Source organism: Poecile atricapillus, chromosome 9 (genome assembly GCF_030490865.1).
Source record: "Poecile atricapillus isolate bPoeAtr1 chromosome 9, bPoeAtr1.hap1, whole genome shotgun sequence".
In the NCBI taxonomy this organism is placed as follows: Eukaryota; Metazoa; Chordata; class Aves; order Passeriformes; family Paridae; genus Poecile; species Poecile atricapillus.
In genome coordinates, this window is record NC_081257.1 from 17,456,178 (window position 1) to 17,594,887 (window position 138,710).

General features: G+C 41.4%; 3 protein-coding genes across 7 annotated transcripts; 1 reads left to right on the forward strand and 2 right to left on the reverse strand.

The window, feature by feature from the left end:
* Positions 1–3,075: 3,075 nt before the first annotated feature.
* THOC7 (THO complex subunit 7) lies at positions 3,076–10,664 on the reverse strand. The gene is made up of 8 exons (XM_058845475.1): positions 10,531–10,664; positions 10,096–10,213; positions 9,365–9,492; positions 8,910–8,996; positions 7,867–7,924; positions 4,807–4,873; positions 4,625–4,694; positions 3,076–3,455 (listed from the first exon to the last, which is right to left on the reverse strand). Exons 1-8 carry the CDS (start codon positions 10,547–10,549, stop codon positions 3,388–3,390), a joined length of 615 nt encoding a protein of 204 aa, XP_058701458.1. The 5' UTR covers positions 10,550–10,664; the 3' UTR covers positions 3,076–3,387.
* Positions 10,336–98,137, forward strand: ATXN7 (ataxin 7). 5 transcript variants are annotated; one of them, XM_058845470.1, is made up of 14 exons: positions 10,625–10,762; positions 13,534–13,563; positions 29,606–29,698; positions 37,672–37,926; positions 38,443–38,511; positions 61,581–61,685; positions 86,065–86,317; positions 86,975–87,237; positions 87,980–88,062; positions 89,781–90,046; positions 90,469–90,667; positions 91,540–91,661; positions 91,944–92,895; positions 94,019–98,137. In XM_058845470.1, exons 4-14 carry the CDS (start codon positions 37,683–37,685, stop codon positions 94,034–94,036), a joined length of 2,574 nt encoding a protein of 857 aa, XP_058701453.1. In that variant the 5' UTR covers positions 10,625–10,762; positions 13,534–13,563; positions 29,606–29,698; positions 37,672–37,682; the 3' UTR covers positions 94,037–98,137. The 5 variants fall into 5 exon arrangements, with proteins under 5 accessions (XP_058701455.1, XP_058701453.1, XP_058701452.1 ...); XM_058845472.1 differs by lacking the exons at positions 10,625–10,762; positions 13,534–13,563 and adding an exon at positions 10,336–10,376; XM_058845469.1 differs by lacking the exon at positions 13,534–13,563 and having other exon boundaries at positions 10,636–10,762.
* Positions 98,138–103,163: 5,026 nt separating this feature from the next.
* On the reverse strand, positions 103,164–109,834 carry PSMD6 (proteasome 26S subunit, non-ATPase 6). Its single transcript, XM_058845474.1, has 8 exons — positions 109,585–109,834; positions 108,186–108,391; positions 107,524–107,669; positions 106,289–106,508; positions 106,072–106,180; positions 104,879–105,047; positions 103,628–103,705; positions 103,164–103,479 (listed from the first exon to the last, which is right to left on the reverse strand). The coding sequence occupies exons 1-8, from the start codon at positions 109,727–109,729 to the stop codon at positions 103,383–103,385; spliced, it is 1,170 nt and encodes a 389-aa protein (XP_058701457.1). The 5' UTR covers positions 109,730–109,834; the 3' UTR covers positions 103,164–103,382.
* Between the last annotated feature and the right edge of the window lie 28,876 nt (positions 109,835–138,710).

The window sequence follows — 138,710 nt, forward strand, 5'->3', positions numbered from 1 at the left end:
ACTTGGGAAATGAAGGCTGAGGTAACCCAAGAACACCTCTGACAGCTGGGGTGAAGTACAAAACGTGGAGTGCTTCTCTGTTGCTAGCTTGCTTTACCCAGGGTCTGTTTCATTTGGATCTATAAAGTGGTTTATACACTGGATGTGTCTCTAATGCAGCTAGTCTAGAAAGAAAAAAACACACAGGTTCCCAGAGCAAAACTAACAGTACTTGCCTGCATTGCTGATTTTTTTTCTTAATTTTATTAAACTCATATGAAAAGGAAACCCAGCTGAGCCTTGAGTAAAGGAGGGAAGGCATGGTACAAGCCAGCTCTGACATCTGAAAAACTTACAAGTATCTAAGTATCTCAAATAACTCATAGTTTCTAGCTCATAAATCTTTGGAGTTTTTTGGGGTTTTTTTTTGTTTTTTTTTTTCTTTGCTGGCAGCAGCTTTCTTCAAATTAACATGGTTTCAGAGATATCCCATCATTTGACAGTGTGTCACGGTGACATTCTTTCTCCTCCTTCTTCCATCCCTTCATGAAGCCTGCTAAATCTGTCTTACCAAATCCTGTCCAAGTTACCAATTCTGTCCAATGTTCTACTCTCACTCTGCTGCTCTCATTTGGACAGGACAGAAAAACAAGTTCTGGTGTTGAAAATGTCAGTTTATCACTTCAGCAACTCTCTGCTTGTATTTTTGCATCCATATGACGAGGGCACTGAGATAGACCATTTAGGCATGTAATAATCTTTCAGTTTAGATAGAGTCAAGGCAAATCATAAATCCAGGAAACAGCTTTTAAAAATAGTATGGCTGTTGAGATTCTGAATTTATGTACCTGGGTTTTTATACAGGTGTATTTAGAGTCAATGCAGGTAAGCAGCACGACAGAGAACTTTCTAGGCAGGGATGTAACAGTGACCATCGCGTGTGCCTTGCAAACGTGACACACAGAAAACTTCTGGAACAGAAGATTAAAGGACATGCAGGTACACATTTCCAGCATATGCAGGGCAGATTCAAAGCTGAAACCCGAGTCTTGGTAACAAAGCAGGTTAAATACTGGCTGGTATATGAATTCCACTTGGTTTTGCTTCTTTTTTGGTACAAATCTAATGTTCAAGAGGTTAGAGGTATAAATACTGAAAAAACAGGAGCAAATATTTTGGGTGTTTCACTGAGGCTGTGCTTGCAGTGAATTGATGTTACCTTTTTCTTTGATTGGCCCGGTGACATCACCTTCTTGCTGCCACATTGCACTAGGGCAACTTGATTTTCTAGGGCAGTAATTTCTTTTCAAGACTGCATCACTGTGATTTGAACTAGAATATATTTATTTGCCATGCATTTGTATTGCTTCTCTTACTTCTCTGTAAATATTCCTTACTAGAGGGACAGACTTAGGTGTTGGCATGTTTCTGGTCAGGCTAGAACTCGCACAGCTCTGTAGCTGAGATAAGATACTTGACTGATCCAAGTAATTTCCAAAGAATTGTGTAAAACAATGAATCGAAAAAATTGAGATTTTCACTGTTACAGAGACTGTTTTTACCTGGTGGATATCATCCTCCTCTGCACCAGAATACAGTCCAGATAGCTCATGGGGGCCATTTCTACCACAGAAAAACTTGAATATGCTTTAAAATTGTCCTTGAATCCTTGTGACTTATGATCTTCATAATTTATACATTCATGCCAATGACTCCTCCCTGATTTGGCAATAATTTAGTGTTGATGCTTTAAAAAATATTTTACTATTCCCTGCTTTTAGGAGGGGAAAAACCCTGTAAACAATACTTTTTGATGGTGTACCTCTCCTATTAAATACCTGTTGTCTGCTTAGCCACCCCTCAACCTGCCAAATTTGTAGTGCTTGAGAAACATTGCATGTCTGTACAGGCTCCATCAGGCGAACCTGAGCTTGTGTTCTGAGCTGACCAGCTGTGAACTAGAAGACTTCTGACAGCTTATTAGTTCAGGGCTGCACTGTGCTACTGAAGTTGTGTGACTTCTTATTCAGCTGCCTTGCCTCTAGAAAACTTGGAATGTGAGCAAAACAAGCTCAGATATGTCTGTTCAGCCCAATCCACACAGATCCACAGCCACTGAGAGTGGGAATTATGTAGCATCTAGGTTATAAATGCCCGAAGTCTCAATTGTGGAAATCCCCCTCAGCTGTCAGCTAGTGAGACAGCAGCTCTATTCTGTGTAACATTATTATTGCACTTGAACCACATATGCTTATGGCACAGTCTGAGTGACATCCAAAATGTTTTCCTTTACCCAAACCACTGGAAGACTCCATTTAATTTTTTAGAACACGACCTACTACTGACCCTTGTTCCTTCCTCTCTGCCTTACAAAAGCATAGAGCATATTCCATTCTCTTCTCTTTTGGGGAACATTGCAACTTTTCCCATTCCCAATTGATTGCTCAGACATTAGGATGATCCAGGTGGATGGATAGATTCTACTTTGCCTATTAATAACAAAAGTATCTCTGATTCTTTAACATCATGAGTATTGCGCTACTACATCCATTTTTCATCATGAGTAAAGAGGGGTTTCAACATCTGTTTCAGAAATTGAAGTATTTTGATAATAGTCAGTTGACAGATAAAATCCAGAAGAAAATTATAAATGGTATTGGGATTAGATTCCTGGTTCTTCAAGAACAAAGCTTTTAAACTGACATTTTAAACATGCCATTTCAAAATGTGACTATTGATGTGGTACAACAAACATAGCAGAGCAAGGCTTGGATCACTGCAGTCCTTTGCATCACTTTGAGGAAAAAATTAAACCAAGCACAGTATCATTTTTGGTTTTTTATGATCTTTAATAAGTATTAATTCTATAGAAGTAATTTATTTTAAGTGAAACTATGAAATTCTACTCTAGTCACAGTAAGTTCTAAAATGGCAGCTACTTTAAGAAACCAAGAGCCTACTTAGTTCAGATTTAGGTCCCATCTAGAACAGGGTATGGAAGCTGGGACTCATGAAAAATGCACTGCCCTCAGTCTGATGTCATGTAAGAAAATAAGCCCTTATTATAAGGCTCAATCCCGACCAAAAATAGGAAAATCTGTGAAAACACCTTTTATTGGCAAAGTTTTGCAAACACTTTAGTTCACAAGTATGGTGTAAAAGCTTCATCCTTTGTGAAACAAAGTATATTTATCACAAATTACAAAGTTTGTGGATTAACACTGAGTGCCTGTCTGCAAACATCTGCAACTGTTTTCCCCTGAAGCATATGCAAAACACATATTTTTATACAAAAATTCACAGGAGCAGTAGGAAACTATTTCCAGCTCCATCTCTTACTCTTGATTTCAACAAAAAGTGAAGATACTTGGACTTTCTTATGTTGTATTGTCAGTCTTCATATGACATCTACTGCTTGGCCTCTGCTTCCATCTGAGTTTCTTGAGATTCTTCAGCTTCTGAAAGTTTTTCATCATCTAAAATTCAATATTACTGTTAGTCAAACATGCTTGTTCATATATACAGACTATATTGCAGAACTTTGTCCCACTTAAATATTTTATTTTGATTGCCTTAAATGTGTAGTTGAGTATCTTGTTCTATAAAATGCTCTGTTCAAACAAAGAAAAAAAAAATGCTTCAAAGTTTTTAAGGACGTTAACTCTAACAGCTATTACTGGAAATATGGGTTGAATTCTATAGTATCAATTGAAACAAATGGTACCAGATTGATTCCAACCCCTTCATCTCTTTGCCTACCAATGGTTTATTTTATATTGAAGTCTTTGCACTAAACTGCTACTTTCTTCACAGAATCCTAAAAGGTGATCTATACATTCACATGAATTTTCATTTTCACGACTAATACTTAAGCAAGCGTTAGTAACACATAATAACAATGACCTTCTGCTAAAGTGCACCTAGGATTAACAGTTCATTCTGCTTAAGAAGATCTTAGAGAATGAAAGTCTGCTCTTACAGTCCTCTCTGCATTTAATCAGGTCATGCTCAGAGGCTGCACTAATTGTTCTGTCTTTGAAAGACATGGCAAATATACAGGAAATAATATTTAAAACAATATTACCTGTATTAGAGTATGAAAAGTTAGTGCTGATTTGAAAATATTAAGTATTTGTATTACAAAATATGAGTATGACCAATTCCTGAATTTAGCTCATGTGTCTGAGTTTTAGTCCCTGCTCTATCACAGATTCACAGTCTGAGTCTTCCTTGTATTTCAATTTCTTTTTAGTAAAGCCTCAAATGATACCATGATAATAGTGACATGTGCAAAACTACAGAAATAGGAATTATAGAATTAAATTTGGAAATATGCACAAGAACAATTTTCTGTAAGAAATACTTTCTATTAAAAAAAACAAACAAACCTCAAATTGCTATTCTCCATCCTCACATTTTAAAGAATTCTGCTGCCTACAAATTAATCTGAAGCTAGTCAGGAAATAGCACAGTGGATAGCTTGCAGAAGAAAAAAAACAAAACTGAGCAGTCTTAGGCTCTGGATTACTACTGGGGAAAAAATTCTGCCAATACAAGAGGTCACCAGCCTCAATTGCACAGAGTTATCCCCCTGCTGGAAGTTGTGATTCCTTTTGATCTGCTAAAACCAAAGAACAGCACTTACTCTCCAGGGTTTGCTGAAGTTCATGGATGGTGCTCAGGAGAACATGGAACTGCTTCCTTCTCAGCTCCAACTGGAATGGTAAAATACATGTTGTAGGAAGCAGAGAGCACATACAGCCAAACAACTCTACAAACAGACTCTACATTTATTGTATTCCTAGTAAATTATTATGAAAAACTTACCTTATCTTCAACATTTTCTTTAATGTGAGAAAGATTTTGCAGTTCTTTTCCCAAAGCTTCTAGCTGCCTGAAAAGATTGTCAGAGTATTCTTTAAAAAATTTGTAAAATTCTTGCAAAACAGATTTGCTCTAAGTAGAGGAGAAAGAACTATAAAATAAACTGTTTACATAAAACAAGTGAAATTATTTAGAGGTAAGGTCACTTCATTAACTATTAAACTGTTATGTTCTAGACTTGTAATTTCAGGACTTTTACAAAAAATTAGGCCTCCAAGCTGGAATACAGCTGTACCCTAGGCATTTTTAACAATCCAGTCCTGACACAACATGTTATTTACTTGACACTACAATACAAGTTAAAGAAGGAGATTCATAGAGTCTTAGAATATCCTGAGCTAGAATGGACCCACAAGGAACATCAACTCCAATTCCTGGCCCTGCACAGGATACCCCAAGAGTCATGCCCTGTGCCTGAGAGCACTGTCCAAATGCTCTTTGAACTCTGTCAGGATTGGTGCTGTGACCACTTCCTTGGGGAGTCTGTTCAGTGCTTGACCACCCTCTGAGGGAAGAACCTTCTGTTCTCACTTTAGCTCACCCTGGACCACCACAATCCTTTCTGAGGCAAAGAATAGCAGGTACCATAATATACCTCTCAAATGAAGATGGAGCACCAACTCTTACACCCAAACCTCCAGTTTGGTCCTTCTGCTTCCAATGCCTATCATAGTTTATGCACCATGCAATGAGAGCAAACTGCTCCTTTAAAGGTGAAGTGGACTGAAGCTGATCATCCCTGATTCAATAGCAAGCAGAGTCATAGAAGGGTCAGCAAGGAAATCAACATTTTTTCCTGAAGCCATTGACAGCTGCTGCAACTAGTCTGGGTAAGCAACCACAAAAAGTCCTCCAATCCTAAGTACCTCACTGTGGATGGGAAAAGGTCTATTTTAGTGCTGCCTGAGGGTGCTGTCTTTTTCTGAGCCCGTGGACCTCAACGGGAATACCTGAGAGAGCTGTGTGTGATGTTACTCCTTTCTTTGAGGGAAGCAAGCTAACAGCTTATGGGCTCATACACTGATTTTGGGAGCATTTGGTTTCTAGTTTCTGAAAAACTTCCACTTAGCCAAATCTTGCTGTTTACACTGTATTGTCAGGTGTAAGTAGACTGAGAAAGGACAGACTTTTTTTCTTGTAACATTCAAGCTACATCTGGCATTTTACTCACTTTACAATCCAGAAAATCTTTGTTTAGCCTTCTTACTTTCATATCTCCTTTTTTTAAGACTCAGTGTCATTTCTTGGTCCTCTGAACAGCTCTTCTGATACTGCATCTAATGACACTGTGGGCACTGCTGTTCAGTACTTCAGCTCCTATCACTTCCTGAATTGGCTCCTGTGCACTACTTGTGACTAAGCTGTTAACAGCTTCTTTTGTGCTGTATGACTTGTTGTTCCAAGAAACAGACACTTAAAAGCATAAAGGAAGTGTTTTTCTAAACTTTGTCCTATTATGCCACATAACCTGCAAAAGCTATAAATACAACTCTTGCATTAAACCCTTCTGTTTCTTCCCACAAGATTTCTCAAGTGTTCTTAGTGATTAAGAGCTCTATGAAAAGTGTGACATTGTTGTGAGGCTTCCTCTATTCTGAATTTAGGGTGGCCTTTGGTTCATTGTGTCATTTTTTGTATACCTTCCTATAGACTGCGTTCTTACCAGCTGTAACTTACCACTCCTTCTAGCTTTGCTTAAGAAACTTATGCTTGCATATGTTAAGCAAAATCAGAATAATCCCTCCAAACCTAAACAACTCAGCATCCTCTAAAATAAAAAAGTATAATTTATCACAGAATTATAGAATAGTTCGGGTTGGAAGGGACCATAAACCAAGCCCCTGCCTTGGGGAGGGACATCTTTCACTAGACCAGATTGCTCAAAGCCCCATCCAAACTGGCCTTGAACACTTCCAGGGATGGGGCAGTCACAACTTCTCTCATTTAGTTGTTTCTATTTTGAATTGACTTGTCTGAAAAGCTGCATTTTTGGTAGTTGTTTATTAAAGTCTCACTTGATAAATATCACATGCTGACTAATGAAGTAAGAAGTAGTCAAGCCTCATGAGAATTGTCTGTAATAATCAAAGTTGGGGTAATGAAATCAAGGCACAGAAAAACAACATACAAGAAAGAAATGTGTGAAATATTGTCAGTGGCTTAGAGCTATAAAAATGCTATTATTAGGGTAATAGCATAACCAAAACACTTCCATTTGCTATGAAAGGCTATGGAATATGCAAAGACAGCTTCCCTGGGCAATTTCCTGGGAACAGGATAAGTGCACAGCTGCACTTAAATGGGAACAGTAATCCCACACTGTATCTTTAATCAGTTTAAGAACAACAAACTCATAGATGCAATAAGTCCTGGAATATTTCTATGGCTCAGTGAAGTTAATCTCCCTACAACTGCCCCAAAAGCACAGACAGTGATGCAAACCCAGAATGTGACAAGCAGCACTGTGAGTTACATGCAAGACGAGTTGGACAACAGGTAGGTCTGACCTGCATGCCAGGGCAGGTTCTGTGTGGTGCACAACACAGCCTTTTATAACCAGGCATGCAGGAACAGCGACCAGAAGGAAAACATTAAAAAGAACCCTAGGAGCTCTCTCCTGATTTCTCTCATTCCACCTTACTTGCTTGTGTGTTACGCATTTCAAGTGACTACTGAATCTGGTTGGTGCAAGTTAAAGGACATCCCACCATTAGTCTTTTCTAGGACTCATAGGTAAACTGACATCAGATGTGCATTTACATCTCAGTCCACTTATTCACCTTAGCAGTGGAAAAATTTCAACTACAGAACAATTAGCAATGCTTCTGACCCATACAGATGGGAGATTAAGGAAAGCTCATAAGGGCAAAGAAACATAAGTTTCTATTGTGTCAAAGAAACTGTATAAATGTGAGGAAAAGTCAAACTGAAATCAAGGAAATACCAAGTCTGGTGACTTCAAGTTTACTGCTCTATTACAGTTTAATGTAGTTTTATACTTACTTTAGTGTTTCATGTCTGTCTGGGTGATGCTGTATGACTTTGGCCAATGCATCATATTCTGAAAGACATTGAAATAGTTAATCTAAATACTTCTGAAATTATGGATTCAAGGACCCAAAGTCATGAACCACAGAATGGCAGATTCCTTCTCCTTGAAAAACTGTTTTAATGTTTTTCAAAACCCCTTAAGATAGCTCTGCGTTACTGCACACTTAGTCTTTTGTGTCTAATTCATAAACATTGGCTTTAGATACAATCAAATGCATATATACAGAAAATGGTGCTGATGTTACACATGAACATTAAAGATTTTTAGAAAAAAGTACAAAATTATGCATGTTTTTTTCTTTAATTTTTAGGATTTTTTAAAAACTATAACACATTAAGAACAATATTATGCTTATACAGGCAACTAACACAGCCATTTCCTGATAGTAAGACCATATATATGGCAACTACTTAATTCACCTGGAAAAATTTGTGTTGCAGACTGGACATAATATATCAAAAAGCAAACACTTCAGACCTGTTTGTGAAGATGTAAGAACTCCACATTTCTACTGGGTAAGGTTATTTTAATTTCCACTTTATCTCAAGAGTATCCACAGCATTGATTAAACAGTTGTATTTAAAACTTTTCATGTTATATTTCTAAAATTTCTTTTTAGCATTTCATTGGCAGATCATGAAAAAGCAAATTTTTGCTTCTTCTCAACTGCTCATCCGTTAGAGTGTTTTAGGTATCAATGAATGATGAGTATATAATTTTAAAAGTGGGGAAAAAATACACCTCTTAAAACAGGTGTTCAGAAAGGACACTGTTTTAGGTTTTCCTGATGCTGCATGTCATTGAGAGCTGGCTCAATCCTCCCTGTGTCACCCATCCAAAACTTTCAGTAGTGAGTGGAACCCACCAGGCTGACTATAGCAACCATGATGCCTTGCACTTCCAAAAATTTAGAATCTATTTTCCAATACAATGTATTCTAAAAAATAAGAAAACAGTGAAGCCCACCACTGTACATACAGATATGGTGCCTTACCCTGGCGATTTTTTCGAATCCTTTTTGCTTGAAGGATTTGTTTTTTGCATTCAGATATCTTCTCATGAGCTGCAGCTATACTATTTTCTAAAAAAAAAAAAAAAAAAAAAAAGGAAGAAAGAGATAGAGTTATGTTGAACTTGAACAATAAAAGTAAATAAGGTAATCTGCTAAACTAAAAAAGAGCTGTTTGTGACATGGTGGCTTGTTAGCTCCATCAGCTTAAAAACTATATACACTTCAAAATGTTAAAAAAGCCCCTGGTTTGTATGTATTTTACATAATTCCAAGATGCTTATAGCACATATATGAGTGTTATCTAGTAGGGAAAAAACAAATCCCAAAAAAACTCAAACCACTCATCAGATGTCTATATTATGTTCACCAGAACTGGCTTGAGCTTACTCACAAGAGAAACTGTCAAACAGAAACCAGTAACATTTTCTCATGTTTACCTATATCCTTATAGATTTTTTCATAATTTTCCATCTCTCTTAGGTTCATGTCATACACCAGAAGAGTTTTTCCCATTGAAAATTCACACTGTGATAAAGTACTCAGCATTCGTTGGTACTGGCTGTATCTGAAAACAGACAAAACATTTACTCCCAAACAGCATTAAAATAGTTCCTAACTTTACAGAGCAAGAAAACAAAATTTCATGTAGCATATGGGACTGCTAAATAATAATATTTAATAAACACAACACTTCAAAGATTCAGTCTATAATTTTTTTGGAAGTTCAGTTAGAAGAGTTACCTAATTTAGGCGTAAAAAAAAAAAAGAAAAAAAGAGAGAACGACAGCAGCAGAAATACCAGCAGTATTTCCCTTCTCTAAGAGAACAAACGCAGAACTGCCAACTAAAATATCCGAGTCATGATCCCGTTATAAGAGCGGGACTCCCGGCTGCATCACGCAGCAGGCACAGCAATCCTGAGGGCATTCGAGCGGTGCTGGCAGATTTCAGCTACAGCCCACAGCCTTCAGTGATTTCTGACCCGTCTGTAGCCCTCCTCTCCCAGCACAGCCCTCGGCGTTTGTCCTGGAAACACCACAGAGCCAAGGAAAAGCAGCTGTGCACGTTTTAACACGGATCTCTTCCAAATGGATCGAGCCCTGCTTTCCACTGAAACGCAAGCTAAGCAGTTCCAAGACTTAAAAACACAAAGCAAAACAACAGATACCCTTCCTCCTGAGATCCGGAATTACACCACTTAATGAAACTCTTCACCAACAAATTGATCCGCCTGTCGTCACCAGCTCCATCGCCATCGATCAGCAGCCGCTTGCGGATAACTTCATCTGAGGAAAAACTCCTGTTAAACCCTCACGCCATGGCAGCCGCCTCCCGGCTCCCGCCCGGCCCTCCAGGGAGCGACTCCCGGAGCCCGAGCGGGCGGATCTGCTGAGCCGCGGGGCCGGGGCGCACGGAGGGCCGGGGCCGCCATGGAGGCCCGCCTGAGGGGTGAGCGGCCCCGGGGCGGGCGCGGGGACCGCGGGCAGCCGCTCCCCGGAGGGCGGGCGGGGGGCGCGGCGCTGCGGGGAGCCCCGGCGGGGGTCGCGGCGCGGGGCGGGAGGAAGGAGGGGAGGATGGCGAGAGGGAGGGAGGGAGGTCTCACCGTCGGTCACGGCCCCCATGGCGGCGAGTGCCGGAGCCGGCGGGGCGGCGGCAGCAGCGAGTGAGGTCAGCTTCCCACAATGCAGCCGGCGAGAGCGGCGGCCATGGAGGGGGAGGCGGCGGCTGCTGGGGCCTGAGCCGGCGGGCGGCGGACGCGCGGCCCGGGGAGGGCGGGCGGGCGAGCCCCGAGCCCCGCGTGGAACCGGCCCCCTGGCGAGGGGCGGCCCCGCCAGGTGAGCGCCCGACGGGGGAGGGAAGCGGCGGTCCCACAGCCAGGCTCCACCTCCCCGCCCCCGCCACCCGCACCGGCCCCGCCGCCCCCCGCCCGGCCGCCCCGCCATGCCCCCGGCACATGGTCCCGCGCCATCGAGGCCGCCGGGAGCGGGGGCGCCTCCGCTGCCCTCCCGCCACGGCCCTGGCTCGGGGTGTCCTCCCCGGGGTGTCCTCCCTGGGGTGCCGTCACCATCGCCCTCGCTGCTCCCGACCTCCCCGCACAGGGCTCCCGCACGGCCGCGGCGGTGTCGTCCCACCTGCAGTGATGGTGGTGATGGCGCAAGGAAGCAGGCGGACATCGCCGTGGTGGCGATGACCCAGCGAGCAGGTGGATGGTCCCGTCACGGTGCCCGGTGTCATGGACATGGCGCTGTTAGGGTGGTGGGATCCCCTGTGGTGGCTGGAAGGAGCGGGAGCGCTGGCTCCTCGGTGCCTTTTCCCTGGTGAGGATGTGGAGGACGTGCCCGTGGCGCAGGTGCCGGGGAGCTGGGCTGGCCTCATCCCCACTCGCTGCTGGGAGGACAAGCAGCAGAGCCTGGGGCGTGCAAAAACTCATTTTTCTGGTGTTTCCTGGCGAGTTTGGCTATGATCAGCAGGTAGGAACAATAGTTGTTCCTTCCTGTCCTGGCAAACTTAAGATGGTGCTGGAAAAAGTGTCTAGAGGTGACTGAAGACATACTAAGGTGATACCATGTGTTGAATTATAGGCTTTTGGTCCATAGGCCTGGATGCTTGGACAGCGCTGGTAATGTTAGTGTAGTGTAGGTCACAGTACCGGAGGCGTTGCCAGAGCCTGACACCTTTCTATTCCCTCTTCATTTTGGTTTGGACAGCTAAGTGGCTTATGGTCTTGTTCTGCTTAGCACTATTCCTTGACAGTTTTAGAGTGGTGGGGAAAAATCAGGGTGGGGAAAGAACGAAGTTAATGTGTGCTGTAATCTGTTGGTTCCTGGTTTTAGAGCTGTGAGTGATTAAGAGGCGCTTTTTTTTGTTCTGGATAGAGGCATTTAACAGCTCTTTACGGATTTGTAGATTGTTTCAAGTCAGTACGTTGCCTTCAATAGGCAGCTGATCAGGAGGTCCTTTGGAAGGTGCTACTAGGGAAGCATTACTGGGAATTGTCATTAAAACTGCGACAGAACTTTTAGGAATAAAGTGTTTCCAACATAAGAAACTTGGATAAGTGGCTTCTGTTCTTGAACTTTTTATGTACACTTATGTGATTGTTGAGTGATATAATTTTATATGAAAACCTACCAATCTATCCATTTACCCAGGTTTGGGACAAACAATGGGCCGTGCATTTGTGAACTATATAAATGCTGCTGAAAGTGCTCACTTTTATGAACTCTGATTATCTTGCCATTTAATTTGTTTGACTAAAAACTTTGTTTTTCTTAAGGCTTTGGTTACTATGGTACAGCCTAAGGCTGAGAAGACCTAGCTGAACTTCTCTATGCAAATTTTGTACAGTTACTGTCTTTCTCTCTTTATCCACTTAATTCCTTTTGGAAGTCTTAAGCATTTTGAAACATTCATTTTAATCAAGACTTAATATTTTTCTTACACCTCTGAGCTCTTTCCATTTTCTGAGGCCTTTTGGTTTTTATCACAGAGAGGTTTGTCAGAACTGAAGACTATTGTAGGTGAAAATCCTCAATTTTTTATTTCATCATCTCAGAACTTCTGTGTGATTTTCTGTAATTTAATCCAATACAATCTTCTCTCACTTTTTGTTCATCATTCCACTCTTGGTCAGATAGTCTTATTAGCTCTTCTCAATGACAAATAGATAGTCCTTGAGTAATTAATTTAGAATACAGTACATATGACTACTTAATAATATTTAATGACTTTTGTACCATTCTTCATATGTGTTACTAATTATGAGTTTCTATGAATTTTTTTATTCTGGGTCTTAGGCTCATAAGAACAATTTTGAGAACAAAGGCATTATTTTTCTTTTTAAGAGAGGGCTTTCAGGCATCATCGATGTTCATTAACTTTTCTTCTTTAGGATGGAAATAGAACTTAGTAAATACATCATCAAGAATCTCACCAAGGCTGGGTATTGATGCAGCAGCCTGTTCTCTCTCCTGCTCTGTTTTGACATATTAAATATCCATGAGATGTTTTTGCTTGGGAAGTCAGTTCCACCTTGCTGTGTTTCTATACACTTTTGAGAATTCACTCTGTCTTAGGAGGTTTTGTTTTGCTTTGCTCCATTTCCAAATAGAATTCTTCATTTTCTAAGTGTGAAACAAGCCTTATTTCTCCTGTGTGGACGGTGTTGCACTGGGCTGAATACATCCATGTCTTTGCCATTAATTCAGTGTGATGTATGATGTAGATCTCTGGAACAGGATTGACTTACTTTTATTTATTTGTCCTTCACCACTTTATATCAGCTGCAGTCTTTTATATAATCCTTCAACTGACCAGCTGAATCACTGAGTAGCACTGGACCTTCTCTAAAGCATCAGTAGTGGAGATTCACACAGTAGGGAAAAATGTCTTGCAGAGGGGATAGCACCTGACTCTGTGCCAGCTCTTTTGGAATAAGTACCTGTGTGTGCTTTCAACCAAGCTAAAATATCCTGCAGTTTTCCCTTTTTCCTTGAATTCTTTTACGTGTGCCATATGGTAAAATCCTGGAGCAGCTTATACATAATAATTTGTTGTGCATCTGTCCTTCTCAAAAGTGTTAAATAATCCTTTGTAATGTTTCCAGGTGACTCTGGATGCAAGAAGTATAACCTAGGTAAGTTTAGTACTGCAAGATGTTACATGTGTGTGGAACTGGCTTTGATTTTTCTTAAGTATACTTTTTTTTTGGTTCCTGAAAATATGGCTTTTAAGTGCACTGATTTTTTATTTTTTTTTTTATTGAGGAAATCTGTTAATGCTGAAGTTTTCTTTCCTGAAAAACAATCTATGAGAGTAAAAGTTTAAAGTGACTTTATACCTCCTCCCTTTTTCTTTAACTGTGTGTATATATGCTTTTTTTTCCCCAACTGCACAAAAAGTTAAAGGGGAAGAAGCTTTTTATAGTATTTCAGGCTATAATGAGCTATGATTTTTAAGAGCTAAGAAAACAGCTTTAACTATTGACAGTGTGGATTTAAAATATTTTTCTTCAGCCTCCCTAATAATTCATGAGGTGGTTTTAGATTCCAGGTTTTCTTTGTGTTGTCTAATTCTAAATCAGACTTCTGTGTAGCACTAAATCTTACTGAGATCTAAGTATAGTAGGTCAGAAACTGTGGGTATTTTTATCCAGTCCAACCTATATTCTTGTCAGAAAGCCATACCAAATTTATTTAGCAAGACCTATTTTCTGTAAGCCTATGTTTAGCATTACTTTTTACCACCATCCTTTTTTTTTTGTTGTTGATTATATACCAGGATTTTGTGCAAGACTGATACCAAGCTAACCTATCAGGCTGTTTTTCTCATTTTAAATTATGTTAGTGTTTTATTTTCTTTCCAGTCTTCTGTAGCCTCAGCATTTACTGAAAATTAGAATCAGTGTTCCAAAAGCTTGTCATCTTGTTCCGTAAAAATTCTAAGACACTGGCTGTTTAATTCTGCAGATATTAAAATGGTCACTCTTGGCAGATAAACCTGAAATTTTTCAATCCAGTGACTGAGGTATAAAAAGTAGTGAGTGGTTCTTAGCCTTGTAAAAAGCTTTCCTGACATGGACCCTTGTGTTTCTGCAGAGCCAGCCCATTTTCATAGAATTACAGCAGAATGACAGAAGGGAGGGTGAAAATACTTGTAGTGACTGTAGTGACAATACCAATAATTTTAAAATGCAACATTTTATTATCTGAAAAATAATCAATTTTAATTAATAATAAATAATAATAAACAATTGTCTACTGTCTGTGTTACCAAGATTGATTAAATGTACTGTTAATCCCATACTTTAAAAACCAAGCTCCTGTCAGATAATAGCGAAACTACAAATTGTGGTCTACAGTAATGGTTTTATTTGTTATTTTTATTTTGTAACTGAAAGAAGCCTATGAAATTCCAGAAGTTTTGACAGAAGCACTTTGCAAAATATTAGCCCTGGAACTATTTTGTTCATTAGAAAAACATTTTATCACTACTACTTTTCTCCTGAAGAGAGAAAGGCTTATTTTAGTCACAAAAAAAATAGTCCTGCATGGTCCTTTGAAATATTTTTTTTCTAAGTAAGGGCTCTGTGTCTTAGTTAATCTCAATTACACAGGTGGCATTCTGGTATTGTCCTCTTTCAGCTATCTTCACAGGAATTATGTAACAGCTTTCCAAATTTCATATCCGGATCCTACTGAATATTTATGAAGCTTGAGGATCAATTTTTGTACATTTTAGGATGATCTGTGACTAATTTATTAAAGCTTGTCAAACTCAGCTTGAAATTTTGTGATACTGGAAGTGTGGGTATTGAGTGTAGAAGCCAGAGCTTTCAGGTGCAGGGATGCAAATGAAATTGTGCCTTGCGTGTGTGCCAAAAGGGGCTCCGTTTGAGGAGTGGAATTAGCAGGAGTGGCACCATGGGTCATAACACTTATTCCCAGGGACTTGATAGATTCCTATTGAGCAAGAAAGTCAAGGTGTTTTAACAGGTGTCCTGAGAAACTCTGTGTCATGAAGCTACTGTGAGACAGATTAGCTGGTTGGAATTTTCTTTTAATCTAAAAATCATTAACACTGTAGACTTCAGCTGCTTCTGCAGTGGCTCAGAGATACCACATGATGTCTGCATTCTGTGATTTAAAGTGACTTAGGTAATTTTAGGGTGGCATTTCGTGCTGTTCTGTGATTCTGTTTCATGTGTTTTATAAGAAAGCAGACATTTATTATTTTGGAGTTTTTTTTGACAGGATGTCTTGGTTTGAAAAGACAGGTATCTGCTAAGGAAGGCAGGAACCTTCCTTGAAATGGAAGAATGTTAACCCACCCCCCCACCCCCCCCCCCGAATTATTATAATCTTGGAATCAAGGGGCTTTCAGGCAAAGATGTGAGAATAGGAATAACAGTTCTTTACTAGGAAAATTAAAATAAAAACACAGTAGTACAAAAAAAAAAAACACAGAGAGAGTCAGAATACGACCTGACACCCTGTTGGTCAGGGTGTTGGTAGCAGTCTGATTAAGTGGTGGCTGCAGTAGTCCTGGAGTGACAGATGTGGCTCTGTTAAAGCAATGATCCTGCAGAAGGGTGTAGTTTTCCTCTGAAGGTCCAGTGGTGTAGATGGGTCTGGTCTTCCTCTGGGAATCCACTGGAGAAAGGCTGCCTGTGGTGTTCCCAGTCTCAGGCTATATCCAGGTGGGAATGCTGGGCTCCTCCCCCTGGGTGGAGCATCTCACAATGGGATTATGTGATTTTATCAGTCCTGCAGTGAGACTCAATGGCCCATAACAGAAGATAACCCCCTGAGAGATGGACCATGGGAGAGATAAAGAACACTGCCACACCTGGTCTTAACAGATGGATAGATAGAATACATACTTTTGCTTATATCTTGCATTGCAACCCAAGACACAGGAATAGGCAGTTATTTAGCATTCTCTTAATTTGTTGGCAGGATGGTTTCAGGGTGACTGTTTTATTTTACTGATGAGAAAGAGCATATTTTTGTTTTTTCCTTCCTCAATCCTTCAGTTCATGGCTGTGGTAGTGGTCAGTGTTGTGCCAGGGTTTTCAGAGGAAGAGGTAGATATTTAATGAGGTTTTACCACTGATTTAGAAGAGTTTGTCTTTGCTGGCATTGGGCCAAATGGTGAATGTTTTCATTTAACTGTGGTTCGAAACATTGGATGAACAATAAGAGGGCTGTGAATATCATATTGACTTGTATCAAGTTTAAATAAATGACTGTTAGTGCTACTGAGGAAATTTTGCGCAATGATTACAAGGGAAAACAAGCATTTCCTCCTTTGGAAAGCTGCTCTTGCCCGACTTCAGAGCGGTGTGTTCTGAGTCACGTGGCCAGATGCTTTGACTCAGCTAAGAAAGCTGAATCAGAGCTATTGCGCAGCTTCTTAGTCAGCTTTTTGAAGTTTAAAAATATTGGTTGGTTAAATTTATTTTCTTTATTTTTTTAAAGTAGTCCAAACTGTAAAAGAAGACAGAATGTTTGCAAGGCTTTGAGCTTGGCGACACCATGGAGAGATGTTGAAAGAAAGACTTCTTTCTCAGGAGGTGGAGAAAAAGTATCAGGTCTATTGATAAACATCTGTTTGTTTTAAATTTGGTTTATATTTTGCTTCGGATTATTTTATGGTTTATTTTCTTGTAATAGAGGAACTCTGCCAGTGGGGAATGTTCAAGCACAACTACGATTTACATCTCCCATTAAACACGATACACTAACACACATTCTCACCCCTGCTTTCTGAGGTACAAGCCTGAGCAGAGAAATAGAAATAATTGGAGGCATGATTACATGCCTGGGTGATGCCTGCTCGGGTTTTAATTTGTAAAATGCTGAATGAAATATGGGTGGCACCGGTTGAGCACCGGAACAGGCTCCTCAGGGAATGGTCATGGCCCCAAACTTGCCAGAGCTCAAGGAGTGTTTGGACAACACTGTCTGGCACAGGAGGGATTGTTGGGGTGTCCTGGACAGGGCCAGGAGTTGAGGTTCAATGATCCTTGTGGGTTTCTTCCAGCTCATAATATTCTGTGATTCTATGATTCCATGATCTTGTGAAAACACTGAACTCTGTTTCTGACCACTGTTAGCCTACCAGTGAGGACTGGAAACAGTGTAAAACCCCAAAGTGAAGTTGTGGCATTAGGAAGATGGCATATTCTCTTCTTTCTTTTTCTGGTGTGCCAAATGTAGCTTCTAAACTATTGCTTCAGTTGCTATCTAAACAGATGGTTTAAACAAATACTTCAAGAAAAATGTGATGAGAGAATAAGTGGGCATTTCCAGCAGAGACTGTCAGATCCAGAAGGGGCAGATCCAGGCTGTGGCTTAAGCTCCTTCTACCAAAAGGGAAGGCTGGTCTGGCTGAGGCCAGTTGGGTCATGTTTCTATGAAGGTGGGGAAGCCAAATTCTTTTATTTGTTGGTGTTTTTGTTAAAATTATACCAGCCAGAAAGGCTTGAAGGAGATGATGAATCTGCACATTTTCTACGCAGTAGCAGAAGGAGGAATGTGCTTAAATCCTGCCTCTTTCCAGGGCTAAGCACCTTTCTCCAGGGAGCATTTTGGATTCACGCTCTCTTGAAATTAGGATCATAAGCCTTTTCTTTCAAAAAGGGAGCAAAGGTCAATCTTTGCTTTCAAAACCCAGGAGGAGGTGGTGGTTCTGGTTCCCTTTTCATCATTAGCAGAGCTGTTATCTGCTGGACTGCTCACCACATGTGTGGGAGACTTCAACCCAGCTACCCTCCTTCCTGAGGGGATTAATGCCCATAATTCTTTCCATCAGAATGAATTTTGTAATCACCAGACTGTTGACTAGTACGAGGTGGTGTTGCTGTCAGAATGATAGACTGAACACAGCAGTGAAACCCAGCACAAAAGATATTCAGTGACTGAGGACTAAGGTGTTTAAGGGAGTAATTCATAGAAGAAAACCAGTAATTTCAGAAGTGCAAGAAGAGAACAATCAAGATAATTTTTGCATTGCAGGTCAGATTCTGTTCAAAGACATACAAGTGCCTCCCTGGTGATTTCTGTGCTTTATTTTCAAGCAGGGATAGAATTTGAGCTTGAAAAGTATGAGCAACAGGAAAAGAAAACCTCAACAAACTGTGGAATAAAATAATTCATAGAATGTTTTGGTGAGTTACAAAAGGTAAATAGATAAGCTAATGTCAAGCATTGGGAAAAAGAGGAATTGGACACAAAATACATTATCTATAAAGTATATCTATATCCATGTGTATGTATACATACACATACATTTTCAGTTGAGATGTGGAAGGGGCTATATGCGTGCCCAAAACATTAAACCCAAAGTGTTATTGCTCTTAGTAGTGCTTATGAAACTAGGTAACAATGTATCTATTCTTACAATGTTTTATTTTGCATAGGTTACAAAGTAACTTTCTCTTATAATTATATGTAGTAGACACACTATAAACAAGCATTCAGATTTGCTTGTTTGGTTTCTTTTTTTCTTGAAAACCATGAGTTATTTTTGGTCCTCTGCCTTTTGCTTTTATTCTAATAAAAATTTAAGTTTTGATAATACATAGAGAGAATTGAACTAATAAAAGAGGCAAGGCAGATAAGTTGGATTTTATAACTTAGATTAATAAAGATTGGCTTGTAGGAGATCAGAGTAAAACAAAGCCATGCTGCTATTAATAAGTATGCACCTGTGATTTTGTGGTTCATGGTAAATATTTTCACTTCAGTTTCATTCCAGTGTCACTTTGGCAGTTATGAATCGTTGGTTTTTTTTTTCATTTTTGAGAACTGCTTGTGGTTTTTGGGGTGTGTGTGTGTGTATATATGTTTATGAAGTTAGGATGGTGTTGAACAATAACGTATCCTAAAATACAATTGTGCACATATATATTAAAATGAAACATATGAGTTTTTTTTTTAAGTGTCATTAGTTTGAAATTTAATTTTAGAAGTACCCAAATTGCACTTGAGCTGCAGCCACTTTGTCTGGATTGGAATAGGAGGATATTTATTGTCAGATTTTCTGGTAGAGCTTTCTATCCTGTTGCTATGTGAAAGGCTTGCACGAGCAGGAGTGACTGTAACTGTACTTCATGTCATCAAATAAATGGAAGGAAATAGCTCCAGAGCTGTTGTTTTCAAATGTTTAAAGAAGTCTGTCCTGGTCTTGCAAGCCTTTGAAGGGATTTTGAACCTTACTCATCTTCTCAAATGTTGGCATAGACTTATGATGATAATACAGGTAACAAATTTCCCAATGACTGGATTATTCTTATAGAATCTTGATTTTTAATTGCCTCCCAGTCTTTCTAGGACTGGTCTACTAAATTTGGCACAGGGAGTTTCAACTCTAAGACAGCCATTTTAGGACCTACATTTTCTTCTCTTTCTGCTAATAGCAGTTAGTGAAATTGCTGTTCTGCATCTTCTTTTGAGATGGATGCTATGAGAATGTGTTGCTTCTTTGCAAAGGTCTCTAAAAGTTAAGTTGTCTTTAAATAAGCAGTTGTTCTCTGCTGGCTTCTGTGCAGGTGATGTCTTTTAAGCAGCTGCAACAACTGTCATGGCTTGGGGAAAAATAAGTAACAGGCAGGCCTGGCACAGGGCACCTTCTGGGAGGTGTGGGTACAGTACAGCACCGTGCATTGTGGTTGAGAAATGTACAGCAATTCACAACAAAATGTAATTTATTTTTTTTTACAAAGCCATAGAAATATGAAAATATTACCTTAACTATGTGTCAGTACAGTTAAAGGAATGGTTTGTGCTAATCCAGTTGTCAGCAGAGCCCAGACTTGGCTAAGCTCCATTATCCTTTTGGTTGAGAAAGGAGGAAGGAATAATTGGAAATTCCATGATCTCTGGTGTCAAGTCAAAGATCTTCCCAGGCAAGTGTCTCATCGAGAGCAATGTTGATAAAAGATACAATTGTCTGTTGTTATCAGACAATTTAAAGCTTAAGAGTGATATTTGCCTTAGAAATACTTCAAAAAGAGAAAACACAACTGTTGAGACTTTATGCACTAAATATAGTATTGTATGGAGGATATGTAAAAGAAAACCTTGCTTTCATGTGGTCATGTTTTTTTAAGATTTACTTTGAAGCTTTCTGATCAATTTATGACTTTTTATTTTTCTTGCCATTTGATGAGTATTTTTCTGTTTCTGGTTTGTCACAGCTCTTCTTTGAGCACCATCTCTGATAACAATGGGGAGCTGCATAGTTGTGTTGCAGGGTGATGGGTCCAACCTCCTTCTTATCTTTGTACTCACACTGTAATTGTGACATGTTATTAACTCATGAACAGGACTTGAATTTTTAAAGTAATAGGAATATCTTCTATGCTTTTATTTGTTTTACTTATATATAAAATCATTGCATAGAGTAGGGGTGCACGCTGTGCTCTAGCTGAGCTTTGTAAACTTCCTTGGACAAAAAAAACCATAGTAAATCTGTATAATGCTAAGGATCCTGAGTTTGTGAAAATAACTCAACTTGATCTGCTTTTTTGAAAGAAATAAAGTATTAATTTATTGCACACATGGTGGACATCAGGTCTGTAGTGAATGAAATTAGGAAAGAGATGTGGAGATGCCGGTGCAGTTGCTTGAAGATCTCAAAAACCATACTTCATAAACAACGTGTGCCTGCCTCAAGAATGCAATTCCTTACAGTGAAAAAAGAGGGGACTCAGAGGGTGAGAACACAGATCTGTTGAAGGGAATTGCTAAACAGGGGGTTTGTGGCTGGGGGAGAAATAATTAGGTTGTATTCAAGCAATGAAGATTGATCATGGACAAACACAATTCTCTAGGGGAAGTATTGAAAGGCTGGAATAATCACCCGTGGGACAATGGCTTGTCCATTGCCCCAGGTCTTCAAGAACAGGTTTGATTACTTGTATTGTTCCCACCAGGTAGCTTAGTTATCATGCCTTGGGGCTGAGGGATGGACTGGCTGACCTTTGGAGGTTCCTTCTATCTCTCCTTTGGTTAACAGATCTCAAACTACACATTGGACACATTCTAATAGTATCACGCTGAAACCTATTCTCCATCTCTGTAACCTGTTCATCAGTTCTGTTTCAAGTGGAATTTGTTGTATCTGTAAAAGAAGCTGTGGTAGTTGTCAAGGAATGGTTGTGTTTTTCAACAGGTTTGGGTTTTTTGCAGTGCTTCTTTCATGTCATCCTTCAGGACGATTCTACAGCGAGTCCCTGTCATCCTTCTGTTTAAATATTCTTCTCTGCTGTGCTGTTGCATCTAGGCCAGTTGCAGAATTGTTATTCTGCTTGGAAAAATTATGGGGATTCATGGAGTGCCTTGTGGGGGAAAGCATGTCCTGAGTGTGGATAAGAATGAGCAATTTTTCCAGTTGGCTGCATTCAAACTGTTGATTTCAGTAACTACAGCTTGACATTTAGTTCATACGAAGCCATGTTCAACAGTGAGATTTGTAGTTCCATTTAATTTCATTTTATCTGTGAACATGTATCCCCTTAGGAAAAATTAATTTCTTAGTGGGACTAGCAGTAAAAGGAGGGATGCTGTGGAACCTGGAGGTTGTGTATCTAATGGAATGATAAATGTGAGAAGAAATCCTCTGTTTTTCTAATGCTCCATTACCAGTCTGCTTGTCCATAAGCAGCAGAGTGAGGAAACTGGAGAAGCGATTTCTTCACAAGGCATTATTAGTCATAGCTAATAAATTATTTTAATAGCTAAAGAATATGCTAACACTCACACAGCTTTGACTTTGCATCTGTGTATAGTTCACAGAGAAGGGAACTGCTACTGGGAATATTTTAAAATGCAAATTATTATATTCTCCAGGTAAATGATAACAAAAAAATCCTTCCTTTTATTCTGTTAAAGAGTATCTAGTGGTTGTTTGACTAATGCTTGAGAATTAGGCACCTTATTAATAGTTACATAAGTAGTAGTTAGAAAAAGATATGATTTTATACAGTATAATAAGCAGCTATGAATTAATACAGTTTATAAATATGTGTTAAGCTTACAGTGTGTCAGAAGTGCTGTTTGCTTGGGTGGGCTTTTATAGACATTTAAGCCACTGGTATATTTGGGTGAGTGTATTTCTTAAAATGAAAATATTAGGGTTTTTAAATTAAGTTTCACGTCACTAAAAAGACACTTCTTGTCTTGTTAATATCACTAATGTCATGAATGTTAAAGTCTTGTCAGCGTTTTAACACAGGTAGTCTTTGAAATTTCAGTCCAAATGCTTATTAATCAGAAGCCATGTTGAGAAGAGAAACCTAACTAATTTAATCTTTTAAGTTGGTTGTAATTTTCTAGAGTGTGAGTTCTTGTTTTGTTTTTTTGTTTTGGCTAGGGTTGACATTTCTGTTGTTGCTGTAACATTTCTGTCCTGCTTGTCTGAGGCAGTGCACTCTGGCTCTAGGTGGCAGTCACTGGTAGGCAAAGAGAAGAGTCGTTCTGGGATGGATGCTGGGCCTGGTCCCTGCACTGATTGGTTTCTCCAGCTGAAATTTTTATGGTGTTGGACAGCAATAAAAGTGTCACTTCTGCTTCTTTCCCTTCTGAACTGCAACGGAGATACTATGAAGAAAGGGGGGGGGGGGGGGGGGAAATAGGAGAAAAGGACAGAAGTTGGCAGTGATTCACAAAAGAGAGCTTTATTAATGCTGACAATTTGGAAGATATTTCTTTTCTATCAGCATGATTCCTGTCCTAGATTAACAAACATAAATTTGTTTATAATGGAAGAAATACCAGTTTTTCACTAAATTCAGTTTCAAAGAGTAAAATAGATTGACTGAAGTGCAGTCAGGGATAATAGGAGTGGAGAAATGTGTAATTGTAATTTCATTTAATTGAGTGAGGATTTCCCCACATTATTATGGGCAAGTGTTGAAGAAGAAATACTCTTTTTTTGCCTAAGACCTTGAGTCTTCCACCCTACCCCCTGCATCGCCATCCTCCCTTTGAAGTGTCCATGCTTTCTCCATTTCCAGGCTCTTTCCCATCATTATACAGGTAATTCCCTTCCTTTATGTTTGTTAGCTGTCTGTCTCTTGATTCTCCACTCTGTCTCTTCTCTATAAGGTAGGATGGTCTTTAAGGCTTTTCTTTCTTGGTATAGGTGCTGTTTTGCTTCCCTAACCCCTCCCTGCTAAACAGTTTGATAGAAAGTTGCTGTTGGAAAAGGCAGCAGCACTCAAACAAATGAGCAACAGTTTCTCACCCCTTGCTGTGTAGGGCTGATTGCACTTCTTGAGATGCATGCTGCTTGATAAGAAAGCTGCTGTTACCATAAAATCACAGTTCAAACCCAAGATTAGTCTATACATTTTATTGATCTCTGGTTTCAAATACTATGGCAAATTACAGTCTTGTTTACCTGTGTGCAAATCCCAAGAAACTCTTTGGAAAGAGCTGAAGTAATTCTGGATGTACGGAGAGATACTTAAGATCATGTTTTGGCTTTCAGTTTTAAAGATAAAGAAATTATTTACTGTTATTTTGTATTAACTAACAGCTCTAGTAAAGGGACTCTGATCCTCTGAGTGCTTTGCAGATACTCTGCAGGATATTTTTGCACTAAAGAACAAAAACCAAAAGATCTTGATTTTTGCTTAATACAAGCCTAGCAACAAGCTTTAATTTACTAACATACTAGTTTTAACTATGGAAAACTACAGATTTTTGAAAAGAAAGGTGCTTTAGCTGCAGAAGAATAAAACCCACAAACCACCAAAAAAAAAAAAAAAACCCACCCAAAGATTCAATTAGTTCTGTATTTTCATATGTTTATGATGAAAAGGACCATTAACATTTCCAGAGCTGAGTTTTACAGCTCAGCCAAATGAATTTCCAGAGCGTTTCCAGTTTGAGAAATGTGGACCATCATTTGTGAGGAAAAGCTTTCTGAGAGTTAGGAGTAATTTAGTACAGATTTCTGTGTGAAATTCATGTGCAAGAAATACAACACAGAGATAATTCTGGTATTATGTCAAGATTATACATTAGGGTGACAGGTATCACAGTCCCTGATAGATTGCAAAGGACAGAGATAATGAAGAGTGATGCTTTGTGTTCCCAAGCCTGCCTTGGGCCTGGTATCTACCTGTAGGCAAATCACTCCTTCCTTAATTCCTCTGTCTGTAAAAGTGATGATAATGATGTGGATTATTTTGTCTTTTGTTTTGAGATCTTAAGGGAATACATGGAAATGAAGTGGTAGGAACATGAGAGGAAGTACTAGGTAGTAAAATAAACATCTGTATTGCAGACAGCTTTGTTCTGGCAACTGATTAAAAAATTATTGATTCTACTGTTCTTTCCTATTGAGGGTGTCAGTATGTACTTGTTCACAGGACTGTAGGAAAAAAAAAAAAATTGCTATTTCTTACACTTGCCTATCTTTCAGCTTGTCATTCAGAATTTATGATAAGGTTATTCTGCTTTTATTCTTGCCCATTACTTCCTCCACGAGGGACAGTTAAAGCTGTAGTTGGTTGAGGATAAGGACAGCAAAGGTCTGTCTTTATTTTCTCTATCTCCTCCCTTTCTATCTCTCTGTCTCTCTTTGGCCGTTGAAAATGTAGGTCATATTGCATCACCATAAAATGGAACAGTCAGAAAGGTGTTTGTAAAATGCTGACATCCTTAGCCTGGGGTGCATGCCAGTGTCCTTTGTTTACATTGGGAATAGTGTTGTACCTGTGTAGGAACCAGCATCTCTGTTAAGGTTAGTGGTATGGTACCTGAATTATGAGTCAGATTTTAGGATGACTTTCATCTGCCTGAAGTAATTTAAAATTAGACAGATAAAATGCAGCTACTCAGAATAATGATATACACAAGGAGCTAATTTGAAATCCTTAATCTGCAATAACTGTGACGGTGTCGTTTGAATAATGTTGCCTTTAACAGAGGAGCTCTGTAATAAATTTTGCAAATCATATTAATCATGAATCTCAATTACCTTGATTAGCTGTGCCTTTCTGTCTTGAAAAGTATGTTTATATTATATGTTTGTATATTTTTCTTAGTTTTTTACTTCATTATTGTTTTATTCATTCACCCTTTTAAATGATCCAATCAGGATATTTTTATTTTAAAAATGGAAAATCATGATGTCCAGTGTCTTACTTCCAGCTACCAGGCTTTCATTGTTTGTGTTTCTGATGTAATACAAATTGTAATTGGTATGAAATATTCCTATGGCTTAAAATGCAGAACATATCTTTTTCTTCTCTACAGACATATATAAATACCTTTTTTAAAGAAATGTATAAATCTAATTTCATCTATCCATATTTATCTTAGTTTGCTGCAGTAAGATAATGTATTTTAGGGACTGAACTTTCAAATAAATAGTGGCATAAATCATACTGCAAGATGTGGGTGTTTTGAAATATAAGACAAAATACTTGCTTATAGAAAATGGTGCATTATTTCTGAAATGAGGTATGTTTTTTACCTTTCTGTTCAATGCTTTGTGTGGTTTTACTTAAATTGTTGAAGTGGAATATGCAAAGGGTTCTTATGACTTTGTTAATCTTACTGCTGGAGAAGACTTCTAAGTTAAAAGAGAAATTGTTGGAAGATAAAATCAGTGATGACATGATTTGTTGAGGAAGATAATGAAAGCTGGTCTTTGCCTGTTGTCATTAGACAAAGGAAAATTATAGCAGTCAAAGTTAAGACTCATCAAGTGCACTTTGCTGTGCATAATTATTTAGTAAGATTTAACAATTATCCAAAAGGTGTTATTGCTTCTCCATTGATTAAGGTATTAGTTATGTAGTAACTAAAATATTAGTTATGAAAGTTTGATCCTTCTTGTTATTAATTAAGATACCTATGGATGTTTGAAATAGCTTCAGAATAACTTCTATCATTGTTATATTTTACACCAAATATCCTGTTGCATTTGTGTTTGCACGAGTAATAGTAAATATTTAGGTAATTCTGAGAAGTACTTGCTATTGGTATACATAGGAAATACATGAAATCTTGAGAATCTGTAATTTCGTAATTGGTGTTTGCAGAAGTTTGGTATTTAATCTCTGAATGGAGCTGGTAGTTATTTTTCTGTCTGTAAAGATATGAAGAATTGTGTCTCCTGGAGAGACTAGCATGGCCAATTATGCAGTAGGTGGTTCTGATACCATCTTTGACCCCCTGAGATTCTGTAGTTGATGGGTTCAGAGTCAGTCTCCAGCACAGCCAGGATTAGCCTGGGGACTGCTGGGGTTTACCCTTGAATTTTCAGCTGGCCATAACAGCAGCCCCTGGCCTGCTGCTGCCCCACTCCTGCTCCCTCCACACCCTCCTCCTGCTCCTGCCTCTCCAAGGGGCACAATGAGACCTCGGGAGGTTCTCCCCACACTTACAAAATGCCTCAATGAGGCCCAGTACTGGGTGTGACTGTACCCTGCATATCCATGTCTTTGTTTGTATAAATATAGACTTTGTATTTTATCTTGAGTATTTAGTAGGTAACATAGAGGAAAGAGCATTCCAAAATTTAGGCACATTCTTTGGTGCATATTTCTGTCTTCTGAAAAGAAACAGAGTTAAAGGATCTTGGATGGCTGAAGCATTAGTTGTGATGCTTTCAAAAGTTAGGGATGTTCTATCACATACATTTCCATTTTCTTTATTTTAATGAATTGATTTGCAATTACAATTTTCATATAAATGTGTTTGCCCTTAAATGGGCAATATACATTTGTAATTGTAACTCTGCCTGTATTATATGTAATCTGTGTAGATACAATTTTGACTTGGGTATATCTTTTGCTCTGCTAGGCTGTGGTTTCCCATCTTTCCTATCAGTAACTTCTCAAAGTATTAAACAGAATTTTGTCCAAGTTCTTTGATAGTCAGGCCATGGGAGTGACATAATGCTTCACTGGTTTGGTAAAGCAGGCCTTTTTCCATTTTCCTGGATTGGCTGCTTTGGCTTCTTTTGTCATTTTTCCTCCTTTCAGCTAACTCTCTTTTCCAGGGTACCAAGGAGAGAGCTCCACCTGGCTTGTTCTCAATCATCCCATGACTTCCTTGCATTACTCTCTGCTGACAGTTGTGGTTGTAATTGACCTGCTGTAAATTCTCAACAAGAATCATTCCTGTTCTCTGCCACCCATTATCCAGAGAAAGAGTTCTCTTTAAAGGGTCATTAAGCTGTCAATTTATTCTTTTGAGACTTACTCTTTTAACTTCTTTCAAACTCAACTGCAGGTGTAATCCCTACAGCAAAATTCACAGGTGGTGACATAGTATGCTCTGATCTTTGGTATACAGGAATAAAATTTTTGCTGATACTTCCTTCACCCTTGTCTTGTTTGTTTCTTTACTACCCTATTTCTAGATTTGTAAGTCTTTGGAGATGTCTTCTGCTTTATAGTTTTTGTTTTCATTTTTGCGTGAAGCAACAGAACTTGCCTTTTATGAAAAAGTAACATTTACATCAGGATAAAAGAGTGTTTTGCATGCAGGGCTCTCATATCCCCTAAAAAAATTGGGGTAGAGATGGAGGAGTGAACACAGCAGGTAGGTCATATGCTCAAAGGGCTTGGGACTTTGAAGCTAAACATTGAATGATCTTCTGGGAAGGGGATGATCCATATCAATTCAGAGTCTCCTATCTTAAACTAATAAAGGACAAGAAGGATTTTTTGGTAAACCCTGCATGGCATTTTCCTAGTTAGCAGGAGTTGAAGACAAAGTTTTGTACTATAGTATTCAGTAAGATTTGTATGTGTAACAAGGAAATACAGTGTGTTCTGAGACTTCTACTAGTGTAGAAATTTGCTAAGTATCACTTCTATTAAGCATAAAGCAAAACTGTGCCTGCAGAGGAGAGAAAAAAATAATACTGGACTTGCTCTCAAGTCTTGTCCATTGAAAACAAGAAAAAATTGGATTTTATGTGGTAACTAGAATATAATTAAGTGAAGATGTTCTTCTTAGGATCAGCTATGTCACTGAGCAGAATCTATCTTAGAAATAGTAAATATATCTCTAGAGGATCTCGGTCAAGGTAATGTTAGCTGCTAAGCTGCAGTTTAAAGGAAAAGATGAAGAAAGGATTTATCCTCAGTGCATAAAAAGACTTTAAAGATATAAACTCAGTTGGCAGGCATCTTCCCAGAGGAGCAGGCAGAAGCCAGGAAAAGCTTAATTCGGCACCTTTTACTGGAGCAGAGCTCTGCAGACTGGGGGACAGCTTGGATGCCCTCTTGCACTGCATTCCTCTTGTCTGGACTTTAGTCCTGCAAGGGAAAAAAATAGTTTTCTCTGAAGTGTCATCCAGTCCCAGTGCTGGCTTGGCTTATTTATATGTATTTTCGTGGCTTTTTAGTGATGAAAAAAAATAACCAGTTTAATTTCAAAGCACTTGTAAAAATCAATTAATTGATCTTGAATATAACCTGTGCACAAAAATAGTTGAACTTTTTTCTGAGTTTTAACAGGACTTTTGTTTAGCTTTAACCAGTTTGGCATTGATGTATGCTAAACCAAAGCAAACTGGGATTTATTTCAGTTTATATAAAAAAGTATATAAGCATTGAGTGAAAGGATCTTAAAAACCTGAGCTTGAGATGATAAAGGTCCCATTTGTGGGAAGGCCTCAATCTACATTTCTCTAAATTCTTCATCAGTGGTACAGTGACAGTCCCTGATGCTTGTTATGTGAAGGATCATTTTTAGCTCCCCATGTTCTGTGGCATGGTGGTAAAGCTGTCAATGGCTACATCCTGAGAGCCCCTGTACTTGGAGTGGTGCTGTATTTTGGAAAAATGCTGTGCAGAAAATCCAGCACTGTCGTATTTCCAGCGTGTGATACAGACACAGCCACGTGCTTGGGAACCTGGTCAGTCAGAGTCGGGGCAAGTGCGGTAACTGGGCTGAAGATTGAGGTTTCATCCAATGCATGCCTTTCTGGTAATGTCAGGCTGCCATTTAGAGAGCTGCTCTGCACAGAGCATACCATAACAGCTCCCTGCTTACCTTTCAATTTGAAATCCATTGCACAAACTGTGTTTGTAAAACTGATAAAATGTTTTGTATTAGTTTTTAAATAGACACATTTATCCTTAGGAAACAGAGTTAAGGTTTCAAATGTCTTAGTGCTGTATTCTTTTTCTTTTCTTTCAGAATTAATCAGGTACAAGTTAGGAAAAGCTTCCAAAATCTGAACAGATGAAGATCAATTGATAAATCAACCCAGCGATTCACCATACTTTCAAGGTACTGTGACATACTTAACCAAATATTTCCTTAAGCATAAGATTCTCATTCTTTAGATGTGAGAAGCGTAGAGAGCAGGATATTAGCAGGGTTGCAAATCAAGTCTGAAGCGTTACCAGATGCAGTGGGGAGACTTTTTTAAAATGCAGATGTTTAATGTATGTTTCAGTGGGAAATAAAATCATATTGCAGGCAACCTAGAAGGAGTTCAACTTGGCATGCAGCTGCCAAACTTAAAAAGATCAAACTAAGCTGGATTATATCTTTCAATCAGTTAGGTGAAGTGATTTGGAAAAGTAAATTGTGGCAGACAGGGAATATAGTAGAATCAATATAAATTTATTTATTTTTTATATTTTAGAAGAAGTAATCTTAATTTTCTGAATAATTATTTTTTCTATTTCCATGTTTCCATGATATATTAAAGCATTTGAAGGCTGTTAGGCGCTGGCATATGCCATAGCCTACCAGCTGCATCAGTCCTATTATTTTACAAGTTCAGAAAGTGGAATTGTAATTTGAGATAAGACTGTACAGTTGCCAAACACGGTGGGTTTATTCTTCATGACTAATGTTCATTGCAGAATGTTAGAAAAAAGAGGAAATTGTGATGATAATAAATTGAAATTTTGTCTGAAGGGCTGCTAGTGCAAATTATTTTATCAGGTACTGCTAATTCATTGAAAGATTATCTGTTTCTTTCTCTGTTTCCCTTACATTTATCTTTACTCTTTATCATCACGTGCATTTCACCATTTTGTATATTTTTTGCTTAACTCCATGAAAAAAAAGACTTCACTCTTATGCACAGATATGAAGAATCCAGACTATTACAGCCTGGCCAGTATTTGCTGGGCAAATAATCTTTTAATATATTTTAAAATAGATTGTAGCAGAAAGGGCCATTACAGTTAGCATGGATCTGGCCTGCAGAGCTTATTTAAGTGGCAGAGTTAACCTGGGCTCAAGAATTGTGAGGAATGTTTGTTACTGTCTGGATCCTGCAATATGTAACTTTTGAAGCTGTAATACCTGAAGTTTTTTTAGCAAAATGCTTCCCTGGATTTTCCAGCAACCAGAGAGGTGTCTGTCTTAGTGAACCCAGAGTGTCTGGGTTGCAAAAACAGGCTTTGTTCTTTCTACTTCTTTACTACTCATCACTGAAAAGGGCCACAATATCTGTCAGGCTTTCATATAATCCTAGGAAAGTCTAGGTTGGAACTGTCCTCTGAGCATCATCTGGTCCAACTTTCTGTTTAAGGCAGGTTATCTGAGGCCTGGTCAAGCTAAGGGTTAAATATTTTTGGCAAGAGAAACTTCACAATTTCTCTGGACAGCCTGTTCCAATATGTCATTGTCCTCATTGAAAATAATTGGTTGTTGCATCTGGACAGAAGTTCTGAACCAACTTGTGCCTGCTGGCTCTTGCCCTGTCACCTTTTTCCTTGTGAAGAGAGTCTATAACTGTCTTTTACTTCTTGGAAGACTGTGAGTGCATCTCACCTGAATCTTCTCTTCTTTAGGCTGAATGAACCCAATTCCTTTTAATTTTTTCACAAAGCTTTCCAACCTTCTAATCGCTTTGTTGGCTCTCTGCTGGACCTTGTCCAGTTTTTTAATGTCTCTTGAAGTGGCTCAGTCTTCCAGCCTGTCACAATCTCTGTACATACGGACATTTCGGGTGGATCTAGTTGTTTTCCAAGTTTTTGTGTCATCTGCAAACTTGACGATGTATTTTTTCCAATCATCCAGAGAATTCTAAAAGATATCAGATAGGATTGAGTATTGATCCCCAAGGAACTCTGACTGACTGCCATTTGATTTTGAGCCATTCCCACCCTTTCAGCACAGCAGTTTAGCCAGTTTGCTGGCAATCTCATGGTCCCCATCTGTGACCTTTCAAACTAACTCTCCTAGCACCCTCCTGTGCTTCCTGTCAAATCCCACAGACCTGCCCATGTCCAATTTGTGTAATATTTTGTTGTTAACTTGCTAAGCATGTGGTCAGGGCAGGTAGCATCAGCAAAGCATCAGCAGGCAGCAGTCAAACATGAGAAAAAAGTTTAAATTTAAATTTCCTTATGCCAGGGTTCTTAGGATCCTTGGTTTGATGTTAAAAGCACATCAGAGGTTATGGGGCCTCAGCAGTTTCCCTTCATAGATAGTGGGGCAGTGGCCTCAAGGAGCTCAAGTCCTGTGAGCTGTGCTTGGACAAGAGTCTTGAACTGGCAAGAAACCAGGCAAGGTTATGAAACCTTGCATGGTAATTGGGTTCCAGGAGGTCAGTAGTACCAAATTGTCCCCATCAAGTGCTTTGGTTTCAATAAATGGAAATCCAGCACTAATGTTTTGTTACAATTGGCCTGAACAGCTGTGTATTTGAATACTTCTAAGCTGTAATATCATATTCTCTGTGTATAAATGAGAATCTAAAAGGTCAAACCTGTTTATGATTCCTCTGATTAAAATGATTCATCTCCACAGTTAGGTTGCTGAAATTGTTTTAACAGTTCCAAATTCAAAAGGTAATTTCAATACCTTAAGTAAAATTAGTAAACATTAGTTTGATTTCCAGATCATTAACTGGGTGTATTTTGTGTAGTTTTGCTTATTTATCTTTAACACTTGGAAACTTTGTATCACTACAGAGTGTTTTTTCTGTAAATTTCCTTCCAAGAATTGACAGTATTTGGCGTCATTAAGCAGGGCAAAGATCTCTTCTCTATTCATTATTCTGCTTGAGATCACTGTGTCGTGAATTCTTGCAGACATATTTGAAAGTTAACTAAAGAAGAAAGTGGTTGTAGTCTTTTGCTAGATTCTTAATGCATGGTAATAACATTGTCTTATAATTTGGGTGTAAGAGTGTTATTGTGATGTTTGGATAAACATACAAGGGCATCTGTTGCATTTTCACCCTAATGCAGAATTCCTTGCAGATTTACTTATTAGCCTCCATTCCCCAGTTCTTCCTTCTCTGTAAAGGGTACCTTAAGTTAGCCTTCTAATACTAACAATATTTCCCCTGGTACAGGTGGTTTGTAGTAGGTATGCACAGTCATTTATATTCCAGCATTTAAAGTAGCTGTATTTTAATGCTTCTGAGCATCTCCAGTTTCACCTTTGAAGTGTTACTCATAAATAAAATTATACACATCAACTGTTCCCAGGATCTGTGGGAAAAAGGATAATAGACTAGCATGATTTCTTATATAATTTTTTTATTGTGTGCTGCTTATGATTAGTATCATTTTGCAGGATCACAATCTTGTGTATAGTTATAAAGGGAGGAGTTGCTGATTTCCTGGATGTCAGAGTAAACTACAGATTACCATAATGTATTTTTCTTAGTGAATTAATATTTTTCCATAATGGGGCTTACATTAAATGCTCTGTTAGTTATGGCTGGGTAGTTCTGTTTTCATCTGGGTGTTTTGATTTATGTGAACTTTATATACTTCCATACTTGCCCAATTATAGTCTTATATTTCTCATACTGGAGATACATTTTAAAATGCATAGAATGTGCTCCCTGTTCCAGTGTTTTCAGCAAGAGCTGAGAGGAGGGTCAGGACTTCAGCATATCAGTTGTTTGAATTGTCACTTCGTCCTGAATCCCACCTACCAAAAATTAATTACATTTGTTCTTAGTTTTTATGCCCTTCTTGGTCATTTCATACCTTTGGCTAGAATTAACTTACTTGATTTTGTTTAGTGCCATAATGCCCCTTAGAGCTTCTCCTTGTCAGGCGTTTTGTGAATTCACTATTTTCCTTTCTTCTGAGTACTGATAAAGTGACACCCCCGTGGATTCTCCCTGTCTCTCCCTTTGCACTTCAACTCTCACATCCTTTCACTTCCATTGTGGAAAATCATCGGTGAATCGTATCATTGTACTTCTGCTCTTAAAAGAGTTCAGCTGCAGATTCATCCTTCCTTTTTCATTCCAGTTAAGAGTTGTCATATCTCAGGTCCTATACAGAGGCTGTCATACAGATTCTAACTGAACAGCTGAAGTAGGTGTTCCCTGTTTGAACGGCTTTCCCGGACCACCTGGCAAAAGAATGAAACCTGCTGGTACAGGTGAAAAAATGCCTGCAGTGTCATGCCATGAAATAACCATCCGCTGCAGTTTTCAGCAGTTGCATGCTGTTTGTAGGCATACATTTAATCATAGTGTTGCCACACATGTTTAATATATTGTTAAATCTACTTAATGAGCTTTAAAACTGTGAGTTTTCTTTTTCTGTATGTTTTGTTTCCTATTTTTGTCTTCTTCCTTTGCTTTTGCAGGCTGTGTTATATGTTTTGTTTGTTTATGCTTTCTTCACATCATTATTTGACTGTTTTCATCATCCACTGTTTCCTGCTGTTTTCCTGCCTCACATTTTTCCTTCTCTACTTTCTCCTTGAGCTTAACTTCTCCTTGTGTTTTCACTCTGTTCTCCAAATACTTGTTCTCATTCACAGGTATGAGCAGTTCATGGTTTTTCACACATTGTCTCAATCCCAATGCTACTGCTTGGGCTATTTTGCTTCCTCAGATAAGTCTTTAGAACCAGTGACATTTCCAACCTCCTTTTTGTTCTGTTAAAGAGAAATATTGGCTTCTAGGCAGTTTTACACATTCAAATATTCCCCCCACTCCTGGCCAGCTTCACCCCACTTAATTCTGGATACCTAATGCAGGTGCCTAATTTATGTGTGTGGTCATCCATGGTTACTTCTGTGGTCAGTGAGAAGAGAAGGGCTTCTTCAAATAGTGGTTTGAACCAGGAGGGACCAAACAGATCCCAGAAGTATTCCTTCCTCTCTGCTGACCACCAAGGGAGCTTTGGATGACTGCTCTTCTAACCGGATGGCTCAGATTTGTAACAGTCACCTCTGTTAAAAGTCTACTGCTTGTACATGTGTTTTCAATTCTGATCTCCTTTTAACATGATGGATTTTCAGGAGTTTCCCTATTTTTGCCTAAAATAATCAATGCATCCATGTACAGCATTATGGAAACAATGTAAGAAAATTGAATTAGTTTGCTTTAAAGAGCCCAAACAACATATTCAGCCTAATGACTGTGGGGAAAGAAAGTTCTCGCCACTTCCAGTCCTTGTAAAATTAGTTTTTCATCTGCCCCTATTCCTGCTGTCTGACTAATCGGTCTTGTGCACTGAACTGATGAACTGATCCTTCTGCTGCCACTTCCCTCCCTCTGCTGGAATACTGATGTACTCACGGCACAGCGAGAAAATATTTCAGTAGCGGAAGGTTTACTAAAGGACAGCCTGAGGCCCAGACTGCAGAATTAGATCTTGAGTGGGAATATATATGGAAAGAAAAAAAAACTGTGAAAGAAGGAGGCTAAAAATGCAACAGCCAGATTGAAAGAGCAGAGAAGAGCCATAAAGGGCATAATCAAAGCTGTATGAAATAACAGAGGCGTGTGCTTTTACCTGTTTGGCTGGCACTTCTGAAGCAAGAGGCACTTCTGAGTAACTTGATGAGTGTCCACATTAGAAACTAAGAAATTTATTGTCTGTTGGCTTGTTAATGTAGTTAGTTAATTGATGTAATTTTTCCAATTTTTGCATAATTTGACATAAATACATAGGTACTATTTAAAGAAAAGAATCATGTAATGTGTGAACATGAAATTGATCTGCCATGGTCAACTCTGTCACTGTTAGACAGAGGGTAGGTGATGGTGTTCTATGGCTCTGTTTGGTCACTCATCACTATATTTGCTTTATGATTTATGTAAAGTAAATAATAGAAAGACAATAATAGAAAAACCCTTTTATGAATTTGTTGGACACTTGGACGTATCAAGGTTTCTTTTTCAAACTGCAGTTGGAGCAGTTTTCTGACAGCTTACTCCAGGACAAAGGAAAGCTGCATGAATGAAGTTTGTAATATAAATGAGAATATTTGACACAGGCAATATAGATCTGTCCGTAACTTGCTTTATCCTATGGCTGGAGTCTGCATTCAGCTGTGGATACTATCTTAGACTCCATTTGTGAGGAACTGTTGAAGAACTAAGCTTGAAAGAAATCAGGCATAGTTTTTTTTTCCTATCTGGCTTCTACACCACAAAAAAAGCTGAGGCTCTGTTCAGAAACTGTTCGGCACCTGACAGACATTTTTCTTCCAGTGATGTTCTTAGCTTTAATTATAAGTAGTTTTCTATATTATAAAATATGCTATATGATAATCAGTCAAATAATAATGCACTCCATTCATCTTTAGGCTCTAGTTCCATGAACACCTTTATTCATGCTCAGACTAAGATGAAGAGTTTTAGGAAGCTACAGACAGAGCAGCGAAGAGCCAGTGTAACTGTCTGAAACATCAGGGCCCAGCTCAAGAGGCTGATGGCCTTTGATAATTAATCCTGCTGCAAATGTCTGCAGTAGAAGTCAGCATTGCTCTCTTTACCTAAATTTTATGGTGTTGGCCTTTTATGAAGGAGCTGAGTGAGACTCAAGTTCATCAGGAGGAGAGAAAAATCATGCTAGCTGCTCTGTATTTGATCCACAGTTTTACGAGATATGTTCTGAGTGTGACATAAATTATCAGTTGGGTGGAACAGTGAAACTATTCTTATAATTACAGCCTATGCTATCCCATATGACTATGGTGTGATGAGCTTGAATTTATAGATCTTTTATATGCATAAATTTGGAAAGAAACATTTCTAGCTTGTGTAGCCCCACACTCCAAATGAAAACAGAAAATGACAATTAGCTAAGCCTGCGTGTATATGCACCTCTGCAGGTTAAACAAATTTATTTACAGCTCTGATTTCTGCTGTGTGGTTTTGCAAATACATGTCTGGGATCTGTGAGCAGTTCCACTGTCAGTGCCAGTCCCGAGCTCTCGAGTACCTGTAGAGGAGGCAGCACATCAGATTTACATATTTTTAGCTGTTCTTCAAGGATGGTGTTACTGACAGTGGCATCAAGTGTGGCCAGAAATCGTTGCAGATCATGGCCTGACATTTTGACAATGGTACTTGAACACTTTAGTGGAGAAAACGCTGTAATAAATGAATTCTAAACCCGGGGTTTGTTATCAAAGAACTTGATTTTGCAAAGCTTAGACTTTGTTACTTGGAGTTAGCAGGTAGGACAGCATCCTTTAATCATCGCTTTTGACACGGCACGACGTCACCGCAAAGTTTAGGCAAGAAAAAAAAAATAGCTGTTTAAAAAAGAAATGTGGAATAACAATGAGAAGGCCCTCTCCCTGGGGGGCAGGTTACGGGTATAACGAGGGCAGCAGCGCGCAGGAAACTCGCTCGGTGTCCCCTCTGTGCCCGGGGCCGTGCGGCAGCCGCGGACGAGGAGCGGAGGGAGGGGATGGGAGGGAGGAGATGAGATGGGAGGGAGGAGATGAGATGGGAGGGAGGAGATGGGAGAGGGAGCCGGGGGGGGACGGGGACGCGCCCGCCCGGAGCGAGTTTCCTGCTCGCCGCTGCCTTTAAGGAGGCGCCGGGTTTAAGGTGGAGCGGCGCTGAGGGCGGGGCGCGCCCGCCCGGCTCCGCCCGCCGCGTCGCTCTCCGGTCCGCCCCCCTCGCCGGGGCAGCGGGTGCCAGGCGGGGTTGTGATGCGGGCGTTGTTTTTGTAGGGTCGCGGGGCCGCGGTGCGGAGGTAGCGAGGCGGCCCATGGAGCTGGGGTACGCCTGGCAGGCGGCGTAGCCCTGCCCGCCCCCGCTCCCTTCCGCCGCTTTGTTAGCGCGAACACAAGCGCGCCTCACCTACACGGTGAAGAGGAAGGCAGCGCTCCCCGCACAATAATGGGCACCCGGGCGCTGCCCCCCGGGCCGCCGCAGAGGTGAGTCGGCGCCGCCGCAGGGCCGCAGGTTCCCCGCGGGGAGGAAGCAGAGCGAGCGGGCGGGCTGACAGCGCCGCGGCGCTGCCTTAAGAGCGGGGCGCCACCTTAAGCGGCCGCTGACTTTTCTCGTTACATTGTAGCAGCGGAAAGAATGTCGGCGCGGGCCGCGGGTGACGTCAGGAGGGAGCAGCGCGGCGCGGCCGCCAGGCAGCGGCAGCGGCGGCCCCGCCACGGCGAGGGAGGAGGCGGAGGAGGCGGGAGCGGCGCCGGCCCCGCCGCCACCGCAGCGGCAATGGCGGCCGTCGGGGAGCGCAGGTCCCTGCCCAGCCCCGAGGCGATGTTGGGGCAGCCCTGGAGCCACTGGGTCGATGCTGCTAAACTTCACGGGAACGACGGTGAGCGGCCGCCAACCACCACCCCCACCCCCCTCCCCCCGCTCCTCCCCAGCGCACCCCGCGGGTGCCCCGGCACGGCACGGCACGGCGGGGTGCCGGGCCCGGCGGGGAGGTTGGGTCCGTTCCCACCCCCGGCATTCGCGGCCGAGTTCGTTGTCCGGTGCGCGCCCCCCGGCCGGGCTCGGGAGCGGCGCGGAGCGGGCAGCGCCTGCCCCAGTTCCTGTAATCCGGGACACGGTGCGAGGAGCGAGGAGCCGGTCCCCGGAGCCCGGCACCTCCTGCCCTCGATTCAGCCTCGGCGTGGGGCGGGGAGCTCCCGCCGCAGGTGAGGCATCCCCGCCGCTGACAGCGGCTCCCCCGCTCCGGGGCCCAGGAGTGCGGGCTCCCTCTGCTCCTGTGTTTACCGTCGTGTCCCTGTGTGCCCACGGGGAAATGGGCTACGGGTCACCATCGCGGGGTCGCTCCTACCCTCTGGCTTTTCCGTGGATTGAGACCTTGTGGCTTTTTTGGTTTTAGGAACAGCATTAGAAGAAAGTTTCAAGGAATACGGAAGAAACCGAGAAGCAATGCGACTTTGCCGAGAAGGTGAGTGCAATTCATTCTTGAAGAAAAGTACACGGAGAAGTTTTCTTTCTCATAACTACTTAGCAGAGGGTCAGGCATGGGAAAGAGAAAGGATCAAAGTTTCCTGTCTGTTTGGATTTAGGACCGGTGGCTTGTCAGTGACTGATGTTATTAGCATTATTATTAAGTTGTTATGTATTTTGAAAACGGTGAGTTAGGGCATAGACTGTCTTTACTGTGTTTCTATATGTTGTTGTTTTGTTTTTTTCTTTAGACTATAAATAGTCCTAAGGAAGCGTTGTGACCAACGCTGATAAAATCTTCTCTTGAGTCACAATATTTTTTGTTCTTGGTATAATCCATGTCAGTATTTCAGTACCAGTCCCTTCCTCCGTCATGTCAATGTGTTATGTTTATTGCTTGGTGCTCTGCTAAATGAGAATGACCTTTCACCTGTGATTAGCAAAAGCCCATTACGGCCTAGTTTCTTGCAAGAGCAACAATGCTACTTGAAGTTGTAAGCAGATGATGAATGAAAGCTATAGATTATTATTTACTTTCTAAAAGGCACTGGAAAAAAGGAAGTGATGAGTCTGATTTATTATGTTAGTTTTTGTTTGTTTATTTTTCTAGTTTAATGATTGTTTCAGAACAGAGAAAGTTTTAGAACCTTTCTTAATATTGTTGGTTCTTGGTTCTCTCTGATTGCCTGAGACATGTGCCAGAGAATAGGCCCAGCTGTTTTAAATACTAGAGCAGTCAGACCCAAGTCATTTATTTGATGTTGTTAGAAATGGAAGATTGAGTTTGTAGAGATGGTTTACAACACGGGAAGCAGAACTTGCCAGCGACCTTAGGAGATGATCTGATTCAGCACTTACCCACTTGTGAGCTGCAAGCAGCAAATGAAACCTAAAGCAAGGTGGCACAGGCTAGCAGGATTGGGAGGCAGTGATCCATATTGAGTCTGAATCAAAATGGCTATTTTGTGTAGAATTCTTAATGTTGCGAAAATTTGGAGTTGGTGATCAGTGGCATGGAAGAAAGATGCAATAGACAGCTGTGTTGCGGTGTTCAGATTCACTTCAGATACATGTCTTCTTAAGTGTATCTGTGAGTTTTTAGACATTTGAAAAATTACTTTATTGCTTCATTACCAAGTTCCAATCTAATCATTGTTCTGGATATGTAATTTGTTTTTCAGAATAGACAGATTATTCAAATGCTAAAAAGCATTTGCAGCAATAAACATACACATTATCCTAGTCAAGATTTTACCAATAAGGATTTTTAAACATTTGCTGTTATTTCTACCTTTTAAAATGGAAGCATCTAAGGTTTCTAGATTCTAAAGATTAGCTGGCAGGGTAAAGAATGATCTATCCTATTTTTTTTCCCACTGGAGAGAGATCATGGAACTGCTTTTTGCACAGACTGATCACTGAGACACAGCTTTTCACCCCTGTGAATGATTTGTAGGGTTATGAGTTGCAGGAAGTTCATAAAATACTTTGAGAATTAAAAGTGAAACTTAGTAGCCCTGTCAGGCTTCCAGAAGTCTATTTATTTTGGTTGCTTTATGACATATGAATGAGACACTGACTTGGCATATACCTGTAGCTGGTCTGCAGGGAGCTTGGCCTGCTGCAAAATACAGCTAAAGTAGTATTAATTAAGTTTAGATTAACTTAACTTGAGGAACTAGGGGAGCAGCAAACATACCAGTATATGTATGCATTATCAAATAAAACTTTGAAAATATTGTAAATTATTCCTTTCTCCAGGAAGAATTTTGCATTCAAAATTGAGGAACAAACATTTATAAAGTAATTGGACTTTCTAAACCTTGTTTCTTAACAGAGAAAGGTGAACCAAAAGTATAAATTTTGCTAAATCCACTTTAACCTCAACACTTTTGTCGTGGTACCCCACAGTATTTTAAATACAAGTAACAACAGAACTCCTTGTGTAAGGAAGTTATTTCTCTACAGATCGGGAGTTGACTCTGAGGCCCAACTTCACAAAAGGATTTCAAGGTTATTTAGGCTAATTTAACCTTGCATTGCAACTCTTCCAGTTTGCATAAAAGAATTAAATATTCATGGCCTGGAGAGGGAGCAAAAGAAGGAACATGACTTTACAGCCCACATATTAGAATCGGGTTCAAAACCAAGAACCATTTTCTTTATTTAACAATTGTCAGGCTCCCACTGGCCTGTGTCCCCACTGGGGTATGGGTGGTAGTTGTTTCTTTCCCCATGTGCTGTTTCTGTGCATCTCCTGGTGGGAATGGCCTCGTCCTCAGTATGCCTGGTGGCAAGAACTGGATTTCAGCCTCGCAGGCAGTTGAATCTGAGCCTCCTGAAGGAAGAGTGAGTGTTCCCCTTGTTGTAACATTGTATTAGAAAAGAGTTTAACATTGCCGGCTTTTCCTTTTGTTAGGCTTTAAAGGCAAAGAATGATGCATGGTATTTTTTTTAAAGGAATAAAGGAGGATGTAACTGTGTAATTCCAGGGCAATATTTGCAAGCAGTGGAGAGAGGCTGGATTTCAGACACACCTTTGTCAGTGGCACTTTCTATTTGCTGATCAGGTAGCTCCTCTCTCAGCATTTTAGATGGTTGTGAAGCTTGATGAGTACTTAATACCTGTCAATGATGTTAGTTCCATGCAGGGACCAGGAAACATGTCTCAAACATGTTTTTTTTTTTCTGTATCTAACCCTCTTCATCATAACCAAGCTCACACTGAAGTAAGAACTAGAATCTGAGTTTGGGTTTCCCTAACTCCCAGTGTTTGTGTCTCATACGTCCCTGTTTCTTTTTCACTGCTTTCTGTGCTACTAATACATAATATTAAATCATTCCTGCTGGGATCATCACTGACCTTCATCAAAGTGAGAAGCTCACTGGATACTTTCCTACATGTTGCTTTTAGAGACAGTAACAGTCCACACTGCGCTTTGATGTAGAAATCAGAGCTGCAGGACTAAGGTATGGGCCCAATGGACTTGACTTGCTCTTGGTATGGAAAATCCCCTGGAGATGGAAGTGAGAGAGGGATACCCAATGGGATGGGAAGATTTTACTTTAAAATAAGCCTTAAACTTTACTTTGATTTTGTACACTGAAACCTTCTTCTGCTGAGCAATCCTATCAAGGTGAGAACATGTTAGAAGCAATTGTGCTTATTAGTTATTTTCATATGTAATTGAAATATGTGACAGAATCTTTTGGCTCATGCAGTCACTTAATTACTTACTGCTTTGTGAACCAGTTAAAGGTGTGAATCCCCTTCCCCTCACTTGTGCTGCGATGAAGCAAGCATAGTATGTTGCATTATAATACACAGATGAATTCCAAAACAGCAAGGCAGAAAATCCCATCCTCTTCATGCATTTTTCCTAACTTTTAAAATGAAGTTTTGTTGAAGTGCATCTTCCAAACTTGTGTGATAGTGGGAGCAAGTACCATCGGATGCAGCCAAAAATGTTTTCAGACACTCAGTTCATCTTGAGGGTGCAGTAGATCTTAAAAGGAGGTTGATGTGTCTGTAGTACCTGACACTGATTTAAAAAAAGATTCTTCATATCAAACCTCATAATCAGTGCTTGGAACAGTTTTTCAGGAGATCCTTGCTAACTTGTGCTGAATTTAGTTTGCTTTTAAGAATTTTTCTAGCCCATTGTTGCGAAGAGGATCTCTAAATAGAACTGTGAGTGTAGAGTTCATGCGTGGTAACTTTGACAGGCTTCAACAGAGGCAACTGTTGCACCTTGCAAAATTTAATGACAGGTTGGCTCATTTTTCTCTGTGAAAGAGTAGAGAAGCTGTGGATAGAAACAGTGAGGACCAAAGTTGTTTATTAGTTGTTTAGGGTTGGGAGCCTAACCCTCTCCCATCACCCAAGGAACTCTTGATTCTCCCCACAGTAAATTTTTAATTGCTAAGGGCTGTCATGTATGTTCCTTTAAATAAAACAAAAACATGGGGAAAAAAAATCCAGTATAGGAAACCCAAAACCAAGCCATCCCCACCCCCAAATCTATAGTGGAGAGTCAAGAAAGAGACAACCCATGTACATCATCATTACATACATCATTACTTATTAATTTGTGCAACCCTTTTGAAGTGGTTGGGATAAAAGTCTGTTACATTCTTGCACTGATTCATAAAATAATTTTGAAATATTTAAAATCATAAAAATCACAAAAAAGGAAACTATAGCATCTCAGATGGGAGTATAAAAGCATTGGGAGCAGAAAAGAGATGGGTTAGACAGTTTAAAATTGAGTGTATTCAGTGCATGCTGAAACTGGTGTATTTACTAGAGCTTTAAGCACCTCATTCTTTGTTACACATACAACCCCTCTTTTTAGTTTGTTTGGGTATTTTTGTGTGTGTTGCATCCTTTGAGAGGTGAATCCCTTGGTGCTGTCTATTTCAAGCACTTCACTCTTACTGTCATCATAGCTTAGAGTTAACTGGCAACACAGTGGAGGAGGAGGACAGAACATCTGTAACAGGTCATAGGTCAGAATTGGTGTTGGCTGTGGGGTGATGTAGCACAGCACCAGTCCTACAGCTTTTAGACTATACTGTCTTAATAAAGCAAGAATTTTCTGTGGGAATGCAGATTGTCAGTTTTAGGTGGGCACCTTCAGAAGACACTCTGGAAGGCTTAGTGACAGTAGGAATCAGTCAGGAGAGCAGGTGGGAGCAAACTCTTCAGCATCGTGTCACCTGCTAACAGCTGAACTTCGGGTCTTTGACAGTTAATATGTCTTGGGGATAAAAAAAAAAGGCTCTGTGAACCTCTAGGGCATTCAGCAGAAGCTTTGAGGTTTGATTATATTAATTGCTATTAATGGAAGTTACCAGAGCTGTGACAGTACTAAGAGGCACGTGATGAACCCTTGTTCTTCTTGAGCTCTCTCTAGGCAGGGTTGAGCAGTGAAATCCAGGCCTGGGAGGCTCACTAGAAACATCTTTATCACATAGACCCAAGGTCTAGAATTTTCCCGGCAGCAGGTTCCATAAATAATTAAAGCACTGGTGAAACTTCTGTTCCAATATTAAATTGTAAATACAAGGAAGAGACAGCATCTTATTTCAAATTTAAATTTGTTTTTATTCAGCCTTGGGAGGTGCTTAGTTGAGTTGATTTTTGTTGTGTCAAATCATATCAGAGAGATGCTTAGAGGGCTCTGTAGTCCTTGACTACCTGCAAATACACTTGTGAGAATTTTTAATACATTGAAGTAAATATTTTAAGGTAGCAGTACAAAGTGCCATGCTTCTTTTTTGACATTCTGCATTGCTCTTCACAGTCTGCAATCAGATAAATCTCTTCTTCATTTCATTGCATTTTAATTGACTATTTACACAAACTGTTTTAAGGTTTTGTGGAGTGGTTATCATAAAACAATTACAGGGACACTTTAAATTGTATTGAACTGTTCAGGAAAATTGTGCAGGTTTTATGAGATTGCTTGAAAAAATGCAGTTTGAAAGGATGTTACTTCTCAAATTCTATTCAGTGATTTGCCCTAATTTTTTTCCTTGTTATTTTTTTCCTTTAAATCTAAGTTCTGTTTACAATATTTAATTATTTCTGGCAAGATGAGTCAGGTGTTATAAATAGAATATTGTGATGTTAGACTGCAAGTTAGAACTGTGTCATCTCATATGCTTTAAAGATACTTTGCAGGTTTTAGGTATTACCATAGTTCTAGTGTGATATTGCAGGGCCTTGGGGACTTTGGCTGGAACTGCAGCCACAAGACTATCTTGATCTGTGCATAGTATGTGAGGAGGCAGGATATTTTCTTTTTTATGAGAACCTTTTGAAATAGTTGTCTGTACACATACGTAACAGTCAGGAATTCACTGTTATCTAATGCTTCTTAAGAGGTATGTATGATTAGCTAGGTTATCCCTGTGCAGAAGAGGTGATGTCTTGATAATACTTGGTTAAAGATTGGTTTCTGTATAATTTCTGTGCTATATTTAACAACAAAAACTCAGTGAGAGAAGAACAATGCAATAAATATGTATAAATGTGACTTTCACACAAGGTAACTTTGTCATCTAAGTAGAGCAGGAAAGACAAAAAGGCTGAGTGAAGGATACTTTTAAATAAATTGGGTTAAGAGGATGCAGATTACTCTCTCTAAGATAACTATTTTAAAAGGTATTTCTTCCATTGCAGCAGATCTAGAAAAGTGAATGTGTCCAGTTCTTATAGCTCTCCTGGCCATGTCCAGCCTGTGGCTGGAACTGCTGCAGGTTGTCTGGGAATAGGTGTCATTTCTTGTCTCTTACAAAACAGAAAAGATTTCATCTTTTACAAATCATTTGACTTATAAATAACTATTTTAAAAAATCTCTAGGATGCTTAAAAATTGTTTCTCTTCCTGTGTAATGAATGAAATAGTCCACGGCTGTGGAAGTTCCCCATACGTATGATATTCAGTGTTATTTCCTGGGCGTTCTTACAGTGTAGGTGACAGCACAGAGATGAATAGAGCTTTGTACTTACACTTCAAGTTTTTTAGCAGCAAGTGTTAAAATCTGACAAAGGGAATTCAAAGTCTAATGTAGCGAAGTAGCATGATTATAAAAGCAGTTGGCAATTTATTGTAATCTGTGTTCCCACTGCTAGAAGGCTTTGCACAGTCAAATGCTATCCCTGCTTGTGCAGGCTGTGTGCAGCTGTGAGCCAGGACTGGTGCTGGTGGCTCTCACACTGATTCTTGTGGCAAGTCAGACACTCGTGGTAACCCCAGATACTGCAGGGTATGACAGGATGTGACTTCATCAAAGTCAACTGTGCACGCAGCTGCTCCCACATTGCTTGGAGTCATGATTGTTAGGTTTGGAAATAACAGATATTCTGGGTTATTGGCTCAGGTAGATTAGAAATACTCAAATGCTCAGTTACTTGTGTGTACACATGGCCATCAGCCCTGTGAAATAAGCTAGTTTGTGGTAACGTGAGTTCCAAATGAGAAAGATTGATTATTTACAAGCTTCCCCCTGCCCTGATCTCCTCTTCTGATAGCTTTGGTATAGCCCGTGGATAACTTCATTGATAATATAAGGGGAAAGGGATAATTGGTTATGCCTTGTTTTTCTTCTGGGGGGATTATAATAGGCAGAAAACATGTAGTGTTCTTGATCTGCTCTTCCTTCTGTTGCTAAGCAGGACTTGAATCTTCATCGACTGTCTGCAGTGCAACAGAAAATGCAGCTTTCTCATCTGGCACTGAAAAAATATGTACAAAAGAGCTGAAGGACTAAAATCTGTAGGGAGTAATTTTGAGGTTAAGTCCATTTTGCTTTGGTTCTGAAATCTAGAGCTCATTGTTTTCTTTGCAAGCAAGTTGGTTGGATGCTTTCTCACTGATACAGTTGCCTGGAAGCCCTATAGTAGTTTGCCTGAAAATTAAGTGTGGAGGCTTTAATGAGTTAAATCTGAAAATCAAGTTCTATGATGAATACACAGTAGATTGGATGTTTGCTTTCCTTGGACATAAAATTCTGTTGTATTTTACCCTTCATAAATTTAACTTTCAGTCTATGGTTTTGTTCATTGACTGCATAAGTGGCATAGTAGACGCTGTGAGTGGGAAAATGGGAATTCTGATGGTTTATTAAGTGTTACCTGGGGATGTGGGGTCTTGTGAGCCACTGAAGTCAGCAGGGTTTTTCTTGTGACTGGAAGGAGAATGTAGGACCAGCTTGTGAGGCTCATTGGGTGAGAGGGGAGACAGCTGTGTTCACTGATCAGACATACACCAAAGGTGCTTCACAATGCAAACATTTAATTGTCAGTCACTAAATACTAGAGCCATGGCTTTGTCAAGGTGTCTATACCCTAAATTACACCCTCTGGCTATTGTTTCAGGTGAAACTACAGAGGAAAATCTGTATCAGTTTACACCTAGGGTGTGGTTCTACAATCTTTTTTTTTCCTCCTAGTAACGTTGGATTAAGCAGCTCTGTCTCTGCTGAGTGAAACACTTGTGAAATAATAGTTGTATTCTAACTGTAAAGTTGTTTCCAAAGCAAGGTGATGGCTGCTTAAAAGAGAACCTTAATTTCCCATCATTTATTTGGTCTGGAAATCTAGAATCCATTGGACTGTGCTTGATTATGTACCTTTTCAGAGTGAATCTGATCCGATTTTTGCATGTGTGTTTCTTGGTTATCTTTGAATGTTAGAGATGTCATGTCGGTGAATAACCTCAGTGTAAATCAGGACCAGTTGTAAGTGTCTTGTGAAAACTAAACAAGTAAGAACTAGTTATTATTATTAGTTAGTACTTTTTTTTAAATTCCGTTTTCATAATTAGTTATGTCAGGAGGCCAGGTAATAGAAATTGGAAGTTTTCTAGCATTCCTGAGGTAGTTCCCAGTAACTTTGTGAACTGGAGAAAATGCAGTTTGAATTTGTGTTACCCTGCTGGACAAGACTTACAGTATCATTTATCTTTATCTCTTACTGGAGTGCTGTTTCATATGATGCCAGAAGGAGAAAGAAGCATCATTTATACAGTATACATAAATGTGTTCCATACCAAATACTCCTTTTATCCCTTCAGAACAAATCTATAGTTGTGTGGAATATCCAGAACCCTCAAATGCTGCAAAGATTTGGGTTAACTGGCAATATTTTTGATGGATATGTCAAAGGAATAGAAAGTGTTCCCAATAGTCAGACAGTGTGGGTGTTGGATTATTGAGACAGCCATGTAAAATAATTTGGAAAGCACTTTTCAAAATAATACATTTTCCAAATAATTTTTCTACTCTTCCCAGGAAATGTTAAAATCATCTATTTCATTCCTGTTCAATTAGAATGACTCTAGAAGTATATTAAAGGAGTTTAACTTACCTCTGAGAACTAGAAGGCTTTGTTAGGCTTTGGTTTATAAGGAATATAGTTTTGAGATTTAGGATATTGTCATGGTTTGACACTGGCCAAATGCCAGGCACCCATGACAGTCGCTCACTCGCCCTCACCTGTCACAGCTGGGCAGAGGAGAGAAAAATTTGATGAAGGCTTCATGAGTTGAGATAAAGACCAGGAGAAAACACTGCAGGGGCAAAACAGGCTCAGCTTAGAGGTTCAAAGTGAATTTATTACTAACAAAGTCAGAGGAGAATAATGAAAGGTAAAATAAGCCCTTAAAACACCTTTTCTTCCCCCAATCCCTCCCTCCTTCCCACTGACAGCACAGGGAGTCAGGGAGTGGGGTTTTTTTGGGTCAGTTCATCACCTGAGGTTTTCTTCTGCTGCTCAGGGAGAGGAGTCCTTCCCCTGTGAGGCCGTGGGGTCTCTCCCACAGGAGACATTTCTCTGTGAACTTCTCCAGTGTGGCTCCACTCTCAGGAGCAGCAGTCCTAGGGCACCCTCTGCATCATGAATTCCCCCCACGGGCAGACAGTCCCCCCAAAACTGCTGTGCCATGGGTCCCTCTTCCACGGGGTGCAGCCCTCCAAGGACAGGCTGCTCCAGCCTGGAACGAGGGCCCCCCTCTCTCCTCCAGGTCTCCCATGGGATCACAGCCTCCTCCAGGCATCCACCTGCTCTGGGCACCTCCTCCTGGATCCCTGCATCCCCCCCCGGATCCCTGCATCCCCCCCCCGGATCCCTGCATCCCCCCCCGGATCCCTGCATCCCCCCCCGGATCCCTGCATCCCCCCCCGGATCCCTGCATCCCCCCCCGGATCCCTGCATCCCCCCCCGGATCCCTGCATCCCCCCCCGGATCCCTGCATCCCCCCCCGGATCCCTGCATCCCCCCCCGGATCCCTGCATCCCCCCCCGGATCCCTGCATCCCCCCCCGGATCCCTGCATCCCCCCCCGGATCCCTGCATCCCCCCCCGGATCCCTGCATCCCCCCTGGATCCCTGCATCCCCCCTGGATCCCCAGGGGCTGCAGGGGCCCAGCTGCTTCACCGTGGTCACCACCACAGCCTGCAGAGGAGCCTCAGCTCCCAGATCACCTCCTCCCCCTTTCTCCACAGAGCTTGGCATCTCCAGGTTGTTTCCCTCACATGTTCTCACCTCCTCCTCTTCTCTGGATAGAAAAACTGTGTCCCACTTTGTTGTGATTTTCTTCTTAAATCTGCTGTCACCAGATATCACAGAGCATTACCAACCTCTGTAACTGTCCCAGCCATGGCCAGCAGCATGTCCGTGTTCAGAGCCCTCAGAGATTGGCTCTGCTGGACATGGTGGAAGCTTCCAGCAGCTTCTCACAGAAACCACCTCTCTGGCCCCCCCACTACCAAAAACCAGCCTGTGCAAAACCAACACAGATGTTCACAGAATTTGTTGTTTAAAACATAGACGCCGTGTTTCAATGTGTCTGTTCTGCTCAGCTAGGAGAGATGACAGTTGTCCTGCTCTCACTGGTACTAAATTAAAGTATTTGAGAGCAAGGGCCTAAATTAATTTCCTGATAGGCAGCATTTACTTCATAAAAGTACTTAAAGATGAATTCCCAAAAGCAATTTTGTTTTTCATTTCTGTGAAGTTGTGTTACACAAATCAACTGTCTAGAAATCGTGCTTGTTAAGAAGCTTTTGTTCCACGTTATAGTTTGTAATTTATAGAGGAGAAGTTTTGAGCCAAATTCAATATATCTGTGTTACCTACCAAAGACAGTGTAATATGTGCTTATAATTTTTGTCCTGAATACAGAGTTGGGGCTTTTCGTGGCCAAGTGATTGAGGGAAGACTTTTACTACCAAGTTGTGTTGTGAGATTTTAGGGGAAATATTGATGTCTGAGCTGTACCTGATGTGGTTTGATTATGGTTTGTATCTAGGCTGGACAGAGCCTTCTCCTTGTCTGATATTTCTTCTGTAGAACCTGCTTTAACAGCTGACTGTGCCTCGCTGTTTCAGCACCACAATTTCCATGGGGTATTTGGAGAAGTCCTGAATGCATCAGTCCTTGTTTGGGCAGTTTCCTTTTGGTTCTGCCTGACTCCTACCTTGTGCTCTGAAATGTAGGGGCACAGACTACTATGTCATTTGCTGGAATAAAACTTGTAAGTTTCTTTTTTTGTTTTTGTGGCCTGAATTTAATGATCTGAAGTGTTAGCTTGATAGCCTTGGAGATAAGAATACTATTTTTATCCTCTGAGTAGAGCACAGGAGTAAAATCTTCAGTGTACTGTCAACATGTCTCATCTGAGGCTTGTTTACAACTGCTTGGGATGCAAAAGGGGTTCTCTGTGCAACAGTGCGATTCTCTGTCCTCCTGCGGATGCTATCCAAAATTCTCATGGATAACAACAACAATGTGAAGAAAGTCCCTGTCCCAGGAAAAGGCAAAAATCACAGCCTGGGTACACGGTGTTCTTCACTGTGAAGTAGGAAGACGTGATGGGAAGGTGCAGCATCAGCAGTTTTATTTATAATTTAATCCCTCCAAGACTTTTCCTGCACTGGTGTGAGAAGTGTTGTGAGTGAGGTCTGGCAGGAAGCGTGAGGGTGTTCGTCATGGCAGTGCCTCAGGGTGATGTCACTGACTCACGGGAGCATTTGGGGTGTCCCTATGTTGTGGTGGCCTGGCAATATCCTTTCCTGGACTCCTTTGGCATTTTTCCCCAAGTGTTCCACACTCTTGCTGGAAGCAAAAGCTTCTGAGCAATCTCCAAACACAAAGCAGTGCATTGTGGGCCAGCACTGGGAGGACTGGATCAACAAGTTTGGCAGCAGCAGCTTTGGCTTCCTGCCTACCCTGGATAGGCACCAGGAGAGATTGCCTTAGTCTCCCAGTCAGTTTGAGCTGAAGGTCCCAGCCTGGGTCCTGAAAGTCATGAGTGTGCAACTGCTGTGCCTGGCAGAGGATCTGCTTCTGTTGTAAACTGTAGTTTTCATTATCCTGGATATGTTTGCAGTAGTTATCTTTTATCTGCTTTAGAAAGGTGGATGTTCTGGGTTTTTTACAGTGTACTGGAGGGTGGTAAACTACAAATTTGTTAAAATATCAAAGGATTCTGTTTACCTTTCAGTTTTCTGTTGTCTATTTAATCTTACTGTTTTCAACCTGAGTCATCCAAAGGCAGTTGACTGGTGCTCTGAAGTGTCCTGTGTGTTTTTGAAATACCAACTCTGTTCTTTGTTGTGCCTGTTTGTTAATTCTGACCCCATATGTCTTCTGTGAGATCCTCTTTGGAAATAGGCTTCATCTTGTTACACAATGCATCACGACCACCACTTGAGCTCTGGGGGTTTCCTGGGGGGAGCAGAACACCAGTTGCCTGTGTCTCATTGCACAGTTGTGCTCTGAATATGTCTAATCTTGTACCTGCATGAAGATGACTTTGTTGTGCTGCTTATATCATCAGGTTTATTGGTTTTATGTCCTTTTTGATGTGAAATGTCTAAAACTTAAAGCTGCTGCCTATTTCAGTGCTTTTTCCTTAGAGTAGAGCATTTTGTTCCCTAGCTGGCCTAAGAAAGAGAGAAAAGTTCTTTTTTTTCCCCTCCCACTGTGTGTTTAGGTCCATTCATAAATATCCAATACCTTCTTCCCAAGTGTGATGGGTGCTCTTATCTGCAGAGAGACCAGAGGAGGGAAATAGTTTTAGAAGTATTTGTCAAAAATGTGAGTTGGCCCAAACCAACCAAATCAAAACATTAAGTACTCTGAGCAAATTTTCTCCTTTCCTTTCATTTTGTTCTGCTGAAGGTGTTATCTTCTGTGTATATCACAAGTGGGCTGGTGTTCTGGTTATGTTAAAGAGTCCCAGACCATGAAAGAGCAGAAAAACTACTTTAAAACAGTTCAGTCCTTTCAGATCTTTTGCATGTATAATATGATCTAAATGATCTTAATTTTTTAATACATCTTAATTTAAAAATATTAGAAGTTGCAGTTCTTCCCAACCTATTTCTTGGGTTGAAGAGTGAAATGGGTGATTTCAGTAATGGAGAGGTAGTGCCAGATAAGGAAGAATAATACCTGATGCAGATTTGTTCACCCAGTGTTTTCAAAGTAATTTTTTTAATTTTTTTTTTTTCCTCTGTAGCAAACACATATAATGTATTTTATGTGTAATGTTTGGAGATGGAATTTTGGAAGATTTTGTGAAGGCAGGCTCTAAAAATAAGGCAAACGTCTCTTAACAGTGAAGAAATACATCTTGGAATAAGGATAGGGTTTATTCTAAAGAGGAGGTGACATACAAAGGCAAAACCTAAATTTCTTCTTTAGAAGGATTCAAAATTCCATAACAACAAAAAAATTCACTTCCAGAAGGATTTATTTTAGGCTGAGCTGTGTTTGTGCTGTATCACAAATAACCAGCAGTAAAATTACTGACCTTATTCTGTGAATGGGTAGCCTGATTTTTCTTCCCTGCTTACCTATTTAATTCATATAACTGTGTGTCAGGGGACAGCTAGCACAGGTTTAAAGCCTAACCCTTCTGAACAGGTGGAGTCCCTCTTGGAAGGAAAGCTCTGATGACAGTAGCTCTGTATGTGCTGGAATATATCAACTGTAAGATGTAAGGACTCAGGTTTGCCTGTTCCTCAGCTAGATAATTGAAATATTTCATCATTTATATATCATATTTTGTCATATTTCTTTGTCTAAAGGTATGCAGTAGCCAAGTTCAAAATACTTTGTGTAACTACATGTGTGTTCAAATACGTAACAAGTAGGTTAGCCCTTTTACTGCACTATAACAAAAACACTGTTTTATTTTCCACTTTATCTTTTGATCTTTTTAACTATCACAGTGCTGTTGGGTTTTTTTTTTTGCTATACTACATTTAAAAGCCTGTTGCTGTGCAACTTACGTTGTTTTTTTGTTGTATCAAATCAAGTCCCAGTAAATCTGCAAAGCAAAGGAAGTAAATTTTAATGGAAAAACTAATAGTGCCTGCCAAATTGAGAGGAGTGAGGAAGTGTAAGCTGGTATGTGAAAATCAACAGGCATCAGTTTCCTTATGGCTGTATGAGGCATGATTGAAACAGTCTTATTTTTGAGGTGGACGTTCCAGTGCATGGAGAATGGGAGTGGCAGGGGTGGGGTGGCTTTAGGTAGTTGGCTTGCCTAATAAAAGAAAATATTGATACATAATTCAGTTGACAGGTCCTGTGTATTGTTTTCCTTACTTATGTTTTTTCTTACTATTTTTTGAATGTGCTGAATGTGGTTGATTTGCTCTCTCAGGTAAGAGGTGCATGATGTGAAAAGTGGCCAGTGTTCTTTGCACAAATTAAAGAATTAACACCATGCTGCTGTCACATGGGATTTGGGGCTGTGGCCAGCAGGGACGAGGTGAAAAGATGAGCACTGTGCATGTCCCAGGTAGCAGGGAAAAAGGTGCTCTTTATTATTGCTAAATTTTGGGGTGTTCTCCTATCACAAAAGATGTAGTCATGGGCACACTGTGTTCTTCCAGTTCCCATTAATAAGAAAATGTGTAAATCGAAGTGGCTGTTACTGCTTGTCTCCATCAGTCACTGAGTTACAGCCAGCACCCAGTCACATGGCTGGATGTGACAGTCACACAGGAGAGAGGCAAAAATGCCACACAGATGCCAGGTTTGTTTTCCCTTAAAAGCATGTCTAGGTAGGAGATGGGAGAGGCTGAGAAGCCTGGAACATGTTCACCATTTGCAGTCACGTCGTATCAAAATACTTCTGCTGCGACGAGCAGTTTTATGTAAACTGTGAGTTTAGGTTTAAATAAAACAAACTTCCTTTTTCCTACTCCAGAAGTACAGCTGCTGTAGAGTACACGGAGTGCTGTGTGTGAAACAGGAGAAAAATACCAAACCTGTTGATGTTAGAACAATTCATAATTGTAGTGTGCTTCAGGCTGTGTGACTTAAGATACATTTTAGAATATTCTGTAGGTGATTTATTTCAGTTTGAGGCTGTGTTTGACTAGTGGCTTATCCAGAATTTTTCTACCCCTTTTCTGCATAATAATTGAAGTGTTTCTGTGTAAACTTTCATATTAGCTTAGTCCAGATTTTAATTTTACTGTGCAAATTATAGGGTTTTTATTCCCTGAATTCAGTTTCATTTTTGTGTCATAATTGCAAAACTCAATTAATTATTGAGGGTTCCTTAAGCTATTTTAGAATTGGTTTGCTGTTTTGTTTTTTTTTACAGAAAAACATAAATAATAGTTTGTTGGCTTTCCCAAAATACAGCAGCGGCACGATGAGATCATGCCAACTAAAAATAATGCATGACTTTGAATGAAGATATCTTACATGACAAATTACGTGTTCAACATTTGTGTAATATACAAATTGGTTGGAGAAATTAAAAATATCTTTAGATCTGAAAACTCATTAAAAAGTAAATGGGAATGGTTTTTGCAGATGACTGACTTCATTCAAATTGCTGATGAAAAATTGATTTAACAGGATACGATGTGAGTAGGGAGACTTATAAAGCTTTTCAGCAGATTAAAATATGCTACTTGTGTTTCATTGAGAAATTTATTCATCAGTCTTTCTACAGTCAATCTTCTGTAAGCTTATTCACTGAAATTATTTATTATTCTGTACAATAAACTTAGAAAACCTGTTTAATTGTTTGAATGAAGAATTTGACATGCATTTTGTGTTAGATTTTCAAAAAAATTAATTGTGTGTAGATGAATTCATATACAAGGAATTTAACTAAATACTTAGATGTCTACTTTAATATGCTTTATATGTAATTAAAGGAACATTGAAATCTTGGGAGCCTAAAATTAGAATTCCCAGCTGTGCCCTAGGCTGCAGGTGCACGTGTACATGACACACTTCTCTTTGGTATCTGCTGCTCAGTTTTTATCCTTGGGTATGATACAGACATTTTCCAGAACTGTTAAATTTTAGAGAACTAAAATTTAGTGTTTCATTCTGCATCCTGGCAGAGAGAGGGAGGAAGGGCTCTGGGGGAATTGCTGTGCCTGTAGCCTTGCACAAGGATGGCTGTTTGGATTTCCCACCTGTGTGTGCACAGGGGAGTGTTGCTGCCTGCAGCAAACCTTTTTGCTGGAAGTGTAGCTCCAGGGGATGGTGCAGGGGATGGGGTTTTGGGAATGCAACACAGCTGAACCTATGGAAAAAAGAGGTATGTCATCCTTTGTCCCTTCACCAGGGCAATCTGTCTTGAATTTGGGAAAAGCAAAGTAAAATATACAGAGCTGTAGCTTTGGAAAGACAGACTGTCACGAGTTTGAAAGGAGACTGAACAGAGAGGACTCCCCTTTTAGAGATGAACCGAGTGTTCCAGCACTAGTAGAGATTTATGACAGTGATCAAATCTCGTAGTGCAGCTCCTGTGTCTAGTTAAACCAGACTGTGGGGTTTTTTGGCCTTGAAATGAAAAGTCATTTTTCTGAGCCAAAACTTTGAGGTTTGAGTATTCAATAAAATGCTGGGTAATTGCTGTATTTGCTGAAGTGGAAAACACAGTCAAAACAGTTAATCAAGTCTTCAGCTGTTCCTTCCTTCAGCTGATCAATCAGCAACTACTCAGTGAAACAAAGTTCACGCACTTATGCTCAGAATCCAGGGAGAGCTCTGCCTTTCAAATGTCCCCTCAAGGAGCTGGACTTGCAAAGCTGTATGTGCAGGAAACGTAAGTTATTTAATGTACAGAGCAGAGTTGGCAAGGAATTTTAGAAATTGGTTACCTTGAAGAAAATACTTCAGCAGTGCTTCCCCTCTGAACCTAAATGAAACAGCTCAGATATGGGAATGTGCATTTGGTTTGTTTTATTTTGTATTAAAAGGCTGTTTTGTATCTGAGGCAACATGAACATAAACTTTATGGGAGACATTTTTTGAAAACAGTGTTTCTGAGTGTGGATTTGATCATTTTATGTTTTGTTTGTTTAATTATATGTATGTTCTTTGCAGGCATAAATTCGTTAGGCCTGCACATATGGTTCATTAAATACTTGTGTTCTATTAATACCTAAGTGTTAATTACTTGAAATTTTGCAGAAAACCCTCAAGTATGTATGTTTTATTAGAATCTCTTCCTTTGGTTCAAAACTTGTGTGAACCAGAGCACTCTAATTTCTGTATGGGTTTAGTTATTTTGTTCTTAATATCTGTTTAGAAATATTCTTCTTTTGTTATCATCTTGCATGGTACATGGTAAAAAAAGTGCAGTAGTTTAATTTTACGTCAGTGTTGATAAGTATACAAAAACACATCTGTTCATGAATGATAAGCACTTGAGTGTTTCTCTAAAATAGTTTGGAAGATATTGTTTAGAAAGAAATTGTTTAGTTGCAGAAAGTGAAGTATCTGTGTATAAACTGGAAGCTTTGAGGACCTAATTTTGATCACTTAATTTTTTTCATAAAACATTCATATCAGTTAAAATAAGGGCCCATATTACTTTAAATAAATAGGAGCTTTACTTAAGATAACCAGGTTAGTTAAGATACATTGCAGTGCTGTTTGTAGCTGCCTCAGTTGGCAGCCAAGATTCTCCTTCGTCCTGACGATTACTTGGTATTGACAATTAATGTCAGCAGTAGATTCAGCAGGACTTACCTGCTGTGCAGATTTCTTGGCAGAAGTTTAGTTTTTGGGGCTGACTGCAAGTCTGGTGGTAACAGAGCTGAGCTTTCAGCCTGATATTGGCTTGGTTTTGGTTCAGTCTGTTTTATGTGGTCCTCAGTGCTGGTTAGGCACCTTCCTTCTCCTTCTTCGTGCCTCTCCCTCAGATCACAAGCTCTTAAAAATAGTCATTTGGGAGGTTTTGTCTGCTTTCAGATGACAAATGACATGTTCACCACAGCCATAAAGGGCAAAACAATAGCAATATTTTTATTGCTTTATCAGGATCTGACAGTACCTGAGAGAGGTGTTACAAGCAAATTATGGGAGTTGTCACAAAATTTCTTTTCCTCCAAGATGTCAGCTACTTTGTTATCACAACTGTGGTGTTTTCTCCCCTTCTCAAAAATTTTTCAGATGTTAGTGGAGAGTTCTCTTAAATAAAAGTTCTACTAAAAGTGTGCCTGTAAAGAAAGAGATCTGCCAGGTAAGTTAAAACAAGGTGTACTCACGTATTTTTTACCTTAGTATGATCAAGAATAATTACCTTCTAATGAGAACGGACAAAACCCAGCTAGTACAGAGCAAGTGTATTCAAGATAGCTGTTGGTGGACATAACTTAAACTTACTTGGTCCATGAAGTAAATAGTTCAAACAATCCGGATTTTGGCAACGTTTCAAAATAATGTGATCTATTTACAATTTCCTTATATAGTACTTCTGAAATGGTTCCCTGATGTCTTAATGGAAAAACTAGTAAATTGATAAAAGTTAGTACATTTACTTTAGGTGGATTTGGATCAGACTCCACTAAAAAAAATTAAATTCTGTGTTTGGGGGATTATAATAGAGATAGATAGATAATAGAGTTATAGCTGGGCTGTCAGTATAAATTTAATAGTGTAGGGCATTGTGGTTTTAATGCATCTAATATTAACTCTAGTGATTAAACTTATTCTGGAAGTATAACCAGGTTAGTGTAGTGCTGAAGGTATGTTATGCTGTTCTGTGGAATCTTTGTAGCCAAAACTTTTTACTGTTCACATCAGGCATCAGCCTACAATGTCCATTGTAAAATTACGCTTAGTGGTGAGTGGTGTGTACATCTTTGTTATAAATCAGGCTGGGACTTTAAAAACCAATCTTAATAAGCAGATGTTTATGCTGAGAATGGGTAGGGGAGAACAAGCATTAGCAATGTTCTGGCTTAAAAATATTTCTGCAGAGCTTTTACATACTGCTTTTGCTTTTTTTGATCAAGTTTTTTATTCTTTTGTCATAACCGTGATAGTTTGTTCTTTGCCCTTTCACCTCTTGGTAGTTTTGCTTTCTCTTCCTCTGATTCAGTTTTCACTCTCCTCCTTTGAATTGCAGTAAGCAGACTTCTGGCAAATAGGAAACTGATCTTCTGGTCTCTGCACACAGGCTGCTTTTACTCTTTTCCTCCAGCATTTGCTGTTCTCACTTTTTTTGTTGATATTTAATTTCATTTCTAGAAGGGATGTTGTCTTATTAGATACTAGGATAGATGGACTGTTCAATGGTCCCTGTCTGAAAAGAGGCAACAAGGTTTGTCGGAAATTTGATTTATTTGGGGAGTTAAAAAAGAAAAATCCATTTAAAGTACATAGTAGTGGTAGTCACTGAAATCTAGTGGCTAAATAAATGCAAGCTGCTGTCCTGTTCTCTACCTGTGGTAGTTTTAGCTTGTTTTATGTGTTCTGTATGATATTAAGTAATAGAATCGAGAGATTGAGAGTACGCGAGCACATTTCTAATGAGCATGAGCTTCTTTAGTGTAGCTGTCCTGAAAGAGAATGCTGGAAAGACAAAAAAATTATTGAATCATTTGTGTGTTTCCACAATGTGTTTCAGAGAAGAAGAGATGGCAGATCAGTGTAAGAAAATTTTCCAGATGAGGCATGCTGTGCTCTATTTTACTTGATGTACAATATGCCAAATTATCCATTATTGCTTTTTCTTTTTTTGTTAGAAAATGATGCTACATAGATCTTTTCCAAGTAAGAAGCATTTTCCTTATTGCATGCTCAACAACTGATGCAGTTATGTCAGAATTGTGTATGGCATGGGATTGTTCTGGTCTTAGTAAAGAGTGCAGTAATGCATAATTTGAAGTTATTTTTTAAAAAACTCAGTTATGTTTGAAAGAAGTGAATTCTGGAGATGACAGTGTCCAGAGGCTTCCTATTATGGAGGCAAATGAAGTTGTTTTTCTTTCTGGTGTTAATAGAATTAATGTAACTAACAGCTCTTGTAATAGTATCTGTATGTTGATACAATGAATACTGTATTTATGGAAAAATACATGGAAAGTTTGAGGTCTTGATTTAAATTTTTAGTTTGACCTTGAAAAATATTCCCAGATGGAGGGAGTTAAATGAGCCCAGCTTTGAAAGAGGAACATATGAATCACGGTTGCCAGGCTCTTCCTTAAGAGGCACAGGCTTTACATAGTGAAGTATTTCAAAAAGTAATCTTCAAACCCAGAGTAACAGTGCATTGAGATGACACTGATGAAATACTAGAAACTTCATTAGACTTCTAAATAGAGAATGTGCATGTCATGAAGTGGACCGGGTATAACGTATTAGATGTTAGAATCACAACTGCGTGATATATGTGAGCTTTCATAAATGGCTGACATGGGACAGAAAAATTAGGCATCCATCACCTACTCCTGTTATATACTTTCTGTGTAAGTTTTGTTAAACTGTTCTGTATGTTGTTCTCTAAAATTTTCATGGACTAATTTGTCACTCTCTAACGGTGCTTGTCCTGTTGGAACAGAGAAGTAAGATTTCCCTGAAACCTGCTCTTGCCCTGCTCAGCTAATGAGTGAGGCACACTAAAGATGTGAGAGCTTACCTGCCTAAGAATGAGGCTCCTGGATTGGGAAGGGTGGGCTCAGGTCACTTACAGTTGCCTTAAATTATCTTGGTTGGGTCACACTGCTTAGAATTTCAAAGCCATTGATAAATTGCATTTAGGCTTCTAACCTTTGCTACTCCTTCACTGGTTATGTTGAGATGTTGTTCTGATATTGGAGCTGTAGGAGACCACTGTGGGGTACAAGATCTTTTACACTGATTTGTGTGATCTGGCTGGAGTCTTGTGCATGACTTCATTTGAAATCAGGTTGTGAATTTGTGTGTGCAGCAAATCCTTTTCTCTGTGTCAAGTGGTTTCATTCTTAGAATGGTCACTTTGTGAGTTTGTGTATTTCCTGGTGTGTTCTGTCTTTGCTTTCTGTCACTTGGAGTTGATTTTAAAACTGAAGGTGTTTCACTGTGTAAAGGACCTTTGTAAATTATTCAGATTTCTTGAGATCCTCAAACTGAACTAGGAGAATACTTTTGTTTACATCAATTTCTCTCAATTTGTCTCAGTTGCCATTTAAAATTACAGTTCTGTATTGCCAGCAAATATTCATAGAAGGTTTCTTAGAGTGATGGTATGTGGATGTGGTGTCTCTGACTGGTGTGAAGGAGTGCTTTATCTTGCAATCCTTCTCTCCTGTTAACGATTCCCCCCTGCATTCAGTACAAGCTGGTGTAAAGTCTGAGAATCCAGCCCAGTCTGAAAGGCACAGCTATGGGAACAGGTTCCAGGGTGTGGATTTACAGTTGCCTCAGCATCACACAGGAGAAGCCTCTCTGTGGGCTATTAACAATGTAAATATCAGGCAGGGCATCCTGTTACTGTCCCATTCATCCCAGTGTATTGGGTGAAAGTGACCGTGGAGTATTTGCTCGTGTGTATGAACTTGGATACACAGGCATACCCAAAGAGAATACTCCTGCATGAAATACTAGCAATCACATTTAAGCTTATACTTGTTTTCTTATGTAGCTTAATATTACATCACTAAAAGTAGATATTGAAAAATAGAAGTTTATTATACCTATCTGATTTTTTCCTCCCCTCAGCATATATTTACTAATTTTGCCTGGCTTGCAGCAGTTGGGTATGCCACAGGTTTTCATGCTTTTTTCAATAAATATTATATAAATCAATAAGCAAGAGTTGCTATTTAAAGAAGTGCAAACCAGAGTATTTGTTTATGTGATGTAACCTCAGTTGTGAAAAGGTGCCTGTGACTTAGGTGAGGGTGGCTGTGATCTCTTTCAGCCAAGTTAGATGTCTTCAGTCATTGCATTTGCATCCAACTGCAAAATCCAGTTGGGGCTGTTATTGCAGGTGTCATGCTTAATTCTGATCTAGCACCAGTAAGATGTGTGGAATGTGTGGGATAGACCTTATGTCTTTTAAATAAAAGTATTCAATGTTTTTATGATAAAGATACATACTAATTCTGGAAGTAGTTTTAGTGTGGATATGTTCTCTGTCAGTGAGGAACAAAGTGGACAGGACGGATGGTGTCTTTCTGTGAGCAGTTGCCTGGAATTATGGCACACTCAATGTGCAACACACTCAATTTAGTTCATAATTGCTGTTCTATTAACGGACATAGCAGTGGATGTTGCTAAAAGCATGCATAGGCAAATTAGCTGTAAAACAAAACTCTGAGGTCTAGCACTGTTCTAGCACAAGAGTGAATAAGTTTAACTTATTTTCTATGTTTCTGTTAAGATAAACCTATTACTTGAGGGTTTTTGTAAGAAAAAAAGTTTGCTTATGTCAATTTTTAACCTTTAAATAGTGTTACAGAGCCTTAGCCACATACTATGTTTACAGTTTCCTGTTTTTTGTCTTTTAATGATTAAGTAACATTTTTAGCTATGTAAATGTAATATACTTTTAAGTTGTGTAGTAAATGCTGAATTTATTGCTCCAGTAGTCTCTGAATGCAGTTATAACTGTTATATGTACTCTTAACAAACTGTATTCTTAAAAACAAAATTGTAGAAACTAATTTTATTTGTAAAAGTCTCCAAGTATGTGTGTTATCTCCGCAATCCACACATGCTCTGACATACTGTTATCTCTGGTTCTCTCTCCTGTGTAGCTGTTCCATGGATCTCTGGCAGCAGATGGCTGGACTATAATGCACTGTTAAACAAATAAAACCATTAGGCATGTAATTCTGCCCAGTGAATGACTGTGTGTTTAAAATGGTTTAAAAAAATTAAATAGCAAATGAAGTTCACTTTTGAATTCATTTAATGACATTGGAATAAAATCCAAAGCCCTTTTCAGAATACTTAAAACATCCCCTCTTATGTTGTGTTTGTCTCAATTGAAGTCAGTCTTTTTTCATTGCATTCTTGCATCTGGTATAAAATAATCAGTCCTAAATCAGTTTTCTAATAGATGTTTTCTACAAGTAATCGCTCATTTTGCATTTATCTTTGTAGTAAGATTTTTGCTTTTGTAATATTCCAGCACAAAATTATCTATTGCATTATATGCTTTTTTTTTCCTCATTTTCAAATTTGATACAAATGTCTCTAAAATTTTGATTCAACACTAGTGTCATGGCTCTGTAATTAAACTGTTTTTCTATAATTGTCAGCAGCTGAGAGATGCCATTTTGTCTTTTTGTTTTTAGATATGCCAATATTTGGTCTTTGCCCGGCTCATGATGATTTCTATTTGGTGATGTGTAACCACTGTAATCAGGTCGTAAAACCACAGGCATTTCAATCACATTATGGTAAGTGCTTAACTATTTTTAATAATTAAGGGTGAGGTTAAATCAGGATTAAGCCTGGCATTTTTTTTTCTTAATTGATGGTAAATAGATCATTAAATTATAAAAAATGTCAAAGATCATAACCTGTGTTTAATCTTTTTATATACATTGTAATGCAGTTACATAAAGATCTTGTTCTTTTTAGTTTTTAATGCTTTCTTGAAATGCTGCATAGCTACAGTTCAGTTTTGAAACGACATCTCTGGTGTATCTCGCAGCCAATATGTGTAGTGTGTTTGTGTCTCTGTGTGTCATTTCTCTTTGTGTATTTATACAGATTATTTTTACATGGGTTCTGGTACAGTGTGAACTTGAACTGAAAGCTGAACTTACAGGGAAACTTGTAAAATGTAGTAGGCTTCCAATAGCCTGTAAGCTTATTTATTTATTTTTGGAATTATCAATTTGTATTTGTTTTACTGGTGCAGTGATTTTGTATATAAACTATGTAAGGAAGCTCTTGTTGTGTTGGTTGGCCAATGTTTAGAGAGGACTGAGAAAATGTGAAGTGCTACACCAGTTCAAGTGCTTGGTTACTTCCTCCAAGCCTGACTGGGGGTGGTTGGCAGTTCTGCTTTTCCATGCTCCTCTCAAGACTAGGAATTAACCTCAAACAATTTAATGCCAATATTTGGATAGGAGGTTTTTCAGAATTCAGCTTTTTGTTTCTTGAGAAATTAATGAAATGTTTGTTAGGAGTTGGTCAGAAAATATGATGGACAAAGCATCTTCTGGACTAGTCCTTCCTCCCTGTGTGTGCATGTATTTGTACACTGTCTCTTTTCTCTAGGCCAGTGCACCTCCTCGTTGGCTTGGTGTTTATAAGCATAGGAGCTGGTATGGGCAGGGAACCTTTTCTAGTGTTGAGAAAAAGGGATAACCTTTCAGGCATTTTAAGTAATCCAACCCTTTGGCGAGAAAAGATCTACTCACTTCTGCTTCCTCGAGACTGGAGAAGGACCTTTCTGGGCGATGCAGAGGGTGAACTTGTTATCCTTTCTCCCTCTCACTTGGCTTTGTTATACTGCCTTCTGGATTATTGCCCTACACTTGCTGCTGGATCCTCCAGTTGTGTCACACAACGTGACTCAGAGAAGAAGCTGAATAGGTTTTGTGTCATAATTCTTAATAGTTTGCTTGTTATTCTGTGGAGGGCTGTACTAATAATTTTTTTTAACCCCCAGTTTTGTGGATATGAGTCTCCAGAGCTGTTGGGAACCAGAAGAAGAAATGGCCATCTTGCTTTTCTTGCTCTGGTTGCTGTAAGCCTTTTTACTAGCCAAGAGCAAGTCTACCCCTTGCCAGTGACATTCCTCACGTGTCACTGAATATCAACTTAAGACGTCCAATAACTCCTTCTAAAATATCATATTAAACTGATTCTGACAGCTAAAAATAAATTTATGGGGGAGGACTGGATGATACAGAGTTCTGAGTGATGGCATATTGAATATTCCATCTTGAGGTCAGTAATATTGTAGTGATGGGGAGCTGTGGATAGCTTCAGACACTTAAGGCTATCTTTATGAAATGAGCAGGTGATCTCCAAACACTGACAAACAGGTGTCTGGTAGGAAGCAGCATCGTGTTTGCCCTTATGGACAGGTGGCAGAAGCAGCTCAGGTGTTGAGTAGGTACAGCATTGTCTCTTGAGCGTGGACATGAAGACATGGCATGTTGTAATGCTGCTTGTACTGCTGTTAGACTTGTTATGTGAAGTTAATTCCAGCTCTTCTGTAAGCACTGTTTGCAATTTAAAAGGCGCAGAGCGAACAGGGAACTGCAAAATGAAGGTATGGAAAGTATTTTTAAAAGTCGTAATAAATGCTAACATAATGTTTCCATTCTGTATCACTTTGTAGAATTGTGATCTCTAAATGTGAACATTTCTCTAATACAAGCCTTATATCAGTGGCAGATTCATACTTTAAGAGAAGTGTAGAGGGAGCAGATAGAAATGATGAGGTTATTCTTAGTATTTCTTAAGCTTATTCTGAACAATGAAGAGTCTTGGCGCGGGCTGTGGCGTGCAGAGGAAAAAGGCGGGGTCATTTTGATGAGAAAAACAGGCTTGGGTGGGGTGAACATCATTAAAGGACCTTAGTTTGCCAATCTAATAGCCTCAGAAAGGTAAGAAGGCTGACTTGATGATTTTGTGTAGCACTCGTTCTCAAAGTCTTATATCAGCCTTCCCGTTTTTTAAATCCTTACACAGTTCTCCCTTCATTTAGAAAATTAAATATGAAAGCTGATAAATATGGCAGGTGATTGATTGCCAGACAATGATCTGTTTTTTTAAACGCTTTATAGCTCAGGAGAAGGAAATTGAAGTCCTCAAAACACATGGTTATTTTAAAGCAAAAAGTGTATCATCATGATGACAAAAAGTAAAGCACCCTTTGGACTCACCACAGTCAATTTACCCTGAATTAAGTTTTTTTATTGATGGGATGATTTTGGGGATTGAAAAATTCTGAAAAATTGCGGTCCATCAATGTATCTTTTTGTTGTATTCTTAGGGTATTTTATTTTTAATTGTTGCTAGAGGAATATTAATCTCATAAAATATTCTACAGCTCCTGGTGTGGTGTGTGTTGCTGTACTTGATGTTCTTTGAAATTTGTCATGTGGAATTTTGCTTTCTGAAGAAGTAGAATATGCTCTGTTAAAATGTCACTTTTGTCAAAGGAAAGCTAAACAAACTATTAGTTAGAGCTAATGAGCTAATTAATTTCTTCCAAAGCATATTTGTGATAAACTACTTAACTAGGTAGGCTGAAAGTGCTTTGCAGGACATATGTTGGCTTTTTTCTCTGGACCATAAGTAGTCAGAAATAATTTAAATATAACCTTATTAATTAGAATATGTCACCTTTTTACTAAAATACTTTATTGATACAAATGACAGATTTGTATATGTAATTGATTCTTTTCTGTTTTATGCATTTGACTCGAAAATATACTAATTTAAAATTAAATTATACTTTTTTAGGCAATCCAAGCATGTGTTTGGGCTATAAATTTCCATTTTAATATTTTATTCCATGGTATCGGTATATTATGCTTGATTTGTAAAGTTGGTATGCGTAACACCACGTACAGGTTTGTTTTTAAGAGCAGTCTAATATCATGAGATATCTGAAATCAGCTTGTGGCATTCCTTCCAGCCTGTGGATAGTAGCTGGCTGGCAATGCAGTCCAATGGCTTTAGCCCCTTGGCTTAGGGTGGCAGCACTGCTGGGGACATGGTGGGGCAGGAGCCAAGGAAAAGTTGTTTCAAGAGAAATCCTCTGCTCTGTCAGATCACAGCTGTTTTCATTTGGGGGGCCAGGGAAGTGATTGCAGCCCTTTATTGCTCCTGTTCCGGCTGTTGCTTTGTGAATGGCTGCGCTTCCATGGTATCAGCATCTTCCTGGGATGAGTCGAGATCAGTTCAGAGGTGAAAGATGGAAAAAAGATACAATGTTCAGGCATTGAGTCTTGTGGCTGAAGCACCTGAGATCACTTACCATGATGACCTATTCCCAGGTGTTTTTCTCCAGGAGTATTTCTCTACCCTCTGGATGATCATGTGCTAGCTGTCACGCTCCTCAGGACTCTGGGATATGCCTGTCTCCCTTTGATTTCCATTCTCTCCTCCTCAGAGACATGTTAGATACACTTCTTGTGCTGCACCCAGAGGTTGCTCTTTGAGGAAGCCATCGTGACAGTTATTTCAGGTTGTTCGTGGAAGCCCTGCAGTGCCATGGTTTTCAGGCTGTGTGACCTTTTGTTGGCATTTCAGCTGTTCCACAGGTTTATCTCATCTCCCTGTGGTTATCAGCCTCCTGGCTAATGAGAGCTGCTTCTCTGGCCTGGCTGGGCTGCTCTGTGATTCAGAAAGTAGTGTGAAAGTAGCATCAACATAGAGATGTGAGGGGCTTCTTCCTCCTAACTTTCCTTGGTTTTTTTTAGAGTTTTTTTTTCCCCTCTGTGCCTTAGTTTCCATAAATACAGAAGTAGGGTTAAACTCTCAGCAATAACAATGAAGGCTACCTGTAAAACTTACACTGAGAGTGCCTGTGACTCATGTAGTGATTGTGAAAACCATGAATACAGTACGTGTTGGAAAGAGATGATGATAGTGTGTTGGGCTGTTGAGTCATTACAAAGCTATGTCAAGTGTTTTGATTAACTTCCATGGGTTTGGCATGGTGGCAAAGGTGAGCAACCACCGTGAGCTTTGCCTGCTGCTGCTGTCCTGAGAGCTGATGGGGAGTTGCTTGAACATTTTGGTTTCCAATCAGTGCAGGTTTAAACCTGAAGTATAGGAATCAGAAGCAGGGTTACTATACAGACATGTCCATCATCTGTTGAGGTTTCCAGCAGCTTGTGGAAATGGAATGGAGCATCACACAACCTTGTACTTGGAGGGCAGATGCTGGCAGTAGAGAAGGGGATGTTTGCTGGTTACTTGGGTCTGTCCTCGGAGTCTGTTCGAGGTCTTTTGTGATTCTCCTTCATGTAATTGTATAATCAAGGTCCTTCCTCCCTCAGCCAGGGCCCACACCCACCTTTCATTTGCGGGTCTTCACTTCCAGGGTCCTAAAGGGTTTTTTTGTGTTGGTGTTAAGTGCCTGGATTCAGAGAGAACACATGATACATGTGATTTTAATTGAGAAAAATGATCTATTAACATGATCTCTGTTGTGTGTTGATGTATTTTGAATGTGTATCATATATAACTTAAGTATTACGGTCCCTGCAGTGTTAAATGTTTGGGTTCTTCTCACACTATGAATTGAATATAAATTTGTCCTACTGTATTTTTGTTAAATTTGGCAGCAGCTAATTGTTCTGAAAAATCTGTCAGTATTTAATGTTTTTCAGTTGTTGTGTATGTATTGTTTGTTTAGAGTAGAGTTTAGCATGGATTCATGGATTACAAAGTCAAAGATAAAGTGTCTGTACAAGACGGCATTTGAAACTGATAAGAAAAGAAAGGAATGTACTGAATCTTGTTCCAAAGCCATTGGACCTGAGGACTGGGTTGTTTGTTGCTTGGTTTTTGGGTTGGTTTCTTTTTTGTGTGTGTGTTTTTTTTTTTCTCGTGGGAGATTGCTTGAGCTCATCCTCATTTTGGAGGGATAAGCCTTCATTGTGGCCTGCATACTTCTGGCAGTGAGCAATTTGTTTCAGTAATTAATGTCCACTGTTCACTAGAGTCCTTTTTACACAATGTGAAAAGGTTTTTTATACATCGTAAGAATTTTCTTGGGTATCAGTGATCTTCTGTAGAAGTTGAACAACCAAAATAAAACCTGAATATTCTGTGGTGTGTCACAGATGTGCAGGAGCAATCTGCCAAGCATATTGCCAAACATGCACAGGTGGCATCTGACATATTATGGCTCCAGTTAATGTACGTGTTTTAACAAATTATCATTGGCAGCTTCTGTTCAGGAGCTTCTGTTTAAATGCACAGTCCTCTCACAGTAGTTCACACAGTCAAAGTTCCAGCAGTTGGACCTTAATCTGTGGGTCCAGCAACAACTAGTTTAATTTCTTGGTAGAGATTTGTGAAATTCTGTAGCTTTTGCAAGAATCGTCTTGGTGTATAGCAGGGTCAGAGGTCAGCATAGGATTCATTTCAGAAGGAAAAGAAAAGTTTTGGCTATTTAGTAATTTTTAAATGATACATTAACCAAAAAAATATTATAATGTGGAAAGAAACTCTGTAAACATATTTTCAGCTTTGAAATGTGCACCCCCAAGTTGAATACCAAATGTGCCATGCAGATTTTACAGAGCGGTGGAGTTCGGTGGTTACAGAGCTGTGGTTACTTATATCATCACAAACTGTTCACATGCAGATTATTTTTGTACACAGAATGGCCGTGGTCTTTGTTTATTACATGAAAGCACAGGGAGTCTAAGAAGTTCATGGCAGTTTTTTAGTAAAATTTCCTCCTTTTTTGTGGGTACATGAGTTTGTCAAGCTCTGGTTGAAGACATAAAGCAATTTTCAAGTATTAGCTGAGAAAAAAGTGATGTTCAGCTTCAGATTTAAGAGATACTGATTATTCAATTTACTGCTTACCATGTAACTCATGTTATTCTCTACAGCTGCATGTATGCTAAAATACTACAGACTTCAAGTGCTTGATGTGCTTTAGGCTCTTCTTACTTTTGGTTAATGTGAAGTGAAAATTGTATACTGTTTTGACAGCAGAAGACCTACATGCAAAAATCCTTTTGGTTTCATATTGGCTGAAAAGAGTATATTTTTTATTCTATTCTTACTGAAATGTTAAAATATTTAAAAATCTAACAAAAAAAATTATGCAAGGGTTCCATGAGAACCCTGCTCCTTTATAGTGATCTCCTTGCTGGGTATTTGCTTGGACACTGGGACTGACTGCTTGCTTTTTAAAATAAATGTTGATGGGGAAGAACAAGTGGAAAGAGAAAAACAAATACTTTATCTTTGTGGGAAAAGAAGAAACAGTGCCATGTTCACTATCACAGAAATAGTTTTTTTAAGAGGGCAAAAGGGTGTTGATCAGTAGATTGGAATAAGATCTAAAAAGAATAAATCCAATAAAAAGTTGCTATTGAGTGTATTTGACTTCAGCTTCACTTTGAAAGAGGCCAGGTGGGATAGTTGCATCAGGTCTACAGTTAAAAGTGACTGACAATGAGAGGATTTAGCCAATCTAGAAGTTAAGTTTCATCACTCAGAACTCATTTTGTGTGAGGAAGTGGCACATGGAGCAAGCAGGACACAGCTCTCCCAGCCGTCATTCCTGATTTTCTGCAGGGTCAGGGAAGGCTGTTCTGCATCAGCTTACGTGATCCACATCCTTGGAAGGTTTCCTTCACAGCTAAAAGGGTTCTTTCTAGCGCCTAAGCCACTCCTCCAGGCTGGAGCGCAGCCAGGGGAGGTGGCACACACTGAGGGCAGGCCATGGGCACGCAGGGTCTGGCACACTGCCCTGAGCTGAGTGCGGGAGAAAGAAGCTGCAACCTGTTAAAGAGCTGGGGAGGTGGAAGAAGCCTGAGTTGAAGTAAAAAAGAGGGAAATTTCTGCTGTTCTGGAGAGATGGGAATGTGTCAAAGCCATGGAGATACGAACTTGATGTTGGAGGGTGGGGTTAGTAGTAGGTTAATTTCAAAAGTTAACCACATGCAGATGAATTATTTATAAGGACTTTCTCATTTGTTTTTTGGGGAGAAGTGTGTGTTCTCATGAACTGTGTAGATTATTCCAAGAACTGCAAACCTCAGATGAATACCACAGCGCTTTGTGATTCCAGGGAGGAGTATTCTGGGAAGCTTGTAAAATTGTTTTGAGTATTGAACTGTCATGAAGAAAATAATTTTTTATTGTCTTTTTGCCTCCCCCCCATACATAGTTTCCAGTTCCACAGACTGTGCCCTCTCATCCCAGTATATATGACTCCTGAACAACTTTGGGATGGTCTGTTTTTCTCTGCAAGCACAACTTTATAGGTCAGATAAGAAATCCCATCAGTAACCATCATTTACATTGCTTTTTGCAAAGATAGCAGTGCACCCAGTCCAGCTGGCTGTGCAGTACCTGGTTGGGGCAGTGGTGGCCAGCTTTGTCAGGCAGGGGGATGGCAGCTTTGGCAAGGCTGCCTGAGCACATCTGGAATTAAGTGGTTTGCAGTCTGTGTGTGTGTATGTGTCCGAGAGAGAGGACACCAGGGAATAGCTAAAAAGGGAAATGTGAAACAAAGAACTTGAGTAACACACATGTAAAGTGAAAGAGATGAAGACAATAAGGAGGAAGCTAATTTAGGAAGGTAGGACAAAATTACCTTGGAGGAGGGAGAATGAAGTAGGTACAGTGCTGGTTTTATTACTCTATAACAGGGGGTAAAAGTGGTAGAAAAGAGGAGAGGCTAAACAGGGAAAAACAAACAGAAACTTTTTCACAAGTTTTTCCTCTCTGTGTTTTGGCAGCAATACTATTAATGTGGTTTGTGTAATGCTGTGGCATTCTTGGATTTTTGCACATTTTGATGGGGGGTGAGGACAACAAGAATATGTCCTACTTGAGACACATCTCCTGGCTTTATCAGGCACTGAGCATCAAGGGAAGAGATGGATATATGCATGTGTGTGCGTTTATTAATAGTTCATCTTCTGGTTTCTTATGCATTGCTTTTACTGTTTCTGTTTGGACTTCTTAATGTTATTTCACAATTCTCATTTTCTATACTGTGAATAATATTTTTTAGACAGTAGGATGTATGTGTAGCCTTCAGAAGCTTTTGCTATTAGAAGAATGTCCCTAATGTTTGCTATTAGAAGAATTAGAGAAGACAAGGTGTAGTGTACTAGGTGGAAGAAAGTTATCCATGCTGGACCAACATAAAAACAATGTTTTGTAGGAACTTGATCTGCCACCTCAGGAAAAGTGGGCAGCATTTTAAAATCTATATTCTCACCTACAGCAATAGTGCACAGAATGGTAACCAGGCATTAGGCACGAGTTATGCTTCCAGAAGAACTTGGGACAGTATTTTTCTTACCAAATTAAAAGAAATCTATAACATTTTGGTTTTAGGCACAACTAAAAAGTAGCTGCTACTTACTTCAGTTTGGCATTATGTCAAGTAGTTCTCACCTGTTATTTATTTGGTTTTGATCACCAGTTTGCTGGCTTTTTAAAAAGAAATATGATACTGGCTTGAGGATTTTTATCTTCCAAGCAATATGATACACTTAAAATCTAACATATGATATACACTTTAAGTCTAGAAACTGTGTTTTTAAGATATAACCAGAAGAGGGAGTGTATAACACTTTCTATACAATGAAACCTGTAGTTTTATTGCTGAATAGCAATCAATAACCACATGACTTTTTTTAAAGTTAAAAAATAAATGTAGGGTCAAATTAACTTTCAAAATAATACAATTAATGCCACCTTTTAAACCCACTAGGCTTAATTCAGTTTAACACTAAATAATTATATCCAAGTAATGTAAATGGCCTGGAAGTCATTTCAGATTTGTAAGTGGTGTGTTGTTTCTACCTATAACAGCTTTTCAGTAGTAGTCTTTGATTAGCTCTTGCATTATCCAACTCTGTGAGAGCCCCATAACAGTATGGAACAATTACAAATATCTTTTAAAAATGTAGGAAATAAACAGAAATAGATAAATATGACATATAATTTTACGTAGTTTGTGATAATATTATTGTCTAATAGGCCATCATTAGCTATCTCGGGCAGTAACAGTCAAAATACTTCCAAACCCTATTATCTCCTATTGATGAAACAAATACATAATGTAGTGTTTGTATAGAAAATAATTATTTTTACTCTATAATTTGTGTAGATGTTCCTGCAGTTGTTGTGCAGCTGGGAAGCAGGTTAATCTTTTCAACAATACCAAAAAAAGTAGGAGAAGAGGCATCAGTGTGTCTAATATGTAAATTCCTGATAAACTTCGCCTATTCCGGTGCCTTATGGAAGTTCTGCCCTGTCAGAGAGTGCTGCTGGCCACAAAGACAGGAGTGATGTTTTGTTTCACCAAGTTGTATTACAGAAAGAAGGACCACTGTCAAGAGGTTCTTGTCCTGTTTTCTGTTCTCTCTTCCCCAGATAACGAGTTACCCAGGTTGGTGTGACACTCTTCCTCTGCACTGCTTTGTAAAGGATGCAATTAGACCAGGCTCCTGCAGGGTTGAAGCAGTTCCTACGTAACTGAGTTTTTCCTTGTTGTTTGGCAAGATTGTCAGAAAACCTTTAATTCAATGTTCTATACAAAGTAGCTTTCTGAAAGGAAGCCTTCTCTTTTAGCCAGATCACCTTCTTATGTTTTTACCCCACAGGATTATTCTCCGCCTGCCAGGTCAGGAGTGGTTTTGAGCTGTGTCCTCTCCGTGTGGCCCTGCTGGTTGCACAGAACCTGTTTGTCATGTCTGGCTCTTGGAAAAGCCCTGATTTCTGTGGAACATTGTGGTGAATTCTGTGCATTAGGAAGAAGGTGTGCCTCTTTCAGGACACCCTTCCACCTTTGAGCCTACAATTTTCCGATGTTTGTGGATTATCTGTAGAGCTGGGTTGGATCTGTCAGTTTTATGTGATGTACACTGAGAGTTTTGAGAGCTGTTCATCATTGCGCGATGGTACATATGGTATTCACATGGAATTCATGGCTCTTCTCCTTGCTAAGAGGAAAAGTGGCTGTGTTTCTTTTGTTACCACGTGGCTGAAGTTGTCATCTGAGTTCTTAAGCATTTTGGTTTTCCTCTTTATTAGCGTGGGCTTCATGAAGTAATTGTTTTTACTTCTTTCACTTTTCTAGATTATAATGAGAAGCATATAGTACTCTGTAAAAGTTCTGGCCCTGTTCATCATTGGCATGGACTAGCTTGCACTGGTTTTCTTCAGTTTCATTTTGGCTTGCAGCCTCTGACAAGCCACATGCAACCATGTATATGCCTGGAAAGATGCCACACTGGCCCTCTCCTGGCTTCTAAGGTCAGAGGAAAGGTTTTTAAACTGCCACAGTTCAGTCCCCTCCTCATCACAGTGACATGTATTATTTGACCAAAGGTCATCATGTGGGTCACGAAGCAACCCACCAGCTAGCTTATAAAAATACTTGGAACTGCTTTAATAGCCACAGAAATTAGATTAATTTATATATATGTGTGTGGTACTGCAAGGCTTGCTGCTCACATCTTGGTTGCCACAGAGTGAGAATGATACTTAGTGACACCTAGGAACTGGTCAGTGCCAAGTTTTTCTCTCTGTAGACTTGGTCTCTATTCAGATTGAAGGTGGGCTCTGACCTTTAGGGTCATACTCGTCCCCTTTTTCTGTGATGACAAGAACATATCCAGGGAGGCTGGAGCTGGCAGATAGTAAGGATGTGCTGAAAGCCCTGCAGAGCTCCCGGTCTGTCTGCTATTTCCTCTGCCCTGTCCCAGTTGTCCAGGTGGCAGAGATTCACAATAGCTGTGGCTGTACAGCTGAAATCTAATGGACTCAATGTCCTTTCCTGATTTTAGTCCCTGGAAATGACATAATTCTGTAGAGAAACCTTCGTTCTATGTGTATACGCGTGCTACATGAGTAGCAGTTATATTTTGTATTTCTGGTGTAAACAAGCATGTTGTGTAAGTGGAGTTGATACTAAGGCATAAAATGCTGTCACTTGATTGTGCACCAACAAGCCTGTCAAGTTGTTCCTCTGTACTCAGTCATCTATTTTATTTTGGACTCACTCCAGTTTTCTGAAACCTGAGGAACTTCTAAGCTTGCTCACTTGGAAAAGTGAACATCAAAACCAGTAATCTTGCCCAATATATTTGTTTTGTTCTGTAGCATGTAAAACACTCTCCAAAGTGGCAGCTGCTGGAGAAAAAAAATCCACATATTTCAAAATCCATTGCCTTGTGGTTCTGGCAGTTCTGGGAATTTAATTCATGCTGGTACTTCACAGCACTTGTTTCTAAATACAAGGCAGTAGTACTACTTTTTTTATGATTTTGCTGTTCCTTTACTAAGGCTGGCTTTGTGATGTCCCGTAGCAAATCAGGGGGTTCTTTCCATGCACCCCCCACAGCAGCAAAGTTGATTTTCTAAGTAGCTATGCTGGAGTCCTCAATTGATCAGCTTTAAGATGTTTGATGTTGGCTCAAGGCCCATTATTCTCTTCCTTCCAGGAAGAATAATAATAGTAGCCAGTAACCAAACAATCTCTTTAAAGCAAAATATTTACAACAAAATCATCTTAGACCGTATTAAATGTAAACATAAGCAGGCTGCAGTGTAAGCAAGCCCAGCTTATGCACTGGAATATCAATCAGATGAAATTCCTTGGAAGTCTGATTTTTTCTATGTACCCCTCAAAGCTTCTAGGAACTGGCAAACTTATCATTACTGCAGCTCACAGCCAAGTTTATTTTTGTGCCCAGTTCTTAGGCCTGCAGCCCTCTCCCTGGGATCAAGTCACAGTTTAATTCTTGCTAGTCCTCTCTCAGTTCACTGCCAGCTGTGGCACAAGCAGGCGTTTGGTTTGTGATACTGTCAGGCCTTTGAGTGGATGGTTCTCTCTTTGTTGTGGACAGAGCAGATGGTCAGAGGCTCAGACTGAGTGGTCAGGCTTGGGGGAGAGGGCAGGAATGCTTTCTGCCTGTGGCAGTATTAGCTCGCAGCAGGCAGTTTAAAGTGTTTGTGAAATTGGTGCCCGAGTATGCTGAATTTTGAGAAAGGATATGTGAGTCTTAATATGTGGTGATGACAGTGAAGCCTGGTTGTCTGTGGCTTTGTCCTGTGTGTATTGCCATCACTTTCCCATTGCAGCACCTCCTGCTCTGCACACAGACAGTTTCAGGTTTCATGTTGTATTTTGCCTTTTTTTTTTTTTTTTTTTTTTGCCAGCCAATTTAATAAGACATGTGCACAGCTGGGCTGGAATGTGCTCATGGTGTCCAGCCAGCAAAGATCTTCCTGCCTTCCTTCTGTAAGGGCACCAAGAAGTCCCGTCTGCTGTTGTCTGAACGTTGCTTTTATTGTTAATGATAAACATCTTCAGGACGTCTCCCAGCAGGGAGTGGGAGGGCACCATCTCAAATCCAGCTCTTCAGTTTTACTGAAATCAGCCTAATTTTGAAATACAGAACACTATAATGAAGAAAAGTGGAAGGAAATGTGATAGAGCTGCATTTATTTCACTTTACAAAACCAGACAAGAAATGTAATGCAAGTAAAAGATTGGCTGGAGAATTTTTATGCTTAAAATCAATTTTCCTGGCAATGCAAAATGTTCGGGGTACTTCAACTTCTGGATTCTCTTCACTCTCCCAGTTTTATTTCTGTTTTTTCGTTTTCAGTTTCTTGACATACTTCAGTACTCATCCATACAAGGGAGCTACTGTATGTGTGTGTGTTGTGATAGCATCACAAATTACATAAATACCTTTCTGTATTACATGTGTTCAGTGAGAAAATAAAAAATAGAGGGGGTTGATACTGTTCTTTATCTAGAGTGGTAGGAAGCAAACTTTTTTACATTGCAATGGTTTTGGCACAGTTCAAGTTGTCCTTCTTGGGTGATTGTGTAACACCAAAGATGTGGAAATTAGGTTCTCTGCAGTGATTCATGTCAAACTGCTTCTCTCCCTCCTGCACTGTCCTGGTGTCAGAGCAGGAGTCTCCTCTCTGCAGCCTCGTTCCCTGGGAGCGAGCGGAGTGCGCAGGTTCTTTGTGTATGGATCTGCGCAGTGCATTATCACAGCTTGCAGCACTAATTTTAGGCTTCTGAACTCCTTCTGAGCAACAGATATTAACTGATGGTGTGAGTGTTTATATCAAATCTGATGTTGTTGATGTTTTGGGGATGTTTTTCAATGGCTTCAAGTACTGTTGATAGAAAATAAAACCTCTTGCAATATTTAGTACCGGGAAAAGAACTTATTAATTTCATTGCCTTTCATAATGGGTTGCTTTTACTATGTTAAGTGAAATTACTTTTGTGTTTGTCACAGTACACTGGCAGCATGTGATTTCACTGTGCCACATGCACAGCCCATTTCAAGGTGAAACCTTGTGAATATTTACTGTACAGTGTTACTCAGAAGCCTTTAGACATTGGGAAATACTAGGTAAAAATGCACGGATCGAGACAGTTGGCATATATGCTCTTGCTATAACATAAGCAGGCAAAAAATCCCATTGTACTCTCTGTGCCATTGTGTGCCTTCCCATGGGTCGAAGACTGCTCTCTCCCTGTGTGAGTGTCCCGTCATGCCTCTCCCTTCCATTCCAGCTCCTGCCTTGATGCCCAGCTGCTGGGGTTTCTTAGCGGTTGGGTTCTTTGTCCTCACTCTTACCCAGAAGGAAGACGGCTTTCTGCATTGTTCCATGTGGGAATTACATTGCCTGATCTTGGTCAGTTTATTTGTGGAACAAGCAACAAAACAAAACTTACTTGCCTTCTTGTCCCTAAAATAAGAATGGGCCAACTCAAAGACTAAGAATTCTAGTTTCTAACAAATGCATCAGTGCTGGTTCCCCACACAGTATTCTGAAGTCAAGAATTTTGTGAACCACCAAAATCTTAAAAAGTTGGAGACTTACCCAGTTTTAATTATGGGTGTGAAATAGAGGAGTGTACAGTAGAAACAAATCCTCCAAAAACTTGCATGTCTCTGGTACTAATTTTAGTGGTGAAAGGAGTAGTGTTTTTAAAATAGCATAATCTAAGGAAATGTCTTTGTATTTCTGAGTTGTCCTTAACAATTAATGGGTATAGGGTGATGTGAGCTGTCAACTTTTGAAATTTGGAGCCATAGAGGAGCTGGTTGTTTCGTATTCTGAGTGCATAAGCATGGAAACGTTAGTATTTAGTGTCTGTGGTTTGGGAATCAGTATTAATTTCTAAGCTTGGTAATGGGAGCAGTAACCTCCAGGTTTCTGCAAATTTCTTTAAACAAAGAAGAAAACCCCAACCCTAACAAAGCCCAGTCTGCTGAAATGGTACTGCTTTCTTTTGTTTAAACCTTCTTAATGAAGAAAAGTAGTATGCTAGCACAATGATGCTAATAAGTAGAGGTGTTTGTACAAGCCAGCTGCCTTTCTTCTTGGCAAACTCTTATTTTAGTGAAAAAGTAATTTGCTTGGTTTTAAAAATGAATTTGTGTGTAATTTGATAAGTGAGGGAAGACCAAAAATTTCAGCTTTGATTATGATAACTTAAAATAAGAGCAAAGGCCATAAACTAGTTCTTCCTATTGCTTTTGTCCCCAGATACGCTGTAATTTTTATAAGTGATTGCTTAGGAAATGGTCCAGAAATTAATCATTTGGTAAAAATTAGATTTTACTGTCCATGTGCTGGCTTTGGGTGGAAGTCAGACCTCAGAGCATGGAGTCTTAGGATGTGGAGACCCATCTGGAAGTTCAAGCCAGTAAATAGTGGAGTGAATTTTTGCCGTTGAAAAAGCACAGCAGGAGTATCTATCCAGTGGTGACAGGGATTGTGTCCCTCAGACCACCGATAACCCAGGGAGCTGCAGCTCTGGGTATGGTGGATACCCCCGGGCTGGGCCGTGTCAGCCCAAGGTGGGGTGGCTGGTGACAGGCGCGTTTGCTGGAGGAATTGTCCTGGAGCTGCTGGCAAGACCTGGCAGCTCTCCATGGGAATCACAAGAGTATCCACAGAGCCTGGCACCATGGCTGTGTCTGGCCGGTGCCACCCTCACGGCTGGGCACAGGTCTGGGGGCAGCCGGTGGCCGGCCTGGAGCGAGCTCCTGTGGCCAGCCTGGCCTGGAGCTCCCGTGCCTGGCCTGGAGCTCCCTTGCCTGGCCTGGAGCTCCCTTGCCTGGCCTGGAGCTCCCGTGCCTGGCCTGGAGCTCCTGTGGCCGGCAGCGCTGCCTGCGGACCCTGGGCCTTGGCGAGCTCTGTGCAGAGCGTGGAAAATCCCACAGCGAGGGATTAAGCGCTGCAGGCAGCCCCGTGAGCTGTGCTGAAATGTCACCGGAGCCATCTGGAACAGCTCCAAAAGCAGGCAGGCAGCGAGCTGGCCACGGACAGGGACAAACACAGGAGCTCTGATCCTCCAGAGCTGCAGGCCCGGCAGAGTCACTAGCTGACAGGGCCAGACGCTGCTTTGAGTTGATTTCCTGCAGAAACTTGAAAATCCCCAAAAGCCACAGCTCAGATGGGGAGACTGGCAAGAGAAAAAAATAGCAATCAAACGTTAGACAGCCGATTGCAGTCCTGTCAGGCCCTTAGATAAATTGTCAGATGTTAATCAAAATGTTAATTAAAGAAACTAGTAAGAGTGTGTTCATTTTAGCTTGTTTTTCTGAGTGTGCTCACCCGTGTAATTTATAAATCAGAGGGCAAACACACTCCCGTTACAGCTCTGCGGATGGCTGGCTGTGGGCAGGAGGGTCTGCGCTGTTTCATCTTCGATCAGGAGGAAATGGGAAATGCAGGCACAGCCTGCACGTGTCAAGTGCAGTCATGTTTTTCATTTAAAAGGTTAAACTGCACAAACATTTTAGTTAGCACATCCTAATTACAGCATTGCTCCATTCTTTCAAGAGGAAGTGTGAAAAGGCTGGTAATATTTAATTTGAAAGACACTATTGTGCAGGCACAGTAGGTCTGTGCCCTCGTTTGACTGTATTAGTGATTTCCCTAGGATTTTGCTGCAGTAAATTTTTAATTAGTGTAAAGTTAACATGGTCAGTGTTTTTAAACATGAAAACAGTTGTTTTATGCCAGTTGTGATTGACCAGTGATAAAGAAATAAGCAGCAATAGATCCTTTTTTTTATCCTTCAAAATGCCTCCTACTAATGCTTAAAAATGTTAAATTGTGGTAATGTAAGGATTTGACTTAAAAGAAGAAACCAAGTTGTTTGTTTTCTATTGACGTTGGAAATTGCATGTTTACATTTCAAGAGGTTTCTAATTTTGGAAACTTGAAAAATACTATACCACTGATTTGCTTCCCATCATCCTTTTTCGTTATGAAAATGTTAAAAAATTTTGCACTTAAAATCTCAGAACAGAAAGAGGGCTGCTAGCTGTGCAGGCAGAACCCCATGCTGCTCTCATTTCTTGAGGAGTTTTTCCTGCAGGTGGGCGCTGCCCCTCAGTGTGGAGTGTCCTGTTTGCCGAAGGGAAGCACGTGGGTTGTCACATCTGTAGGTGTGCAGATATGGAGACAGGTGAGCCACGGGTGTCAGAGAGAGCCCCTGGAGCTCCCTCCTCAGATCCATCCATCAGCACTTCCTCGACTCTGCCCTGAGCAGAGAGGGACTTTGTAGTTGGCCAGTTCAAATAGCCATGTATGTGTTTATATTTTAGTTTTTAATCTTACAAAGCTCTCGTATCATGGCAATGGATGTCACTAGCTAGTCATACGTACATAAGAAAAGTATTTGTGCTCAGTGTATTTTTATTCTTCAGTTTCTTAGTGGCAGAATCAAAGAGTGTGATTTCCTTAGCTGACATCACTATTTTTGTGTACACCCTGTGATACTTCCTCCTATTTCCATGCTCAAAACAAAGTCAATTCCCTCTTGTTGATCTCTTTTGTGAGGAGAGTTTTCCATTTCGAGGCCTTTCTTTTACACCCGTCTTCAGAACTTTGAGTTAGCTGTAACCCCCTTTGTTTTTTGGTTCACTAACAGCTTTTAAGCAAGTTTTCATTGTCAGCATCTTTTGTAGCAGAACTCAGTCTGATAGTCAACATACAACATTTAGAGTTTGCTAGGTGTAAAGAAATAGCTACGGGGGAAAACATTTAATTCCCAATCCAGCGTGAATAGAAGCATGAGGAAGATGAAACCAGGCAAGCATTTAGATAGGTGAGCTCATCTGAAGTCTTGACACAATATTATACAATGTGATAAGGTCTTCTAAGGAGCATTGTTGATGCTGAAGAGGAACATGGTGTTAAAGATACGAATCTAATTTCTGGGTAGAGAGTGGGCAGAGAGAAAAGCAGAAATTAGGTGGTGGTTCTTCCCTTTTTTATTTGCATCTTTCAACACACCATTCTTTATTAATCTTTTGTTCACCAAAGTTTTTATTAAACTTTGTAATAATGTTGGAGTGTGGTATTTATTTTGAATTTGCTTTATACTTTTTTGAAAAACTGAAGCTTTTCTTTATTGTCATTCAAGGTGAACATAAACAGCTAGAAAACTGTTGTCTTACATTTTTGAGAAAGCTGCATCTTGAGGCACTGCTGATCTGTACTGCTTACCTCTGTCTGTTTGATGCTCTTGTTTGTCATCACTGTGGCTTTTCTGAAGTTTATCTCAAATAAGAATTATTGGTTTTAATAGCAAAAGAATGACTTACTCAATACCTGCCTTTTAATCGGACAGTGCGGGTATTGTCATGTCATCAACAGGCTACACAGAGATTAGTGTTCATAGTGTGGATGTTATAATCTCTCCATGGCCTGATTACCATCTAAGTCACTCTACTGTCCTTCCATAATAACTTTGCCATATTTGTATTTCAGTGCCTAACAGATTTACAGGACAGTTACTGTCCACACCTCTTGGCAAGTTCATTGGGGAACTGTACCAGAAGTTTAAGCTTGGATGTTACGCCACAGTCTTTTTGAGATGTTAAAGCCCTTGCATTTGGGTTTACCTGAGCAGGAGGAGGATGGGGTGAACATCTTTCTCTGGGTGATGAGGGGAGACATTCCAACAGTTTGTTTCCCTGGCTCCATTTTTGCTTGTGGTTCTACTCCATGAATAATTTAGTGTCCTGCTTCTATCAGTTTTCCCCCACTGTTCTCAAGAGTTTTCCTGGTCTGAGGGGGGCATGAATAGCTCCAGCAAACTGATGGGAGTGTCCTTAAGTCCAGTTTGCCTCTACACAGCACAGAAAACTCCAGTCTGTCTGCAGGCTTGGGATGCCACTACGTTTGAAGCTTCAAAGGCTATTTTATATCTCTTGGAGGAAAACCCATGTATTTTAGAGAGGAATGTTATATCCTGTGGAAATGGATTACTTGTGTGCTGAATACAAGGGGGTTTTGAAAGGATTAGTAACAAATAAGGAAAAATGAAAAAACTGGTTGTGGAGGGGCAGCAGTTGGGCAAGGGAGATACTTGAAGGTTATTTATTTAAGTACATTGATTTATTGTTACATTCTTAATAGCTCTGTTTGCAATCTGCTCCTGACTCTCTTTCCTGTGGTGGCAATCTTGGATGTAAGGGGAGATGTGCTGGGTTGAGGGACATTTTGCAGCAGGTACCACAGAGGAGATGGCATTCCTGCCCAGGTAGTGTGCTCTACTAGAGAATTAAAATATACTGGCTATGCTGTAGTTATACCATAAAAAGCATGATTTATCCTAAATTATATTTACATAATTATCTATTAGAAATATTTCTAAGTACTGAAGTTGACATTCAGAATCTTACTAGTGAGGATGATCACTTTGCATTTCTCCCTCTCTTTTCTTTGATGGCAACAGCAAAACTGACCCTGCTTATGCATAATTTTACACACTTTTATCTAACATATTTTGTACAATGATCACTTGTCAGTGGATTTTAGTTTTCCAAAATAAATATCTAGGAAAACTATAAACTTACTGTGCTGAATATTTCTCAAGTGAGGAAGTGCAAGACCTAAGGTTGCATCAGTATTGCTTGGCCATTATCTGTCTAAAAGATATTATATATGGCTGTTTCTTAGTGCCACAAGCATATGTGACTATCAGTTGGCTTCTTGTGGTTTTGCTAACACTGAGTGATAAACAGTAATATCAGCTGCCAGATGCAAACCAGTGGTTTTTTTATGAAACAGTAAGACAAAGCATCTCAGAACGTGACAGATAGTACTGGTGCCCATCAAGCCTTGCTGGTCTGTCATACTGGTTGCTTGGGCTCCATAAATATTCTATTTTGTAACTTTCTTGCTGAAGCAAAGATGACTTTGTTCAGCTGCTCTCTGCTCAACTAAATGTGTAAGGTCAAACACCACACAGTTGAAGATGGAGTGACCTCATCCTGACTTACAGTGTGCACAGAATTGATGGCATGATTAAAGGGACATCAGTGGAAGATTAAGGCAGAATCCTTGGTATCTAGGTCCCGTGATTAGAGCAGGATAATGAAGCAGCAATAAGTGAGTGAGCAGCAGATCAAGCTCCTGCACAGACCAAGCAGCTGCACCCTGCCAGGGGGGTGGCAAAGGAAGAGTAATTTGCCTGCTCTGCTTGTGATTGTTTTAGCTCCCAGTTTCTCCTGCAAAATCCTCATGGACCTACATTTTTTTTGTCTTTGTCATGGTGAGATCAGAGTGTTGGTGGACTAGAGCTGCAAAAGGCATTTCAGTTGCATGCTGAGTAAAATTTGGAGCTATGTTGAGGTGCCTTTGCATAGCAGTGTCTGTGCTCTGCTGTCATGTCATGGATCTGAGCTTCCTGGAGAAATGAGAGGACCCAGTCAATTAACTCTCCAAGTCAATTAGCTCTCCATTATTCTAGGAATGAAATACTCTTACTGACAGGAAATAAATTTTTTATCCTCAGGTAGAAGATGTTTGTTTTAATATGCCTGTCTGAATTTCTCAAGTGACAAGTCACACAGTAGCTCAGTATGATGGAGAAAAGGACAAGTTTATTTTAAGTTTCATGATTATCATGCTTATACTTTGTGATACAGACATACAGACATGAAATAACAATTGCTTAAGCATAAAGGGGTTTTTAGTGCTTTGTTTCAATATACACATCTAATCCTGTAGTTTGAGAAGGACTCTTACATTTATTCTACACAATGCTCTTAAACTCTGTTAACTCTTTCTCTGAACGTTCACTGAAGTTCCAGCATGTCTAACTGGACCAAACGTGTGTGTGTTCTCCTGGGTGTGCTTTGGTTTTACTGCAGCTGCACCAGCACTGACACAGGGCACTTTGACTTTTTGCCCAGTACTTATGTAAGGAGCCGTGTAAAAAAATTTGGTTTATGAAACTTGATCTGTACATCTTGTATTTGCTGCCCAAAGCTATTAATTGATGCCCAGAGAAAATGAACAGTAACAAATACTTGCTAGCTTTTGGGAAATAAGCATAGACCTGAGAGGAATGCCTTGAAAATTGTTAAGAGTATTGTTGCTCTTAAATTAATTTTTTCTTAATTTTTTTTTGTAAGCATGCAGCAAAGAAAGTAGCATTTTATAAAAAAATCAAATGCTTTTTTCTATAAAAGGGTATAATCTTTTAATATAGCAATAAGTTGTGAATCATAGTAAGTCAAACTGTTAGCTCATGGGTAGAAGAATAAGCAGTAGTAGCCAAACACAATGAGAAGCTTTCTCTTCTTTTTTCCTTTTTTTTTTTTTTTTTCTGCCCCTTCCAGGTTACTTTTTTTGCATTTTTAACAGAGATTGTTGCATATTTAGTAGGAAATAGACAATGGAAAATAGATTTATAAACCAGAGAAAAATAGCAGGCAGACTAAGGGCCAGTTGAAGCTTCTTTTAAGCTCTGGAAGGGATTTAGACTATCAGTATCTATTTCATCAGGAAGTTCTGTGTCCTTTGGCCTGATCCATATATAATACTTGCTCAGCTAGAGCAGAGAGATGCTGTGTTTTTCCAACTTGATAGTTAACAGTTATCCTGGCCATGGAGCAGAGACATTGTTTACTGGGATGCCATCTTTTCACAGTGTTCTAACTCTGCCCAGTCCTTCTCCACAGTGTCACAAACCTGTTGTATAAATGCAAAGGTATTTAAGGAGGACTTTACCTGTTAAAGTTTAGTGTGGAACACTAGCTTCCATTTTAGATCAGATTCTTTCCAGTGCTGTGGCATCAAGGAAGACTTTCTGGTTCTTTGCCCAGAAATGGAAATATCACTTTGATATGCTATATAAGCAATCATGACCAAAATAATTGTTTTCCTCTCAAGAGTTATGTGAAGGGAAGGGATGGAAGTATCAACCTTTAAAATTTGAAAACTGAACACCTGGAGATAGTTATATTTTTAAATGTTTTCAGGCTGAGGCAGAATTAATGACAAATGGGAACTATGTTAAATTGGCAGAACATTAGTAGAATTTATTATTGTAATAGGCTTAGCATAAAAAGCATGGTGGTCTTGATTATTCAGTGATAGTTTGCGTAGTAATTTTTCCAGTAAAAACTGTGTCAGTCTGTCAGTAACTATATTCATTAGATCAAATATGCAGTTCTTAACATGTCTAGTTTCAAAAATAATATTAGCTTTCTCTATTAAGATGAGACTTCAGAGCTCTTCACATGGTTTGCAAAAGAATTCTTAAGTAGATTTCACTTGAGGTCATGAATGTTATAAAAAGACTGAAACATTAAGTATAAGCAAATTGTACTAGCAGCCCTACCTTAATTTGTATGTATGTCAACAAAAAAAATAGGTTTAGGCAGGTTATGAAAAATGAGCTGAGAATTCTTCTTGTTTTGTTGATACACAACATAAATCATGGTTATGCACAGAAGTAGTAAGTGAAGATTTCACAGCCTTGCATTGTTGCAATATCTCTTTCAGAAATTGTCCCAGAATTCAAGAATAAGTTAATCTGATGGGGTTTTTTTTCGGTTGTGTGTGTCTGTGTATGGAAATCCTCTCTGACAGGTAGACTGTAAACTTGTGTGTGTCAGCCATTAGCCTTAGTTCTCTTAGGTAATTTTTTTTGTTATCACCAATTTAAAGCACTTTCTATTGAACTCACTTGGTAGAGTCTGGTGCTGTTAAACATTTGTGCAAATAGCAGTAGCATCTCAGTTTGGTACCAGAACAGTGCCAGTTACAACTGACAGAAGAGAAATATCCTTATCATCCAGATAAATAGCTGTGATTACTATTTTGTCTGGTTTCTTCCTAATGATGGAATGCAAGATGGTTGTCAGTTTTATTCTAGTCCCTTTTTCTCTTCATCTGCTAGGTTTTTTCAAGAAAGCAATACTCTTATTTCCTGCAAAAAGCAGAAGTCATCATAACAAACTCCCAAGGATTGCATTAGTCATCCACTGGCTTATTGGAGATTATTTGTAACTGTGATAAGCACTTGGATTTTGAATTTTCTAAATATACAGAATATGGAAGAGTATTGAGTAATGTTTCTCATTATCTCACAGGGTGTAGCATCACTGAACTCTAATGGCCCTCAAATAGTAGCTTAGGAGAGCTGCTGAGGGATTCTTGCTGTTGCTATAAAAAGCCATTTGGCAATAAGCACTGCGTCATATTAGAAGCACAGGCATTTACTAGAATGTAAATGTGCTAAAATATTTCATTTATAAACTCTTCAGTGGCAGCTGGTTCTAGAAAACTAAGTAGATGATTTTGGTAACTAATCGTTTTAAATACTACAATTTTAAAGCAGTTGTTCCTTGAGATGAGTGATAAGTTACTGAATTTGTTTGGTATTTTTGTTGGGCATTTCACACTTGACTTCTTGGTAATTACCTATTCAGAAGTTATGAGTATTTTGCAAAATTTTGCAGAAGATTTGTTAGATAATTTGCACCCATTTTTGCAGTTGACCAGAGAAACATACGGGAGTTGGTTCAGTTTCTTTCTTAGTCCGAGCTCTATATTCATTCATTATTTTTATTTTTCTGAGCTAATGAACACATTTCAAGTGCTACTTCCGAATTGGTCATATAAGCAGAACACAGATGTACAAATTTGCATTTCCCAGAGAACACTGGCTTCTGCACAGGTTGCACTGGACTTGGCTGTCACTCTTGGCTGTGGTTGTAGCTTCATGAGTAGCCTGCTGCTTCCACAGTTAAGTCAAAATCTGTAAGGTGATCCTGAGATTGATCGGTGGTGGATTTGGGCACCTTTAACAATACTTGGTTGCAAAAGAGGTGTTACCACTGCCTTTGCACTCCCCTGACAGATCTCCTTCTTGTGTCTCTTAGATCTGTGGTTTTAATTTATTTGATTGCCAGAAGTGTCTCTGAATGAGGTATTGATTACACAGATCCTCGAGGAATCACAGGTGTCCAGTGAGCACACGGTCCAGGTCCATTAACGTGTCTGTGTAGGCAGAACTGGAAGCTGCCAGGTGTTTTGAGAATTCATGCTTCTGAAGAACTACCTTTACAATAGACACTATTTTACCTGAAATGGTGCTAGCAACTTAGAAATTTTCATGGTTTGGTGTTAGTTAAAAAACACATCCAGTGACAGAATCTGATCTCTCTTAACTCAGATACTTCGGTTTTTGTAGAATATCTGTTGCTGCTTTTGATGCTGCTGCTAAATAGAAGCAAGCGGAGGAAAAAACCCAGCCAAACAAAAAACAATCATGCTCAAAAAAACCAATGTAGGTCAATATTTGAGCTGTTGTTCAGCTATTGATGTTCTCAGAGGTATTCCATACTGGAGGTCTGATAGATCATACCAAAAGTTTGTCATGAAGTAAAAGTTAAAATGTTGGATATCATATAATTTTGATGATTAGGAGACATACTTACAGATAATTCTTATCCTTTAAGGGAATATGATATTTAAGCTTGCCTGGCCTGAGGATAGGCGTTTCTTGGCTTTGTGTGTCTGAGATCCAGAGCTGATTGTTTGAGATGGAGGGAGAGCTAAACTTTAGTGGCTGAGATATACAGCTCCCAAAGCTCAAAGAGATTCCAGTAACCCTCTGGAGACCAGCATTGAGTGGAACCTCATGGATTACAGAGAGGCTTGAATCCTCTATGCTCTGTGTGTGGCAGGGAACCTCCCAAGCCAATCAAGGAAAAATGTTAATGGAGTAAATGACAGGAAGTATTTGCAAATTCTTTCTGTTTGGAAGCTTAAAACTTCTTTTCACTCTTTCAGAAAGAAGACACAGCTCCTCCAGCAAGCCGCCTTTGACTCCGCCCTCCTCTTCAGTATTTTCCCTCATTTCATCTTTCCCTTCAAAAAACAAAGGTAGCAGTGGAAGTGGGAGCAATCGTTCATCCAGTGGAGGTACTAGTGCATCATCATCAAATTCCAAGTTGTTGAAATCACCCAAAGACAAGCTGCAGATCAGCGGAAACAACAGGTTAATGCATTCGGTACAGCACAGCAAAGTTCCCCATGACAAAATGTGAGTATGCTTCTGAAAGAGAATTAAATGTCATTACTTGCATAGACACTGCTATGTCAAGAAGGTTTCCTTTTGTTTCACAGCCTTTTTGGTTTAGGAGATAATAATTTTAAACTCCTTCAAATCTTTTCTGACAGTTCAGTCAAAGATTATATTTAATGCTCATATCTGAGTTGAAGAAGAGCTCTTGCAAAGCTATATCTTAAATCACCACAAATAAAGGTCATTTTACTAGAGGCTCCTAATTCTTTGATGTAATCTGGATATGTTGATCATAAGAGAGTTTTAGCTCTGATTCAGGTGATTTTTGACCTGCACATGTGGGATAACAGCACTGCTGATAAAATTTGCTGCTCCAGAACGGTGCATTTCTCACGGGACATAATGGGTCCGTTGCAGGTGCTTTGGGCAGTTTGCACTGATACTCTCTGTCCATGAATGCAGGTAATTGTTTCTGAAGTCCCTTGGACACTGAAGTGTCAGGGAAAAGAGGACAGAAGAGATTATGGGTATCATAAAAAATGTGAAAATTAAAAAGACAGTAGGAGGAAGGTCTGCATTTATATTTGCAATAGATCAGAGTATTGTTGAACAATAACATATTTTAGCTTTTTTTCTTTTTTCAATTTTTCTGTCTTTGTTTTTCATAAATAACAGTATGACTCCATCTGTCAAAGTGGAAAAGATTCATCCAAAGATAGATGGTGCCCAACTGAAAGCTGCTGTTGGTCCAACTTGTTCTACTACTGTGAGTTCCTCAATAAAGACTGGCCTTAATTGTCCCTCAATACCAAAGCCACCCTTGCCTTCCCCTGGACAGATACTGAATGGTAAAGGTCTTCTCTCTGTGCCTCCATTTTTGGAAAAGAAACCTGAAGAAAATACGAATAATAGGAAATTTTTACATAAAAGATTGTCAGGTAATTTTTTTTTTTTTTTATTATAATTAGCTATGTTCCTTTTAGTAGAAATATATTTATGGAAGTTAGTTCCAGAAGTAAATTAAGACTCCTGTAATACTGTAACTTGTAGTAAGAGTTTTTCAGTATCATAATTTAAATATATAATTTGACATACACTTTAAGGATTCAAACACCTTGAAACTGGCTTTTCCTTTCAGAAACCTCTACAGATCTCAAATACCTGTCAGTTCTGACAGTTTTAAAATTGCACTCTACTGTTATATCTAAAGACCTTAGTTTCCTTTTTTTATATGGAAGATCCAAATGTACACAGAAAACAGAACTAGCACCTTATAAATTCAAAAATAGAAACCCAGTCTGCTCTTTACACTTTTTAGCACAATTATTTTGAGTGTTAGTAGAATGGTAGAAAAGTTCTTGACATCAAAGCCAACAAGCAAAAACCCACCATTTGTTTGTCACAATCCATAATGGTGATTTCTGCTCCTAACAGCATCAAATCCTCCTTTGAGGTCACTTGCAGGTGTTTGTAGACTTGAGGTCTGTATTTCAATACACCATAAGCTTCCTGAGAGTGTAGTAAAACTCATTTGTACTATTTTATTGTGCATTTTTATATGTACATTTGCCTGTGTCATATTTGAAAAGTTTCCAATATGATTAATTTTTATAATGAAACTAAATGTTAGTATTTCAAAATGTCTTTTGATAACTTTTCAATACTCTGTGTCTTTTACAGAGAGAGAATTTGATCCTGATATATACTGTGGTGTCATTGATGTGGAAACCAGGAAACCTTGTACTAGGTCTTTAACATGCAAGGTAGGATATCTGAATCAGGATAAGATTATCTGAAGTTTTTATTCAAATTCTTGAGGAACATGATAGAAAACTGAGAACTGTGAATTTTTGCTGTTGGTAATTACCACTGTAAGAGGTACCTCTCAAAACACGTTGCTCAGAATCAAGAAGAAATTGTTCTTGAAGTTCAGTTAATTATTTATTCAGAAAGTATTTCTCAAAGTAGCCTGGAGATTTGTATTTTTATATAGACCCTTAAAAGATGGATGTTGACATGGGACAGACTGTGTTACTCCACATTTAGGTAGCAGGGGGCCAGCATGTTCCTCTTTTTGGGGGGTAACCTTTGGGTTGTAGATGATGAATTTTAAAATTCCTCATAAGCATTGAAAATATTGCTTATGCAGGATTTAAATAATTCAAGGTCTTCCCCTGTCACACCCTTTCCTCTCCCCCCAGCACAGTCTGCAGCAGGTTCTTGGTAGGAATTTGTGTAAATGCTAATGCTGCTGGATGTACTGCTACAGCCAGCTCCTGAAAGCCATGGAGCATGCCTAGAGGTCAAACTCTAAATTAAACAGTCATATAAACTTGACAAAATGTATCTTCTGGCTCCAAAACACTGGGGGACAGAGGGGCTGTCCTTGCTCCCAGGGAACCAAGAATCCAGATCCCCTGCACTTGTGTAATATTTTGCTGCTTTCCTGCAAAGCAGCTCTACCCTCAGTTTGGGAAATGTCTGGTAAATAAACCACCTACAGAACAAAGGTAACTGAAGCTGGCACTAATGACCCAGAGGAACTGAACTTGAACACATTGCCCTTTTGGAATTACAGAGGGGAGGAAATTGTTTTGCTAATAGGAGGGAAAAGCTGCAAGATTTTACAAGAGAAATAGGCAAATGAAAAGTGAAAAAGAGAGTAAAAACATTTCTTAGCAATTCTTTAGAATATACCACTCATAAAATAATTTTTGGAATTGCTATTTGTGTCTGAATTATGTGATAAAATTTTTTACCTACTAAAAAGAATGAAATCAATCCCTTTGTGCTGTATTAAAGAGGTTTTGTGTGTGACTTTAACAATTCAGAAAAATAGCTTCCATTTACTTTGCCTTATTTAGAATTGGTGCCATTTATACACACACACACACACACACACATACACCTTACTGTCTGTAGTGTTCAGGACACTCAAAGAACTTTGAGTCCTGACTCTGGATTCAGCTGAATGTTTTTAATTCCTCAATATCTATTTGATTACATTAGTTTTCAATGAATATATTAGTTTATAGAAGGCGACACAGTACTTTTATAAATATTTTTCAGGTCTCCCATTAGAAGTCTGATTTTAAACATTATTTTGTTGAATATTTTTTTAAGTGAAAGTAAATATTTTCTCTTTTTGGTTTTGCAGGAGTTGGCAATTGAAATACCAATGTAAGAAAAGGTTTTTGGTTCTAGTCTTAACCTTATTAAAAAATTTGGCAGTTTGGTTTTTAAAAAGAGGTTTGAAAGAAGCCTTTTACTGAATTGCTGGTATTGTTACTCTGTATCAAACAAGGATATAATCATCCACCAAGCAATTTTAAAGTTTGTTTTCTAAGTCATATTTCCATTTGTTTACTAAACCAGGACTGTGATGATTTTCTCTGTTTTGGAGTTCTAGACAGGCGTTTTGAGTGTTTGACTTCCACAAATGTCATAGCCTGGGATTAATGATTTATTCCTGGTTCTGCAGACACATTCCTTAACCCAGCGGAGGGCTGTACAGGGTCGAAGAAAGCGATTTGATGTGTTGTTAGCTGAGCACAAAAGCAAAACCAGGGAAAAGGAACTTCTTCGACATTCGGATCATCATCAGCAGATGCCCCCTCTCAGGGAACCACATCCCTCACCTACTAAAACTTCCCAGGAGCTGCACCAAAATTCTCATGGAGTTACTCTTACAGAATCAAAGCCTTTATTACCTAATAAACCCAAACCTCACCCCCCCAGTCTTCCAAGGTAAGGAAAATATGCAGATGCAGTGGCATGAAACCAATACTGGGAGCTTGATGAGGGGGATTTTGAGGGAGCGATACGGATCTGTTGGATGGGGCAGTGTGGTTGCTGCAGGCCTGGTGCCTGTCTGCAGTTAGCAATTACCTGCTGAGGGTGACTCCTGGCAAGGAGGGGTTGGTGTTTGAAGTAGTAAAAGCTGACTTGCAATCAATCAGTGGAAGCAGTTGAGCAACAATTGGGCAACGCTGCTTTTCCAGGGGTACCACTGTACTGTGTCCTTCCCCTTGGCAGCTTACAAGACCGTGGACAACACCTGGGATCTCTTAATGTAGATTTTTATTCTCTCAGTAATAGTAAGCGCTTAAAGGGTGGGATTTTTAACTGGCTTGGTTCAATAACACCTGGTTACTGCTTGTCCTGCCCAGGCCTCCAGGTTGTCCAGCCCAGCACAGTGGAAATGCCCCCAGTGAGTCTCCTTCTGTCCACGAGTCCCCGCACCCTCCCTTGCCTGCAGCTGAGCCAGCATCTCGGTTATCCAGTGATGAGGGAGAATGTGATGAAAAAGAAGAGCCTGTTGAAAAACTGGATTGTTATTATTCAGGTCATCATCCTCAACCAGCCGCTGTAAGTTTTCAGTTAACCTCAGTCTCTCCCTGACTCTAATTGTGTAAACAAGTTACTTTGGGGTTTTACAGGTGGTTTTCTGTGGGGTATGTGATTTTTTTTTTTTCTTTTTCTTTTTTTTTCTTTCCCTCCCTATATTTTGAGAAAATTATTTTGTGGCCTAGTAGGCAGTAAAGGTTTAACTAGTTGCAAAATAAACATGCTAAAAAAATGTGTTCATAGCTCACTTCCCTGATCCAAAAGAAACCAAAATGCCAGAATACTAAAGATGAAATTGGTAACTGCTCTAAAAGGCTGTGGTTTTGAAATAAGGACATGTAAACAGTGTCTTTTTGGTGCAATTTTCTTATTGGACTCTCCCCTCCACATCCACACACATTTTTTACTCAAGTTACCAACATCACATTAAAAGTAGCAGTAAGGTATTTTAATATCTAAATTTTGACAAAAGCTAGTTTAACTAAAAGCAAATGTATTGCCCAGCCTGGATGTTAAATTATATCCTTTTCTTTTAAAACAGACTTCTAGCTGGTAGGTACTCAGAAGTAGATGTTGCATAAATCTGTGTGTGTGTGTAACGTTCATACATAAACAGATAAACAGACATACTGCTAACCTTTTCTGTTTAATCAGAGGAGTTCAAATTTGACTTCTTCTATTAAGCATGGGAGTATCAGAAGACAAGAAATTTATCTCAATATATCAAGGCCAAAAATTTAAAATAGTTGTTGGGCCACAGACATAGAAACTCTTAATTTATATTTTTTCGTCCTCTACCTAAATATCTAAAAGCATATTTATCATAAACAAATTGTTATTCAGAGAGTTGTCATTGCAAGTAGAAAACACCAATGAAAATCATGTCTTTTCAGTTTTGCACATTTGGTAGTCAGCAAATTGGAAGAGGTTATTACGTGTTTGACAAGCGGTGGAACCATATTCGATGTGCACTTGACTTCATGTTGGAGAAGCATCTTAATTCACAGATGTGGAAGTGAGTAGAAGTGAAAGAGTTCTTATTTTTCTTGGTGTTTGTAGAAGTACAAGGAACCTTGTGATTCTAATTAAAGAACAATAATCTTGTGTCCTGACTGAAGGTTGATAGTCTTTGCTTTACATTTTTTGCAACAATTAACTATAAGTATAATAAAATCTTCCAGAGGCATGAATCAACCCCAAGATACAATCATTTTAAGGTAGCATTATTAGAGTGGATATTGGTCTGAGGAATGGTGGCTATGTGGAGTTTTATCTTTGTTTTTCTGTTCACCTGCAGGAAAATTCCTCCAGCATCCAGTAACACAGCAGCGGTCCGTGCCCCACATCGGACAAACCTGATGCCTGCTTCTCAGCACGGTGTCAATGCAGCAGGGTTCCTCTTACCCACCACGGTTATGTCATCGCCAGCGTTGGTCTCTCCTTCCTGTGTGTCTCTGAACCACAAATCGGTACCATCCCATGGGACGACACTAAATGCCAATCCCGCTGCTCTGGGTGCAGTGGATCCTGTCTGCAGTATGCAATCAAGACAAGTGTCTTCTTCCCCTTCAACACCTACAGTGCTTTCCTCTGTACCTTCACCTATGCCCAGCAAACCTCAGAAAATGAAATCCAGCAAATCTTTTAAACCTAAGGAATCTTCTGCTGGCAGTGGCACCTGTAACAGCACCGGCAGCGTCAGTAGCAGCGGCGGCTCAGGAAAGAAGCGTAAAAACAGTTCCGCACTGCTCGCACCTTCTCATTCCACAGAGTCCTTTAGAAAAAACTGTGTGGTTAACTCTGGAAACTCTGGGACCTCCTATCATCCATCGGTGACAGCTTCGTCCCACAGCGTTGGCCTCAACTGTATGACTAGCAAAGCTAACTCTGTTAGCCTCAAACATGACCAATCAGGGAGGGGTCCTCCAACCGGGAGCCCTGCAGAATCCATAAAGAGAATGAGTGTGATGATGAACAGCAGCGACTCCACGCTCTCCTTAGGGCCATTTGTTCATCAGTCTAGTGAGCTGACTGTAAATTCACACAGCAGTTTTTCACATTCACATACTTCCCTTGACAAATTAATAGGAAAGAAAAGAAAGTGCTCACCTGGTTCAAGCAGCATCAACAGCAGCAGCAGCAAATCAAACAAAGTTGCCAAATTGACATCAGTGAACAATGTTCATGCAAAACACACTGGTGCAATCCCAGGGACGCAAGGACTGATGAACAATTCTCTGTTTCATCAGGTAGGAAATCTTGTCTCAAACTAAGCCAGCATGAAATGCCTCCTCACGTGCTTTCAGTACATGTGTTCTCTTAAGTGTTAAATAGATATCCAGTTCCAGAGCCTGCTCAAGTACTCAAGTAAAAGGTAGTTCTTCTCTTTCTCCAGTACTCATTTTGAGTGTTCTTACGGTACCCTTACACAAGACATGTTCTAAATAAAAAAGCTACACTTTAGGAAAGAAATGTTACATGGGATATTTCAAGTTCCTTAGATGCTGTAGCCTGTGAATTGCTTTCAGTTAAAATTAATTTCTCTTATTTTTAAGCTGGAATTTTAGAAGTGAATCTTGCCAGCCTGGCATGGAACTGAGCTGTGTGCCTCAGCCTGAGTCCTTGTTTCTGTGTTAGAAATAAACATTCTACAAAATGGAACATAATGATGCTGATAACAGAACTGTGATACTGTGATAAAATAAACCTATATTCCCGAGGTGTCATTGACTAACTTCTTAGTAATAATGAGATTAAATATAATAAATCAGATAATAAACCTTTTTAGTTGGTAAGGCAAACAGATATGCTATAAAGGAAGCAGATCTCATGAGTATGTAAGATCCCATTTTAAAAATTAGTTTGGGGTTTTGTTTTTTTTTTTCAACAAATCTCACTGGAAAAGTAGTACATTCAGGATTAAAAATCCAAGAAACTTGGTTTTCTCTGCTGCTAAAAACTGAAATCTCTGTAGCTGGAGAGCCAGGAGGTCAGTAAGAACTTTCTGAGAGTGGTTTCTTAATTTTCAGTTTCAACCACAAAGGAAGATTTTCACCTTTATGTGTGTTTACTTAGCCAAAAACAGCATTCAGATGGCTGAATTTATTTTTGGACTTAGCTAATAATTACTACTTCAACTATACAATATGAGAGTAATAAAATTTGAATGAACTAAGAAGGAAAGCATGATTATAACTTTGAAGAGGTTTAGTTGAGAATTTTCAAGTCTCAGAGAGGCCAACCTCGTGTTATCAAGGTTGCTTTGTGCCTGAAATTTTCCCCCAGCTATGCCCTTGTTAGCCACAAAACGTGTTTGCTTTCAGTGCCTCTGAGGGCCTGGCTCACTGATGATTCTCTTTTCTTGCCCCCAAGCCGAAGGCCCGTCCCTGATGGCACCACGGTGAGAAACAAACTGGACAGTTTTCACTACAAGCAAAACCTCCACCTGGATTTCTGGACTCCAAGATGCCTTGAGTTTTCCCAACTTCCCATGGTCCTCAGGTGTGGAAATCTACTGGACTGTCACTTAAACAAGGAATTTCCCTGAAGCCATGTCTGTAGCAGTGAATATACTAGAAATGGACACTGGATGAAGTTCAGCCACATAATTGCTTTTATCAGTGTTAACAGTGGTCTGGACTGTTTGCTACAAATCTGTGAGATTTTCCTTACAGGAGTACATCATCTTGCCACTATTTGACATAGTTTGGCTGGGCAAACGAATGTTTTCTGGGGGGAAATAAACATTACTGTGGACTTATTTTTATACTGATGGTGTCTTTTGTAGGTGATAGCTAACCAGACAGACACCCTCAATGGAGAGGACCCCGTGACAAGGGGAAAAATGTGTGAGGCACAATGGAAAGAAGCCCTCAAGAAGGGAATATGGCTTTAGTGTTTTTATAGCAATGTTCCTTTAATGGAATATAAAAAATAGCACAATTCAAAAAATTGTCTGTTTTGCCCAGCCTTTTGCAGGTAATTTGGGATAAGAAGCTATCAGGAGTTTAAAACAAAACAAACCCAACAAAACCAGAAAAACTTGTTTGAGGCCACTGCTCAGAAAACAAGTATAAAAATGCCGTATTTGTGTGATACAAAACCTATTTTCTATTCTTTTGAATGAGATTTTATTGTGGAAGAAAAGTTAATTTTGTTCTTTAAAAATTCCAAAAATATCAAACAAACAAAGGCAAATAACCTCTAAAACTCTATGCCCAAAGAACTTATTTATTGACCTAGACTGTATACCACAGGCCTTTGTTTTTTTTTTTTAAAAAAGAACTGTATTGGTGAAATTAGGCTGGATTTGTCTTCCTCTTCCAGCTGATAAAACTAGCCCTTTTTAAAACTGGGTTTAAAAATATTTAAATATTTTTAACAACCATAAAAGTCAGTTTCTTTCTGCCTTGTTTGTGTAACAAAATTGTTGATGTGTGACGCCTTCTACCACTCAGTAGGATTTTTTTTTTTTTTTTTTTTAGTCAGAATTCTGGAATAAATGCCAATTTGACAGCAGAGTTCACTGTGAAGCACTGCTTTGTGCATCACAGTCATCCCAGGCCCACCCAGGCTTTATGAGCATGTGGGGCTTTACAGTTTTGTATAATCCAGCCAATTTTTATGGAGTATTTTGTCTTGCTTCAAAACACCTCAAAAATGAATTCCGCCAAAGGGCTCATTGTATTATGGTTTGACTCATCTGGGTGTTTTTGTTAATTTTTTAAACTTCAGGTAAAGGCTCAAAACTGACTAAACTTTTATTAAGGAGGCAAAGCAAAGGAAGATGAAATCCTAATGAAGAAGATTTTTATTTTCTGCCTTAAAGGGGCATCAGCTATTGCTGAGAAGAGACAATCTGAGCCTGTCCAACTGTTCACGTAGCCCAGCCTTCTCCCCATTCTGGTGGCAAGTAGTAAGTACATCAGGGAATCCAAAGCCACTCTGAGTAGCAGTTGCTTAGTTGTTTACCTAACAATGCTTTCAGTTTCTCCTGAACTTCCTATGAAATCATTGTTATACAGCAAAACAACAAGAAGCCTCTATGCAGACACTTTAGCTTTGAATTGATACAAAAGATCACACTGAGAAAGCAATGTACTAGAGACTCTTATTATGCAAACTTTAAAAAAAAAAAACAGTAGACAACTTTTCAGGAACAAAAGGATTCGTATTTAATAGGATGCCCTGTTGAAAGGATTGTTAGAACTGCGATTGGTTTAATGTAAAAGGAACCAAAGCGAAATGCCACAAAAAGAAATCCAAGTGTATTAAATCCTGCACGTTTGGAGAGAAATCCATGCTCTGATGAAGTCCCTGGGGCAGAGCTTCCACTTCTGGACAGCATCAGTCACAAGTGCAATTTGACTCTTGGTAGAAACAAAGGTAAAGGAAACGAAAATTCGGCACGATTGGATGCTGGCGAGTTTGTGATTGAACTGTCCTCTGGTTTTTAAGGTTGTTTTTAAGGTTCTGTTGATCTGAAAGCAAAATGGCAAATTTGTGCTCCTTCAGTAGCATGCAGATATGTACGAAGTGAATTCCTGATGGCTGCTCCTCCAGAGCCAGTGTGTGCAGCCACCTGCACCATGGGGGCTTGAGCCACTGGAGCAGAGTCCGAGCATAAATTCTGCCTGCCCTAGACCTGCTCTAAATGTTATGTTTTAGATCTTGGTTATAAGCAGAACATTGTTCCTGAAGCTTTTATTGTCACATAGTTCTTACTGTAAATAATTAAGGAAGCTTAAAATTAATTTTCCTTGCAAAATTGAATTTGCAGTGGCTGGGTTGTTTCTAGACAGATTTTGGTATTAATTTAAGAGATACAGTTTTTATAGTCTTTCCAACTTCTCGTTATGACTCCTGCAGTTTTCTTAACCTAAAAAATTGCTGCAATGATGAACAAAGAATTATACAAGAAAAAAAAAAGCATACTTTTGTATCTTTATTTTGGAATTTCTTGTTCTATTATAAATATTGAAGTATCCCTATTTCAGAAGACATATTTTGTTAATTGATTGTACATATTTAAATATGTATTTTTGCACAGGTCTTTTTTTCTTATATCCAGTTTTGGTACAATTGAGATCATCTAGTATTTATTTATTAATTAATTAAAAAAAAAAAAAGCAAATACCTTTTTATAATTTGAAGTGGTTCACTGCCAAGCCAATAGTTAACATGCCTACTTTGCAATGTAAGGGATGCCTCCGTTTTGTGAAAGCCGTGTCCCTTTTCCCTGTCTTGGGAGTGGGTGGATCCACAGCAAGGGTCCCAGCCCGGGCCCACGGGGCTGCTGTGGCGTTGTTATCAGTTCCTGGCTCCCAGAAGATCCATTCAGTTCTGTGACACACTGCTTCTCTTTTTTTAGTGTTCGTGTGCGTGTGTGTGCGTGCGCATCCGTGTGGGTCTCACGTGGTTTAAAACTAACGGAAAAACTGAAAGTGCCTGATATAACTAGTTTTAAGCTTGGACTGTTTAGACAGCTTCTCCTTAAAAGACTTGAATGTTCAGTTGAAATTTTGGAGCTTGCTTTTTCCACCTATATATAATATATGTGTGTGTGTGTATATCCACACATGCATATATCTATATTTCTGAAATTAATGAGATGGGTTGACAAAAGAAAGCAAATTACACTGGTAGCTTTTGTAAAATCTTTTAATTTGAATACCTTATGTTGGAACAATCCTATCAATAACTCATATTTAATATAATGCCAAGGGTTTGAAATATGGTTTCAACCAGCAGTTTATTTAACTGTCTCATTTTGGGTAGGGGGGAGCAATATTCATTAATCAAATAATTTAGAAAATGTTCCAAATTGTTGGTATTCCAAAACAAAGAAAAAACCCCACGTAAGTACCTCTTAAAACCATGAAAAAAAGTAAGATGTGATTTCCAAATGACATTTCTAAGGCATTTGTCTTCCTGTAAGAGTTCTCTTGCCAAGGAATCTCTCATCTTTTACTCATTCTGTCCTGGAGGAGGGAATTGGGCTTAGAAAGATTCTTAAATGTTTCACTGTTCAGCAGAAAATAATCATTTTTACCTTTTGTGCGAGATATTTTATGTTTTAAAGATAATTTTGAAATGAGCACTACATAATGTCAATGTGAATGTAGGCCTTGGAAGCATCTTGCTCGGTGTTGAGCCTGGTTCTAAAAGCAATCTCCTGTGTAAAATGTGTGAATAGTTTGATAATTTGTATACATAATCAAGAGCATCTGATCAGCTGAACTCTGTGTTGGCTGCTGTATAGTACATGAACAAATGTCATGGGATAGAAAAATTACTTTGGATATTTAAAAGAAAAATAAATATATAGTCTATTTGTTTTGTAACAAGTTTCTGTAAATAAAATAATTTATACTATTTATAAGAAAAAGTTGTGCTTTGCTTCATGAAAAAGATTAGTTTGTTGAACAAACATGTTACTAAACAAGGCAATAAAATTAGGACTTTTCAATAAATGAGGTTGGTTGCATGGAATATATTATATGTTTCTGCTTCATTATGAAATCCTTCACTATTAAAGGAAAACATTATCTGTATCAGTGCCTATGTGAACTAATTTCAGAGAATTGGATGTGGTCAAATTCTGTCGCTGTCCCTTGGCATTGTGAGTCAGCCCAGTAGGTTTGGAGCTTTCCATCCTACGGGGGGTTGGTACCTGGTTCTGAGCAGTGCCTGATGCATCTCTGCAGCATTTTCCTGTGCAAAGGACCTTCTGTTACTTCAGGTTCACACTTTATATTATTTTCTAATCACAATAATGAGCAGCAGCCTTTACAGCCCCAGATGTGGTTGAGTCATCGTCTTTCCTGGATTTTTTTTTCCTCCCAAGAAAGTGTCTTCTGTGTTTTCACAGTTTGAAGATCCACTGTGTGAATGCAGCAGGTTAAACACTCCTGCAGAGGTTTTCTCTGTCTCAGGGCTCATGTCTTGTGGGTGATTTTGGAGCAGTTTGTAAAGCCAGTAAAACTCCTGTTAGTGGGACAGGACTTCAAAGTGACATTTGCTGCAAAGCTTCCTTTATTTTGTTTTGGTTTGAGTTGTTTCCCCTTTATAACAAGTTTTTCTTAATATTTGGAATAAATGCTACAAGATACAAACGGGGTTCAGGCAACAGGCAAGTTCTGCTTTGTCTTTTTGTAACACACACCTCTAATAGTTCTACATTTACTTCTGTCTTACTGAGTATTGTGATTTTTTTGTCTTGCCTTCTTACAAATGCTTTTCCTTCCTAGTAGCAATTCTACCACCTGTGCCATCCTGCAGGAGCTGCTGGCGCTGCAGCTGGTTCTGCAGAGCTGTTCCAGTGACCACAGCCCGGAGCGCGTGGGAGTCGGGTGTTTGCAGCGGAGCAGAGCTCTGTGCTTGGCATCGTGTTCAGGCAGGTTCGTGACTCTCAGTGCTTCAACGCTGAAGGAGTAACTCTGCATTTTACTGCATTTAATACAGGGTTCAGTGTCCTCTAAAACAGGCAAGGTTAAGGAAGGAAAAAAAGGTGCATTTACCCTGTGTAACCCTGAGCTCTCAGAGCTCTGTGGAATTGGAGCATCCTCCCTCCCCTTCCTTTGCTGCATTTGGTGCAGTGCAGTGCCAGGGAGCCCTGACCCTGGGGCAGAGAAGAGCTGCTCCTTGGGTTCTCTCTTCTGGTGACTCTGTTCACTCAAGGAGTTAGTGATGAAAAACTGTTCTGACCAGGTGCTGCACGGTAAGCAAAGATGTCCCTGAACTGGGTGGAAAGCAATTTCCCTCCCATCAGTGACTGTCTCATAGGAAAACACTCAGTTTATATTTGGGACAGTTACTTGGTGATGTAAGAGACTGCCAATGCATGCAATGAAACCCCAGGGTCAGAGGTTCCCCGTGTGCAGGGTTTGTGTATTTGTGCATCTTGCCTTTTGCATTTAGTATCAAAGCTGGGGAGATGTGTCCTGGGAGCCCGAAGCTGTTTGGCTCTCCCCTGGTGGGGCAGTGTTGGGCTCAAAGGCTCCAACCTGACTTTGGCAGGAGGTTCTGCCTGTGCAGCCCTGCTTGAGGGTGCGGGGTTGGCCCGGTGCCCTCGGGCTCTCCGAAGGCCGGAGCGCCGCACCGTGGGCGCTTTGTTTTCACCGACTACCGAAACAACCCAAAGGAGGGCTTGCCCCGGCTTTATTTAAATGCAAATTCCTGGTGGTTCATTATTATCGCGTTCTGCTGCAACAAATAATCAGACACATGTGGCTTGTAGGATCCACCATGGGACTTTTTATTTTGACTGGATGCTTTTTTCAGTGCTTTGGCTCGGAGCTGTGTTAGCTGCTGGATTCGTTCCTAACAAGCAGCATGGGAGCTTTGTCATGGAAAAGTGGCATATGCTTGGGTTTTTTCTGACCCAGCAAACTTTAGGGTTTAAACTAATGTGGATTGAAACTTTATTGCCAAGGAGGAAAAACAGCCTGAGAAATGAAGTAAAAAAAGCTTTGTCCAAGCCCATGAGAAATAGCTGGTGTTGACATTTGTGCCCAAATTGATACAAAGGTTTCTTCAGCATCAGCAGGGACTGTGTTGCTGCCTGGGCTTGGTGGTCTCTGACAGTGCTGGAAGTTTTTTGTCCTCCATTTTGTTGATTAGGTCCCTTCACCTGAGTCCTTTCCTGTCCATCACAGGTGACTTTTTCCTAAAGCCAGTGCCTTGTCCCTTGCCTGCAAGGCTGGACCTTGAGCTCTGGAGCCCAGTGTTCAGTGACAGAAGCACCAGAGGTGGTGGCAGGTGAGCCAGAAACTGCACAGAGACTTGCACAGAAACGACATTTCAACTGCTTTGCAGCAGAGCTTTACTAACAAATCCTAAACCACCCCACCTCCTGCCCTTCCCACCTGCTTTCCCATCATTAATGCAGGGAATGAATTGCAGAGTTCAAGCTGTGGCTTGAAATCTCTGGTTCTGGCTACCTTGTAGCGAGGGTGAAGTCAGCCTTGCAAAGCGAAATTGGAGAATGGCATTAGCTAAAGGAACTGGCCAAGCTTAAATTACAAGAGAGAATGTACAGCTTTGGCATGTGGACTATAAATCCATGGAAAGGTGTCAAAAGCGAGGCATGAACGCCCGTGTCTGGAGTGCTGCTCACAATCAGAGTTAAGTAAAGGGAAATCATGAGATCAGATAAACAGAATATAAAACTAACGTGATCATGGGACAGTAAAAATCAACTTGAAATCACTTCAGGAAGTAGAAATTGTAATGCTTCTGGTTTGACATGGAGATGGAAGAAGGCAGTTAAAAACAATAGAATAGACAAAATTATGCCCTTGATCAGCTCCAGGCCTGACCACCCAGGACCCCTGAGCATTCCTACTCTTTAGAAAATCTGTATCAGATTGCTGGTTTTTCTTTTTTTTTCAGGAGAACGATGTGAACAGCCGTGCTGGCTAAACTGTGTGCCTCCAGCTATGGGCTTCAGGAGGTGCTGCCTTTCACCTTTCCCAGAATTTTATCCCATCACTATTTGGCATGGCTGAGGCTGAACTGCTGCACAAAGCCTTCAAAAGTTCTGCTAAAATTGCTGTGACTCCTTCCTGCCATGTCTTGGCACAAAAATCTTTGTCCAGAAGATCTCCAGGCTCTCCCTGGATCCTCTTTTGCAGGATGTAGGCTGAGATCGGGAAATGTGAAGGCAAGTTGGGATCTTTAAAGGGGGGTCTTTGCTGTAGTAGGATTGTGCACTTCTGTTTGGAACATTATTTTTCACCCACCTGAGCAGAGACCACCAGATGCTGAAATGCTTGGTTCCCACAGGATGACAGCCATGGTTAGGATAAAATGGTTGATAGCTCTGCAAGTATCTTAGAGCACTAAAACTCTTTAGCAGTGCTTTTACATTCCACACAGAGCAGGGCTTTCCATTTTCTTTTCTCCTGCTCTTACCTACACTAAGAGAGCAGTAAGATGTCTCTGGAATGCATGAAGCCCCTTTTAGCCTAATTTTTCTTGAGCAGGTTTCTATTCTCCTTACAGTTAAAAAATATATGGTAATACATGTGCTGAATGGAAGCTTTGATGCAGTTAATTAAGGCCAGTTCATGTATAAATCTGCTGGAAAGGAAAATTGATTTGTGCACCAAACAGAAATTCCTTAAGTCAGTGAAGACAGGAAAGCAGTCTGGTTTTCTGATGGGCTTCACACCTGCACCTATGGAAGGTGGAGATGATGCTCCCAAAAGTCAGACTGATTAAAGCCTTCCTAGCTAGCTCTACTTACCTGGCATGGAACAGATGTAGAAACCAAGAGAGGTTATTGCAAGTCTGAATATTGGGTTTTATCAATTAAAACCTTATAGGAAATGGTATGTGTGTGAACACACAAAACAGAGACTCATAGCTGACCACATGGTAAACTAGAGTTCTTGTTTGTTACTCTGCCTATTCTGAAGAAAGATCAAAATTTTCTTCTCTTAGTACTGCCTGAAACGTAAATCTTTAAACTGGCTAAACAGCTGCTTCTTGGAGGGGGAAACAACCAGAACAGCCTCCAGTAAGTAGTAAAAAAACCCCTGAAATCATGAGGTTGTATTTCGGGTTTCAGAAAAGTTCATCAGAGAATAGTAATGTCCCCTCAGCACCAAGGGGTCCAACCTCAGGCAGGCAGCAGCGATTCCAGCACAGGAGGCCCTCCATGATCTTACAATGGGAGGGGTGGGCAGGGGAAATTCCAAGCTGTCCTGTCTGTGGCACAGCAGCTTCCAAGCTAGGATTGCTCTCAGAGCACACCTGCCTGCTGGGGCTCCTTCCAGCACTGAAGTTGCAATGCATACAGGCTGTAAATGTTCCAAATGCATCAAAAGCTCACAGAACTCACTCACAGGCTGCCTTTGGGAGGAGGGAAAAAACCCCTCAAGGCAGGCCAGCAGGGTAAACAGCTGCTGCTGGAGGCTCTGCCACACCAGAAACCATGTGTCATCAGCATGGCAGCAGCCTAGTGAGACATTCATTCCTCAACAGCTGTGAAGAAAGGAACTGTAACCCCTGCAGTACCTGATCAGCTCTGTCAGACTGCAGTAGTCCCTTCCACAGCTCCCACCATCACTGACATCTGCAAATCTAACTCAGGCAATAATTACAAATGTAATGCTTTGGTCACATGCTGACTTCCTTTTCAACAGTTTGCAAAAATGTAGTTTAAAGAGAGATGCTACTTCTGTTACAGTTGTTCCCAAAGTTCTAGTCCTGCAGTTTCTGTGGTTATATTATTGCTTCACCCCAATCACTTGCATCCTTATTCCTTCTCCCTTAAGCTGTGTAATCCCTTTACTGCAACACTCTGTCCTGCCTGCACATTGTGCACTCTTCACAAAAATTTTTGGCCACTTTACTATTATGCAACTGATTGTTTTCACCTCTGATTCCAATACCAGTCTTAAAACAGCAAGCATAAAATGGCCATGAGCTCTCTATGTTCACAGATCATGAGCCTGCTTTGCTGTTCAATATGGAACACTGGGTATACAGGCAAGGAAAGAAACAAAGTCTATTACAAGAGATCACCAATGGTATCATACATTTAATAAATGAACTGGGTTCCATACACCAGAACAGAACAGTGTGTACATAATGAAGTGGAAAGTAAAAACACTACCTTTCTTGCTAGTTATTTTTTTCCCTACAGTATACCAAGTTATGCAATATATTTATAGGTTACTTCCAAAATGTTTTAAACATCTAAATTTTGCATTCCCTTGCATTAAAAAAATTACATATTAATTACTCGGGAAAGTTTCTGAATTCTGTTTAGCAGCAAATCTCCTTTCTTGATGGTTTCTTGGTACTGCCAGTTCTTGCTATCAGGCCTAGGAATCATGGAGGGAAAAAATACAGAGGTTTAGAACTAGGACTACAATTTACGCCAAAACATTAAACATTTCTGTAGTAAATGTCATCAAAATATATAGAATTCCACTGATCTGTTAAAAACAACCTCTAGGAATTGTTACATACCTGTTAGTTTCTACAATCTCATTTACTTTGTCTATTTTGCAGTGCAATCTCCCAGCTGCAATAAATCTTGAAAGCTCCCTAAATAAAGAAAAAAAGTTGGTTAAGTCCTGTTTCACCAAGGACTTGTAGACCTAAGAGCACAGAAACTGCTGTTACACCACACTGTATTTCTGAAGCAACAGCCTATGGATCTTCATGAGGTATCTTATGCATCCTCATCTTATTAAGGCTTGGACATTGCACCTAAAAAAAATCATTTTAGTGACCTGAACACAAAACCTCTTGGTTCTTTCTTATCAGGCCAAAGTGTTGTACTTGAGTGAGTGAAACTTACCACTGAGCTTTGTGTCAACTCCTCTCAAATCCAAAAGCAGCAGTAAAGCAGTGTGGCTATTTGGAATTTATCCTGAGGTAAGTATCTTCATGCCAGTCAATTAATTAGAAAAGTATCTCCATAATATTTAATTTTTAAATGCTTTATCAAATTTTATTATTATTCTATTATCAGCTGGTGGTCCACAGCACTGGTGGTAGAAAAGAATATTCCTGTGCTCAACAATAAGATAAGTTACAACTCATAATAAATTACTGGGAAGCATAAGAATTAGTATGACTTTAAAAAAAATACTTTTGAACTGAATAGTATTTGGTTTCTCTTGAAACACATTAATTTCTGAATATTTCAAGCAGTTTCATATTTCTGTAAGTTTTCTATGTTAGAAACCACAAGAATGACTCCTGTGAAGGCATTTGAAATAATGTGCTTCATGTACCCAGAGTAAAAGTCAGTTTCTCACTTCACTCACCACTTAGTTCTTATCATGATCTAAATCTGTTGGTTTTATTTTAGAAAACAACTTCAAATTGGGACTGCAGGGTATGTTTGATTCAAGTTAAAAACATCAGATCCTATCCACATAACAGAAACCAAGCAAAATGAGAGAGGGAGACTGGCAGAGTACAAAAAATGTACAGATCCCCAAAGTTGGAACAGCTCCATTTTTGCATAACTGTGAATTAAGCTATTTAAAATCTAAAGTTTCATAGAACATGGAGGTTAATAAATACAGCAATATAAAGAACAAAGTAATTAATGAAATATCAGCATCTCACACTCCTCCTACATAGAAATGTAACTTGGCATATTTAGAATACAAGTGAACAAAGATTTTTACTCATAATGAGATCATCATAAATACGTAAAAGGTATAAAGTGAGATCTCTATGAACTGAAAAAGCCAAAGAACTTACTGATCTATGAATTCTACACTGACTCCAAAAGCTTCTGCCATGTACCCTAACGTCAAGGACCGGTAGGACTCGAGGAGCTGGCTGTAGGCGTGGATTCGCATTTCCCGTACGTAGTATCGGTAGTGAGGTGCAAACAGCCAGTCTTTCTTCATCTCTTGCTCTACAACAGCTGAAAACAAAAGAAGCAAAATTTAAAAAAAAGAAGTCAGTAATTTCTGAGAAATGTCAAATATCAGTTATGTAAATAAAACACACAGCACCAGTTAATAAGTAATAGGCGTGACCATTGTATTCCGGCACTCCTCAAGATATGAAAGGGATTCTGCACTAAAGGGAAGTAAATTGATCTAATCTGTATCAGTTCTGGAGCCAGGAGCAGTAAGAATATGCAAACAGTACTGTGGCAGAGCTAATGGGAGCCTGTAATCTGCACAGCATCCTTCTTTCAGGGGGAGAGGGACCACCTTGCTGAAGGCAACAGCTGGATCTGATGCCTGCAGGCGCAGCCTGGAGCGGGGTAACAAGCAGAACTGGGTATGTAACCCCTTGAAGAAACATTGTTATCACACCTGTTTAAGGACAAAACATTAACTTTCTGCTACTAGCTCTTAAATTAGTAACAAGGATTTCCAGGCACTGAAGTGATTCTTTTTTAATTGACAGCATCAGTACTCGGCTTGGGATGAGGCCAGCAATAGGAAGATGCTGCCCTTCAACTCAGTCTCATCAGGCCTAGTCTTCCACAAAATCAAGGGTTCTTCCTTGCTTTTTCTAAATATCTCATTTTCTTGTATTCTAAATCTCACAGAAGAAAAAAGAAACAGTCTGAGGACTAGCAAGAATGGGGTTTTCTGAAAAGCTTTTCTTTGATGTCACCTTTTACACAAAAAGCTTTCAATCTTTTCTGATTTGGCTGTTCAGGTAAGATGGTGTTTCATAGCCATTTTCAAAGTGCTTTTTCACCTAATCAGATGTGACCTTTCACAAGGCTCATTGGATGAGAAATTTGTCTTTCCTTCTTTGAAAAATCAAAGCAGAAAATTGTACATCACTTTAAAAAAAATCTCTATAGTTTGTTTTTTCTGCACATAGCTCTAGTTTTAGACTGTAGCTACTCCACAAAAGTTGTGTATGACCTGAAACAAATAACTGGAACACCTGAAACAGTGTTGTGGGACACAACCCAGCCTTACCTAGCGACTGGAAGAAGGCTGCGTAACGACATTCGTAAAGAGAGAAGAGATACTGCCGTACAGCTGGCAAACTGTGCAAGGCTTCCAGGATCTCTGCTCCTTTAATCACCTGAAAGCAAACACACATCTTAAACCACTATCCCTTTCAGCCTCAAGATGAACAGGTTAAGGAAATGCTCTGTCAGTTTGCACCAGTGTTTCCACGCGCTCTCTTTACCTTCTCCCTCAGGTCAGGCCTGTCCAGGGCAATCATGCTGACATAGACAGTGTATGTTACAAAGGTTTTGTAATCCATCAGTTCATAGGATGTAAATGTGGAAACTGTATCAAGGAAGAGCTCCGCTGCTTGTTTAAAGTCTCGAATGGCTACACAGTAAAGGCCCTGGTACACCTTGAGACGGTTTCTTCTGTCCCAGTCTCCTCCTTCTTCTATTAGACTTAAAATAGAACAAAGAATATTTACTTATGTAAATGTGTAATGTAATAAGTTATGTGAAACAAGTAGAAATCAATTGAGACCACAAGATTAGGGAAAGAATAGCTTGGTTTATGTTACAGCTTGTTGAAACAGGCCAGGCTTTGTACACCTGTTGGCATAGGAAAGTGGCTTCCTTGGGACAGGAGAGGCCAGAGGCCTCCCTCTTGCCCTTACACAGGGCAAGTTTCTGCTGAAAGATAAAGTCAACAGCCTCTTCAGCTGTGACAACAATCTCTGTGGATGTGCAGGTAAATACTTCTGTCAGCCTGGACTGTGGCAACAGATTTCCACTGCCTTGCTGCTAAAATCAAAGCTGTCCAACCAGCAGCCTAGAAAAAAAGATACAAGTTGCTACCTTTTAAGCATCAGCACAAAACTGGTGTGGCTCTAGGAAGGGCAGAGATGAGAAAAAAACTGCTGAGAAGACAACACAAAATATCCCTGCCCAAGGAACAAGGGAAGTAGGAACCTCCTCTGCCTTGGTGTCTCAGGGCAGCAGCAGAGAGGCTGGAACCACAGCTTTCTACAGGAACTGGTGAAGTTCAGAACATTGAGAAGCTACCTGTGGGAACATGGGAAGGACAGTGCCACAAAAACACAGCATGCTGCTCTTGCTTCTAAAGGAAAAGCTCCCTCTTTACAGAGCCAGCTGGGTGCCACTAGGAGCTGATGGACTTAGCTGGCAGAGACATAGTCCAGTCACACCCAAAATGGGAGTGGGAGCTGGGCTACAAATACAAATTGAGCCAGCTGCTAGAAAACAGCTACCACAAAATCCTAACCTTTCTCCTCCCCCCATAAAAAAATCCAGGAGTAGGAAGTGCTCTAAAACAAAGTAACACCCACCCATCACTCTGATTCTCTCTCACAAGCAGTTCCAGTCATTTCTGGACAGAAAGGTATTTATCTTCCTTTCCTTTTGTTACAGCTTGTTTCAAAAGTGCTTTAGTGCACTCAGACAACCCAAGCAGTACCTTTTTGCCTTTTCAATGTTCCGTGTGATGAGGTCATTGTCCATGTAAAACAAGCCAATCCTTAGCAGATAGAACACGATATCCAGGCGATGTCCCAGGGCCACAGTTTTGTCATAAGTCTTGCGGAATGCAGTCAGAGCTCCTTCCTGGCAAAACAGTATTTGCTTCTGTAAGAATGTTAAAAGCACCCAGAACATTCACAAAAAGCCTGTTGTAAGAACACATGTACTCTCCCACTGGTAGTTGTGACTTTCACATTATGCATTCTGAATAATATTAACATACCCAAGTTTAAATCAAGTTAGAAAAGGTGTTCCTCATGCATCTTTTAAAGCTAAAGACTGTGGAAATCTACTCTGTAACTTGAAATTCAATTGCACAATCTAAATAGCTCAGAAGGGTATAAAGGTGCAAGGAAAGTGAATAATGGTATCTGCCAACTTTTCCCTTGTCAAGAAAAAAAGTTGTTTTCTTTCAAGGATTGTTTTTTTCCTAGATAACTTATATTTCAGTAAGACCCTCCCCTATCTGCAAGCCATGTGTGAGCTGTGCCATAGAGAAAATTCTCTGCAAGTCCCCCAGCACTCATTGGGGCCTGCCCAGCTAACAGGGTTCCCATGCTGTGTTTTCTGTGAGTCCATAACGCCTCTGCTGTCACCAACCTTGTCCCCAATCCTGCACAGGTACTCAGCCTTGGCCATCATTGCATCCCGGATTTCACTCTCCCCCAAGATCTTTTCTGCATCCTCTAATTCATTGTCAAGACGTTTCAGCTCCTCCTCGTTGGCTTTCTTCATTTTGTTCAGCAGATCCGTGTCCATCTGCCACTCAAGAGACTTGCACAGGGCTTCGTAGTATGGAGCCATGTCTGAAAGAGAAGCAGGAAGGGTTCTGCTGTTCAATGCCGCAACAAGAGTGTGTTTGTTCCTAAAAGGACAACATGACTGTCAACACCAGAGGTGTCCCTTCTATGACCAGGTAACTGCTGAACCCAGACACAGCACAGCCACTGTTTCTGCCAATCTTGTCCCTCACACTTCCTTTCACCGATCCTTTTTCATCACTACCCTTTGCACTGCTCCCATTTATGCTTTCCCTACCTAGCACTGGGCTGGCCTTACCTCGAGTTCTGGGGGCAGTTTTGGGCACCACAATACCATGGCATTAAGCTTTTAGAAGGCATCCAAAGGAGGGACATGAAGATGATGAAGGGTCTGGAGGGGATGTATAAGGAGCAGCTGAGATCACTTGGTGTGTTCAGCCTAGAGAAGGAGACTGAGGGGAGACCTCAAAGCTGTCTAAAATTTCCTCATGAGATGAAGTGGAGGGTCAGGCACTGATCTCTGCTCTCTGGAAACCAGTAACAGGACTTGAGTAAAAAGCATGGAGCTGTGTCAGGGGAGGTTTTGCTTGGATATCAGGAGAAGGTTCTTCCCCCAGAGGGTGGTGGGGCACTGAACAGGCTCCCCAAGGCAGAGCTCATGGAGCACTTGGACAGTGCTCTCAGGCAGAGTGGTATTGTTGGGAGTGTCCTGTGCAGGACCAAGAGTTGGACATTGATGATCCTTGTGCTCAGGATGTTCTGTGATTCTCTTTATCCCACCGTGAACGCAGCAGCCCGTGGTGCTCAACTCACAGCTCTTACAGCCCCAGCACGATGTAAGAGTGATGGGAGCCGGGGACAGGGCACGGGACCGAGCCTCACCCTGCCCCGCTGCTCTCGGGGTCCATGTCCCGGGGGAGTCAGTCCCGGGGGCAGAGCGATGCCGAACCGCGGGGGGACGTACACAACCCCCTGCCCGGGGATCCGTGACCGGAGACAGTCACACGGCTGCTCCACAGGCTCGCGGTCAGAGCCGGGGCTGGCGGACAGACAGACAGACACCACACACACACACACACACACACACACACACACACACACAGACACAGACAGACACACACAGACACACACACACAGACACACACACACACAGACACACAGACACAGACACACACACACCCACACAGACACACACACACACCCACACACACACACAGCCTCCCCCAGGCCCCACTCACTGTGCAGCCGCACCGCCGCCATCAGCTCGTCGCGCGCGGCGGGGTCGGGCGCGCGGGGCCGCAGGCTGAGCAGGAAGCGGAGCTGGGCGATGCGGAGGTCGGGGTTCTTGGGCAGCCCCTCCTCCTCCAGGTTCTCCAGCGGCATGGCGGCGGCGGCGGCGGCGGCGGGACGGGGGCCGCGGGGCCGGGCTCGGCAGGACGGGCGGCTGCGGCAGCGGAGGGCGGCGCGGCGCAGTGACTCAGCCGCGACGGGCGGAAGCGGCCGCGCGCTTCCGCCGCGCGGCGCCCCCTGGCGGCGCGGAGGACCCCGGCGGGCGGCGCGAGCGGCCCCTGGCGGCGGGGACGGGCCTGGGCACAGCCATGGCGGCGTGGGGACACAAACACAGAAACAGCCACAAAATCACAGTCACAGCCACGGGCTGCCCGGGGAAAGGGGCTGCCCCATGGCTGTCCCATGCCTGGAAGCATCCAAAGCCAGATTAGAAGGGATTTTTGGTCTAGTGGAAGGTGTTTCTTCCCATGGTAGGGGGTTGGAACTGGGTGATCTTCAAGATCTCTTTCCAATTAAAACCATTCTATGATTGTATGATCCCAGAGCACGTGGTGCAGGGTTGTGTTCAGACAGTTCTGGAATATTTCTACTGAGGGAGGCTCGCAGCCTCTCTGGACAATCTGTTCCTGTGCACGGTCACTGCACAGGAAAGTTTTCCCACATCTTCAGGTGGAGCTTCCCGTGCATCAGATTGTGCCCATCGTCACTTGTCCTTTCGCTCGGCACCACTGAGCAGAGCCTGGTTCATCTTCTTGGCACCTTCCCTGCAGACACTGACAGACATGGATGAGGTTCCTCTCAGTGGTCTCTTCTCAAGGCAAAACAGGCCTAGGAAGGACCAGTCTGGTGTTTGAGCACAGGGGAAGGACATAAGAGGGGAAGGACTAAGAGGAGTTACGGGAAAATGTGGGTTTGTAGCCTTTGTAGTTTCAGAAAGAAGGTTGAATGTGTTACACCAGAAATTGTGGCTCAAAACAAGTAGAAGGTAAATAAAGAGAGCTCTAAATGGCCCTAGTTTCAGTTGTATTTAATCCAGGATGGTGGGGAAGTCATACCCGACTCCGGCCTGTGTTCATTTACTTCTCATTTTTCTTTTCTTGACATTTCTCCATCTGTTTATTAAAAATCTTTGATTTTGTCTTTCCTGACGTCACACAGCAAACACTTCCAGTGCTGGAGGGTGTTCCCTCCCTTGGGAACATCAAGTGGAGATGGTGGCAGAAAGGCTGGGTGGTCCCACCCCGCTGGCCCTGCTCCTGTCCTGCTCTCCCTTGTCACCAGGAGAATTGTCTGTGCCACGTGTTACAGATGTTACATGTTACAGATCTGTGCCTCCCTGTGTGTGGAGTCCTTGAGGGTCATCCCCAGTTGATACCTGAAGTCAAACCCTTTTTTTATCCTTACAACTCCATCTATATTAGCCACTGTGTTCTCTTGGAAGCTGGCAGTAAGATAAAAGCATAGTTGGTGCTTTTGGAGTGGAACACAGCTGGGTGGTTTGGCAGACACAAGGTGCTTGGCTCCTGCAAAGGGCACTTTTGGGTGCCCAGGATTATCCTGTGGGATGCAGGATCCCACCCAACCTCCTTGACCACCCTTGCCATACAGCTGAGCTCCTCCAGACACATTTTGGTGCTATTTGTTGGAATTGGGGTTTAAATACAATGATTTTGGCCACTGCCTCTATTTTGGAGTTGTGCTTTGCATCTAGGTGATGGGAGAAACAGTTCCCTTGACCGTTTTGGCACTGTGTATTCCCAAGATTGGCTTCTGTATATTGGGTATGAATTATTTAGGAGATCGCTGGAAGAAACAGTTGCCTGCTGTGTTTTTGATAAGAGCTAGTATTTTTTACATTGATTCTGACTTTTCTCCCCCCTTATTTATTGGCTTGTAGTTGTAGTATTCTAGAATAAAATAAAGGAGAAACTGGATTTTAAGCTGGGCAGTTCCTTTGTTTCTTTAAGAGCAGTCATTTTTTCCTTTGTCTTCTGTTTCTCTTTTTGAGCCGCAATCACTTTTGTATCGATTGCGCAAGGAGAAATGGCTTTGATGCTTTGTGGGGAACAGCACGCAGATCTTCTGCAGCAGTGTTTATGTTATTTGCCTGTTGGCCTCTGCATTTGCTCAGAGGCCTATTAATTAGTTTTATTCATGACAGACACTTTTAGGCATCTTGCACGGGGGTTTTTTTGCATCTTGTCCCCAGCTCTATTCCTTAGGCAGCGTGCTCTGGAGCTAAGGAATGCTGTTTATTCTTTGCATGCCTTGTTTGGGAAGAAAGGGATGGTTGGGGTTTTTTCTGCTAAGTAAGGCTGATGTTCCAAGTGCTCAGGCATTGCACACAAGGGTGAATGTTGCTTGTGTGAGTGGCTGAGCTGGGATTAGCTCACAAAAATTGAAGACGAAGAAAATTGAACCAGCTCCAACCTACAGTTATTGCAGACAGTCCCTCCAGCGATGGATGGAAGGTGGAAAGTATGTGCAGCTCCCTTGTAAGCAGATAACCTGGCTGTCACCATAGCTCTTTTCCTAATCCCTAATAAAGATTGGTTTGCAGCCACAGCTGGAGGTCTTCCCTCTTCTGAAATTCACATCATTCATAACCATTATAGTTCTGGCCATTCTCACTGTCCATAGAAACACCCACACCCCGTCAGCCTTGCTGGGTTTGGCATCCTCAGCTCATTGGGGCAGTAAAAGCCACAGATTCATTATGTACTGTGGGAGAAATATTTTTTCGTTCTCCCATTTCTGGATTTGTCACTTTTTAATTGGCTAAAAAATAAGCTGCTAGGTGTGAGAAGAGTAAGGGAATGTAGTTTTAATTTTCCTGGGTTTAGTTATTACTGAAATGTCGTGTTTTGGTTTGTAACCATATGAAACACTAGTTAATTACCCCACACAGCATTTATTGCCTGTAAATATTTGCCCATAATTTCATATTTATGTGTATTTCAGCAGTAACAAGGAGAAAAGGATCTGGGTACATATGTGTGACATTCACTACTAAAAGTGAAAAAAATTCACGGTCAAATATTTTTATGATGAAATAAGACCTTGTGGTGACTATAATGTGGTCTTACAGCGTCCAAAAGGATCCAATTTGGTTTGGTTTTTTTTCCAAAAAGGGATCTCAACTGATTGTTTCCTTCCTCACAAGATGCATCAGGGCAGTGAGGAGCCCTTAGTATCTCTTTCTTAAAGGGTGACAGTATGGATGTACTGCAGGTGGGGTCCAGACCCCGTGCTGCCCTGGTGATGCTCACATGCATCAAGACACAGATGTTTACTCCTTGCAGTTTCCTGGGTTGGACACATCTTGTGTGGTCAGTGCCCCAGACAGTAATCATGGCATCCCAAGTAATGCCACCCTCCTTGTTATCATTTTTGTAGCTGTGGGAGACCACAAATAGGGCTGGGAGTGCAACTACAGATTTCCGGATCTCCTCCTTCCCCAGTAGGGGCTGTTAGTTACTAAATGCTACCCAGAGCAAGGTGGCTTTCTATGTGTCTGTGTGATGTTCTCCTGCTTGTGTCCTGGCTCTTGGAGCCATGCCCAGGCCACCCCGATGTCCAGCAGGACAGTCAGGCACAGCATGTCCGGCTGGGGCTGAGCTGCCACAAGGTGCCAGTGTTTCAGAGCAGTAACTGCACGGTGTCTCTGCCTTCTGAGTGCTTTGCTGGGCTGTTTTCCCCCCTCAGGGTGCCAAGTGAAGCCCTGCTATCACTGAATGTTTACTGAAAACTTTGGGGACTGCCAGCCTTCTGCAGGGGCACAGACCACCCAAAACCCGCTGTGTCCTCTCCCCAGCCACTGCCTGGTTTGCAGACCCCCGTGTCCAGCCTGATACCACTTTGCTGCTGGCAGGGATATGTAACATACCCATTATGGCAGCATCAGGAGCCAAGTATTTTGCTTGTCAGTGCCATCAAGGTAGCCAGGGACTGTGTCTGTCGCCAATCCCTCTGCTTGTCCAGCCCTGCTGGGTGCAGGGGCTCCTCTCTCCCAGCCCATAAATGGAAATGCTCCCATCACTCAGGATATGTGGCACTTTCCAGCAGCAGGTGACAGAGTGCTCCCCTTTCCTCTCTCAGGATGTCCTGCAGCCCTACCTGGCTCTCCCAGGCTTCAGAGACAGGGACCACCCTGGACTGTGAGCATCCTCTGCCAGCAGGTCAGGATCTGCAGCAGGACCCAGGACTGGACACAATTCCCATTGCAGAAAGCATGAAGGGTTCTGGGAGCTGTTCGACCTGTCCGTGCTGTAACAAAAAGCTCTTTGTGCACAGTCACCACGCTGTGAGCTGCAGGCTCACCTCAGCAATACCAATTATGCTTTCATACCTTGCTGTCATCCTCAGGCATCTTCAAGGCCAGTGCATTTGTTTCATTTGCAGGGCTGGTTTAACTGAACTTGGGAAAAGATGGCACTTGAATCGCGTCTGGCTTCATTCTTTGCCCTTCAGTAGTGGAAGTGTTGACAGCAATATTCACAGTGCCACTGTATAAGCATACAAGTGTTAGGCATTGATTTCTTCTGAATAAGCTCCTAGAAGTTGTCTGTTTTCCTAGGTAATTATTGTTGGCATAGGTATGGCTGTTGTCTCAGGAAGTCTGGCTCTCAGAAACTACAGTCTCTGTCAGCAAGGAGTGAAAAGCACAGGGTTGTGCCCTCTGCTAGTGCAGCTCCATGGGCTGGCTGGTGTTAAATAAACCCTGGCACCAGTGTAAGAACAGCTAGAAAGTGCCCTTGGAGTGGGATTTCTGCATCTCTTGACCTCCCTGATATTCTTTTGTCATCCCTTCCATGTTACTAATTGCATCTGATCAGCCAAGTGTTTGTTTCACAGCAATTAGTGTCTTTTCTTCCCTTGCATATTTTCAAATCAGTCAATCCTTGTTTTGAAGGACATTTTACATAGTGCCCAAATTAAGTCTTTTGCAGCATTAGAGTCAGGCTGTTCCAACAAACAGACGTGTTGGGGAAGTTTATTACCCTGGGAAGAGAGGGCTCCTGCATCATTACTTAGGGATCTGAAAAGCTATTAATGTGTAATGGCCATGAGAAATCAAACTGACAGGTAGAGGCAGTGGAGGAGCCTCTTCCTTTGCTCCACACCTCTGGCAGCCCTGGCTGCAGGGAAGGGTGATGGCACACTGCTGCCTGAGGGAGGATATATTTAACACTATTGCCTCAGGAAATCTTGGGGGAGAAGCTCTCTCTGAATAGGTGAGAACTCAGTGGATTTGGTGCCATGAAGACATGCAGCAAGTGAGGGCTCCTGGGTGAAAGGGCTGTAATGGGGAGTGGGAGAGAGTGCTGCTGGCACAGAGAAGTGAAATCCTGCTCAGTGTCTGTCCCATCATCAAACCAAGAGACACTGAAATGACATTTATGGAGTTTGTAAATACACACACACACACACACACACACACACAAATGTGTTATGCTTGAGCCTTTTGTTTCAGATCCTGTGTTCCAGCTCACCTGTTACAATGCAGAAAGGAGGGTCCATGGGAGATGGTAGCCTGCAAGTCTGAAATCAAAGTAAGGTCTGTTTGTTGCATCTTGTCTCCTAAGTATCGATTTAGTTTCAGAAAACAAATACTCTAGACCAACCCACTGATGTATTTGTTTCATACACAGCAACAGCACCCAGTGTTTCCCATGATAAATGGTGTCAATATTATCACAGGCTGGTGCTGGATCTGATCCACATGGAGCACAGATACAGATACCTCTTCCAGACTGATGTGACAGTTTCAGGAGGGTACCATGCACAGGGTAAGGTGTGCTGCTGTTTATGGTAGCCTATTTCATGTAGAAATCCACAAATCTGCATTAATTTGGTGGCTCCAGCTATGTGTCAGTGTCTGCCTTTGTTTTTTAGGTAATTTGTGCTGTACACTTTCACCCCATGATTGCTTTTATTGTATATGGATCCTTCTGTTGGGCACTTCTCTGTTGACTATGATTACTAGCACATCAGCTGAAAATGCTCCTGTACTGTATAATTAACTTTATCTGCTTTGCTCCAATGCCTCTCACTGGTAATTACACACACTTCAGCTCTTTCACTACATTTCTAAGACTTTAAGAAGTGCTGATTAATCTTGCCCAGCCTCTGTCCAAACTGGAGGGGTTTTACATGCCTAAAATGATATCTTTTTCCTCACAGCAGCCCTGGCATAATCTGGATATTGATTGTAGTATAAATAATGTGATCTTTAAATAAAACATCTGTTTGGAATACATTGGGGTTTTTATGTGCTAGTGGCAAAAATCTTATTTAAATCCTCAGGTTGTTGGCGGGTTGATGTGATGGTTATCAGTTTACTGAGATAATCTGAAATGAAGAGCAAGCAATTTGAAATCTTTCCATCCCTTGGGAAGCTACTCCATTTTCTTCCTCCTTAGCTCAGCCCTGTCAGCCTTCCCTGCGGTTCCAGAGTGACTTTTGTCCTTTGATGATTTTTTTTAAGCCTCTTTTTCTCAAGCAATAGTCTCATGTGATTACACCCTCTGCCATCAGCCTGTGTTTCTGTGCTCTAATGCCTTTGAACCCCTTGGTCAGCTTGAACCAAATCTGATAGATGTCATGAGCTCTTAGTAACATCCAATTCCTCAAAGTTACGTGAGATCAGGGAGGGCAGATCCAAACTGGGAGGATTAGCCATTCTGCTAACCCATAGCACCCTGCCCTGCAGCGAGCAGATTCCTGTGCCTTTTGCTCAGCTGGTGTTTAGGGAATGTGGCCAGCAGTGAAGATTGCTGAGTGGCCATTGCAGGGTGCATGGAGGGATGGGAAATGCATGGGAGTAAGGAGCAGAGGAAGGAAGAGCCAGGAGTCTCACCATAGTGGGGATGGGGTAGAGTGGGGAGAGGGGTTATGGGATCCATGAAAAAGCAGCCTTCATCCCTGACTGCTCACATAGCAGCAGCTGCCACTGTAATTGCAAATATTGATGTATTTTCCACAGCTTCTTTTCAAACACACAGCCTGAGGATTTTTGTTTGGGTTTTTTTTCACTCTTTATAACACAAGTGATTTTCACATCATGCAAGGAAAAGCACTTGGCTGAGAAGTGTTGTGTAATTTCTATTGAGATCTCACAGCAAACCAGGCACACATTATTAATTAAGGCAACGGGTGTTTGACACAAACAATAGCGTGATTTAATACTGTGCTGTCTTCTAAAATAAACCCAATGTTGAAGTGACCACTGTCTGAACATCCTGGTAAGTTCACAGAACGAGGCATTTCTCTAAAATATCTGGGAATTTAGCTCTGGCTGTTTCTGCAGTCTGTTGGAGTACCTGGAGAGCACCTGCGAAATTCCTGGTGGCTTGAACACCAATTTAACTGAGGAAGATGCTCTTGTTTCCTTCTTCTGAGTGCACTTTGAGTCCCAGAGTGAGTGGGATTTCAGGGTACACATAGTGCTGTGGCCTCATGCCCAGGCACTGATCTCCCTAAACATTTTGCTTTTACTAATGGGCAAGTTGCTAGCCTGAGAAACTTCAGCTTTTGTGAAAATAGGTGAATTGTTACTTTATGTTATTTTATGTTGGTTTTAATGAATGAGCAGAAAATTCAATCATCTGGAATTGAGAGTCTATCTCTGTGCAGTGCTGGAGGATCCTCCTCAACTGATGGGAAGAGCTCTGCCATTGCATAGAGTGACTTTGGGAAGCAGACAACTTGGGTGCCCTGAAAGATAAATACCTCCATTTCTTTTAGTTGCAACACTAACTCTGCTTTCACAAAGTAGGAACATCCTTCACCCTGTAGAGGTGAAAAGAACTCTCCAGATGATTTACATCATGTTTCCAGATCAAACCTTCAAAGGTCAGAGAGAAAGGCCTTAAGCAAGGAAAGTGTGATTTAGCCCTCTATAAATGCTACTGTTATTAGTGGCATTACGTCAATGTAGGTGGCTTCTGGTTGCATATTTAATCTTCCTGATCTGCAACTTGACATTACTGAGTAAAAAATCCCATGTAATTAATTCCTTTTGGTATCTTTCTATGTTGTAACCTCTCAGAAGTAAAGAAACCTGTGCCTCATGGTGTTTCATCAATACAGGGTTTGTGCCCTGTAAAGCCCTGACTGGCTGCAGCATCCAGCCTCTGCTGCTGTGGCAGTTTTCCTCCTGTCCCCATGGCACACTGCTCTGCAGCTGGGGCTGTGTTCAACTCTCTCCCCCTGTAGCTGATTAGAATTGCCTCTTAGCTAGAGTTACTTTTCTCTCCATTTCCATTTTCCTTCCACCTCTCCCTTGACCTTCCCCTCCTCATCTTTTGCTCTCTGGGCCTTCGTTGGGAGTAGGAATCACCTCTGGTGAATGAAATGGTTTTTCTGCTGTTGCCTCCTTTTAGGGTGTCATTTGAGTTACTGATCATTATATTTACATGGTGTGGATATGACCAACTGTCTTGGCTTGAAAGATGGGTTTGCCAAGGAAAGTGGGAACCTCTTTTGGAATGGAAAATATGACCCCCTTCCCTTCAAGTTACTATAACTTTGAAATTATGGAGCTTTCAGGCAAAGATATGAGAAAAGGAAAAATCCTAACCCCAACTCCAACCTCTAAAATCCCCCCCACAACTCATGTGAACCTGCTGCAATGCCAGAACACCTCTGGTACTCACCTTGAACTCTTTTTCTCTTCCCTGCTGAGACACACTGCTTGGCACTTACTAGGGCATATATACAATTTGCTGTCAAAAGATTATTCCTGTTTAATTCACTGTTTATTTCCAGTGTGGCATGAGAACTGGGGTGAGATTATCCTGGCCCCAGCCAGTCAGCAGTGCTGCTGAGTGATGTAACATACATTCTGCTGCTTCTCGCATCTTCCAGCTAACACTTTCCTGTTACAACACGATTCATTCCTCTCCAAGTGTATAAACCACCTTGTAATGTTTTCCTAGTGTGGCCTGCATGACAGTACCTCCACATCTCACCTGCTTTCCTCTGTGTTCACACTGAATCCTGCCCTGTCATTCCCAGCACCATTACATGGATGTTGTACCTGCTGCTCCACTTTCTGGACTGGCACCCCTACTCCTTCCCCTGTGCTTGCAGCTCCTTATACCGGCAATTTTGGCTGGAACAGCATCCCTGGATGTGCCACCATCTGTCTGGCACAGGGAGGTGTTCCTTGGAGCAAGGAAAAGGCACTTTGTGAAATGCAGTTTGCTGCTTTTTTGAGCAGAGACAAAGGTGTCTGGTTTGTGGCCATCTCTGCTTGCGAGGAGTTGCTGACTGCCTCCCTGGCGGCTGGAGGCTCTCTGGCACAAATCCATTCTGCTGTCGGGTGCTGGATCTCACCCTCTCTGTGTGTTTTCTGGTCACAGCCATCCTTGGGCAGATGCCATTTAGACACTGGTCCAACTCATCAGACAACTTGCTTTCCTGCTCAAGGCCTTGGACTTCAATCAAGTTAACCTCTGAGAAGCCCTCTCATCTTCAGTTGGATGCAGGAAGGGTTTCATTTGTGCTGCTTTTGCTTCTCAGTATTTTTTTTTCTGGTAGTGTATATAAATTGTGTATACACCTATATATGTATGGACACTGTGTAGTTAAAAATATGCACTCTGTGCTCTATATAATCACACACACATGCATTAGTTTATCTGTCTGTCTATACATCTGTACGTATGTGTATTGTAAATCTTGTAGGAGTCATACTTCCACTCATTTTTCTCTCAGAGATTTTTTTTTTTCTCCTGGAGTGTTCCCTGAGCCACAGTTTTGTGGTTTGCCCCATTTTTCTCTTTAAAACCCATTTTCCAAGAACATCTAAAATTACTAAACTGTTTATTCAGTTGCCTTTTAATGTCTAGAACCTTTGCAAAGAAATATTCCAGAGAAGCTATTTTCAGCTACCTTTTTCATACCTACTTGTGTTTTGTGCTACTTTACTTGTAGTTTCCATGACAATTATCCCCAGATTTAGAGGCAGCCTTGCCCTCAGTTGCTGTTTTGCAAAGCAGCCATTGCTCTTGCCCATCTGAGAATCTGAGTGCAGAAGTCCATGTTTAATAGAAGTTTTTTATTTTCATAGCTTCTCTATATCCCACTAGCACTACTTGGGTTCTGTGGGTTGCTGTAATATATATTGCATCCTGCCTATTTCCATGGGAATGATCTGGAGGGCAGAGACATCCCATCCTCAAAAGGAGAAGCATATTCTGGCTGGTGGAAGAGGCCACGTTGTCCACAGGACTCACACAAAGGATCAGCTTTACCTGGTGCAAGGTCACCCACTGCCCAACAGGAATTCCCCCCAGTGCAGTGAAGCCAGGTCTGGTTCCTGGTAGGATGGAAGAGGAGGTTGGGCACAGTGGGTTTGTGCCATGTCTGGTGCTGGTTTGTGCAGAACCTGAGCCCTGGCTGGCTCCTGCCTCCCCCCTCAACACCAGCTCCCCACTGGGCACAGCCTCTGTTTGGCCACATCCTCCCTCCAAGGCACAGGATGCCACTTTCTTCCTGCACTATTGCTCAAACATGAAAATATTGTATTTTTAATATTTTGAATTGTATACTGTTCAATATATATTTCAATATATTTTAACATTATTACCATCTTGGTGTTTTCCTCTCACTCATTCACCATTTCCTGTTTTCTCCATCCCACCTCTAGTGACTCACAGCAATTTTTGAAGTGCCCAGCAGCAATCCTTTGATATATTATCCATATACATTTCCTTGTTATCCTTATCTATTCAGTCTGGTGCATGTAAGTAACTGAGCTTTCTGTATGATCTACTCTCAATCCTGCCAGTACCTCCTCACCCTTTCTGTGCATTTTTTTTTTTCCTTAGTTGACTGTTTCCTTCCAATTTTCCATGTGCTGCCTCCTTTCATTCTTACCTACTTGCATCCTTTCCACCCACCACCCCCAGCTTCCTCTCCTGAATCCACTTAAGTGTAATCTAAAACATACTGCTTGAAAGTGGAAGCCCAGAGAAATATTTGCTCTGGCTCTCACTAGCACCTCTCAATGCCAGTGAGCTCTGGGACAGTGGATTCTCAGCCCTGCAGTAAAATGAGCTTTTCCTGTAAGTTTAAAATTTGATTCTTTCTCACAAGCTACAGTCAAAGCGATTGTCAGCTCAAAAAGTACCTTTTAACTAAATTCAAAGAAATGCATTCAGAGCAGATTTTTTGAATTTCCACATGATAAAACTAATTACAATTAGCAGCTTGTTACTGAAACAGAAAACATCCAGAATGCCAAAATATTTGAAGTTATATTTTAAGGAAACAACACAGATCAGAGAAAAAAGCTTCAAAGTCCAAACTGATTATCTTCTTAAGGAGTCTTAATTGTTTGTAAGATAAATGGGAACGAAGAACAAGAGGAAAGAGAGCTCTTGCAGAGAGAGTGTGATCTGCCACAGCAGGAGCTCTGAGTGATTCAGTACTGAATAGCCCCAAATTACCAACCTGCCCACCCAAATGCCACCACTGACCAATGGTCCAAATGCCACTACTGACCAATGGACTGACTTGCTTTGTGGTGTGGCAAGGGAGACTGAGAGCTCCCATTTCAGGCAGCTATGGGATAATTCATGCAGCTGCTGGTTACTGAGAGCAGCTCTTCAAAGCTCCTGAAATGTTTGTTTATCCTTGTATTTACTGTTACTCATCTTTAGTCAGATGAAATGCAGGGTTTTGCAGTCACGTGGGAAGAATTGCTGGGTGAGTTCCTTGATGTGTTCCACTGGCTGCTGGAGGTGATCTGCATGGATTCACTTTGTCAGTCTAATCCTTGCACTGTGTATTGCTCACTGTGAGATCCAGCCCAGCTACAGCAGGGTTTGAGGCAATATTCCTTGTCTGACGTGCCTCACCAGAGTCACCCCTTTGTGGGTACCTTGGGCAGTAAGGGGTTAACCTCCTTTTCCTGAGCATCACTCATGTTTGATGTTCTCTTGTCCCCATGCTCCGCTGTGTATCCAGCCCCAGCTCCTTGGTACAGCTTTGGTAAGAGCTCCATTTCCAGAATGCCCCACGTGCAGGGCTGTAGCCAGCAGCACGGCAGCTGGTTGTGCCAGGATGCCCAGCTGGACTCCTCCATGGGCACTGAGTGGCTGCTTGCCTGATTTGACTGTGTCTATCCACACCTCTTCCCAGCCCAGCCTGGATTTTTGGATGGGCTATGGGCAAGTATAAGCAGCAGCAGAAGAAATCAGAGGAAAGAAGGGAGTGGAGCACCAACCTGTATTTTCAGGTTGGTGGGGGTTCAGCCCTCACCATGCACCGCAAATTTATCTCAAATCATCAGCTGGGAGTGGGGCTGGGACTCCTAAGAAAAGGGCTAGGGTGAATAATGGGGAGACAAGGAAGAGAAGTGGAAGGTAGCCAGGCTGGTGAGGTGGGCCTGGAAATTGAATTGCTGAAGCTCCCAGACTGCATCTTCCCCTGTGTGGCTGGACTTGCTGCAGTGCCCCAGGGATGTGGATTTTGGAGGCAGTCATGGCTTGCTTCTTCTGGAGCTGTGGTGTTTATGACCTGCTGTGGTTTTGGCACACAGTTCCTGTTTCAGCTTCTCCCCAGATGCATGGTTTGGGGATGAAGGTTCCCTGTGGCATGGGGGTCTGCTCCCAAAGTCTGAGGGCTGTGTGGGCATTGTCACTGGTGACTTTTCCAGAATCCCTTTCCAATGAAGATGGAGCGAAGGTGTGGCTGCCCTGCAGTCCCTTCTGTTGGTATAAGGCAGCTAATATTTTATTCCAAGTTGGCCTTAATGATGAAAATGTGCTGGACACTGGAAAGAGATGTCTTGAGCACACAAAGCAGCTTACAAGCCTGAGAAGCAAGGAGGGAATTTTTCATTTGGCAGAATAACACGCATAGCAAGCACTCTTGTTTTTAATAAGCTCACAAAGCTTTCTTGAAAGCTAGGGATTTTTTTTCCATCCTGAACACATGAGGTATTTTCATTTCATAATGAATGTATGTTATGTCCAACTTCCAGAAAGCCTTTCACATGAAAAAAAAAAAAAAATTGCAAAGAATATTTCAGATGCTGAAGTGAACAGGGTGGAAGTAATCATGAAACAAAATGCTGGAATATTTGCTCTGTGCTCAGAGATTGTGTGGCATCTTGTATTGTCTGAAATAGCACCAGATAATAATCATAAGTGCAAATCTCTCAGACTGGGGCAACAGGGAGAGGAGCCAATCTCTGTGTCTCCATAGAGCTGGAAGAAATTTCAGATATTTCTGTTTGTCTGCAGAACAGCTGGGGACTTCTCAGACATGAATCTAATTAAGCATATTCCTTGCTACAAACACTTCAAGTCCTATTTCTGAGATCCAAATGTCTTTCCAAAATGAAGCCTTAGGAATATTGCTTTCATGCAGCCTGCTTTTTCTAATTTGGTCTGGGCAAAATTAAATTACAGTTATAAGCTCAGAGGAAAATTTACTGAAGTCAATAATATTGATTGATATTTGGGTATCAGTGTAATGCCATGCATTAGTGATAGCTGAATTTAATCCACAGGCCCACGAGGGCTGCCAGCAGCAATGTGGGTATTGGATTGGTCAGGCTGGGTGACATTTGACATGCCTGGTCCCCTCTATCCAGTGATGGGTGTCCTCTCCACCATTTGGTACTGGTGCCTGTCCCTGCCTCCTGCCTTCCCCTGCCCTGGATTTGCAGGTGGTCAGGCTAGGAGCAAAACTCAAACATCAAATCTTATTTTTTTGTTCTCTGCTTGCCACATCCCAAGGTTTAAAACAGAGCATTTATTTTCTCAGTAGAGAAAAGGACTTCCCACAGCACAGGGCTTAACTAGAGCCATTTCATTCTGCTGGGATGTGAAGTGGTGCAAGCCCAGCTGCCTGAGCACAGTGTGAGCAGCCGGGGCTCCAGCCTGCAGCACATGCCTGTTCCCTCTGGCACTGGGCATACTGAGATCCTTCAGCTGTTTTCATGGCACAGACTCTCCTGCATGGCTCTGTGGACTGGCTGCTCATCTGGTAACCATGCCCAGAACACAGGGCAACTATGCCCAAATCAGCCCTGCCACCCCCTCACTGAGATCCCCCGCGAGCTCCAGCCCCACCACTGCTCTGCAAACCATTAACTTCCAGTCTGCAGCCACTTTGTTTTAAACTCTGGGTTTCAAACCAATCCAGAACAGAAGGAATATTCCTGTTTGTTTTCTTCTGCTTGTTCTGTTTTGTGGCACGAGATTGGCACTGACTTCTCTGCTGTGTGTAGAAATCCTCTCTGGAATTCTTGCATTCCTTTGAAGGACTCTTTTCTTGCAGATATTGCAAGGAACACACTCCCAGTATTGATGCATTCACTACCGTTTTCATCTTTTTCCTGCTATCTTTATTCCACTCTCAATCCCTTTGAAGCCAAGCATGAGGCTTGCAGGAGGCTGGTCCTAGGCTGCAGCTCCTGCTCTCTGATGCAGGTCACAGCCATGGCAAGGCTCACTGGCAAAGCCACATTCCCTCAGACCATCTCATGCAACTGGAAAAAACAGATAAGCTTTCAGTCACATAAGCTTGGGTCTCTTATATGCAAAGTTATTTGTCTGTGCTCCTCAGAGAGTTTGATTTGTGTTCATTTGCATGTACCAAGTATAGTGAAACCCACTGAATTCTCCTGACATGTTTTCACTCCTGCAAGAAATATGATGGGAAGTGGAAGATACGATCATCTCCCTCCCTAGTGGCATCAGTAAGTATCACACATATCAGATTAAACCCTTGACATTTTTCCAACAGTGTGAAATTTGCTTGAAGACGCTGGAAAATGAGTTATAGATGTGAAAGCAAGGCTTGGAATATGAATGAAAACATGTTAACCCTAAAACCAGTGTAATTTGCTTTCCCTGAAATCCTGGGGTATGGAGCTGGAGGGGTTGTCAGGGAGAACTCCCACCACAGAGCCTGGGGGTGAGTAAGATGTGGGCCATGAGGCAGAAATGCCTTTTGGCTCCTGAGTAGTGATGTATAGCTAAATTCTGCCCAGTGATCCTCAGGGATGCACCCCAGCAGTGAGGGGGGACATCACTTGGGAGTGCCTGGGTGGTGTCAGGTGTTTTCCTGCCCCAATACTGGGGTGCAAACTCCTGTGTCAGTGTGGTCCATGGGAAGAGCTGCCCAGCAGCTTTGCATGAAAAAATATACTTTTCACTTAGCTGAAAAGATAAAATCCCTCACAGGGGTTGCTGCAGTATGATCATCCACCTCCAAAAGATGTCAGGAAAGATGCAGGTTGGGGATTTGAGGCGCTGTTGTGGGCAGGACTGAGCCTTTGATACAGAATTTAAGTCAAGACTCCTTTATATCTTACAATGAGACTGGTTTTAGTATTTTTACTGCAAAAACTCACAAGGAGGATTTTTGACACTTCTCCCCCTGACATGCTGGATCTGAAAGGCACACTAGGGTAATGATTTTGGATTTTCCATGCTTGCATTTGAGGTCTGTCATGTTCTGATGGTGAAACCTCATCCCAGTAGGGTAACCCCATTGGAGCATGGCACATTCCACTCAGTCCCTGTCTTGAGAATGGTTTATTATCCCATACCATTTTTGGGGTTTTTGGTCTGTTTTGTTTTGTCTGTGCCCAGGGAGGCTGCTGTCCCTGCCCCAGCCCCATCCTGCCTGGCTCTGGAGCTGTTGTGATAAATGGGAGCTGAGCTGGGTTTTGGAGGGAGTCGGGTGTGGGTGAGAGGCAGCCCTTCCTCTGAGCACATTCTGTTCCACTGGACACGTGTGTCTGGTTCCTCTGACCAGGGATCCTGCTGTTTCTGTGCCTTTTGCCTGCTTCTTTGGGGGATTTCTTTTGCTTCAGCACTGTGGCTGAGATTGCCAGCTTGACTTCTTTTTCTGCTCTGCTGAGCCCAGAACTGCACCCAGGGGAGCGCACGGGGGGCTGCCGGGCTGGGTCTGCACAGGCAGGTAAGGTTCAGTAAATCTCAATAGCTAGCATTTAGTCAATTTTTTGTTGTTAATAAACAGTTGGGGTTTTTTTCACTTTCACCCACTGTTAGCCATTTCTCTCATTGGCACAAGAAAAGGGAGTTATTGAAGCCCTTTCTCCTTAGACTAAATGCTCGTTCCAGGGTATTTTCTCCAGAAATTTGTCTCAAAACTGAGACAGTCCCCTTCAGCCTCCTCCATGGATATGCACAGGGCAGCAGTGAGCAGCAGCAGCAGAACAAAAGCTGAGAGATACAAGAAATACTGTGCGTTTTAAGGAGCAGACTAATTGTAATCCAGAGGAATTGTTGAGGCAATTACCCTGTTCAAAGTGGTTTCAATGCCTCTTATTAAAGTGGTTTCAATGCCTCTTATTAATTTCTTCTGCATTATCCTCTCGCTCCCTTGGAGATGACCAAGACAGAAGTTGATTGCAACTGCTGCTTGTGAGAGTGTGGCAGTTCCTTGGGAGCCATAAGGGATACAGCATCTGCTGGAGTTGCCATGGAGATGCCAAGACTGATTGTAAGCCAGGTGAAGTGCTCCTGCTGCTGCTGCTGGCTCATCCCTCCTGGGGGACATGGCCACACAGCCTGACACTGGGGTGGGAGGAACAGCAGCCTCAGCCTGGGCAGTTGTGCTGCAGAGAGGGATCAAAGCCAGGTGCTGGTGGCTGGAGCAGGACCCATCACCAGAATGGTGAAGCTGTTGGGAGCAATACAGACAAGTCTGAGATCTACATTTGCAAAAGGAGATTGGCCACAGGAGGGGTTTGCTACACCAGATCTCTGTCCCAGATATCCTGGGTCCAGCCCTTTGCAGGTTCTCTCTGGTTGGTCTCACTGACCTGGCCAGGAGTTGGTCCAAGGGAGCTGTGGCTGTCACTGGGTGTTTATACACAGAGGAGGAGGAGGAAACTTCTACTGGGCTTGTGTTGTAGCAGTGAGAAATCTGGTCTTTCAAAATCTGGCAAGCACAGTGTGACTTGAAGTACAGTCTGAGAATAAATTAGCTGTGAACACATTTGTCTGTGGCAGAGGGAAGGTGGCTCTTTGGGAGCAGGTGGCTTGGCTCGCTTTTATGCAACATATATTCTGTCTTCACTTAATAAACAGATAAAAGGGTGATGCAGTTGACATCAGGCTCATCTATTCTGACATCTGGCATTTGGGAACATGTTTTCACTGCCTGGATTTGCCTGGAAGTGTGTACCATTTCACAGGCAGGAAGGTCCTTCACTGTTAATAAATTTTGACTGGGATTTAATTTCAAGATGAGCAAGTCCAGCTTTTCACTGCAGCCACTGCCTGCATTTGTGGTTTGCCCAAAGAATCAGACTTCTTGCATCCAGGGCTGCCCTCTCCTTTCAGGGTCCAGTTTCAGGAGAGCCCATCAGACCACTGAGGCACTGACTGGGATGTATCTGCTCTGTGGATGTCATTACTTAATGTATATATCCCCCACTTTTTATCTTTTTATCTTTTTATCTTTTTATCTATCTATCTATCTATCTATCTATCTATCTATCTATCTATCTAGTCTGTGTGTATGTATATCTATATATCTATATATCTATATATCTATATATCTATGTATCTATATATCTATGTATCTATATATCTATATATCTATATATCTATGTATCTATAAATATATATATATACATATATATATCTATATCTATCTATCTCCTACTTTATAGATAGCCTAACCTGACACTATAATCACCTCCTTCAAAAGTTAAAATGGTTCTTACATATTTCAATCATCAGAGTGAAGGTCAAGAATCCTTTTTTTTTTGGTCTTCTTTTGAGAATGGTAATGGAAAAAAATATTACAAGATATGAAAACAGGGTCAAAAAGCTTCAGATAAATGGGACAGAGCAGTAAGTGAAGTGACAGGAGACCTAATTATGGGATTGAAGCTATGGCATGAAATAGGTAAAAATCTCACAGGAATTTGTGTCTCTTTTTTTTTTTTTTCCCAAAGAACTTTAAATGTTCTTTTCTTTTTTCACCTTAGCTTTTTAGAAATCAGTATATTTTTAGCTCAAAGTTGGAGACAAGGACCAAATGGCCTTGGCATTAAATATTTCAGTTGTCCAAAAACAGTTGGAGAGGTGCTCATACCAGCAGGTGAAATACCAGATGCATTTCCCTGCTGGTATTCAGGACTGACCTTGGAAATGTGAGGGAAGTCAAGGAAAGCCATTGGGCTTTTTTCTTACCATTTAAAATTGGAATTTGTAATCACCACTGCTACACATCCAGTTGTATTTTTTACCATCTACTCACTTCATGTGCTTAATTTAGAAGGGCAAAATTTTAGAAGGCCCAAATTTTTGGGGTTTTTATCTTCAATTTTTGTGGTTCCAGGCCCAATTTTTTGGGGTTCCAGGCCCAAATTGTTGGGGTTCTCTACCTTAACGAGTCTCATGCCAAATATTTGGGGTTCCCAGCCCAATTTTTGGGGTTCCAGGCCCAAATTTTTAAGGTTCTCTACCCTAACCCTTCTCATCCCAAATTTTCGGGGTTCTTATCCCAAACTTTTTGGGTTCCAGGCTCAAATTTTTGGGGTTCCTACCCTAACCCTCCTCATCCCAAATTTTTGCGGTTCCCAGCCCAAAGTTTTGGGTTCCTACCCTAACCCTCCGCATCCCAAATTTTTGGGCTTTTAGACGCAGAATTTTCAAGGTTACATACTCAGGTTTTTTGGTTCTAGACTCGGAGTTCTGGGCTTCCAGATGCAGAATTTTGAGGTTCCAGACTCAGAATTTTTGAGGTTCCATTCTCAGATTTTGGGGTTCTGGACTCGGGAGTTTCGGGGCTCTAGACTCAGAACTTGGGGTTCTAGACTCGGGTTCTGGGGTTCTAGGTTCGGGTTCTAGACTCGGAATTCGGGGTTCTAGACTCGGGTTCTAGACTCGGAACTTGGGGTTCTAGACTCGGGTTCTAGACTCGGAACTTGGGGTTCTAGGTTCGGGTTCTGGGGTTCTAGATTCGGGTTCTAGACTCGGAACTTGGGGTTCTAGACTCGGAACTCGGGGTTCTAGACTCGGGTTCTGGGGTTCTAGACTCGGAACTTGGGGTTCTAGACTCGGGTTCTAGACTCGGAACTTGGGGTTCTAGACTCGGGTTCCGGGGTTCTAGGTTCGGGTTCTAGACTCGGAACTTGGGGTTCTAGACTCGGGTTCTGGGGTTCTAGATTCGGGTTCTAGACTCGGAACTTGGGGTTCTAGACTCGGGTTCTGGGGTTCTAGATTCGGGTTCTAGACTCGGAACTTGGGGTTCTAGACTCGGGTTCCGGGGTTCTAGACTCGGGTTCTAGACTCGGAACTTGGGGTTCTAGACTCGGGTTCCGGGGTTCTAGGTTCGGGTTCTAGACTCGGGTTCTGGGGTTCTAGACTCGGGTTCTGGGGTTCTAGATTCGGGTTCTAGACTCGGAACTTGGGGTTCTAGACTCGGGTTCTGGGGTTCTAGATTCGGGTTCTAGACTCGGAACTTGGGGTTCTAGACTCGGGTTCCGGGGTTCTAGGTTCGGGTTCTAGACTCGGAACTTGGGGTTCTAGACTCGGGTTCTGGGGTTCTAGATTCGGGTTCTAGACTCGGAACTTGGGGTTCTAGACTCGGGTTCCGGGGTTCTAGGTTCGGGTTCTAGACTCGGAACTCGGGGTTCTAGACTCGGGTTCTGGGGTTCTAGGTTCGGGTTCTAGACTCGGGTTCTGGGGTTCTAGACTCGGGTTCCGGGGTTCTAGGTTCGGGTTCTAGACTCGGAACTCGGGGTTCTAGACTCGGGTTCCGGGGTTCTAGACTCGGGTTCTAGACTCGGAACTTGGGGTTCTAGACTCGGAACTTGGGGTTCTAGACTCGGGTTCCGGGGTTCTAGGTTCGGGTTCTAGACTCGGAACTCGGGGTTCTAGACTCGGGTTCCGGGGTTCTAGATTCGGGTTCTAGACTCGGAACTTGGGGTTCTAGACTCGGAACTTGGGGTTCTAGACTCGGGTTCCGGGGTTCTAGACTCGGGTTCTGGGGTTCTAGATTCGGGTTCTAGACTCGGAACTTGGGGTTCTAGACTCGGGTTCCGGGGTTCTAGGTTCGGGTTCTAGACTCGGAACTTGGGGTTCTAGACTCGGGTTCTGGGGTTCTAGGTTCGGGTTCTAGACTCGGAACTTGGGGTTCTAGACTCGGGTTCTAGACTCGGAACTTGGGGTTCTAGACTCGGAACTTGGGGTTCTAGACTCGGGTTCTGGGGTTCTAGATTCGGGTTCTAGACTCGGAACTTGGGGTTCTAGACTCGGGTTCCGGGGTTCTAGGTTCGGGTTCTAGACTCGGAACTTGGGGTTCTAGACTCGGGTTCTGGGGTTCTAGGTTCGGGTTCTAGACTCGGAACTTGGGGTTCTAGACTCGGGTTCTGGGGTTCTAGGTTCGGGTTCTAGACTCGGAACTTGGGGTTCTAGACTCGGAACTTGGGGTTCTAGACTCGGGTTCTAGACTCGGAACTTGGGGTTCTAGACTCGGGTTCCGGGGTTCTAGGTTCGGGTTCTAGACTCGGAACTTGGGGTTCTAGACTCGGAACTTGGGGTTCTAGACTCGGGTTCTGGGGTTCTAGATTCGGGTTCTAGACTCGGAACTTGGGGTTCTAGACTCGGGTTCCGGGGTTCTAGGTTCGGGTTCTAGACTCGGAACTCGGGGTTCTAGACTCGGGTTCCGGGGTTCTAGATTCGGGTTCTGGGGTTCTAGATTCGGGTTCTAGACTCGGAACTTGGGGTTCTAGACTCGGAACTTGGGGTTCTAGACTCGGGTTCTGGGGTTCTAGGTTCGGGTTCTAGACTCGGAACTCGGGGTTCTAGACTGGGGTTCTGGGGTTCTAGACTCGGGTTCTAGACTCGGAACTCGGGGTTCTAGACTCGGGTTCTGGGGTTCTAGACTCGGAACTTGGGGTTCTAGACTCGGGTTTCGAGGTTCTAGGTTCGGGTTCTAGACTCGGGTTCCGGGGTTTGGCTAGCCTCTGTAGTTTTGGGGGGGGTTCCGGGCCAAAATTTTGGGGGTTTTTATCTTAAATTCTGGGGGTTCCAGGCATCCCAAATTTTTGAGGTTCCAGGCCCAAATTTTTGAGGTTCCTACCCTAACCCTTCTAATCCCAAATATTTTGGGGTTCCAGGCCTAAATTTTTAGTGTTCTCATCCCAAATTTTTTGGGATTCTAGGCCCAAATTTTTGGGGTTTTTATCTTAAATTTTGGGGGTTTCAGGCATCCCAAATTTTTGGCACCAAAATATTATGGCATGACTGCAGCAGTCAGTTCATCCTTGCTGTGTGTGGGTGGGAAGGGCCGTGTGGATCTCTGGTGGGAGGTGTTCTGTGGCAGGGGAAGTGGAACTGGATGATCTTTGAGATCCTTTACAGCCCAGACCATTCTAAGATTCTGTGTTTGCAGAGTCATGTTTGCACGCCCAGGAGTGACCGTTCACATTTGTGCTCAAGTGCTTACCCATCCTAAGGTTTAAACTTGCTGCTGTAAGTGGCATTTGGCAGGATAGATGGGTCAGCCAGCCACAAACCTCAGAAACTCAGGCTTCTAAAACACAGAGGCACAGTCTGAGGGAGGAAATTAGCAATCTGGTTAAGGCTGAGTTGAGAAAATGCCCACTCTGCCTTGTGTTGTGATGTGAGAAGAATAAGAAGCATGTGCTCTGCAGGTGGGCAGAGGCCTGGGAAGATGCTGGTGGGCAATCCATTTGCACAGTCCTGTGCTGGGAAAGTGATGGTAACGCATCAGTGAGAGGGAAATATTACCTTTTGGCATGTAGTATCCTCCCACTGCTCCTGAGGCTCCTCATTTCCCAAGGTGCTATGAATAAATAATGCAGTATGAAAATACAGTCAAGGTGTTTATCAGGGCTGTTAGATGGAAGCACATCAGGCGCTGATTTGGAGCTGGCTGTTGTGCCTAGAGGTTAATGTAATGGCTTTTGGGAACATCACTTCTCTGGATAACCGTGCATGCTGGTGGGGAGAGGGTATCACACTGGTCCCAGCACGTGCTTATCTTTAGGAAGGAGTACTGGGAAATCTTTCTTCACACTGGTGAAGTGATTACTGCCTTATCATTCAGAGCTTGAGGGATATATCCATGCTGTTACTATAACATGTTATTTCTTCACAGTTCCTCATATAAATGGTGCAGGCTGTGATGTCTGTGTGCATGTGCAGGAAAGAGAGAGAGCCTTGTGCCTCTGTAAATGAAAATCCATCTGTTTTCTGTGCTGGTGGTGGAAGCTCAGTGCTGGGCAGAGGCTCTGGTGGTCACAGTGAGCAGTGGTCAGTTGAAGGTGTAAAGCTGCAGGCACCAGGAGGGAGAAATTTGCTGTACCAGATGTGGCTCCTCCAGAGCTCCTCACAGAGCTCCTCCCAGATCCTAAAGCTGCCCAGAGCAGCAGCTCAGGGTACCCAGGAGGTTCCCTGTTTCTGCAGCAGAGCTTGTTGCTGGTTCTGTGGGGAGAGAATCCAGATGGGAACAAGCCAGGGCCACACTGGGGTGCTCACACTGCTGTTCCAGGACCTTGGGCAGCCTCCTCCCACTTGCTTGGAGAAACACTGGCCCCAGGACAGACCCTCAAACCAGTTTCTTTGTTCCCAGCAAACCTGGGGATTTGAAATTCACTTTGATGCCAACTGGCAGGGAACCTGCTGGTTGTGCTGGAGGAGATCCAAAGCTGTACCAGCACATCCCAGTCCTCCCAGTCCTCAGGTGTGGAGCTGCAGGTGTGTTTTTTGTTGGTGGCTGCACTAAAGTCTTTCAGGCTTTAGCAACTTCCTCAGTGACGAGTGGGTGAGTGGGAGTTTATTGGGAGATGGAACCTTCTCTGCTGAGAGCAGTGGCAGCCCCTCACAGAGACCCAGAGGAAATCTCTGTGAGCTCTCCATCTAGCAAGTTGTTAAAAAATCATTTTCATGAGAAAGCAGAAATCCTGCTCTTAGACAGACTGTCACTTCTTTTCCATTTCCAGCCACCCCATGTCACATGGAGGATGCTCTGATTATCTTACCAAAAGAGAGGCCCAGGTCACACCAAGGGGAAAGTGCTCCTGTAGGCACCAGCCCTTTTTTGTTTTTATAACGAACAAAACCTCAAACTTCTGGGGTCCACATGTGCAGGGACAATGGCACATTTTCCTCTCTGGACAGAGGATTTACCTTCTGGAAACGACCCTATTCCCAAGCACTTGGTGCTTACAGCATCTCTGGAAGTGTTTGATCTCAGAGCCTCACTTGCTGCCTTCAAGCCTTGGCAAAAGCTTCTACTCAATTTTCTATTATTTTTCCCCATTCTTTAGCTTGTTTCATTCCTCATCCCAGTTTTCTCCTGTACATATAATTGAATCTAATACTTCCTGAATTGAATCTAATGCTCCCTGCCTGATTATGAAGACTGGAAATGTTGCATTGAGCTCTGATTTTAAAACTGTCACCTGTAGAAAAAAATTGCATTACATGTAGAAATAAAAGCAAAATTTAAATTTCATTGAAAATAAAAATGAGGTTTGAGCAATTTTCATTGTAATCTTCATGTCTTTAAACCATCTCGATATTCTAACAATAATTTTGGGTTGTTTTGACCTGAAATAATCAAACTCTTTCTTTTCTGACAAGGCTGACAGATGCTTTGACTGATGATAACAAAAATTAGGTCTTTTAGTCTAAGAAATGTTACAATGATTTGCATACAAACAGGGACTGAGACAAGCTCTTGAAAATCTCTTGCACTTGCAAATCCTGACATTGGAGATGAATAAAAGGAATTTTATTCCCTGAGCCCAGCGGATGCTCAGCAATAATGACATTGTCATAAACATTGGTTTGAAACTCCAAATTATGAAAGTGAAACTGGGAGATTTTTGCCTTTTTCCCCCTAGACAGGCTCTCCCCACCCTCTCCCAGCTGTTAGCAATCCAAGAGCATTAAAGGCAGGGACCTCTGGGGCTGCAGTGAAGCCCAGTGGGGAGCCAGGCTTGTTTGCTCCAGTTCTTTCTGCATCCCAAATCGACTTCTCCTCTTGGTATCTTTTGCTGTAAACAATTATGTTTATAAATATGCAAGGATTTACTTCCTCTGAGCAAAACCCTCTATTGTCACAACTGGGCCAGGTGGTGAAGCCAGGCACATTTATTCCCAGCACTGGGAATTCCAAAATGAACTGCTGGAAGTGTTGGGAGTGGAGGCTGCTCTAGTGCTCCTGCCCAGGGAACTGCTCACTGCCTTGCTGTGTGCCCAGCAAGGAGAAAGCCTCTCCCCTTCTGTCCTGGGGTGACTTTCAGTTCCTCTTCTTTGCCTTTCTGCTTTTCCCTTTTCCATTTATTTTTCCATTTTTCCTTTTGCATTTCCCTTTGTCTTTCCCTTTTCCCTTTTCCCCTTTCCCCTTTCCCCTTTCCCTTTTCCCTTTTCCCTTTCCATTTCCCTTTCCTTTTCCTTTCCCTTCAGGCTGCCAGACCCCACCAGTGCTGCCAGCTGAGCCATCTCCACTGCAGCTTGGGGCCATGCCAGCACTTTTGGAAGGTCTCATTGAGGTTCCCCACACTCAAACACTGCTATGCCGAGGCCTGGCCTTCCTGGCATATAAAAGAATTGCCATTTCACCCATGTGTTACCCAAGGATGAAGTTTTAATATAACTCCTCTGTGGTGGGTGAGCAGAGGAGTGTAGAGCTGCAAAGGGGGACACATGGCAGCATCGCATCTGTTGGAGCAAAATCCTGAAAATTTTCAGCTCAGCCACAAGGATTTTGCAGTGACTCTCCCTGGCTCCCCTTTCCTCACCTGTGGCCACATGAACAGTGAGCAGCAGTGTGAGATGCAAGTGCTTCACTCAACATTTTAAAACTGTTTACTACAAGAGTCTATGAATTTAGCAAAGCTTCTTAAATATTCACAAACTGCTCAGCAGGCACATGATGAAGGATGGGGCGGGTTGAGGGAGCAGGATTTACTATTTTGAAGAGTCATCACATAAATTATTCAGCAGCCCTAATGTGCCCAGCTGTGTTTACTGTCCTGGGCCAGGAGCTCCAGAGGCTGCTGCTCCCAGCAACGAGCAATTCTGCTGCTTTGGCTTTTGGTGGGGAGCCAAGGTCAGACCTAAGCCAGGCAGATGGGGCAGGAGGATGGGGGAGCTCATTGGAAGAATCTGACAGGAAAAACCTCCATTGGGCCAATGTATGAATGGCCTTTGCAACAGGCATTCTGTGCATCGTGAAAGAGGAGTGATAATTATGGAATTGCAGCAGCTCCAGATGTTTTGTGTACGTTTCAGTCTTCATTTACTTGTTTTCTGTGCTGAGCTGCTTCGGATACTGAAAAATGTAAATAATGAATATGTGATGAGCAGCAAGAATGAATCCCTGCCCTGCCTCCCTCTTCCAATAAAGCTAATTAATCCAAGTACCAAAATAAAATCTGCTTGAGTCTGCTCCAGCATCAGCCATGAAAGCATTCTCATGAGCCAATAATTGACAATTATGGCCCAACTTACAGAAAATAAGAAAAAAACCAAGTTGTATGGAGCTAAAGCTTTATGGCAGCAAGGATCTAACGGAGGAAACAACTCTGACAGAAATTGCTGGCATACAGGGCCAACAAAGCTGGCTCAAACCCTGAGCCACTGGTTTAAATCAGAACTCTTTTGCCAGCCTCCTTCACCCCAGATTTTTAAGTCCCTTGTTGTTAAAAGCGTCATTGTGATGGAGGTTTGGAGATGGGGAAACTGAGGCACGGAGCACACGCAGCTGAAGGGATCCCTGTGTTTGGGGTGGGAGCGGATTGTGTGACTGGCTTTGTTAAAGAGCAGGGCATGTGCTGATATATTCATGGTCTAATGCACAGCCAGCCTGGCTCAGGGCTGGCTTTCTCCTGGGTGTTCATATGGGATCCCAGGCCAGAGGGCTGCGCTTTTGACTGCAGGAATTACATGGGATATATATATACATACATATCCATATAGATATATACTGTGATCTGATGTGTGCTCTTCAGAGTTTAATGCTTTATTTAGACTGAATCAACTTGCTTCACAGGGCTTTGTTTATCCATTTTAATAAATCATCTCTTTCAGCTAAATCTTGCCTTAAGAGTTGATCATATCCAGAGCCTCTAAGAGCACAGCAGATATAAACATTTGCTTTTACAAGGGGAAAATTCTCCTGAGAATGCTTTAGCAACTGACTGGGTTTGCCTAGAACAGGGAAACTGGTAATTTGCTGAGTGCTTAATAAGAAGTGAAGAAGGAGAAAGCTGGAGCTGCCTTTGGTCACTGACCTAAGGACCAATGTGCCATAGGTGGTTAAAGCCTGTGACCTGGCTTCCTCTGCTCCTCCCAGCTGAGGATGAAGCCTGGCCACAGATGAAACTGATGCTTTAACACTGGGGGAACACATAGCACAACACTGGAGTCCATTGTTGACAGGCAGAGGCAGCAAAATAATTTTAACTTTAAAATTTTTGCCCCCCTCAGAGATTCAGAGAAGTATTCTTGGCATTAAAAATGAATATAATAGTGTATCCCTTCCCTTCCCTTCCCTTCCCTTCCCTTCCCTTCCCTTCCCTTCCCTTCCCTTCCCTTCCCTTCCCTTCCCTTCCCTTCCCTTCCCTTCCCTTCCCTTCCCTTCCCTTCCCTTCCCTTCCCTTCCCTTCCCTTCCCTTCCCTTCCCTTCCCTTCCCTTCCCTTCCCTTCCCTTCCCTTCCCTTCCCTTCCCTTCCCTTCCCTTCCCTTCCCTTCCCCAGCTCTCCAGTGACTCCCCTTTGTACTCAAACCAGATCTGAATTCCTGAATAGTTTTAAGGATCTAGGTTGAAAGTGTATTGCATGAAAAAAAAAAAAAAAGATAATCCTCTGGAACTGCTCTTAGTTAATGAGCTTTTTCTGGACATGGAGGATAGTCATCTAATAGGTGGCAAATAATCTTCAGGAGAATGAGGACAGCCTAGATTTCAAGAATAGCATAGTTGTATGTAAATGCAAGAGATTTTGAGCTTTTTTAAGTCTGAAAGAGCAAAGTTTGTCAGGTAACAGGGCAGTTCAAAGTCGAGGAGCCCAGACTAGCTGAGAGGTGGGGAGGGGGCACAGCAGCAGTGCCAGGTGGGTGCTTCCAGCCCCATACTGCATAGGCATGGATTTTTGGGGTATTAAATTGTGAAGGTAAATGTGTGCCTGTTTCTCAGGAGCACTCAGTCTTTGTTAAACTGATGTAATTTATTAACCCCCCACTCAGTGATGCTGTCCCTCCCTTAAGTAACTGGGTTTTCAAAGCCACTGAGTGTTTTGGGCTATGCCAGAGCCACTTGGGCCTTTAGCAAACGAGGGATTATCTGTGGATGATAATTTCCAGACAAGGTGCTGCTGAGTATTTCTAACTTTCCTGATCTTTCTGCAGAGGCTTTGCTCATCTCATTATGGTGTATCTGCCAGGTTCAAGGCTGTGTGGCTTTTGACTTCCTGAAAAACAAGCCTTAGTGTGCTGGAAGCTTCCCTGCACAGCTCTAGTGGCTTTTGGGGCAACATGTTGTCATTCTGGGGTGTTTCAGGAACCTCAGGGAGCCCCCACATCTGCTGGGGAACATGGATGTGAAGGATGCTGTGCTCCCACCCACACGAGTCATGGCCAAGTGTGTGATGCAAACCTTGGCTTTGCAATGGAGGTTAACACCAGCCCATCCCATGGTAACACTGGGTGGGTTTTGCCAAGGATTTTTTGGAGAAAAAAAAGGGGTAAAAAAAGAGATATTTTACAGAAGAAAATTGTGGTAGCAACAGACCCGACCAGATTTAATTATTTTGGTAAGCAACAGTGACAGTGTGCCAGGCTGGCTGTGGCAGCACAGCTGTCTGGAGGAGCCCAGTAAAAACCTTCCTGCTTGGCCAAACCAGGGAAACTACAGGTGACCCCAGGGAATCTGGGAGCCATTGACACTCACCCCGAGCTTTAGGTGGTGTCACCTTCACTCAGTTGTGGAGACGCAAAAGCAAACGTCAGCCCGTGTGCCCCGCTCCCGCGTGCAGCAGGCACAGAGAGGGGAATCAGCAGGGCCAGATGGCAATGGAGCAAGATTTTACAGACTTGTAGCTCCATCCCTCAAGCTCAGTGGGTTTGTCAGAAATGGTTAATCATACTCCAACTGGGCTAAGCAGAAAAAAACCCCAACTTTTTTCTTTTTCAATCATGTGCCTCAAAGTGTATTGGACTTTTGGAGCCCATATGAAAAATCAAAAGGGTTTAGAAACTGCATTTGCATTTATTGCTGAAATTTGTACCAACTCTGACTTTCCTAGAAAATGTGATCTGACACCATTCTGGTGAAGGGTCCATCAGAGGGGAGCATCACCTGAGAGACTCTTTTCTCCTCCGTTTGTTGCCCATCTGTTCCAATTCCAGTGCTGCATTAAAACTGGGGTGCATTGCAGGGATGCAGACATGCTCTGCAGTGAGAACCAAATTTTGAAGAGTTGCTTCCAGCAGCAGAACCATTGTGTGAACAAAGGAACAGTGCCTGGGATTTTAACACAAAAATTGCATGTGCAGAGTGCTGCAATTCTGCTGCAAGGAGTCTCTGAGCTTGTTCTGTTACCCCTGGGGAGAGGCAGCAAGCAGGGAAAGGGGAAAGGCTGGGGATTAGTTTTTTACCATTTGCTGATCAATCCAAGCTCCTGCTGCACAAGAGCAGCTCAGCTGTACTGAAGCTGACAGACATTTGTTGTCCTTTTAATCACTGACAATGAATTAAACTGCATATATTAAATTCCAATTATACAATAACCTGCAGTTACAGTGTCATATTTGTCGCTGTAAGCAATACTCCTATCCAGCTTAGCAGGTTTGTTTTGGGAAACATGGAAAAATCTGTGAAGTTCTAAGAAAAGGCTGTTATTTATATATTTCAGGTTGATAGTCTCCCACAGTATGCCAGACACCCAGCAGGGATTGCAGCTGAGCTGTGCTGGCTTTTACCAGGTGAAGATTTCAGGACAACCTGGAAATGTTCAATAGCTGTGTGGATAAGGCTCTTGGGAATATCCTTTAGTGGTGAACATGGTGGTGTTGGGTTGTTCTTGCTCAAT

Bases quoted from the DNA above. Each gene is read 5' to 3' on its own strand.
- THOC7 (XM_058845475.1), bottom strand. The intron at 8,997-9,364 runs GTAAACATGAGA...TTTTTTTTTTAG, and splicing joins AAAAATCTATAAGGATATAG to AAAATAGTATAGCTGCAGCT. The intron at 7,925-8,909 runs GTAAGGCACCAT...AATGTCTTTCAG, and splicing joins GATTCGAAAAAATCGCCAGG to AATATGATGCATTGGCCAAA.
- ATXN7 (XM_058845472.1), top strand. From the start codon at position 37,683: ATGTCGGCGCGGGCCGCGGGTGACGTCAGGAGGGAGCAGCGCGGCGCG. The intron at 86,318-86,974 runs GTGAGTATGCTT...CATAAATAACAG, and splicing joins AAAGTTCCCCATGACAAAAT to TATGACTCCATCTGTCAAAG. The intron at 90,668-91,539 runs GTAAGTTTTCAG...ATGTCTTTTCAG, and splicing joins ATCATCCTCAACCAGCCGCT to TTTTGCACATTTGGTAGTCA.
- PSMD6 (XM_058845474.1), bottom strand. From the start codon at position 109,729: ATGCCGCTGGAGAACCTGGAGGAGGAGGGGCTGCCCAAGAACCCCGAC. The intron at 103,706-104,878 runs GTAAGTTCTTTG...TTCTTTATTTAG, and splicing joins AGTGTAGAATTCATAGATCA to GGAGCTTTCAAGATTTATTG. The intron at 103,480-103,627 runs GTATGTAACAAT...CATGATTCCTAG, and splicing joins GAGATTGTAGAAACTAACAG to GCCTGATAGCAAGAACTGGC.